The sequence below is a fragment of the Cibotium barometz genome, chromosome 49 (assembly GCF_041138505.1).
Source record: "Cibotium barometz isolate CiBa-2024 chromosome 49, ASM4113850v1, whole genome shotgun sequence".
NCBI lineage: Eukaryota > Viridiplantae > Streptophyta > Polypodiopsida > Cyatheales > Cibotiaceae > Cibotium > Cibotium barometz.
Window position 1 is genome coordinate 1,713,009 of NC_141094.1, and position 131,992 is coordinate 1,845,000.

Sequence of the window (131,992 nt, forward strand, 5' to 3'; positions counted from 1 at the left end):
GGCAAAGGCTTGTTAAACATCTCAGCAATTATGTGAAAGTCATCAACAGCTCTAGCATTACAAACAAAATCAAAAAGTCCCTCATCAATTAAGGCAAGATCATTACTCTCAACAATTTCCTCCTTCTTGTCCTTCATGTCTATGCTAAGAACTTACTGCTTCTTCTTCTTCTTCTTCTTCTACATCTCTGTGTGTCACTAGTTGGCCCGTTCTCCTCCTTAGCCTTCGTTGAGAAATCGAAATCCCTCTTAATAGAGGGCCTCTAGCGAGTAGGTCATTTAGAAGACACCAAACTGAGAACACCGAATTTCTCCTGTTCATCTTCATCTGCCCCCATATCCTAGTCTTCTGAATAGGGTTCCTCATCATTATGCTGCTTAACAAAGTAAAGGGGGGAGCTGGATTCTCTCGGCTCCACAGTTGGAAATCCTTGCTCCTCTGTCTGTCCTCTCACAAGCTGTGGCTCCTCTATCCGTGCCATAACCTCCTCAAAGTCATCTCAGTAGTGAAGCCAATAGACCTTTTCTTTGTGGTCCTCATCAACAGCTTTGGAGCCTTCATCCTCACGTCACTCCTCCCCGCATCACTAAATTCTGCATCCAATTCCATGGCTCCACGATTAAGCTTTCTCTATTCCTGATCAGTAAAACACTAGGAGGAATTAGAACCCGAGCGACCTCTCTATCTAATTTGTGCGATTTGGTGCGATATCGCCAAACTGCACAAACCACTCTCTCTCTCTCTATCTCTCTATCTATCTCTCTATCTCTCTATCTATCTTTGTGGGTGTACTGTATGTGTGTGTATGTGTTGTATATGTTTCTGTGTGTGTGTGTGTGTGTGTGTGTGTGTGTGTGTGAGAGAGAGAGAGAGAGAGAGAGAGAGAGACAGAGAGAGAGCAAGCAAACTTACCTGTTGCCATTGCTACTTGCTTAAGTGTGCTTGCTTATGTGGGAGTGGATTCTCTCTCTCTCTCTCTCTCTCTCTCTCTCTCTCTCTCTCTCTCTCTCTCTCTCTCTCTCTCTCTCTCTCTCTCTCTCTCTCTCTCTCTCTCTCTCTCTCTCTCTCTCTCTCTCAAAAACGAGAACCATTAATAGTAGTGTGAGGTTTAAATAACTCACACGTGTGAGTCCGTGTGATGTTGACCATTTACACGTGTGAGTTATCAAAATTAAAAACAACACATTTTTAAATCTATTTGTAAGGGTCCGGGTGAGAGAGAGAGAGAGAGAGAGAGAGACTAGCATTTTTCCACATGTGATAGTAATAACAAACACGTGTGATGTTGACCGTTCACACGTATGAGTTATGAATATTAAATACGACATATTTTTTATTCTATTTGTAATGATGCACATGAGAGAGAGAGAGATACTGACATTTGTCCAACAACACAAGAAGGCACTGATAGCGGTTTATCAAACATGACAAGGCACCGACAGCTTTGGTATGTCTTTATTTTGACGTACACAAACACACACACATGCATGCACACACACACACACACACACACACACACACACTCAAACACACACACACACACACACACACAGAGACAAACACAATCTCTCTCTCTCTCTCTCTCTCTCTCTCTCTCTCTCTCTCTCTCTCTCTCTCTCTCTCTCTCTCTCTCTCTCTCTCTCTCTCTCTCTCTCTCTCTCTCTCTCTCTTTGTCGATGTCATGTGTGTGTGTGTGTGTGTGTATGTCTAAGACTGCCCTAGCGATGCCTCTATCTCTATGTGTGCACTTTCGTTAGTCTTGCAAGTGCCATATCATGCCAAACCGTAAAAACCACTCTCTCTCTCTCTCTCTCTGTGGATGTACTGTATGTGTGTGTCTGTGTTGTATATGTTTCTCCCTTTGTGCGTGCGTGCGTGTGTGTGTGTGTGTGTGTGTGTGTGTGTGTGTGTGTGTGTGAGAGAGAGAGAGAGAGAGAGAGAGAGAGAGAGAGAGAGAGAGAGAGAGTATGTGTGTGCGGTCTGGTGCAATAATTCAAATGCACGCTAAATGGAATAGCTATTGCATGCCAAGAGGCACACATTGAGGGGGAGAGGGGGAGAGAGAGAGAGTTATGTCTCCTTTTTCCAAGCTTATTCATAGCTCATGGTGGCGAGGACAAAAGCTATTGCAAGGAGACAGGGTAAGGGGCCTAGATTGGCAGCAAAGGTTGCCTCTCAGAAGAAGCCAAGAAAGGGAAAGCCTATCCACATTCTGAAACAAGCCGTAACAAGAAGGTTTTCCAAGAACTTCTACATTCTGAGGGAAATCAGGAAAGCTTAGAAGTGTAGAGTTGTGTGTTCCAAATCTCCCTTTTCAGAGGCTGTGCAGGTCCATTTGTGAGTGGTGGAACCTAACTCTAAGGTGGAAGAGGGTAGCCTTGCTCTGTCTACAGGAGGCTGAAGATTTTCTCCTAGAGTGCTTCAATGACCTATGTGTTGTAAGTGCCCATGCACATAGGATGACAATAATGCCCAAGGACAGTGACACACTGAAGAGGCTTAGATGGAGATATAAAAAGCTTCTACACCCTGTAGATTTTATAGATTCAAAGATGAGAGATATCCTCATGATTCCACTAGCAAGAGCTCCAAGGGATAAAATAAAAATTATAGAGATTACACATGATGTTAACACAAGAGCAAGGGCAGAATAGGAGGCCACACGGGAGGAAGAGAACAAGATCAACAAGTGAATATACCCCCAACAAATCTACAAAAAGAACAGTACATCAACAAGAGCAAGGGCAGAATAGGAGGCCACACGGGAGGAAGAGAACAAGATCAACAAGTGAATATACCCCCAACAAATCTACAAAAAGAACAGTACATCAAAGAAACAGAAGAGTTGAAAGCAACCAACCTAGAGATGCTAAGGTGTGTTTGTCTTTGTGGCAATGGAAGATGGTGAGAGACAACTCTCCCTTGATCCAGTGGATCTCAGGACTCTAATGGATAGGACAACACAGATCTCAAACACTATCCTAAAGTAACTATGCAAATTTCCTTTACTGATGATATGGTCCTTTGCTCTTTAGGTTTTTTCATTTTTCTTCAATGAGTTACCCTTGTTTTTTCAGTTTAATAAAGTGCTAGCCTCCTCGAGAGAGTCATTCTTAGAGGTGTTTATTCTAAAATCACAGATGGCACCATTGATAAGAAAAAGAGCACTTCCCAACAACAAGAGATACAAAAGTGGTTCACGTATTTAACATGTTTGAGATTACAGTAGTAATTCTTCCATATGAATCAGGGTATGTTACTTCTCTATCTTGTTAGTCATATACATCTAATAGATAGGGGATGCCTTAGTTTTAGACATTTCTACTTTTGCAGCATGAACCATTGGAGCTTTATGTGTATAGAATTGGATAAGAGAATTGTGTGGACCCTTAATTCAATACCAAGATCACATCCTGAGTTAGGACTGTAAGTAAACATCCAAAGAACCTTTCTCTAGTATCTTAGAGTGCTTGAAGTTGGTAGTGTATCTTATTGTGAAAGCTTATTTGTTATGCAGGTGTATAAAAAGGCTTCTTGATGTTCTTGGTGCCCAATATGGAGACTATGAATTGTACAAGTTAGAGATCAAGCAGGTTCAAGTGCCCAAGCAAGGAGACTCACACTCCTATGGTTGGAGAGTGATGATCCATGTAGAATATATTCTCCAGAGTCTCTTCTCCATGAATCCCTTCATGTCTAAGGTAAGTGGAAGAATCATTGGGTGGACATAGATTTAGCTAGATTAGTTTAACATTGTGAATTTTGTGTATTCCAAACCGACTTACAGAACTGTCATAGCAACTATGTGGAGCGCTATAGAGTGACCATGGTACGTTTAATACTAAATAATGCCACAGAGATGACTGAGAACAACCAGCCAGACTTCCTCGATGCTACAAATGTTGAGATGCTTCTTCAGGATGAAGAGGGGGAGCCAAAGCCTTCTGAGCACATAGAGGCAAATGCTGAAGGAAAGACAGAGCCAAATCCAAAAGATAAGACAAAGCCAAGGCCCGATGATGAGGTGAACAATGATGAAGAACCCAAGGCGGTTGATGAGGCAAAGCAAGCTGAAGAGGCAGAGCCAAAGCCTGAAGAGAAGACAGAGGCAAAGAAAACTTAAGAGACAGAGCCAAGGCCTGATGAGGAGGTGAACAATGAAGAACCCAAGACTGTTGAGGCAAAGCAAGCTAAAGAGACAGAGCCAAAGCCTGAAGAGAAGACAGAAGCAAAGCAAACTGAAGAGACAGAGCCAAGGCCTGCTGAGGAGGTGAACAATGAAGAACCCAAGGCTGATGATCCCAAGCCTGATGAAGATCTCAAAACTAATGTACCTGATGTAATGTAACCAACCCAATTTTAACAATTATTTTTATTAAGTGCTTCTTGTCCCTTAACAATGATTATAAGTTTTAATCATATTAACACTGATTAGAAGTATGAATCATGTTAATAATGGTTCCAGATGCTGAGGAGGCTTATCATCTTGGATGTGAATGGATTGCTACTCAAAAGACAGACCAAGAGCTTTGGACCAAGAGCTTTGGACCAAGTGTTGCAGAGAATTACAAAGTCAAGGGCATGCATATCATGCTAAGGCCCAAATTGTATCAATTCATCAACTTTGTGACTAAGCGCTTTAGATTGGCCATTTGGTCCTCAATGATGACGCATAATTTGAGGCCTTTTGTCACGCTATTTTTGAGAGAATATAAGATTGAGGAGACATAATTGTGTTTTTTATATGACCAAAGGCACTATTATCTTGACCCAGGTGTTTGTCATCCCGACAAACCTGGGGTACTATTGCATATGAAGCGCTATGAGAATATCCAACATCCCTATGATCCCACAAATACATTATTAATTAATGATACCCCTGAAAAGGCAATGTATAATCCCATTAGAACATGGATATCACCCCTTCCTTTCGAAGGTAACCCAAATGATGTTTATTTGGAAGAACAATTGATTCCATATTTAGATGGATTGTACAAATAATCAAAAGAATCTATACAAGATTATGTAATAAGAAACCTATTTTTGTAATGTAATATCTTCAACTGTCCTATTCTCATTGAAGTAAAGTGTCCTGAAAAATAGTATACATTGTCTTGTTTTTTAAAAATAAAAGTCAGACAAAAGGCTCTTGATTAATTATGTTAAAAGAGTACACTCAAATGGGTAATGTCAAGTAGGAGTGTCATTAACAAGATAGACTTGATTAATCATGTGAAAAGAGTACATTGAAATGGGTAGAGTTGAGTAGGAATGATCTTGACTATGTTACCCAATTCTTTACATTGTATTAGTCGCTCCCTTATAAGGAGGACCTTTCTTCCATTGTTAATGAAAGTAAAGTGTTCTGGCATGTCTTGCAAGGATTCTTCGACAATATCCTTCCTTAGCTGTTGTAGATTGCATTTCTCCCATATAGAAACAATTGTCACTAGTGTTGAAGCTTCATCAATCACTTCAATGTCTATAACTTTGTTGTCCATTGCACTTGCGGCTTCCTAATCCATTGGCACCAACTCTCCATTAATGTAACGGGACCTGCTATACCAAAAGGACAAGATAAAAGTTTGAGTTTCAATCATGTACTTTGCAACTATTGTCTCCAGTGTAATGTTACAATGGATATCGTCAAAAACTTTACTCTGCCATCCCTTATCAAGAAGTCTTGCTAAGAGGAATGTATCCAAATCTTTGTAGACGAGCATGGTTTTTGCTATCTTCACCTAGAATAAGCTAAAAAGTTCCACAAACATAGTAATTGGTAAGTAAACCACAATTTTAACTACACGAGTTGGAATGCTCCCTTGTAGAGAGTGTTGCACACCCTTGCTCCTTTTACTGACTCCATTACTGAGGAGTCTGGGATAGGCCAATCCATGCTCTTGCAAAGGTACCTCTTCCAAACGGCCACAATTGTGTTTCGTGTTTTAGTAGATGGTAGAAATGATCATAGAAAAAGATACCTGCATCTACAAGGCTTTTTTTGCTCCTCCCCTCATACTGTAGCCAACCAATGTGTGCATGAACCACATTCATAATTCCAATGATGCACTCAACTGGCTCTCACTTCTCATAGGATGAGGAATACACATCTGCAAACCATAGAGATGGAGAGTTTACATAGTTCATGAGACCATTATGAGAAAATGGAAAATTGGCAAGCGATAGATTAAATTACAGTTTGGTCTATGCGAGGGCAAAGATATGTCATCTTGACTCTCAAAAGCACAAGCTCATTATGCATATATACATGCTGCACTAGGACCTCCTTGATGGTTGTCCTTCTAGCCTCTATCTTGAAGTCTTTCACTCTTCCTTTCCATGACTCCCTGAAGATATTCTTGTTGCTTGTCTTTCTTCTCTTCCTTGGCTGCATAAGGACCCAGGTGCTTGGTGATTAGCACTTCAGTCCACTGATGCGCATTGAGAGAGTTGGATACAAGTATGGCAAACACTGATGATCTTGGTCTCCTTGCCCTAGGAATTGAATCATCTATGACGGCATTAGTGGGGCAAAATCAGGATGATATAAAACGAGATTTGCTACCCATCGTTTTAAGAGGAAATGGAGTGCAAAAGGTTGAAGCTTGGGAAATGGAGTGCAGAAGGTAGAGGAAATGAAAAGAACACGAGAAATTGTTTAAGACCAAAAGGAAGTTTGAGGAGGAGGGAAATTTCCCTCCTCTTCAAAGATACGTGTATTTAATATATGGATAGGAATAGAAGTTTCCCTCTCTACAAAAGTGTAGGTGTGTTGAATGCATTCGGGTGTGAAAAGTGACTATCCAATGTAAGTAGAATACATTTTGAGGTGGAAAAGAAGAATTTTTTGATTTAGGAAAAAGAAATAACCTATTTTTCAATGTAACGTTGCCTTCTTCTTCCTGATTGGATGCGCTCCTTTTTCTCTCTCTACAAAAAGGCCCTACGAATGACCTCCAAAATGTCCTAAATGACTACTTGTATCATGCTCCTTGAAATTGATCTTCTATGGCCTCCCAACAAAATTGTGATCTCTTACATGTGTGTTGTACTCTGGTCAATGCGTGACCTCATCATCTCAATACCAATGACCACAGCAGATAGTCTCTTGTAACCCCAATGTGCTATGCGCACCTCCCACTAGTTCAACCAAGAGTCCATTTGCTGACAAAATCCTATCCATCAAATGACAATTGTGCCACCATTGACGTATCAATCGAGCCACCACTGATGTAGCTTCATTGGTAGGACCCATGCGCCACTTCTTGCACATTGCTTTGTGCTCTCCTTGAGACATAACACACACATGCTTTGTTGTGTGTGGGAAACCATGCTCTACTCTCCTAATGAAATAGGCAAGACCTCTCCCTATCTGCCATGATGTTATTTTTTCCACCATTGAACACATGCTGAATAGCATTCCAGTTAGCCTGAGCCTCGGTGGTCTGCCATGAAACCAAACAAATCTGCCCTCTCACAACCATGGTTGGCCATCACTTCATTAACACATTCCCAGAATAGACATTGGGCCTTCATATTCTCCTCTTTCATTTCACATGTCATAATCGTGAGAAGATCTTGCATGTTGCGTGAAAACTCTCGTCATTCAAGAGGTTACAGAATTAGCTAGCTCTAACTACCTAAAGACTCTACATTGGTAACATGCTACCTTGGATCATACACATGACAAGCCATGGTCACCCAACTTGATGTTGTGGTCGAACTGTATCCACGCATGTCACCAAAGCCGGTCCGTCTCACATTCGATTCACCAAATCCAACCCTAAAGTGGGTCTAATGGTAAACATCTTGAAAACATAGCACTTCTCACCTGAGGACCCTTGACCCCGGGAACCTACTTCCATGGAAGAAGTAGTAATAAGTGCACTCTCACTTCAGCTTCAGAAGTGCATCCAAGTCAAATCTCTCCTTTGAAGGCCCTTGCCGGGCTGCAGTGAGACTGACCTCCGAAACCTAAAAATCAAATTGTTCAAATATCATAATTTACTTATCTAGATTTTAATAACTCTTTTACACAATTCTAATTGCCCAACCTGATTAGCCTCCCAGCTATCTTCCACTAGTGGTCCCACTCCTCTGAAATGTTGATGAACTCTTGTTTTCCAATGAAATGTGAGGAACCACCTTCTTGCACTAGTGCTACCATTACGATTTCTTTGGCCACACACATTTGTACCTTCCTTGCCCCAGCATTGCGATCTACCCCTAGCACCCTAGACACCATTTTCCTTGTCCTATCACATTTGTAAGATTACTCCCTCCAGATTTTGAGATGTAAAGGTGTAAGAACCTCCCCTTCAGTCTCTCTAATCATCCCCTAATTCTGAATGCAAGAAAATATTGTTTTGCCCTATTTTGGTTTAGAGAGAGATAATATTCTAGAGAGAGATAATATAGTTTTGAAATATTTTTGGATCAAAACTTTTTCCCAGTCAATAGGAAGAGAACCCTTGAAACAGAATCTTAAAAAGAGTTTTCCAATGTGCATTAGAAACTAATTGAATATGTGAATTGGACATCTTGGCCTAGGGGTATAAAATTTCAAAAAAAATCTTATTAAGGTCCAAAGAGTGTCAAGAAGGGCCAATAAGGTTAATCCAAGTGTTGGGATGATAAAAAGGCAAAGAATGTAAGAAAATCTCCCAAAAATGAGTAAATTCTCACATAAGGTGAAGAGTTGACTAGTACAGGGTTTATTAGCATAAAAAAATGGAATTTTTTAGTAAAAAATAGATTTTTTTAGTTAAAAATGGAATTTTTGACACCTCAGAATGGGGAGAAGGGCTCATGAAGGAGGCGCCTAGAAATCACATCAAGAGGGTATTTTTTAATTCAAAAAAGTGAGATATTTCATCTCTCCTCTCTCCTCCTTCAAACCAAAAAAAAAAAGGTGAGCCAAACTAGTCTAAACTTGTCCAAAATGGATCAAACTGGAGCTGGAAGCCTCTAGATTCTAGTTGGACTTGGTTGGTGGCCTCCCTCACCTATAAATAGACCCCCATTCCTTTGTATTTTCATATTGGAGTAACTATATGCTAGTGTAATTTTTAGTTTATTATATTTCTATTATTGTGAAGCTTTGGAGCTTCATTAATCCTCTTCTTCTCTTGGAGATTACCCTCTTTTACTTGGGGGCCAAGTTTTTTCTTTGAGGGCTTCACATTTCCCTAAAGAATCAAGAAAACCAAGGGTAAGCCTAAATCAATGATGTTTTCCTCTCTTTTTCAATAATAATCTTTTCCCAACCTCCCTCATGCTTGGGAAGCATTTTATTTTGTGGATTTTCTCTTAAAACCATGCTTTTCTTGATTATGATGAATTAATGTTTATGTTTAAGCCTTGATTTATGCATAAACTAACTTTTATATTAAAATTAGAATTTTTAGCATTATCATTTCATAGTAAATGCAGGGAAACTATAGCAAAATTTTATCAATAGAAAATGAAGGTTTTTGCATAAATTAACTTTTATGCTAAAAGTGAACTTTTGAGTATATTCTCATTTCATAGTAAATGCGGGGAAACTATAGCAAAATTTTATCATTAGAAAATGAAGGATTTGCATAAACAAATTTTTATATTAAAAGTGAACTTTTGGGCATTTTCATTTCATAGAAAATGCAGGGAAACTATGGCAGAAATTTTATTATTAAAAAAATAAATTTTATGCATAATTAATTTTTATGTTAAAAGTGGAATTTTAAGCATTCTCATTTCATAGAAAATATGGGAAAGTTATGGTAAAATCTTTATCATTGGAAAATGGAATTTAGGCATAGATAATTTTTATATCAAAAGTAGTGTTTTGATTATTATTATCATTTCTTAGAAAATGTGGAAAAGCTATGGAAAATTTTATATCTTTAGAGAATGAATTTATGCATAATAAATTTTACGCTAAAAGTGGAGTTTTGAGCATTATTCATTTGCCTAAAAAATACAGAAGGTTATGCATAAATTTTCTAGATGAATTATGGAAATGATTATAAATATAATTCACTTAGATAAGAATGGATGTGAATGGATGTGAAATGATGTGAATGGATGTGAAATGATGTGAAATGATGTGAATGGATGTGAAATGATGTGATTAGATGTGGATTGATGTGGGAAGATGTGAATAGATGTGGATTGATGTGGGAATGATGTGATTAGATGTGGATTGATGTGGGAAGATGTGGATTGATGTGGGAATGATGTGATTAGATGTGGATTGATGTGGGAAGATGTGGATTGATGTGGGAATGATGTGATTAGATGTGGATTGATGTGGGAAGATGTGAATAGATGTGGATTGATGTGGGAATGATTTGATTAGATGTGGATTGATGTGGGAAGATGTGGATTGATGTGGGAATGATGTGATTAGATGTGGATTGATGTGGGAAGATGTGGATTGATGTGGGAATGATGTGATTAGATGTGGATTGATGTGGGAAGATGTGAATAGATGTGGATTGATGTGGGAATGATTTGATTAGATGTGGATTGATGTGGGAAGATGTGGATTGATGTGGAAATGATGTGATTAGATGTGGATTGACGTGGGTGAACTGCATAGCTTTCACGACGTGAACTATTTTTTACAGTTTCACGGCGTAACCGGATCTAGTTCACGAACCTAGTATTGTTAGATTAAGGTTAGGGAAGTGCCTTAATTGAGCAAGTTTAGACCAATCAACTTAGATAAAGGCAACACGGACCTAAAAATCTAAGGTAACCCTCGACCACGTGAGAGTGTAGAAACTAGTTCACGATGTGAACTACTTACCATTTCACGACGTGAACAATTCCCTAACATCTCATGGCATGAAGAACTACTATCTGTAGTCTCACCGACCAAAAAATTCAAATCAACAGAACCCCACCAAAATTCATTTGGGATAGCAAATTAGCTTATCAAATCATATTCACATATACTTGAGATCTGGCAAACTCATCGGAGACGACCTTACTCCTGATGATAGTGCATCGAACCAACTAGGATCTTCCTATCAAAAGAGTGTTGGTTCAGGCCACTCAGCAAAGCACTCAATTGAGTGTCTTGAGGAATTTGACCACCATTGATACAAGTAGTAAAGAATCCATGGAAGAAGGGCTACGATTCTCTGGGTTTGGAGAAGAGGAAAAACCATCTTCCCCTACAAGATCCAGTGGTATCATTGATATAGCCTAGGGATTTTTTGGTCTCCAAACCAATAACGATGAGGAAGCACAATCTGCAAGTATAGGCCCGTCAACCAGCGCTGGACTAGGTCCAAGGCAAGAATTACCAACCCAACCTTCAAGTTCTAGGCTGTCTAACACATGGGAACTCTCAGGATGAGAAGAGACTTGGAAAGTGTGGCCATGACATGTCAAGTATTCTTCCCAACCTCAGAGGAAGTAGAATTAGATTTGAAAGGGCTGAAGTAGAGCAACACATGGGAACTCTCAGGATGAGAAGAGACTTGGAAAGTGTGGCCATGACATGTCAAGTATTCTTCCCAACCTCAGAGGAAGTAGAATTAGATTTGAAAGGGCTGAAGTAGAGCAACAAATGCAAGAATTGATCTTAAGGAAACAAGAGCTTGATACTCGAAGAGCTAGGGTCAAACAAAAGAAAATGGAAAATGTGAATCCATTTCAATCACATGGCAAGGAACCATAAATGGTCACGTGCAGGAGGAGTGAGGGAGCCATCCCAAATTTAGAGTCCATTAATGAAGAGCCAAGAGAGAAGGAAGGGTTTGATACCCACCAAAACAAAGGGGATAACCTACCTAGGAAACCTATGGAAGTAGAGGATGCCTGTACACCAAGAAAGACATAGAGCAAATGATCAATCCATGACATGGAGCTCTTGATTTTACAAAGGCAGACATAGGCTACTAATAATGAACCAAGGCAAAATGAGGTGGACGAACCTACCCATAGACCCAAAATGCCAAGAAGAGCCAATGTTGGAAGAGGACGAGGTCTAGGTAGGGGGGAGTAGCTCCTCAAAGACCAATGGTGGAACCAAATGTAGATCTTAATGCGGCCACGAGGGGACAGATTTTTTGAATATGGTTGCGAAAATGGGCTAAGGAATGGTTAGGGAACTAGACACTTCTAGAAACCAGACCATCCCAAATGAAGCCACACATCATTTTAAATCGCATACAAAAGTTCTCAAGGAATGGGGACCCGATGCAACATGTTTAGATCTTTGAGTCCACATGTAAAACTTGCGGGCTAGTAAGTGATGTAACCATGATTCATGCCTTCTCACTGACCCTAGAAGGAAAGGCTCATCAATGGTTTCAAACCCTCAAGCCAGAAGATAAGACCAATTTCACTCGGCTCAAGAATGTGTTCATGCCAAGCTTTGCCTGAAGTGGTGATAGATGGAGCCATGTGGCACAACTGCATAATATCAAACAGAAAGAAAATAAGTCTATGCAAGATTGTGTATCTCGGGTAAAGCACTTGAATTCAAGATGCAAACTACAGGAGAGGCTTGGTGGTTGCAAGATCAGGGTGCCCAGTTTTGTCCACTCAAGCACCCTGTAAATAGTAAAAAAACAGGCATTTGTTTACCTTTAGTGGCTAATCTCTCCTAGTAAATGAAGGAATTTCGTTTCAAGTTCTTTTGTTGGAACATCATATTCAAAGTTGGAAATATAGTTGCATAATTTGATTAAGCATTAGATAGTCAAAAGTCCTCATTTTCTTAGGTACAAAGTCAATGTATACACCCTATCCCAAATTTGAGCTAATTCCATAAAATGCTAATATCTTTTACATATAAACTCATATGAGATTCCCACTTTGTACCTTAGATCTTCACATAATATGGAGCTTAACTTGATTTTTTGAGAAAAATTTAAGATATTTGTCTATTTTCTTTAAATATTTCAAGGTCTTTAAAGTGTTATAATATACGCCACTTTTTGTACCCACAATAGCTACCACTTAAAATCCTCAATCTTGTAGATCAAAAGAGTGGGTAGATACTGAGACATTAGTAGAATGTGGTGGTTAGTAAAAATTGCAAATCCAATGGTTGGATTTTTAATGATCTCTTTTTCAAAATTCTTCCAGACAATTAGAAGGCCTGTAAATATTAATAATCTAATTAGTAAAATTACATTTTTGATGTGAATCATCTAAAACCTATAGGGACTAGTGTACTTGTAATGGTGCATCTATGGAAAAATAAATTGGATCACTCTAAGTATGGAAAGATCATTTGTTTATCATTTCATCATATTTTTAATTAATTTTGATTAATTAGACTAATTTATATTAATTTAAGTTATATTGGGTTAATTTAAGGACAAGCATATTTTCTATTATTTGTTTGATCTCATTTTAAGAACCTTGCCCCCCAAAATTTGCTCTCCAAGCATTGTCCCAGTCCCAGCAGAAACTGGATAAAACTGGACACCCTGATCTTGCAACAACCCCTCAGGAGCAACTCATGATTAGTTATTTCCCTGCTTCCAAAGAGGAGTCCGAGATCACAAAATGCACGATTATCTACCGATCGACTACTCTGGATGCTGTAAGTTGGCAATTGAATATGAAGATAATATGCATGAATTGCCATAACCTAAAGATGTCAAGGCACCTTCAGACAGCAGCAAGTTTCGAGTCACCAAGACACAGGAACTCGGAGTAAGCAAGTTGGGAACATGAATGTGGATGCTCAGTAATGCCATACTAGACAAATTGAAGGTGAAGGATGGAAGAGAAGCATCAGTGCATGGGCATGCTCATCTCTATCCTCGTAGAGATCTGGTATGGTGTTCTATGTGCAGAATGAATCAGACCACCACTAAATGCCCTCAATCAAGAGTAATGCCATTATTCTATTGCATTCATTGTGTAAAATCAAGAAACCATGACACTTCCATGTGCAAGTATCTGAAATTCTAAACCGTAACACAACTGTCAACACCCAGAGCACCACTAGCCTTACCAGCACCACTAGTGCAAATCACTATGGCTGTAGGATAGCCAAACCCTTCCTATTTACCTAGGGGGATGTTTCGAATATAGAACACGTCACCTCTACCGCCACCTATTCTATCGCCACAACCACCATAAGCTAAAATCAACCAAGTGCTAATTGAGGAGCCATCAAATGAGGGTGAAATGGTGCGTGTGAAGTAGAAATCAATAGTGAGTACTACGAGGAAGCTACGAAGATTGCACCTGAATTTTATGTCTTACAAAATAACACGCCAGTACCAATGTTCCAAACCATGGTACAGTGGAAAGGTGAGGACATAAACACAAATAGGAGAAGGGGACCACTACAATGTTTTGGTTGTAGTGGACCTCATCAAATAGTAGAATGTCCTAACAAGAATGTGGTTCATGCGCATCAAACTCAGCAAATGGCTGCACCACCTAACGACATACCAGTGCTTAATTGTACTAAATGTGGGGTTGATCATTTGATTAAAGACTTTCCATATCGCGCAAGTGGTTCTGTTTCCACTTCTAACTAGGCCACTATCAGGACCATAAGTGTGTAGCCTGGAAACATCACACCACTGAATGTCCTGACACGAGCCCAAGCCCAACTAGGGGACAAAGGGAAGAACCCAGCGGATGGCACCACTTCTAGAACTAGCAAGAGAAGGAGAGTGAAAAAAGTGGATACCAGGGTCACAATTCAGGATGGATTTGAAGAAGATACTATCAACACCAGATCCACCCATCAAGGGAAGAGAGTGATCAAGTGACAAAATAAGTTGAGCTTGCCCAAGAAGTGTAAAGAGAAAAACCAGCAACCCCTAAGGGGATTGGTGAATACCCAAATGCTGAAGAAGAGATAAGAAAGCTTGAAGAAGCTAAGGCCCTAGTAGAAGAGTGCCGACTTCATGAAGCCAAATTAAGGGTTAACCGGGCCAGGGATACAATGTATCCAAGAAACGAGCCGATAAGGGTTAGAGAATTGGACATACCTACTCCAATTTCAGAAGACTCTGATTCAGGAGGTTGAGTAGGATGTGTACATTCATTCATTCCCTAGGGGTGGATATGAGACGCACACATGGAAGGAACCCTTACTTTGCCAGAGATCTCAGAGACATAGGCAGCCTCGTAGCTGTACTGTCCACTTCCGTACAAATTCCATTAAGACAACTGCTACGTAGTTCACCAATATTGTGGGTAGACATAAAAGAATGGGTAAAGGGAGGACTAAAACCAACGACCACTGCAAAGGAGATCCAGTCACCTCTAGCAGAAGGAAACTTAAAACATGCAAGGGAAAGAACGCCTAGATTCGTCAAGATACCGATCAATCAATTGGGGCGGTATTATGAAAGTAACGACACCAATGCTACAATCCCAATTCATCATAACGGATACCAAGCATTGGCTATCCTGGATGGTGAAGCAGGAGTTAGCATAATCAACAAAACGATGTTGGAAGAATTGGGGAAAACCCAATCTGAAAAGAGCGGATCTTATCATTATTAAAATGGTAGATGGAACATCTTTAATCCCCGTGGGGCTTTTGGAGAATGTGCAACTTAAACTCTTTATGTTCCACTACCATCGTACGTTTGTTTACCTTAGTCTTGCCAAAGCATGCATCGTTGGGTCTTGCCTTAGAGCTGCAAACTACAACTTCCCTATATGGGTTCATGTGTAATGGATGCTAGAAATCATCTTTCATGTGTTTGATTTCATCTTTAACTCTAGATCCATTCTACTTGGTTCCCAAGTGCAAAACTAAAATCAGCTAAATGGCACATCTCTTGGCCACACTAGCCTACCATTGCTTATCATTTGTGGAAAATAGAGTTTCAATTGTTGCTCAACATTGTGGAGGGCTGCAGAACCCCATTTCTAGACATTGAAGAATTCGCATCATGCCAAACACAAGAAGGGATCCACATCCTTGCACACAGTGTGTGACAGTCATGTTGCATTACAGCACGAAAGAATCCTCCCCACTCCAGAATGTGTTGGCCCCTCCTAGCATCGTGTGTGAACATTAATACCCATTCATGTCCAAAATTAATACTAAACGTTGTGCGGGATTTGGACATCTTTTTTTTGCTCATCATTGGGCTTTGGGTGTGCATGAGTATTGGCACCTCATTGGGCACATCATTGGGCTTTGACTGCTCATCGAGCGTTGGTACCTCATTGGGCGCACATCATTGAGCTTTGGCACCTCATTGGGCACATCATTGGGCTTTGACTGCTCATCGAGCGTTGGTACCTCATTGGGTGCACATCATTGAGCTTTGGCACCTAATTGGGCACATCGTTGAGCTTTGAGTGCTTGTCGAGCTTCAACACCTCATTGGGCACATCACTACACCTTTCAAAGCTATGGGAACTCCTCAAGCACATCCTTGGGCTTTGCATTGTAATTGATCATAGACACCTCAATGGGCTTTGCCACATCATTAGGCTTTATCGTATTACAAGAGAAACATACTCTTGAACAACAAATATAATATCATGCATATTAGAATGCACAAGGCATCATGTGACGACTCAACATGAAAGTGAATAATTGAAACTTTGACAAAACTAAGTTTTCATTATAGTGTCAACAACATGTTACACAAGAGTCCTCCATATACAAACAAGTGACATGGCAATATAATACAACAAATACACAAAATTGTAACTTCTTATATGCATGGGGCTTTGCACACACAAAATAATAACTTCTTACATGCATGGGGCTTAGCACATACAAAATTACAGATTTTTACATGCTTGGGGCTTCGGCAGTTGAAGGTGGGGGAAGTGTGGACACATCAGTTTTGGCGTACTTTTGGTTGGGCTTTTCCTTCTCTCTTCAATGCTAGCACTTTGTGTTACTATGATATCCCATCTCCCTTTTGTTTATTATGAACCTACAAAGCAATAAAAATATTACTCCACCTTCCTTTCTTAGGGGGGACAATAATGTGGGCCAACGTTGGCATACTTTTGGCTGGGCTTTTGTGTGTTACTCTAATGTTCCATATCCTTTTCTTTTATTGCAAAGCTACAAAGTAATAGAAATATTAGTTCACCTTCCTTTCTTAAGGGGCAATAATTTGGACCATGGCTCATACCTACCAATATCGAGACTGTTGCTCATGTTTTCACCAACCTTTCTCTTCTTTGACTCCATCTTTGCCAGTTGATCTAGGGTTACATTGTCACCACCTTATGCTTCAAGTCCCGTTGCATCATGCTTCTCAGTGTTCTATAGTGATGTAGGCTATGTTACTATCGCCACACCTATATTTGCAGCCTTGTCTAATGCATCCATGCTGAACTTGTTATCACTATCATTGTCTACCTTCTCCGATACATTCTCTTAAGAATTTTGTTCCTTATCATTCACGTCAATGACATTCACATCGCCCCCCAATAAAAGGCTTCCTCTGCCTGCCTGCCTGCTAGTCTATAGGGGTTTCCCTCATGGAGAGGAATCTACACAAAAACAATTCACATGCTTCAATTATATATGCATAAAATCATCATTTACGCTACATGCTGATTGAATTTAGAAGCCCACGTGTATTGAGGAAGTCATGTCCAAATCCCATCCACCACCACCAGTCAAGTCCCTTTGCAGCTTTACTATCACTATAAGTGGAGCTAAGATACACATGTGGCATATGCTAGAGTCTACTTAGGAGATCTCCCAATTACCTATGCAAAGGAACTTCAAACCCATGAAACATTCTACATGTAATAGCATGAACTTAACATGGGTTTAACAAGCAGACATTACTATGTCTCATCATCGAAATAGTGGGTTCCTTCAAACTCTTGTTGCAACCACACCTCCGAGAGGGAACCACACCTCCGAGAGGGAACTCTACACACATTCACCTATTGGACAAGCAGTAGAACACAACTGTCATGGGGTATTTATACTAATGCTTCAAGCTCGTGTCTCTTGAGGCCTCCAAGCTCACTTGTATGCTCCACCTCCACACTGTCATCGTGGAATCGCTCACACCATCGCATAGGCCAATCCCACTCTCTCTCACTCTCTCATACAAGCATGAAAGAGGCACAATGCTAGAATGCTCTCACTCCTTACTCTCTCACAAGGTACAAGGGAAGAGCTCTCAATAGCACAAAGGGGATTGTGTCCTTTTCATTAAATACCTTATATACAATTGGCCCTTATTCACACCTGGGCGCCCAAAACTTACTAACTAGACCTTGGGTGGCCAATCTCTCATAATGTACAACCTTTATAGTGCCTTTACATGACACTTATAAATGTCCTCAATTGAGGGTCATAGTGTTAATCCAAATGGAATTAACATTCCCCCCCCTTCCCAATGTAGGTTCTGTCCTCAGAACCTGTTACCAAGGTCGGAAGACCTGGTCACACTGAACTCATGTTGGTAGAAATTGCGACGAGACTGGAGTTTTTGGTGTGTGCACGACAGAATGCCGAATGGGACTTCTAGAATCCTATGTCGATCATGTCTTCAAATGTTAGGTGCATATATGCTGGAAGACATCTTAGATGGTGGTAATACAGCATGATACCCCTGTCTGGTGGCCCTTGGTTCATGTTGAACTGTAGGTGCTGAGCCTCAAATCCATCATAAGGTTCTTTAGGTTGGTCTATGAGAACCACCAATAATTTCATGAACCTTACACTGGCTACGATTGCAGGATCTGGGATTTTTCGCCAAGCCTTGATCCAATTTAGCAGTTGCTATCTTTGTGCTTGAATACTAGAAAATGTGGCTGGATTGAATATAGGAAAGTTGTAGCAGATATGAGAATCCCTATCTTTGGCATCTTTAAACTCCAGCGGTGTCCATCTCCTCTTGATAGGCATGTAGAGTGGATCCACTCGTAGTGTTAGCGGTGCACTCATGTAAATGTTACTGTATTCAGGCACGGTTAAGAATTCCTTTCTCCATGCAGGTTGCACTCCAAAATCCGGTAGCTATGGTGCTTCTTCATTTGTGTGGATGGTGTGCACCGGATGTCACCTCCTCCATCTTCTATGCTTCTTCATTTGTGTGGATGGTGGTGTATCCTCCTCTCGGATGTCACCTCCTCCATCTTCTGTAACTATAACTGATCATGAAAGTGACCAAGCGAATTTCCAACAGTCGGAGAGATGGGGGTTCACAAGCCTTGTGTGTTTGGCGACATTTGTCCACAATGTTCCCTCTCCTGCTACTAATGGAAGTAATTCTTCTAATTCTGGATGGGTGGCACAGAGAGGGTACGGTACATAGTGTTGCCGTGTGGGTGTGACTGCAGAATATGCCTCTAGAAGAATCTTTCTAGTAGGATCGAAGAGAGTAATCTGCATTAGCACCTTGAACATAAGCTTTGGCTTTAATAGTGTCAAGGAATCCAAAACATTATTGTCAGTGTAAGGCATAACATTATCAAAACTGGCGGCAGATTACGTACCTCCTGAGGTTGCCGTATTGGAGTTGGAATAGGTGCCAATATCTCCTCGGGGACGAGAGTGTTAGGGGGAAAATCTAATTCTAGCGGAGAGAAGGAAGAGTATAGACATTCAACTTGGGAAGAGGTAGCAGGTGGCACACTAGGATAAGGGTTAAGAAGCCTACTTGCGATATTAGAACTTACAGGGTAAGTGTTTTTGAAAAAGGAAGATGGACCCTCATCTTCACCTTGACCCGAACTAGGGGGTGGGTGGCTAGGTCTATGCGCTTTGAAAAAGTTTTGAATTTCAGGGATTTCTTCGTTATCAATGTATGGGTAATTTATGTGAATGGCATCAAAATTATAGCTGACGTTGGTGAGCATAGCCTCTAAATGCTTGTGTATATTAGTATACAGCTTGAGTATGCACACCGACGGGTGATATAAGGTAGACTCACAAAGATTTAAATATTGGTGAGTATTATATACTTCTAACCACCCGTGTCTAATTACCCATTGATAAGTGTTAGCCCACGACCTCGTAGTTGGTTGGTGTCGCTGGTATGCCATCCGGAACAAACAGATCGAGTTTGTCGACACTATTGTCTAGGATGTCTGAATTTTGTAATACACGACACCAACTACAAAGGTTGAGAACTATAGGATGCAAGGGATAAAAGAAGATATCTTGCATAACTATAGGATGCAAGGGATAAAAGAAGATATCTTGCAGGTTAGTTAATATAAGATCCCTCCCTTAAAACACCCATAATGACTGTTGGGTCAGCATCTCGGTCAGTATTTTGTTTAATAAGGGTCGATTCTCCTAAGCTAATATCTTCAACTAAGTTGATGTCATATTGAAGTAATGAGAGTGTTAGTGTAGATAAAAACAAGGTAAGAGTTTGAGAAGGGGCCCGAGGAGTTACTGGCAACTGTCCCAATTCCGAAGCACACTCAAGGAGGGTATGCAAATCATCTGTGGGCTCCGGCCTTTGACTCCTTTCTTGTGTGGCCAGTTGGCGGGCCAGTTCTTACATGCGGATATCAACGTTGCTCAGTTGGTTGGAAATGGCTGTCTCTCTGATCATCCGCTCAGCATATCCAGTTCTTTGAATCTTCTTGTTGGCACTTCATGTGCTCTTCTGGCAGTAGCTTCTCTTTAATGGGCCTCAGTAATTTGAGTTACTTGTTGTGCTGCCAGTGTTTGTGTATCCTGTAATTGTGTTTGTAGTTGTGATATTGTCTCTTGGCTTCTTTGCGCCTCTGTTTGATTAGTGATGATTATCTCATTAAGAGCCTTGATTTTTTTTACATGCGCTTTGCTAGCCTGCTCTCGTTCCTGTTGCAGTCCTTGTACTCTTTCTTGTTCTTCTTTGAGGTTGGCTGTGAGGCGCTCTATTTGTTGTCGAAGCATATCCTCATTATGCTTTGCGCCCTCCTGGTACTCTTGCATTTCCTTTGGCATGCCCAGTTGTTAGGTTCTGTGTGTGAGTTATCTCCTTTTGTAGTTGCTCCTTTGCTTGCTCCAGCCTTACATTCAAGTCAGCATTCTCATTGATTTTTTGTACAATGGTTTGAATCAAAGCTAAGTTATTGCTCTCTAATGCGCTGTATCTTATTTCTTGAACCTTTAAACTGTTCATGATTACTTCTCTATGTGTTTCTTCTACTGCCGCCAAATTATCTTTTACGCATTAGCTTTTTTTAGCGGCTTCCATAGGGTAGCATTCCGGTCGTGCAGCATGTGTGTTGTCAATAAATGGCAATGCCATACCTTCTGTTCCCTGTTCCCATAGTGGCAGTACCTATTTCTGTGAGGGGATCATGGAGTAGTGTGTCGAGGCCTTCCAATGTATCCTGGAGGAACTGTTGAGAATCCACATCTCTTACAAAGCCAAGTTGCGGCAGTGGCTCATCGTCATCCAACCTGCTTCGTTTGCTTGGAGTGGATGTATGTGGTGAGTGTGGCCTCTTGCTAGATTCTGCTAGCTTCTCCAATTCTAGTGGTGCAACTGGTGCTTCCTCGTGTTTTGGTCCTTCCAAGTTATGGCCCTTTTGTATTTGTTCTTCAGCTCCTTCTGTTGGTATACCCTCGAGTTGTGAATCCTTGAGCAGGGAGAGGTCTTTGAATATTAGTTGTGCAGGGCTCATTGGAGGGGAGAGCTGTTGGTGTTGTTCCTGCACAGTAGGGCTTTGTAGTTTTTCTTAGAGAGCCTCTTGGTATGTCTTGATCTCTGATGCCACAGCTGCTTCCAATTGCTGAGATTTTGTGGTGACATCCACTAGTAGCCCTCTCATCCTTTTGTCAGTCTTGATCTCTGATGCCACAGCTGCTTCCAATTGCTGAGATTTTGTGGTGACATCCACTAGTAGCCCTCTCATCCTTTTGTCAGTCTTCTTTTTTCGATCCTTTTTTATTGACTTTATGAGCTGTTGTGTCTCCATTAACATTGCTTGTCCTTCTTCCACCCTTCCCAGTAGATTCTGTAGGTTGATTGGGAATTAGGGCTAGCGGCAGGCTTTCCTCTGGTTCATCTTTTATTGGCCTTTGTGCCACATGGTTAAGTATTTGTGTTAACAGGTATGGGTTGCTGACCTTGGACTGATGTGCCTTGAGGTAATTTTCCATTTCTTTATGCATGAAAAAGGCCCAATCGTCCTCCTTCTCTTCATGAGATTTTGCTATCCTGTTAAGGCTGACCCTGTTATACATGTTAACAAGTTTGATCTGCATCATTACGACATTGATGTGCAGGCTTTTTCCATGGCTTCATCCTTGATGTTCTCGTACTCCGCCCCATTGGAGTTATAAGAATCTCTCTTTAACATCTCCTTGATGGGCACTGTATCTATTGTGTGTCCGTGGGCCTTCACTGCCGCGCGGGGAGCTATAGAGCTTCTCTGATGAGGTCTTCTATAATTAGCAGTTCTTCCATGGTGCCATCTGCCTTTGTAATTTTGCCTCTTTTTGTTTGCTTGTCATAAGTACGGAGATACTCTGCACAGAGATCGTTGTCGATCACTCTGGGTAGCACTGCAGCCATTCTATTGAGGCCGAGACTTTGTCCAACTTTTCTTTTACTTCCGCATCTTCCAATAGGTGGAGGCACTCCTTACTGTGGCACTCCAGAGTGATTTTCCCATGTGGTGTAGTGACCTCTTTTCTTATGAGAGTACCCTGGAAGGACTGGGCATAAGGGCCCAAGAAGTTGGTCCTTAGCTTACTGGCACTCTGGGACCCTATGGCACTGTTAGCTTATGTTGGAGGTGATTGCTCCCAGGACTCAGATTCTGAAATAAACATCTGTGTAACTAGACATGGTCAGTTGAATGACTGGTGGAAGATACCTTTTTTCTCTTTTCTCTTTTTTTTTTAAAAAAAAATTAGTGGTAGTATGTGAGGAAAAAGTTCGTGAGGGTCTTCCCGTGAAGTAGCAATCGTGAAGTTGAAGGCATGAAAGTCTTTTCGTGAGAATGCAGGTGTGAAAGACATCACGTGAAGTTTAGGGCCATGAAAGTCAAGGCGTGAAAGTGTGGCCGCCGTGAAACAGCAGACGTGAATGTCCCACGTGAAGTTTGGGGACATGAATATCTCACGTGAAGCGTGAAATGTGGGGACGTGAAGATCTTGCGTGAAATAGCAAACGTGAATGTCCCACGTGAAGTTTGGGGACATGAATGTCTCACGTGAAACAACAAACGTGAATGTCCCACGTGAAGTTTGGGGACGTGAATGTCTCACGTGAAGTTTGGGGACATGAATGTCTCACGTGAAATGTGGGGACGTGAAGCGTGAAATGTGGGGACGTAAAGATCTTGCATGAAATAGTAGACGTGAATGTCCCACGTGAAGTTTGGGGACGTGAATGTCTCACGTGAAACAACAGACGTGAATGTCCCACATGAAGTTTGGGGACGTGAATGTCTCACGTAAAGCGTGAAATGTGGGGACGTGAAGATCTTGCATGAAATAGCAGACGTGAATGTCCCACGTGAAGTTTGGGGACTTGAATGTATCACGTGAAACAACAGACGTGAATGTCCAACATGAAGTTTGGGGATGTGAATGTCTCACGTGAACCGTGAAACGTGGGGACATGATAATCTTGCGTGAAGTAGCAGACGTGAATGTCCCACCTGAAGTTTGGGGACGTGAATGTCTCACATGAAGCGTGAAATGTGGGGACGTGAAGATCTTGCATGAAATAGCAGACGTGAATGTCCCACGTGAAAATGCAGGCTTATCTTTTTCATTTTCTACAACTATGTATGGATATAGATTTTACTTAGAAAAGATGATCATTTTACGGTTTTTTTATTTTATTGATAATGCATGTCAATCTTTGATTAATACATGAACATGCATTATACAGCAAAAGATTTATTCTCAACACACGTCCTTTTCGGATCACAAAATATATACATACAAAAGAAGAAAAATGAAAAAAAAAACAAAAGAAAAAGCTCCCACCTTGATAAGTCAGATAGGCAATGTCGGGAGCAAGAAGGCGAATATGGGCAAGCAATTGAAGAAGGAAAACACAAAATCATTGAGTGTAAAGTGACGAAATCAAGGAAGAAAATCGATTTTATAGCGTAGCCATCGGATAGGGCGGCTACGTTAAATGAATAATCAACGTGTCATTTTGTGATTGGTGCTGTAGTTCTCACCGTTTCACGGCGTGAACTTCTTCGCAATCTTTCACGACGTGAAATACTAAAAAATGGTTCACGTCATGAAACAGTTTGGGGTACTTCACGGCGTGAAACATTTATTTGCAGTTTCACGTAAAGTTTATAAAATCAAATTTTTAACTTTTATGCTCAAACACTCCCACATACACATGATGATGCATTGCTTTTTTCTTTTCTTTTTTAATACCATGGAAACCAAAGGTTTTCCTTAGCACTTTTAAGCATTTTTTGATGAAAACTTTTTAATTCTAATTGGAAGGTTTTTAGTGTTCCTTCCACCCAATTAAATATTTTTGTTGCGGTGTCTGGTTGTGTATTGCTTATACTTGGGACACCCTTGCTTTTTCCTTCACATATCTTGTTCAATTCTGTATTCACTGTAGGTATAGTTGTTGCTTGAGTCATTTTCAACTCAGGTTGCTGAATTTTCTTCCTTCTCCACACAAGTGCAGGTGTGGAGTTTGCCCTTTTGGGGAGTTGATGCTGAAAGCACTCACCCTCTTTTGTATATTGATTCAAACCTGTTGTGGCATTTGTCACAAATTTTCTTTTGGGTAGCCATATTGTTGTATTGCCTTGATAGTAGCCTTGTGCTCGCAGTAGGTCCTTTCAGATCCAAAGTGCTTGACCTTTTGCCATTTTATCAGGGGTGGCAATGGTTGACTTTTGAACTGGGTTCTCTCATGAGAACGTTCATTATTCATTGGTTCTTCCCTCGCAGGTTGACCCTTGGGGTGAATCTTGGGTACCCAGTTATATGTGCTCTTGTATGTTGGGTTTTGTGTAGGCAATTTCAACACGGCATGTTTAGATTCTATTTTCTGAGGTACTGCCTCTGCAGCGATTTGTTTGCCTTGATTTGTCGAGGTCCATAATGGTATGGACATGACCCTTTCGCTGATGGTTAGCAATGTCATTCTGTCTTCCCATTGGATATTGCACTTGTTGGCACAGATCCAGGTTCGTCCTAAGATCATCTCCTCTTCCATTGTACCTACACAGCAGGCATTACAAACACCTTTCCAACCAAGGGATTATTACTGATGGAAATGTTAACATTTAAATACCAAATGGCCTTTGTGGTTGTTAAGTGCACACTACAAACTTTTGCATCTGTGTGTTCAATGTTTGGTCTCCCTAAGGCTATCCAAGTATCATATGAGATTAGGTTGTGGCTCGAACCTATATCTATCAATGCAACACTTGTTGCAATGCCCTTGTTTGTTGTGAGTCCCAACTTGAGTCTTGCTCGTTCAATGTTTAGATCCTCTTCATCCCACAAGGATTATGGACGCCATGTTGACATGAATCAGGCTCTTCTTCATTTTAGCTTTTGCTTGCCTAGCTTTAGCCTCGTCTTGCACTTGCTAGATCTTTTCTTCTGCTAATTGTTTCTGTTGTTTTAAGAGGTGTTCTTGGAAGAGCATCTCCTAGGTTAATAGTCCAAAGTATTTTTTTAGTTTACTCCTATTGACATAGCCCTCCATTTGGATGCCATCAATTGTCTCTATTCGGATAGACCCTTGAGGTGTGATTTCTGATATGCGGAATGGTCCCAGACCTTGGTATTTTAGTTTGATTTTCTTGGCCTCACGTTCTGCCTCTGCCAAGGCTTTGTTGCGTTTTTGGCGCCCCGATTTTGTAAGTTTGGGTGTATCGGTTTCCTTAAGGGTAATATTCTCTAGATCCCTCCCTTCCAACGATATTTTACTCAGCTCTTTGCCCCAATCCTTGGAGAATTCATCATGTACCCTTGTAGCCTCAAGGTATCTCAACCATTGGGCATCCGTAGGTCTGCTTCGCAACAATGCGTTTCGTTGGGCTATGTACCATTTTTGTCTCTGCCATCGCCTGATGCGTTGATTACTGGTACGAAATCGCACCACGGTACCTTCTGTACTTGATGTCTCCTCCATTGACTCCCCATCCATGGTTTGCCAATCAACCATGCAGATAGAAGTCATAGGGATGAATCAACTATCTTGATGATTAGATCTGCTCTTTTTTAGATTCGGCTTCCCCCAATTTTCCTAGCAATGTTTGGTAATGATGCTGACACCTGCTCGACCATCCAGGATTGCCAATGGCTTGTATCCATTATGATGAATCGGGATGGGAGCATTCGTGTCGTCACTCTCATAGTAGCATCCGAGTTGGTTAACTGGTATCTTAACTACTTGCGTTTCCTTTGTATGCCGCCTCAAGGGTCTTTCTACAAAGGGTAGCAGAGCATCATCAATATTATTATCTGGCCTTAGACCTCCTTTGATCGATTCTTTTATATCTATCCATAAGGTGGGTGAATTACGTAACAATTGACCCAAGGGCATCTTGATAGGCGTGGATAATACAGCAGCTAGGCTTCCTATATCCGTGGGTTCCTTGGATATAGAGTGTTCTTCCCATCGAGGTGTCTCGTATTCTTCCATGGGGAAGGAGTGAATGGAGCCCCCGAACTCATTTTCCTCAAACATTCTAGTCATTGTGTTTGTTTGGGAGTCTTCTTCAGTTCCCTCTGGAATCAAGGTGGGTAGGTTCAAAGTCCTATTGCGGGGTGGTTGATCTTGTGGATAGATGGTATCCCTTACTCGCTGGCCCTTGGCTTAGTTTCATGAATTTGTTGGTACTTTTCAACTAAAGCTTTGGCATCTTCTAACTTCCTTATTTTTTTGTCGGCATTAGGGTATTCACCAACCCCCTTTGGGGAGTTGCTTTGGTTGTTCTTGTTTCCTCAGGTCTAATCCTTCCAAATTGATCCCTTGAACCCCCTCTTCCTTTGATTGTGTGGATCCAGTGTCAATTGTATTTTCTTCAGATCCGTCTTGGATTGTAACCCGTGTGTCCCCCTTTCCTAATTTCTTCACTCTTCTCCTGCTGATCTGAAAATAGTAGCATCCACCCTGTTCCTTCCTTTGTCACCTAATTGAGCTTGAGCTCGTGTGTTAGGACATTGAGTGGTGTGATCTTCCCAGATTGTACACTAACGGTACGAATGGTGGCCTGATTTGGCAGTTGAAGCAGAACCACTTGCTCGGTAGGGATAATCTTTTATCATATAATCGATTCCACACTTAGTGCAAGTGAGAACTGGCATATCATTGGGCGTGGTCACCACTTGTTGTGGCTGGTGTGTATAAGTCATATTCTTATTTGGGCATTCGGCGACTCGATGTGGCCCACCACAGCCATCGCATTGTAAAGGTTCTCTTCTCAGATTTGAGTTGATTTCCTTGCCCTTCCACTGTACCGTGGTTTGAAACACAGGTACTGGCATGTTATTCTGTAGGACATAATACTCTAGCGTGACCTCACCCATATCCTCATAGTATTCCCCACTAAATTCTAGTTCTCGCACTAGTTCAACATCTTCTGATATGGCTCTTCAATCACTACTTGATTGATCTTGGCCTATGGTGGTTGTGGTGGTAGAACTGGTGGTGGCAAGGGCGAAGCGTCTTGTACTCGGTACACCCCCCTAGGTAAGTAAGAAGAGTTGGGTTGTTGTATAACAGTGGCAGTGGTTTGCACAGGTGGTGTCGGTAAGGCCAATGGGGCTCTATTTGTTTGCAGTTGTGCTATATTTTGAAACCTTGAAAATCTATACGATGATGTGTCATGATTGCCTAATTTTACATAATGCACACAATACAGTAATGGTCTTGCCCTTAACTATGGACATCCAGTGGTGGTATGATTTAGTCTGCACATGGAACACCACACCAGTTCCCTATGGGGGTAAAGGTGACTATGCCCATGGCCCGACATCTCTCTTCATTCCCTTACCTTTAATTTCTCCAATATGGCATTGCTGAGCTCATCCACAGTCATATGTCCAACTTGCTTGCTTCAAGTTCAAATTTATTGATGACTCAAGACATGCAAAGTCATGGTTGATGTCGATGTTCTAACATCCTCAGGTTGTGGCAATTCTAACATGTTATCTTCGTATTCGATTGCCAATTTGCAGCATGCAGGGTAGCTGGCCGGGCTAGTACCAAGTAATCATGCATTTTATGGTCTCTAGCCCCTCTCCTAAAACAAGGTAACAATTGATCATCTGTCAATCTTTCCCGAAGTTTGCATCTTGAATTCAAGTGTTTCAGGCGAGAAACATAGTCTCTCATGGACTCCTTCTGTTTAATGTTATGTAGTTGGGCCACAGGGCTCCATCTGTCACCACTACATGCAAAGCTGGGCACAAAAACATTTTTTAACCTGGTGAAGTTAACCTTGTTCTGAGGCTTAAGGGTTATGAACCACTGAGATGAGCTTTTCCTTCTAAGGTCAGCGAAAAAGCATGTATCATGGTCATATCACTAACGGGTCCGCAGGTTTCACATGTAGATTCAAAAATCTCTATATGCTGGATAGGATCTCCATATCTAGAGAATTTTTGGACAAGTTTTGAGATGATATGGGGTTTCATCTAGGAAGGTCGGGGTTCTAGAGTAGAACCTACTCCCTGACCATCCCCCTACCCATCTCAACTGCAATATATCCATGGCTGGATCACTTCTGTGTCTTTGGGGAATTGCTCCCCCCTTCCTAGACCTCGTCCCCTACCCATATTGGCTCTTCTTGGTATACTTGTCTGGTTGTGGTGCCCTGGTGGGATTCCCCAATAGTAGCCTCTGTGCATCTTTGTGTAATTAAGAGCTCCATATCTTGTAAGAATCTAGGGTGATTGATCATTAGCTCTATGTCCTTCTTGGTATAGAGTCGGTCCTCAACTTCTACATCCAAGTTAGCTATGTTACCCTCTTCTTCTCTGGTTGTAAACCGTTCCTCCGTTTTCGATTCCTCATTGATGGGTTCCAGGTTCAGAATATCCCCATCGCTTCTACCTATAGCGATTTGAGATTCCTTTCCTCGTGATTGGAGATAGTTAACACTATTTGTCTCCTTTCTCTCAGCTCTTGCCCTACGAGTATCAAGCTCTTGTTTCCTTAAGCTCAATTCTCGAAGTTGTCGTTCCACCTCACTTCATTTGGAGGTCCAATTCCACTTCCTCAGTGGTGGGAAAGAATATTTGACCCGTCCTAACTACACTTTCTATATCTCGTCTAGTTCGAGGGGTGCCAGTGTTTGACAGCCTAGAATTCAACGTTTGGAATGGCCATTCTTGTCTTCGATCGAGTCCAATGCAGACCCATGCCCGCAGATTGTGCTTCTTCATCATGATGACTGGTTTGGAGACCCAAAAATCCCCGAGCTATATCAATGATCCCATTGGACTTGGTTGGAGAGTGTGGTTTGTCACCTTCCCCAAACCCACTGTATCTCAGCCCTTTTTCCATGGATTCCTCACTACTACTGCGGTGGTCAGGTTTCTCAAGACACTCAAGTGTGCGTTTTTTGTGGATTGTCCTGATCCTGCACTTCTTTGGTAGGAAGTTCCTACATGATTTGATACACTATTGTCAGGCGTAAGATCGTCTCCAATGAGTTTTTCAGATCTTAAGTGCATGTATGTATGATTTGATAAGCTATTAGCCAACCCAAATTGATTCAATTCCTCGTTTTATCGCTCTATTCAGGAGGCATGAATTAGCATAGAATATTTCACGTCGTGAAATAGCAAGACTCAATTCACGTTGTGAAAAAATGGTTCATATCATGAAACTGCAGAAAAAATGGTTCATATCGTAAAATTATAGAAAAAATGGTTCACGTCATGAAAATCTACTGCACTTTCACGTGCTCAACAATTTCCCTCCTTAAGATTAAATTCCTTCTTTAGCTGACCCTCACAGCCTTAGTTTTGTCAATCTGTTGGTTTTGGTCTTCATGTGAAACTGTAGGATTTAGTTCACGTCGTGAAATAAAAAGTGTTTCACGCCGTGAACTCCTTCGAAAATGGTTCACGTCGTGAAAATCTATTGCACTTTCACGTGATCCAAATCTTGGCGGACTGAATCATGTCAGAGGTGTTAGGATAAGGGTTTTTTATTTTTGGAATGTAATCCCGTGATTTTCGACGAGAATCCTGGCACTGATTTCGTGAGCAACTCATGGCGTGAAATTGCAGGAAAATGGTGCACATCAAACAACTTCCTGCACTTTCACGCGGAGTTTTCCGCATCGGCAATTTGTAGTCTTGGGTGCATAATACTTATCCAAATGATAAAAATTAGATTGTGCCAATGCTAGGGAATGAAATGCAAGTTCCGAGCTCAATCAATGGTCCCTTAGGGAATGAAATGCAAGTTTCGAGCTCAATCAATGTTTTTGATTTTTTGAATTTTTTGAAAAAAGAGGAAAACAACACCCAACCTGCTTCTTCATGTTGGTGTTTTTTGTGGTGCTAACATCAAACTTATCAAGAGTAACCAATGAATCCTTTCCTAAACCACTTTCCACAACATTCACAGCATCAAAACTATAATTTTTTTCTCAACCACACACACCTTATCCTTCCATTTTCCACACAATGCATTACCAAAATGCAAAGACAACAATGAATACTATGAAATGGGCACTGAAACTCAAAGAGTATGGAAGAAACAAAGGTGTTTCCCCGGCAGTGGCGCCAAAAATGTTATGCGCTACCACACCTCCAAGAGAGAACTCTACACACATTCACTTATTGGACAAGCAGTAGAACACAACCGTCGTGGGGTACTTACTAATGCTTTGAGCTCGTGTCTCTTGAGGCCTCCAAGTTCACCTGTATGCTCCAAACTCCAAGCTCCACCTCCACACTGTCACCGTGGAGTCGCTTACACCATCATATAGGCCAATCCCACTCTCTCTCACTCTTTCATACAAGCATAAACACACAAGCATGAAAGAGGCACAATGCTACAATGCTCTCACTCCTCACTCTCTCACAAGGTATAAGGGAAGAGCTCTCAATAGCACAAAGGGGATTGTTTCCTTTTCATTATGAGAAAATACCTTATATACAATTGGCCCTTATTCATACTTGGGCACCCAAAACTTACTAACTAGACCTTGGGTGGCCAATCTCTCATAATGTACAACCTTTATAGTGCCTTTACATGACACTTATTAATGTCCTCAATTGAGGATCATGGTGTTAATCCGAATGGAATTAACATTCACTCCGATATTCCCTTGTAAGTGATTCAAAAAGGCCTTCCTACGTGTAGCACCATGTCCAAACACCATGCTCTTTTTTGCATGACAAATTACCCGAGAGTAATGAAGTTATGCACACAAGGATCTTATGTGGCACATGCTTTCAAAAGCAAAGAGGGTGGTAATTATCTGTACAGGGTAGGATGTATACCCCAAGAACATGTGTTTCATGCAAAGAGAATCTACATGCTGCATAATCTCCTAAAAATATAACTCTGTCCATTTCAATTGGTGGTGCGTCTAAGGAACCAAGTAGTACTTTTGCCCATTCTGAATTTGCGAAAGCAAACCACCAACAAATAAGCATTGAGTTTGCACTTCCTCCAATTCTCTCTCCAATTTGGCATTTTTTTCCTGCACAACATAGGTAGGTAGTACATGAAGACATTAAATCAACCATTAAGTTTTGTACTGCTTTAAAGCAAGTTTTCCCTTTTCTACTGCTTCAAAGTAGTGGGTGGTAAGCTATACTATCCAGTGCTTTAAAGCATCAAAAGGTAGTCACTTACTACTGCTTTGCAAGAAGTGAAAAAGCTATCAAAACCATCCAAACCCAAGCACTTCTCAAGTGCTTTAAGGCAATTTCAACCAATAAAAAGCACCTAAAAGTACCTTATAGCATTTCGAAGCACCTAAAAGTACCCTATAACATTTAGAAGCACTTTCAACCAATCAAAAGCACCTAAAAGTACCCTATAGTATTTAGAAGCACCTAAAAGTACCCTATAGCATTTAGAAGCACCTAAAAGCAGTGACTTGTTCAAGTACCCTGAAGCATTCAGAAGCACCTAAAGGCAATGAGTTGTTCAAGTATCCTAAAGCGTTCAGAAGAACCTAAAAGTAGCCAAAAGCACATAAATGTGGTAACTTGCTCAAGCACTCTAAAGTAATCTAAAGCACACAAAAGCAATGACTTCGTCAAGTACTCTAAAGCAGTCTAAAGCACACAAAAGCAATGACTTCGTCAAGTACTCTAAAGCAGTCAAAAGCACATAAGAGCAATGACTTGGTCAAGTACTCTAAAGTAGTCAAAAGCATATAAGAGCAATGACTTGTGTAAGTACTCTAAAGCAATCAAAAGCACATAAAAGAAGTGACTTGCTCGAGCACTCTAAAGAAGACAAAAGCAGTCAAAATCACATAAAAGGAGTGACTTGCTCAATTACTCTAAAGTAAGCAAAAGCACATAAAAGTAGTGGCTTGTTCAAGTACTCAAAAGCAATAAAAGCATGTAAAAGCAGTGACTTGCTCAAGCACTCTAAAGTAGTCAAAAGGATTTAAAACCAGTGAGTTGTTCAAGTACTCTAAAGTAGTCAAAAGCATGTAAAAGCAGTGACTTGATCAAGCACTCTAAAGCAAACAAAAGCACATAAAAGTAGTTAAAAATACATAAGTCCACACAAGTGCTTTAAAGAACTTCCAACAAGTTAAAGGCACCTTAAAAAACCGTAAAGCATTCAAAATCACCTAAATGCAGTGACTTGCTTACGTAGTGAAAAGCACCTAAGACCACACAATTTTGAGGTACTTTCTACTAGTTGAAAGCACCTAAAACCAATCTCTTATGAAGCAATCAAAGCATTAACAACAAGTACCCAAACACTTTTTTAGCCTAAGCTGTCATTTTGCTGCTACTTAAAAACAATAGAAAGCTCTAACAAGCACTTAAACCATTTAAGTTGTGACAAGCTATAAAAAGCATGGAAACTCAGGAAAAGAAACACCATAAAGCGACCATTGTTGGTAGAAAACATACCTGTAAGGACTCCACAAGTGGATTTACATTCAATGTCTCACCGTCCACTCTATACTTACAAAGCAAATTGGTACATGTAGCGATTTCAACTTCGAGTTTCATTTCTTGCTCTTCACAAGGCACAAGGCTGTTTTTCAAATCTTCTAATTGTTGCCTGGTACTTTCTAAATGGAATGTAACGTTGGAGACGCTTATGGTAAGCAACATTTTCTCTTTCTTTTCATCTAATGTTGCTTTTGTGATCACTAGTGAACCCTTCTTCGCGTCCACTTTTACCTTGGCTCGAGAATCCATGGCTTCTAGCAACCTAACATACTCCGCACAAATGGTGGTTGCACATTCACTTGGCACAATTCATTAAACAGAGAGCACCCACATTCATGAGCCTCTTGTTAAGATGACGAGCACACACCTTCTTCAGTCTTTGTTTCAGCCATCTTCCTAGAGGATGGGGTTGAGTTGGAGGTGTGCAAATTGCATGAGCTATTCTTACTTCTCTAGCAATACTTCTTCCTCTGTAGCTACCCTTTGATTATCTGCATTGATTGTTCAATAAATAGTGCCCATGATACCTTGTGCTTCATCTTCTTCGAGGGACTTTGGGCCTTCTTTCCTATGATAAATCTACTACTTTGTAATTAGTATAAATAGTAAGCCATTCACTACATACAGAGTGCAAGACATGTAACATATAGTGCTACTACTTTTTGAAATGCATTCAAGCAATCGAACTATGAAAAGCAGTCAAAGTAGTAATGCTACTGCTTTCAAACTATGAAAGTAATGCTATTTATTGCTTTCAAATGTCTATCAGTTGTGAAAAGCAATCAAAGCCATTCCATTTCTCTTAAATCCACACAACACATTTTTAATTTGTCGAAAAACAACAAAACAACAAAGGCTCCATACTTGTACTTGTACTTGAACTTGTACTTGAAAACCTGAACAAAGATGAACGCAAATAGGTGGCAACAGTAAAGTAACAAAGGCTCCATACTGTACTTGTACTTGAAAACCTAAACAAAGATGAACACAACACGTGGTAGCACTTAAAGTTCACACAATCTTCCTTCTTCCTCAAAATCAACTAGATATTCCTATCACATGTTGCACGGAAACAATTAGTTAAAAATAAAAATAAAAACATGTTATTTACCTCATCCAAGGTTTCTCCCCTTCCTTTTTGCTTCATGCAACCTTTCTTCCCTTCCTTTCTGCCTCATGCAAAGATTATGCTTGTAATTTATTTCCTATCTACCCACAAATGCTGCATGATGCTACTAGTGTTAAGGTTTATATGGAGCTTGTGGCATGACAAAGGAAATACATGCCTACTCTACTTCCCTCCCTCCCTCCCTCCCTCCCTCCCTCTCTCCCTTCCTCCCTCTCTCTCTCTCTCTCTCTCTCTCTCTCTCTCACACACACACACACACAAAACCTAAGAACTCATAAACAAAATCTAGCATGAAGCTACAGGGAGGCTAGAGCTATAGCGAGAGTGGGAGTGGGAGGAGAGAGAATCAACAATAAGACTTGTAGCCCTCTAGCTTAGCAATCTTAGGTTCCACCATCATAGTTATGTAATACTGGTGGGGTAGATTGTGGAGGTCTCATCAGGAGTGCTAAAGGCATGATCTATACATACCTCTCAATAAAGTATATTCTTGTAAAGGGAAATTTGGGGGTGTTCATAATGCTAACAACTTCCTTGGTGGTGAAAGCATAGGACGTTGTCCATGGTTTTACCATTGAGGGTTTCTCTATTGTCCATAGTTTCACCATTTCACCATTGAGGGTTTCTTTGATTGTAGCCTAGGAATTATCATGGTGGAAGAATGGACAATGGTATTTGTATTTTGTTGCAAATGATCACATTTCACATTCCACTTTGGCTACTTCATTATAACATATTACAATAACTAAAGCAAATTCTACATCCCTACCTATGATATTTGAATTTTCCATTCAAAGACCTATTACCATAAATGAAGTAGATTTGGCATTCCTACCAAACCCTCCCTAATATGATAATTTGCCACTTGACATTGTTATAATGAAATATACACCAAATGGAAATGCTCAAAGTTAGTTTGTTATTAGCAACATGCAAGCAATCTTAGTAAAGGGTTGTTAAGGGGCAATTGGGATAGCTACCTTGGTGGTGCAAGCATAGGAAGTTGTCCATGGTTTCACCATTGAGGATTTCTTTGACTATAGCCTGGGAAGTATCATGGTGGGAGAATGGACCATGGTATTTGTGCTTGGTTGCAAATTCTCACGTTTTGCAAATCAACTTTTGCTACGTGAGGGTGGGATCCATGGCATTTGATTGTTACCTATGAACATGAAATAATCATTCAAAGAACCTATTATAATGAAGGAAGTATATTTTACATCCCTATCTATGATATATGAAACCTCTTACCATAAATGAAGTGGAGTTTACATTCCTACCAAGGGTTGTTGCAAGATCAGGGTCCAATTTATGCTGAACTAGGACAATGTTTAGAGAGCAAATTTGGGGGAGCAAGGTACTTCAAATGAGATCAAGCAACTAATAGAAAATACACAGACACTCAAATTAACCCAATATAACTTAAATTCATATAAATTAGTCTAATTAATCAAAATTAAACAAAAATATGATGAAATGATTAAAAAATGATCTTTTCATACTAAGAGTGATCTAATTTTTTTTCCATAGATGCACCATTACAAGTTTACTAGTCCCTATAGGTTTTAAATGATTTTTGATTTACATCAAAAATATAATTTTACTAATTAGATTATTAATATTTGCAGGCCTTCTAATAGCTTGGAAGAATTTTGAAAAAGAGATAATTAAAAATCCAACCATTGGATTTGCAATTTTGACTAACCACCACATTCTAATAATGTCTCACTATCTACCACTCTTTTGATCTACAAGATTGAGCATTTAAGTGGTAGTTATTGTGGGTACAAAAAGTGGCATATATTATAACACTTAAAAGACCTTGAAATATTTAAAGAAAATAGACAAATAGCTTAAAATTTTCTTTAAAAAACAAGTTAAGTTCTATATTATGTGACGATCTAAGGTCTAAAGTGGGAATCTCATATAAGTTTATATGTAAAAGATATTAGCATTTTATGGAATCAGTCCAAATTTGGGACAGGGTGTACATATTGACTTTGTACCTAAGGAAATGAGGACTTTCGACTATCTAATGCTTAATCAGATTATGCAACTATATTCCCAACTTTGCATGTGATGTTCCAACATAAGACCTTTGCATGTAATGTTCCAACAGAAGAACTTGAAAGGAAATTCCTTCGTTAGCTAGGAGAGATTAGCCACTAGAGGTAAACAAATGCCTATTTTTTAATTGTTTACAGGGTGTCTGAGTGGACAAAATTGGGGACCCTGATCCTACAACCACCCCCAAAACCTTACAAAATGAAATATATACCAAATTTTCCACTTGAGATTGTTATAATGAAACATAAACCAAATGGAAATGGTCGAAGTCAGTTTGTTAGCAACATGTAGGCAATCTCTTGGCCCATGTAAATAGATGGTTATGATGGGGCATGCTAGTTGTTTGGAAGGCTAATCAAAATATGCAGGCTTGTTTGCCAAGACATGGGAGCATGCTTGCTTTTTTAGGGCGTCATGCCCGTTTTTTGAATTTGGCCATAAAATATCTATGAACCCTAAAAAATGTATGGTTTTTACTCCTTCCCATGCCTATAAATGGCAAACTTGCATGGGAGTGGGAGTCAAACCCTACACTACTACAACAACAATCTTACAATGTCTTTCCACAAGTAAATTAACTTGCCCATGGAAGCATTGATTTCTCTCCTTTTGCATTAAAGACACCCATATGTATGTCATTCCCACCATGAGTTGATTAGGGAAGACTGACATGGAGATTAAGTTTTGAGAAGAATGTGTAAATTGGCTCAGTTAGGAAGTTACATTTATTGCTCACGGCCAAGGTTAACTTGCACGTGGGAGAGGGATGTTAGAACTTTTGTTGTTCAAGGGGTTGAGTGCCCTAGCAAAGTTGTATGCTGACATAATGTACAATGCCCATTATCTAATGCTTTGACTTGGGTCCATGGAAGTTCAGATCTCTCTCTCTCTCTCTCTCTCTCTCTCTCTCTCTCTCTCTCTCTTTCTCCTCTTTTTTCAATTTCTCTCACTCCTCCTCCTCGTTTTCTTTCTTCTCCCATTGATTTACTCTATTAAATTGTATCATCTTTGTATAGATTGGCATAACCACCACTGAAGAGTTTTAATTTATGTTTTCAAACATATAAGAAACAAAGATCATTTGCCAACTAATACATGATCACAAATACTTGAAATGATAAACAAACTATAAATCCCTGATTACAAATACTTGAAATAACAAAAAATATCAAATGTGTATGAAACACCATATTGGGGAATATGGAAATTTCCCATAAGTTTGGGGCACATGGTCAAATCTTTGGATTAATCATAACTTGAACACCGTTACTCCAAATTGAGCGCTCTATAGCTCACTAGATTCCATTTTCCAAGCGCTTTCCAACAAACGGTCACATGATATGGTTTTGAAAAACTTATAGGCATGTTATCCAGGTCCCACCTTTTTAGTATTAAAAAAATGGGAGTTGGAAAATTCCCAAACTCACGAATATAGTGTTATGATTACAAATACTGAAGAGTTTTAATTTATGGTTTCAAACATATAAGAAACAAATATCATTTGCCAACTAATACATGATCACAAATACTTGAAATGATAAACAAACTGTATTGCAACAAATCCCTGATTACAAATACTTGAAATAACAAAAAATACTTGAAATAACAAAAAATATCAAATGTGTATGATTACAAATACTGAAGAGTTTTAATTTATGGTTTCAAACATATAAGAAACAAAGATCATTTGCCAACTAATACATGATCACAAATACTTAAAATGATAAACAAACTGTATTGCAACAAATCCTTGATTACAAATACTTGAAATAACAAAAAATATCAAATGTGCATGATTACAAATACTTGATCACTTGAAACCAATTCACGATCACAAATACTTGAAACGACAAACAAACACAAATAAAACTAATAATCCTTGATCACAAATACTGTAAATGGCAAAAAAAGAAGAAATGTGGACGAATACACATTCTCAGAATAATGAACAAAGATAAATTACAACAAGTACATTATAAAAAATACTTGAATCCCTAACATATCTATGAAATAGGTAACTTTGCACAATAATTATCTCCATAAACAATACACTATAACATATCAAGGCAAGTCAAAAAACTATGCATCACAAGGTAAAACACACTACATATAAAGATTTCACAACACACCTAATTGTGCATGTAAAATTTACCATTTGGCAAGGTTAAAGTGGATGAGCACCAAGTGCACAAGGTACACCAGTCCCATGTTTCAATAAGGTGTGGGTGCATGGACAAGGGAGGAGCCAAAGAATTGGACAAGATGCCAAGCATTCTAAGTGTTGACTTAGCATCTTTCTAGCAAACCACAAACTAAAAGCATTCACCCTCAAAGAAACAATGAGAATGTGGTGGAAAAACCATACAAAAATCACAATGGTATCTATAAAACACTACATGATAAATTTTGACATAGAACCTTCTATGTGCACACGTCTTTAAACGTCCTTCAGGGTTTTGCAGTACAGTAATGACATTATAATGCATAAAACCAATGTCCCCAAGAAGGACTCCATGTTTGATGTCAAAACACATACTTTGGGACTTTTCAAATCAATTTTCAATGTTGAGTGCACAACATCACTATTGTTAATTTCAAACTTTTGAAAGGTTAGCACATGAATCAACATTATAAGTGCTCAAGAAGGAGTCCATGTTTCAAAACAAAGAAGTAAGATTTTTGAATGGTGAGTACACAATAAATCATTCATTCAAACTTTTGAAACACATGAATCAATGTTACAAGTGTACACATAAATAGTACCTAATATTACAAAATTTCAATAGATAGTACCCCATATCATAAATTTCAATGCAAAAATATGTATATGTGCAAGTGTGTGTGTGTGCATACATACGCGTGTGTGTACATATAAATAAGAACACAATTGTGGTGAAACTACATTAAAGTAATTATGTGTATAATCATGATGATGTATTCAATGAGGAAGAATGGACAATGGTCCTAGTAAAGGTGTATGAGGACATAGCTTACAATCAAGCTTGATTTTAAATGTGAGAACGTAGTTCTTGATTTTTGAAAATTGACTGGTTTGGTGAAATATTAGTGTAATTTTAAAGGGCAATTTTGAAATTTTGCAAGTGCATTCATCACCAGAAGTGCACTCCCTGAATTAAAAAGGTTACATTTTTGCTTTACCGCCAACATAATCAAATAACGACGCTCCTCGGCCTCGATCAAGGTACGGCAACGCAACCGATCTTGCAGAAGTTCAGCGCGTTGTGTTTGTTTGTTGTTTTTCCTTTTCAGCACAGTTTTACAGGCGCGAATGGATTCCGTAATTTGATTTGTAGCTTTGACAAGTGATGTTTAAACTTTCTTTTTGAGCTTTCACAGAAAACTCGTAGGATTTCAGGTTAAATCCAGTTGGTTGCAAAAAAAATAAAATCGTGTATTGTGATGGCAACTCGTTTTTTGCACCTGTTAATTTGGCCTTCAAGCTTTGGGATGCTTCTTAGAGGTTGCCTCAGTTTTATATCAGATGCTGATGGACTAGATCATATTATGCATACTCTTTCCAACCTCTTTTCTCTATATTTGAACACGAGAAACAGCTTAATGAATCTCTTTTTGCTGGACAACTCCTACATGGAAAGGAGTTTGCTGTACACAAATGGTGTGGTAATTAGCATAGCAGGTTAACAGGGGGATCCCTGTAGGAGAAGGGGTAAATAGAAGGAAAGGTGGTTGGGGGGGGGGTTTGAATTCCTTATGAAAGGTACTTTGTTCCCCCTGTTTTTTTGTTCAGCCGTCATCTGGTGTGCAATCTACAAGGGGGTTGGCAGTTTTATTCAAGTTCTATGATTAAACTGTTAGAACCTTAAACCCTAGCATGCAGCCTTCCTTGCCAAGCTGATGCATGTTTTGGAGAAAAGACTCAAGATAGCCAATGTGCTATTAGAATATTCTAGCATGGCATTTTGGTTGAACGAACCACCCAACCTCAGCACATCAAAGGCCAACTGGTTGTAGATTTCTATTTGGCCATAAGTCTGTGGGTGAAATGCATTGGAAAAATTAAGTTTAGTATCAAAATTATCAAAGAAGGCCCTTCAAAAATGACTGGTAAACTTGGTATCTCGGTCTGACACTATGGTAGGGATTCGCCAATCGGATACGAATGTTGAATGAACAAATGGGCAACATCTTCAGTGGTCACATTGGCCGTGCATGGGATAAGCATAACAAATTTGCTAAATCTATCAACAATAGTCAAGCACTGAGTATTACGCTTACCCGAACTGGGAGGCAGATTCGTGACAAAGTCCACCGATATATCTTGGAAAGGTTTTTCAGGAATTGGTAAAGGTTGTTAACAACCCTACCTTCTTTCCACGAGGAGCTCACTTTCTGACAAACGTCACATTGTTGCACATGGCGAACACACCTCCCCTCATTCTTGGCCAATAATATTACCTTTCTAACCTCTCTAGAGTCGAATTCATGCCTTGGTGACCACTAGTGATGGCATCATGGGCGTCATGGAGAAGAGCTGCCGTGAACAACTTCATGACACACAACCGACCTTTGTAGAAAAGCCAACCATCGCGTATCAAAAAGTGGCATGGTCTTGTGGCATCCAATGCCTACTCCCACTGTGTACCGATTCCTTGGAATCCGCGTATGTGTACTTCATGTCATCTTTGTACTGATGATATATCCAAGGTAGTTAACCTCGAATAAATAAAACTCCGACTTCTTCTCATTGACATAGAGCTCAAAACTCGGACTTCTTCTCATTGACATAGAGCTCATTTCTTTCCAGCAACTTCAGGACTTTCTCCACATCAATGTCATGCTACTCAACCAACAGCAGCTGAAAATACCAGTATGTCATCCAGAAATATGAACGCACACTTAACTATTAAATTCTTGAAAACACACATTATCATGCGGTTAAATGTGGCTGGGGCGTTCGTCAAGCCAAAAGGCATGACCACAAATTCATAGTGAGTCCGTTTTTATGGAAGGTTGTCTAGGGGATGTCCCCCTCAACAATCCTCACGTGGTGGCACCCACTCTTCAAGTCTAGTTTCGAGAACACCTTGGCCCCATTTAGCCTCTCGAGAATATAATCTATTTGAGGCATCAGGAACTTACTCTTGATAGTCAGCTTATTGAGTGCATGATAATCGACATGATTAAGCTAAGCAAAGAAGATTAACACTAATCCTATGTTTAGCAAAGACACAGAAGAGAAGGAGAGACCTAATCTATTGTATATTGCCAAAACATGCTATATATACAATGATCTTGTTGATTCACAAATTTGTGCAAATGATCTTGCTGATTCATAGCTTCATGATGCATACCAAACATAGTTGCCAGGTTCTTCATGAAACGTGTTTTGTAAACGTTTCAGAAACGTTTCATAAATGTTTCATTCATTTTCCAGAAGTTTCAAAAACGTTTCATACAAAAAGGGAGGGTACAGGCCTCAAAATTTATATACAGGTTTATAATATGTTAAAAATATGTTGCCTTCCCTGCAAAACAATATTAAACATGCATCATTTACACATTAAAACATGTTTACAAGCTAAAACTAAAGAATCTGGGTGACCCAGTTACAGTGGGCACCCAACTGAGTCACTGACCAATTGGCATAAATAAATTGGCAACATCAAGAATCAAGATCTGGATTTCATCATCAATAATGGCAACTACTCAATAATGGCACTCAAAGTGATCACAAAAAGTTTGAATCCTGAGCTGATACAAAAAAAGTAAACTGAAGTCTAAAATACACAAAGTAAAGCATGCTAAAGCCTGAAAGATGCAATCATGCATGAATGATGACAAATAGTAAACTAGAGGAGCTTGATAGCCCCAAAGACTACAGTCCTCAATATGGAGTGTGGGCACTGCCAACTGGGCACTCAATCCTCAACATCCTCGATGTCCTCATCAGTACTCTCCTCGGTAGACTCAATGTTACCCTCAGAAGAGGATGATGCTGGCTCAACTGCCGCACTCGTCTTAGTTGCTGCACTAGTACTAGCACCTCCTGATAATGCTACTGTAGATGCTTATGTGCCATGAGCAGGTGCCATCAACTCCTCATACAACATAGCATATATGTCGCGCTCCTCGTGAGGAATCTTTGGGACATCTTTCATCTTCTCAATGTCGATTTTATCGACATTGACCTGACGAGGCTCTATCGGATTGCCCGACTGCCTCAATTAGGCGGAGATTGCAATGGCAATACACCAACCGCTCCAACTGAGCAGTAGACAACCCGTTCCTCTTCTTTGTATGGAAGAGGGCCCATGTGCTCTAGTTCCTCTCAGCAGGACCCGAACTGCAATCCTGTGAGAGGACTCGAATGGTGAGGCGTTTCTGCCATTAAAATACAGAAACTTTGTAAGTACAGGTCCGAGGGTACTAAAGTCTAAGTATAATCATCATTGATCAATGTATTATGTAAATAACAGACTTGTCTTTTAGAGTTGTATTCACCAAGTGAGGGCTACTGATCCCATACTTCTCCCACCATTAGACTGGTCGAAGCTGTGTCTCTCGCATGCATACAGTCTGTCTACCAAATGCATGGCTGGCATTCCGATACACTAGCCGCTCATCCTCCAAGCGTCTCATGAGCTCCACGTCTCCTCCTGTCCATTTCTGAATGTAATCTTGCCATCCATCTTCCAACTCTTCATTAATATACTGGGCCTCACTACGCCAGAGAGGGTGCAATATGTGGGCAACCGCGTGGATTGGTCTATGGAACCAATCCCACTGGTCATTCCAAACCCGTCGAATGTCCTCAACCTTGAAAATTAGCCATGAATGATCAAAGCTATTAGCTCACTCTTACAGGCTACGATAGATGATCCAAAGAACCTTGCAGTCCTCTACTTGCAATCGGACAAGAGAAGCTCCTGTAGAACCACCACTGTGTCCTTGTTGTAACTATATGGCCCTCCCAGTTCTATTTCACATGGTAGAACCCTTGTCCGGACACTAGACAGGCGGAAGAAGGCATGGGGACATGGACTGTAAGGTTTGCTCAAGAAAAAGCACCAGTCTTGGTCAAAAATCAAAAAGTCAAATTGGGTTGACCGCGAGCCAAGGGCACCACTGGCAAGAGGAGACTGAACCAGACCAAAAAGCTAAAAGCCGCTTTTTCAAAAAGCAGCTCCAAGGTTGAAAACCAAGGCCCTGAAGTTAGAAAAGCAAAGTTAAAGAACTTTGACAAAAGTGAGTAATATTAAGTGGAAAGCAAAGGGAAAAAGGCAAAAGCAAAAGCTTGGTTAAGCTTTTGGCAAAAAACAGAGCCCTCTTCAAGTATAAAAAGGCTTGAACCTCTCTTGTAGCATCATGAAGGAGATTGTGGAGTGTGTGAAGACCATCTTCATCGTTATCATCACCATCATCAAGCTTTTGAAAAGTGCGGTCTTTCTGTGGAGCCTGCACCTGTGCGCACTGCCTGCCTCCGCCAGAACCTTCGCCTTTTCCTAGTGGGTTTTCAAGGCTGATCGCTTGCAAGGAAAGCACATATGTGCTGATCGTTGATATCTAAGGCTCCCGGGCAGAAAAGCATCCTTCTTCCATGCTATTTTTGACTGAAGCACTGACCCACAGGGCTGGACAGAGCTGTAAAAAGCTGCCTATGGCAGCGTGCACGACTACATAGGTTGGTCGCATGTTTGTACAAGTTTCTAGACATCATCGTTGATTCTATGGGCTGCCCAGGTGCTGAAAATAGTGAATACAGGGCTGGACAGTCTCCCATGTAGCGTCCTCCTCAACACGATCCTTGCACTTGATCTTGTTTCCGTGATAAGCGTATTACGCAATCTTCTTTCACGAAATCCAAGAATATTTTCAGGTTCGTGTGGAACAATGTCATGTCCTCGACATCGATGATTTCTTGAGGAGTAACTAACTGGTCTATTCCACCCAGTACTTCCTTCAGTCTACTAACATGAAATACAGGATGAACTTTCACATGAGAAGGCAAATCCAATTCATATGCGACTGAACCAATTCGTCGTGTAATACGAAATGGTCCACAATATCTAGGGGATAATTTCGGAGATCGACCTGTCCGTAAAGTCTCGGAATCTTTCGGAACTCGCAAATACACCATTGTTCCTTCAAAGAACTCTCCAGGTGAACGATGTCTATTAGAATAAAATCTGTCTCTGTCTTGAGCACTTCTAATAGATTCTTTCGCAACTTGTAACATTTCTTGCATATCTTGCAAAACATTACGTGCTCCATCATGCTGAAAGGTTGAAAATCCCACTGTAACGGGTGATCGAGGTTGAAAACCATATATAAGCATGAAAGGACTAAAACCTGTACTCGTATGCTTAGTACTATTATATGCAAATTCTAACATAGGAAGATAATCCTCCCATGAACTCTGTCTTTTGGAGACATGCTCGAAGCATGTTCTCCAAATTGTGATTCACTCTTTCAGTCTGGCCATCAGATCGAGGATGATCTGAGGAACTCAAATTCAAAGTTGTTTCCAACTTCTCAAAAACAAGTCTCCAAAAGTCACTTGTAAACTTAGAGTCCTTATCACTGACTATGTCCTGCGGTAACCCGTACAGTCTAAACAATTGCTCGATAAACTGCCTTGCTGATTGCGTAGCTGTAATGGTCTTTCGGGTCGGTAAAAATCTAGCATTTTGTCAAGCGATCTACCACAACCCAAATAGAATCGTGGCCTTGACTTGTTCTTGGCAATCCGGTGATAAAATCCATGGAAATACTTTTCCATTTATTACCTGGAATTTGCAAAGGATGCAACAACCCAGCTTGTCGAAAGCGTTCAGCTTTATTTGCTTGACAAACATGACACTTGAGAACATAATCTTCTACATACCCTTTCATCTTCGGTTAATAAAAAGTGTGTTTCACTAACGATGATGTCTTGTGTACCCTAGGGTGTCAAGCAGAAGGGGTATAGTGACACTCCTTAAGAATCTTGGACCTAATGTACACAAATTTTGTCATTTCGGAATAGTAAACCATTCCGAATCATCCACTGATCTCCTGTAGTCTGAATGGTAGGTTGCTCAGTCATCGAGTCTTGGTCAATCAATGAGCTCCCGTCCTGGATCTTCTGCCATCCTGTAATGTGGAATACAAACAGGGTGAGCAGCAGGGACCAAGTCAATACGATGATCTACTGCCCTTTCAGGTGGTAAGCTCGATGGCAGTTCCTTAGGAAATACATCTTGAAACAAATCAAGTATCTTCTTTAATTCTTTGCTTTCAAACACACTTAAGTCATTGACATCCATAGAAGGTATGAGAAATGACGAAAGTGGAATCAAGACACAATGGAAAGCAGTATACAAGGAAGAATCCATTATATTTCTAAAATCAACTGAATGTACAAGAGGTCCCTGAGAGGGATGTATACAATCACCTAAGATACTATACTAGGTGTTCCTATGTTGAAAAGAAAAAATATGACTAGACTAATCTATCTGGACTTGAAGAGTCTTAAACCACTCGATCCCTATAATAACAAGTCTACATGCTCTAGATGCATAATATAGCATTTCAGAATATCTTCATAGTCCTCAATCCGGATCGGTAGCGTCTCCACCTTTCGATCCCATACTTGCCGACTCGCAAGTAGGCGTACCTCATAGGTATGATCGCTGGGTGTTGTGTTAAGACTCAATTTCTGCACAAGTTTGTAATTAACAAAATTGTGTGAGCTGCCATGGTCTAGAAGAATGTGGATTCTATGGCCATTCACTTCTCCATAAACTCGGAGAAGATCATGCACACCAAAAACTTTAGAGTTGAACAGTCAATCAGAACATGAACTAGGGTGAGAAAGTACAGTAATTGACGTACCTATCAAAGACAACTGGTTAGCTGCCTTTGACTTGGGTCCTGCGTTGGTCTTTGCACCTTTTTTCTTCTTCGGGCACTCGTTACACATATGTCCTTTTTCTTCGCAGATGAAACAACGTCTCTTCTTCTTGAGCTTCAAAGCCTTAAGGAGACGTTTTTTCTTTGCTGGGGTCGAAGTTGAATTCTTCGAAGGTTGGTCCGAAGACTTTCCTTTTGTCGTGCTAGCCATCGGTGCGGAGAACTTCCTTTTTTGCTTGTTCTCCTGCTTGGTCACGGGTTTAGACTTGGAAGAGACCATTGTATTATCATAGATACGAGCGGAATGAATGGCTTCGTCTAAAGTTTTGCATTTGTTGTTTTTAACCTGTAAACGGTATGAGTCGGGTAAACCGGCTACGAAGAAACCCAAAAGAGTTGTAGGATTCATCTTGGTAGCTTTCATCTGCAAGTCTCTAAATTTCTGGAGATAGACCTCACAAGTGATGTTCTGCGATGTCATGGTCAAAGTAGCAAACCGGGCAACTATATCATAGTCATCCTCTTTCTTGGGGAACTCTTTCTTGAAGACTTCTTTGAATTATTCCCAAGTCGTTGGTTTAGGGTTGAGTTCTTTCCACCAAAGCAAAGTTTTGCTTGTCACCATTTGGCCACCCAATTGGTCCACCCGTGCTTTCTTATCATGTATGTACATTGGACGGGTGTCCATGGCAGTTGTTTATGCCGGGGATTGATGCCACTCATGTGATACTATAGACTTGGCTTTCCGTTGGGACTTGTGCCTCCGTGTACATGCCCGGAAATGCTTGCTCCCTTTTCTATTTTGGATGATGATATTTGGGAGTTCTCCAGGGATGGTGACATCATTCTCCCGGGGGACTTCAATGCCAGGACCGCCCATAACCAGACAGTATTTTATGATACCTCAGAGGAGATGTTGAGGGAGCTTGATGTTAGGGATATGGGCCTATCTAGACTATCACAGGATGAGGAACATACAGTGTATGGGCGGTATTTGATAGACATGGGGACTGCACATGGATTGGCCATCCTGAATGGCCTACAGAGATTCCCGACATCGGGCGGTTTCACTTGCTTTCCACATAGGCATGGTGCTAGTACAGTGGACTATGTTATGGCTTAGCCCAGTCTCATTCCCTCTTTTCAGGATTTTATGGTAGGCACTAGGCCGGTTGGAATAGCAGTGGATCATGCTATCTTGTCCTTCACTCTCACATTTCAGTTCAGCACCGCTCCATTGGGACAGGTCTCCACACACTCGTTATACCTTTACGAGGGAGCCTGACACCGTGTACACGGATGAGATATACAGACGCTTATGTGCCGAGGAGCCGGGACGGCCATTAGATGAGCTCACTCAGATATTGATAGATACGCTTCATGCTGCAGCATCAGAGGCATATCCCCATAGTCAGCCTACACGGAGACGATCTGGGAACATGCCCCAGAACAGTTGGTATGATGAGGAGTGCAGAGAGATGAGGATCAGATTACAGAGAGAGGTGCTCATGGGTGTTACCACTCACAGACAGTCACGGATTACCTTCCGGCACCTAGTGCGACGGAAGAAGAGGGTTTATCTTGCTCAGTTAGAGAGGGATTTGTATCAGTTATTTATGAGTCGGGACTCAGGCGAGGCATGGAGACTATTTCATGAGCATTCACCATCACCAGCCATAACCTCCACAGAGATTTGGGGCGAGTATGCAGCATCCCTGTACACAGCACCAGGACAGCCGCCCCTACCAGACCCATCGGAGCCATGCCCAAAGACATGTGCTTTCTTTACTGCTGAGATGGTAAAGAAAGCTATTGACAGGATGAGGACTGGGAGAGCATATGATCATGATGGTTTGGTAGCAGAGCACTTTATTCATGCCAGAGATATGCTTGCAGAGCTTATTGCTATGATGTTTAACCGAGCCATGTGTGAGGGTTTTCCTGAGACTTGGAATATGTCCACGATTGTGCCTATCTTCAAGTCAGGGGATCCCATGCTTCCTGGGAATTATCGTACCATCATGATTGGTCACACATTGGCTAGATTATATGCATCTATTCTTGAGCAGGAGTTGAGTAGATGGGCAGAGAGAGAGGGCATACGTGCATCAGGGCAGGCAGGGTTCAGGAGAGGTTTCTCCACTCTTGACCATATCTTGACACTCACAGCTATTATTGAGGAGAGCAGATTATATGGCAGGAGGATTTATTGTTGCTTTGTGGATTTCCGCAAAGCTTTTGACACAGTACCGAGAGCCAGACTGATGCGCAGACTACAGGAGATGGGAGTGCCCACAGAGCTGATTTGGGGAATCATGGCTTTATACAAGACAGTTGTGGGACAGGTACGTACTACTCAGGGTATATCTGAGATGGTTCACTCCACTATTGGAGTGAAACAGGGCTGCCCCCTTTCTCCCACCTTATTTGGGATGTACGTGGATGAGGTTTCAGACTATGTAGAGCGGGAGGGTGACAGAGGAGCACAGCTAGCAGGGACATGGATTTCGCTGTTATTGTATGCTGATGATATTGTGCTGATCTCAGATTCTCCAGAGGGGATGCAGCGTCATTTGGATGCATTGCACACATTTGCACAGGATAGTGGATTGTCTGTTAACCTTGGTAAAACCAAGGTGATGGTGTTTAACACCACAGCACAGTGGGTTAGGAGGTCAGTACCCACCTTTACATATGGTCAGGAGACAGTGGAGTATACAGATGCATATACTTACCTTGGTGTGGTTTTCAGTGGCCCACTATTTTCCTTGAGGAGAGCAGCGGAGACCAGATTGACCAGAGCTTATGCAGCATTGGGGAGACTAGAGAGGATGTGTTCGCAGGTTCAGTTTCAGGAACCTCGAACAAAGCTCTGGCTCTTTGACACTTTGGTCACTTCAGCCATGCTGTATGGAGTGGAGATATGGGGACCCTCAGTGGATCACCACAGCCGAGCTGGTAGCACTGATGGATGGAGACATATGGAGAGGCCCTTGGTTTCTATGATTTCCCGGATGATTAGGGCCAAGGCCTCCGTACCACATGATATTATCCGTGCAGAGATGGCTGCCCCCCCATTGGTGGTAGAGGCACTCACTCGATTAGTCTCCTTTATACATAGCACTTGGGCTCTCCCTAGAGACAGATATGCTCGCTTAGCCCTGGAGTCTTCACGACAGTTGGCATCACAGGGAGACGGATCATGTTGGTATGCACAGATGACAGCTTGGTTCCAGTTGCATGGCTTTAGTATGGAAAGGCTACCTCCATTTCAGTACTCCCTGGATGCACCCTCCCTCTCTCTCACACGGGCAGAGATTACCAGACTTATCAGGCAGGACTTGATTCAGCTGGACACTAGGAGGACATGGATACAGCCGACACAGGAGCTTGGTACGAAGATGGCTTTCTATAGAGATCATCTTCTCCAGCTCACGCAGGATGGGTTTGTGATTAGACCCAGCTACATGGATACTCATCTTTCTCATGGGGTACGGTGTGTTATTGGTCAGATGCGCACATCCTCACACCAGCTAGAGATTGAGACTGGCAGATTCAGAGGAGTACCAGCTGAGGCCAGGATTTGTCAGCTATGCCAGATGGAGCCAAAGACAGAGTTACATTACATATGTCACTGTCCAGTATATTATGAGATACGAGGCCGTTTTCACTGCCTGTTTAGAGAGGGTTTCGGACCACTTTCTAGAGTCATGAGATACCAGGATCAGAGATGCCTCGGATTATACTTGCTGGAGCTTCGTAGACATAGAGAGGGTCTCTTGAGAGGGACGGGATCAGAGAGGGAGACACACCTACAGAGGCAGATTACAGACTTCTTTCGACCAGAGATTGAGCAGTCAGGCCAGCAGGCATTGCAGCTAGCCCCAGAGTATAGCCGCACTAGAGGTACACTGATTGATCGGGCTATAGAGCTGGGGCGGTCCAGGCGCCCCAAGATGAGAGGCCCATCTCGACACCGGCGGAGACTACAACAGAGGATCAGGACCATACTAGCACGGCATGGGAGACGTCCAGTCAGAGTACTCACCATGGAGGACATTGATGATATCCGCCATCGACCGATGAGAGACATCTTTGGATAGTGATGTGTATGATGCTTACCTTTGTTGCTAGAGTTTTCCTCCCAGATGTTATCCATTAGGAGCTCCTAGTACCGTTATTTCAGTTTCATAGGTCATTTTGGCCTTTTGAAGACGTTAATATATCATATCATTCTCTGTGTGTGTGTGTGTGTGTGTGTGTGTGTGTGTGTGTGTGGGGCAGATCCAGACGCCCAAGGGTTCGCGGATCCTCGCATCGGAGACGGTGCCTACACCGGAGGATTAAGAGCATCATTGCGAGGCACCGAACCCGTTCGACCAGGCATCTCACTATGGTAGATATCCAGGCCATCCGGCAACAGAGACCCATGCTAGAGCTCCTAGGATGATTACGACTCCAGCCATTTACTGTTGTACTCACTGTCACTTTTGTACTCCCCCATATTCATGTATTCATGTATCCATGTACTCATGTACCCCATTTTGACTAGTAGCATTAGCTTCCCACTCTCCCTAGTTGCTGCTTCCGGATGCTCCCTCTACTGATGTATTGTAGGGCTAGATACTTAACTTCAGTTCTTTCTTTTCTTTTCCAGACTGTATCAGATGTCACATGGTTGTAACTTTGGTCTCATAGGTCACTTTGGCCTTTTGAAGCCGTTAATATAACATTTCAGTGCCCACCTGGCGCGCCTTCGTCCCCGTACAGATTGTGACTACTCCCCGTCTAAACCCTTGCCCAAGAAGGGCAGTTCCGCTAGTGCCGCATCACACAAAGATTGATATGCGGATTGTTTCATGGAACATTTAGGGCTTAGGGGGGGCTTAGTGCTTTCAGAGACGAGGCGTCCTCAGAGGTGAGCTTTAAAGAGCCATGGTTGGGAGACCCATATACATTTTATTCCTCCAAGAGCATCACCTGTCAAAGGGGCACACCCGCCAATGCGGGAAGATTCTTCCAGGCAGGAGTCACACTTTCAGGTACCCATCCTTCGGCCCCTCAGAGACACAGGGAGGTGTGTGTTTTTGTCAGTGAGCAGCTTTTGCCGACAGTGACTAGCTCTGGAGTCATAGTCCCGGGGCATGCACAGTGGATTGCCGTTTTGATCGGAGAGGATAGCGTTGGCTTCCTCACTGTTTATGCTCCGAACATTGCTACACAAGTAGAGCCCTCTTTTGGAGCACAATCTGGCAGGCCCTCCCCCAGGTTGACTTTTGCTACTTGGGCGGTGACTTCTACATGATAGAGGCAGCAGAGGACAGACTTGGAGGTGGCACGGCCATAGTCTCGGGAGCAGAGTATTCAGCCTGGGAGGAGATGATTCTCGCACTCAAGGGACAAGACCTTTGGCATCTGCCAAAGTTTGGGCGTAGCCCTAGTAGCCTTAGCTTCTTGAGATCGGATAGGAGGAGCATCGGCCCCAACATCTCTAGACTAGACAGGTTTTCTGTTGATGAGTGGGCTTGCAGCCGAGGGGGCATGATCGGTATCTTGGCACACACTTCCTTTTCTGATCACGCCCCGATTATTCTGTCCTTACAGGATCCCTGGAGGCATGACAGGCATGCAAGCTCTAGAACTCTGGACAGCCTCATTCAGGACCCTGAGATATGCAGTAGGATAGAGCAGATATGGATGGGATTGGACTTTACCTTGTGCACATTGGGTGTGGGCCTAGGGGAGATCAGGAGTTTCTTACAGGAGGCAGCCCAGAGCCGATTGGAGGGCTTCTGGGAGCAGGAGAGGAGTGTGAGGAGGAGTTTAGCCTCTTTACAACGGCTTCAGGAGAGGTCCCCCGATAGCCAGTGGATCGATAGTCAGCTTGCTACCGCCCATACGGAGATTAGATCCATCGAGAAGAGGAGGGTGGAGTACAGGTATCATGCTAGGATCTCATTCTAGACTCATAGAGTCACAGGGGATTTCTTTGATATAGCCGGCCCCCACAAGAGGAGGGAAGGCATTCGCGGGTTGCGTGGCCAAGATGGAGCTATTGTTTCAGATCCCCCCCATGTGCGAGCCATCGCCACAGACTTCTTTCGGTCTCTTCTCACAGGTGCCCCATTATCTCCACAGGCGGTGGATGCACGCAAGAGGGTCTAGTGGCACATGAGGGAGGTGGTTCCCCCTTCTCTCAAGTCCTTATTGACACCATTCACTGCTAAGAAGTTGGTGGAGGCACTGATGGCACTTCCCAGGGGAAAATGCCCGGGGGGGGCGATGGGCTCCCAATCTCGTTCTTTCTTCGTCATTGGGACATCATCGATGGCGGCCTTCGCCTTCAATGAGATTATGGTTAAAGGTACCATGCCAGAGAGGCTCTCAAAGGGCTTGATTCACTTCATTCCCAAGGAGGGCGGTGACAGATTGGAGATCCAGCAGTGGAGACCCATCACTCTTCTAGGGACAGCCTATAAGATCTTGGCCAAGGCCATCAGCAAGAGACTTCAACCTTTCCTCCCAAACTTGATCCACGACACTCAGACAGGCTTTGTTCAGGATCAAAGTATCCTGGACAACATCTTTACCTTCTAGGGGGCAACTGCCTTGGCTAGGATGCGCGGCAGCAGGACCTCATTGTGCTTCTCCTAAACTTTGAGAAAGCTTATGATAGGGTGGATTAGAGCTTTCTCGAGGGCACAATGAGTCGGATGGGATTTCCCATGGAGTGGATTCGTGGAGTCTCAGGACTTTAATCAGCCCCAAAACTGTTGGTATGATGATAAATGTCGAGCCACATGTTCCCATCTTAAGCATGAGGTACGGATTGGGCAAATCACGAAGTGCCAAGCGCAATGGATTTCTCACCAACGCAAGAAATAGGAGTTCTACGCTCGGAAAGAGGATGAGTTATACCAACTTTTCTTATGCAGCTGAACTACAAAGAAGCCTAGAGGAAACTCCGAGAACATCGCCCCCCAACACCTATCACATGGCACTCCTATGCACACTCCCTCTATCATATCCCCCATCAGCCACCCCTACCCCCACCACCAGATCCCCGCCAGGGCATGGTCCTCGAGTTCATTCGTAGACTACATAGTGGGCAAGTCCAGGATCATGAGGGACTCACTGCCGAGTACATCTCGAATGCCGATGATACCTTGGCGCCCCTACTAGCCTACATGTTCAATAGAGTCCTTTGTGAAGGATTTCCACCCTCTTGGTCCACCAACACCATCACCCCCATCCTCAAAGCCGGAGATCCACTTGATCCTAATAATTATAGGATGATCATGATTGCCCACACATTGGCCAAACTCTATGGATCGGTGCTAGAGGCGGAGCTCACTTCATTTGTAGAGAGACAGGGATGCCGAGCCTCAGGACATGCACGCTTTCGGAGGAGCTACTCTACCCTTGACCACATCTTCACCATCTGTGCCATCATTGAGGAGGGTAGAGCACGACATCAGAGGATTTACTGTTGCTTTGTGGATTTCCGCAAAGCTTTTGATATTGTACCCCGATCCCGCCTCTTACACCATCTACAAGAGGTAGGAGTCCCATCTGACATGGGTTTGGAGCATCATCGCCTTCTATGAGTCCATCACCGGACGAGTGAGCCCCAGGAGGTACATCACGAGAGATTTCTAGCACTATTGGGGTGAAATAGGGCTGCCCTCTATCACCCACTCTTTTTGGCCTCTACATTGATGAGATCTTGAGCTTCATTGAAGGATTAGGCGGGGCTGTTCCCACACTGGCAGGCATATTGATCCCCATACTACTTTATGTAGATGACATTGTCCTCCTCTTTGATTCAGCCGAGGGACTTCAGAGACAGTTGGATGCCTTACAGGACTTCTTCACTCAACGGGTCCTCTCTGTTAACTTTAGTAAAACCAAGGTAATGGTCTTCAATACTTTTCGCCCCTTCACATCGAGATTGAGCTTCACATATAGAGGGGATCCTGTGGAGATTGTCTCATCCTATGTCTACTTTGGTGTCACTTTCAGTGGCCCACGCTTCACCATGCTTCCCGCAGCACATGCCAAAGTGACACGCGGATATGAACCCTTGAGCTTAAGTGCTTCTAGGCACATTTCCAAGAGCCCAAGGTGAAGGGTTGGCTTTTTGACACCCTGGTCACACCAACGTTGATGTATGGAGCAACCTTCTGGGGGCCGGATTTATCCGATGACGATTGGCAGCGAATTGAGAGGCCCTAGGTCATGATGTTTTCCCGTATGATCCGCAGCAAACCATCAGTCCCACACCAAATTATCCACGCAGAGTTTGTTGTAGCCCCATGGTACCTCGCTTGAGTCCTGAGTCCTGACTCATAAATAACTGATACAAATCCCTCTCTAACTGAGCAAGATAAGCCCTCTTCTTCCGTCAGTTATTTATGAGTCCTGACTCATAAATAACTGATACAAATCCCTCTCTAACTGAGCAAGATAAGCCCTCTTCTTCCGTCGCACTAGGTGCCGGAAGGTAATCCGTGACTATCTGTGAGTGGTAACACCCATGAGCACCTCTCTCTGTAATCTGATCCTCATCTCTCTGCACTCTTCATCATACCAACTATTCTGGGGCATGTTCCCAGATCGTCTCCGTGTAGGCTGACTATGGGGATATGCCTCTGATGCTGCAGCATGAAGCGTCTCTATCAATATCTGAGTGAGCTCATCTAATGGCCGTCCCGGCTCCTTGGCACAAAAGCGTCTGTATATCTCATCCCATGTACCTCATCTCTGCGGACTATATGTATCAGTGGCTGCAGCTCCTCTCTAAACAATACTGCCACTCCTCCTGAGCCTCGTCCTCTATGCTCTGAACGAGTCTCCTGTCTACAAGCTCTCTCTCATCGGTATCCACTAACATGTGGCATGGACTGTCCAGGAGCCTGATGCGTCTCAGAGTAGAAGATGATGTCCCTCCTAGTGAAACTATCCTCAAAAGCCCCTACATCAAGGCGTAGAGATCCATTACAATTCCAAGTAGCAACTTTGAGTGTAGTCCCATAGGTCGCGCGCCGTCATGAAGAGCGCCTCTCCATAATCACCACTCTACCATCTCTATAGAAGGCCACTTTCCCTTTCTCTCGGGCTGCCCTTATCTCGTCGGGCATAACTTCTTTCATGTGGGCAAGCTGCAAGAGTGTGAGGTCATCTCCAAGAAATATTCCCGTCGTCTTGAGTGTAGTCCTTCTCTTCAAGAAGTCCTTCGCTTCCATGGAGGGAAAACGAATGATAAGTGCTCTCTCCTTAGAAGATTCGCCACTACCTTTTCTCTTCTTTCCCACTCTCCATGCCTTTGTGTGCGTGGCTTCAATGCCCATCATAGAGAAGAGCTCCTTGGTTTCCCCTTCCGCATCATCACGGTCTTTTAGACCGGACACTCGTACATGTAAGGCCCGGGTCTTCCTCCTTTTCTCCTCTTCAAGGGTCATGTTGATGATGGTGGGAGTGGGGATGGGTGGCGATTCTTTACCTTTCCCTTTCTTGGCGACCTCGATCCATTTCTCCTCCTCGTCCATCTTCTTTTGTGTCTCTGTGATCACCTCCACCCATGAAGATGTCTTCTCTTTATGTTGCTCCTCCTCCTCTCAAATGATCCTCATTTGTTCCTTGATGGTATTCAGCTCTTCAATCAAGGAGGGCTGAAATTTTCCATCCTCAAGCTTGCCTTGTGAAGTGGCTTCCAACTCCTTTTTGAGGGCTGAGATTTCAGCCGCTTGACTTTTAGCATGCAATTTGGCCTCCACTAGTTCCTCCTTTAGGGCTGAAATCTCAGCCTCTTGCCTGGATGTTCTCTCTTCGAGCTCTTGGATTTTGTCAAATCCCTTCTCGAGTTTGGAGAGGCGGTTTATGATTGCGGTAACGGAAGAGTCGACCATCTTCTTGTTTTCTTTGATAATTGTGCTGAGCTTGTCCTCCACCTTCACGAGCTCCTCTTTAACTCCGGTCTTGGCCATGACTTTTTGCAGTACTTCCCACAGCCAATGGAGAGAGAGAGAAAGAGATTTTATTAACGTCTTTCAAAAGACCGAACTCGGCCTATGAGACAAATCGGTGTACATGTATGGGGTATCCTCTGTCATCCCAACAAAATGAAAAAGTACTGAACTAAAAAGCTGAATCAGGGTGTGCAATAAGTACAATGAGTGGGGGAGGGGATGGAGCTCTACTACTAGGAGAATGCAAAGCTATATGCATGGAGTATACAGTCATGATATGCACCTAGCTAGCTCCATCCTATACCATACTGGGGGTATAAAATGGTATACATCAATGAAGGGGGTGTCCACAGCTCCTTGAAGAACATGCCTGGGTGTGCTCTGAAGCGAGCCAGTCGCTCCGCACCCTTGGAGGGCTGAGCAAGGGTGGGTAGGGTGGGTGGGGAAAGCAAGACGCTAACAGCGAAGAGGAGAGAGAGAGAGAGAGAGAGAGAGAGAGAGAGAGAGAGAGAGAGAGAGAGAGAGAGAGAGAGAGAGAGAGAGAGAGAGAGTAGGCGGGAGAGGGAGGCGACACAGGTTCGAAGAGAGAGAGAGGCAGGCTACATCATGGGTGCGCACAGAGCCGAGAGGCGTGTAGGTCGAGAGAGAGAGAGAGAGAAATGAAATGAAATGTTATATTAACGTCTTCAAAAGGCCAAAGTGACCTATGAGACCAAAGTTACAACCATATGACATCTGATACACTATCTGGAAAAGAAAAGAAAGGACTGAAGGTAAGTATCTAGCCCTACAATTCATCAGTAGGGAGCATCCGAAAGCAGCAACTTCTGGGAGAGTGGGAAGCTAATGCTACTAGTCAAAATGGGGTACATGAGTACATGGATACATGAATACATGAATATGGGGGAGTACAAAAGTGACAGTGAGTACAACAGTATATGGTTGGAGTGGTAATCATCCTAGGAGCTCTAGCATGGGTCTCTGCGGGATGGCCTGGATATCTGCCATAGTGAGATGCCTGGTCGGACGAGCCCGATGCCTCGCAATGATGCTCTGAATCCTCCGGTGTAGGCACCGTCTCTGATGTAAGGATCCGCGAACCCTCGAGCGTCTGGATCTGCCCAACTGGATAGCTTTCTCAACTAGAGTCCCACGGGGTGCCCACTGTTGGGCTGTCGGCTGTGTGTCCTCCCGGGTAGTCCCTCTAAAGAAGTCAGTAATCTGTCTCTGTGTGGACTCCCTGCCAATCGGGCGTCTGCTCCTCATAATGGACTCTCTGAGCCTGCGGATCTCCAGGAGATAAAAACCCAAGCATCGCTGATCACAATAGTCCACGACTCTAGCCAATGGTCCAAATCCCTCTCTGAAAAGGCAATGGTAGTGCCCTCGAATCTCATAATATGCTGTGCAGCGACAGATGTAGTGCTCCTCCGTCTCTGGCTCTATCCAACAAATCTGACATATCCTTGTCCCCTGGAGGTATGCCTCTAAATCTACCCGTCTCTATCTCTAACTGATGTGAAGAGGTGCGGATCTGCCCAATGGCGCACCTCAATCCATGAGACAAATGGGTATCCATGTAGCTCGGTCTAAGTATAAAGCCATCCTCAGTGGTGTGGAGAAGGATGGTCTCTATAGAAAGCCATCTTCGTCCCTAACTCCTGTGAGGGCTCTAGCCATGTCCTCCTAGTGTCCAATTGAATGAGGTCTTGTCTGATGACTCTACTAATCTCAAAATGTGTCAAGGTGAGAAAGGGTGCCTCTAGAGAGTACTGGAAGGGTGGAAGTCTGTCTAAGCTGAACCCGTGGAGCTCAAACCAAGATGCTATCTGCGCATACCAACATGAAGTGTCTCCCTCCATGGCTAGCTGATGAGAGGACTGTCGTGCATACCGGTGTCGGGGAAGCTCCCAGGTGCTATGAATTAAGTACACTGATCTGGCAAGAGCTCGACTACGATCGGTGGTGCCCCCATCTCGGCTCGGATAATCTCATGGGGTACCGAGGCCTTAGCCCAAATCATCCTGGAGATCATGGACACAAGTGGTCTCTCCATCGATCTCCATCCATCGTATGTGCGTCCTGATCAACTGTGACGATCTAGGCTAGGCCCCCAGATCTGTACTCCATATAGCATAGCCGATGTGACGAGCGCGTCAAAAAGCCACACCTTAGTGCGTGGCTCCTGAAACTGTACCTGTGAGCACATCCTCTCGAGACCTCCTAGTGCTGCATATCCTCTAGTCAATCTGGCTTCTGCTGCCCCCCTCATGGAAAATGTGGGCCCAGTGAACACCACTCCAAGATATGTGTATGAGTCAACATACTCCACTGTCTCCTGCCCATATGTGAAAATAGGCGCTGATCTCCAGACCCACTGAGCTGTAGTGTTAAACACCATAACCTTGGTCTTACCAAGGTTAACTGAGAGCCCACTGTCCTGTGCATAAGCATGTAAAGTATCCAAGTGCCTCTGCATACCCTCTGGTGAGTCTGCTATAAGCACAATATCATCAGCATATAAGAGCAGAGGTATCCAACTGCCAGCCAACTGGGCTCCTCTGTCCCCTCGTGTCCCAATATAATCAGAGATCTCATCAATGTATAGTCCAAATAGAGTCGGAGAGAGCGGGCAGCCCTGTTTCACCCCTATAGTGGAGTGTACTGGCTGGGAGAGACCCTTTGAAGTCCGCACCTGGCCAACTACTGTCTCATTAAGTGCCATAATACCCCAAATGAGCTCACATGGAACCTCCAAGTCTTGCAGCCTCCTGCGCATCAGTCTAGCTCTCGGCACTGTGTCAAAGGCCTTGTGGAAATCCACAAAGCCACAGTAGATCCTCCTCCCATGTGCTCTGCCCTCCTCAATGATAGCCCTGAGGGTAAAGATATGATCCAAAGTAGAGAATCTCCTCCTGAAACCGGCCTGTCCCTGAGCTCGGACCCCTTGTCTCTCTGCCCATCTGCTCAACTCATACTCAAGAGTAGAGGCATATAGCTTGGCCAGCAAGTGACCAATCATAATGGTGCGGTAGTTAGTCGGCAGGCTCGGATCTCCAAACTTGAGTACCGGCACAATCGTGGAAGTACTCCAAGTCCCAGGAAACCCCTCACACATGGCTCTATTAAACATGAGAGCTAGCAAGTCTGCAATCATATCTCTAGCATGTATGAAATGCTCGGCTACAATGCCCTCATGATCCTGTGCCCTCCCTGTATGCAATCTATTGATGGTCCTCCTCACCATCTCTGCTGTGAAGAAGGTAGAAGTGGGTGGACAAGGCTCTGGAGGGTTCGGTAGTGGTGGCTGCTCTGGTACTGTGTAGAGGGAGGCTGCATACTCGCCCCATGTATCTGGAGAGGTAATGGCCGGAGGCGGGGGGTGCACTCTAAGCAATCTCCAAGCCTCCCCAGAATCCTGACTCAAAAACAACTGATAGATGTCTCTCTCCAGCCGATCTAAGAATGCTCTCTTCTTCTGCCGAATGAGGGATCGGAAGATGATGCGTGACTGTCTATATGTAGTAACACCTGTGGCCACCTCTCTCTGTAGCCGGGCTCTGAGCTCCCTACAGTCATCATCATACCAACTATTCTAGGGCATGCTCCCAGACGTGGTCGTACTTTGGGCTGTGTGTGTGGGAAGGCCGTCGCTGCAGCTGTATGTAAAGCCTCTGTCAGGATCTGTGTGAGCTCTGCTAATGGCCTCTGTGGATCCTCTGCACTCAACAAGCTGTAGATCTCTGCGGTGTATACTCCATCAGTCTCTCTACAGAAGGTATATCTCGGGTGATAGGAGGACTGCCCAACCTGGCGGGTACTATAGTGGAAATCCACCGTAAAGGAGAGAAGTGCATGATCCACCCCGTAACTCCGATGGGCCTGGGGCCAATCGCAAAATCCTGGATACTCAGGATGTAAAACATAATCCACTGTGCTGGCCCCATGTCTGTGTGGAAAGCAAGTAAAGCCACTGGCAAGTGGATACCTCTCTGGGCCATTTAAAATGGCCAGCCCATGTGCAGTCCCCATCTCCAAGAGGTATCTCCCATACTCAGTACACTCCACCTCATCCTGTGATCTCCAGGTCAAACACATCTCCTCCACATCTCTCTCTCTCAACATCTCCTCCGAAGTGTCAAAGAAGGAGGTCTGGTACTGAGCCATTCGAGCATTAAAGTCCCCAAGTATGATAACATCTCCCTCCCTGGAGAACTCCCATATGTCCTCATCTAGAATCATATATGGAGATTGCCCCTTGGGCGCTGCATAATGAGACGTGCTGGGTGGAAAGTAACATATAGCAATGTATAGGGGTCTACCCTCATCTGCCACATGTACCTCGCGCTCTCATCACAGCGCATAACATGAATGAGTGGCTGAAGCTCCTCTCTAAAAAGAACTGCAACTCCTCCGGATCCGCGACCACCATGCTTCGAACGGGCCTCCTGTCTACAAGTCGTCTCCCATCTGTATCCCGCGACTCTCGGTAATGTGCTGCCTGGGGCCTGATGTGTCTCCGAGTAGAAGATGATGTCCCTATCTTTGAAGCTGTCCTCAAAGGCCCCCACATCCAGTCTCAATGCTCTGTTGTAGTTCCATACTGCAAGTCTCAAACTGGTCCCATAGGTCTCGCACTGTCAGGTGGTGCGTCTCTCTAGTATCACCACTCTGCCTCCTCTGTAAAATGCTAGCTTCTCTTTTTCTCTGGCTGCCCTAATCTCCGGCATGCACTCCCTCATATGTGCTAGCTGTGCCAAGGTGAGGTCATCTCCTAAAAAGATGCCTGTTTTCTTAAGGGCGGAGCGCTTGGCCAAGAAATCCTTTTTGGCCTCCAAGGTGGGAAAGCGTAAAATGAGAGCTCTCTTCATTCTTGTCTTTCTTGCCCACTCTCCAAGCCCCCGTGTGTGTAGGCCTCGAAATGCCCATGCGTGTGTATAAATCTTTGGCTTCCTCCTCTACATTGTCACCATCCTTAAGCCCCGTGATCCGCACATGAAGTTCCCTTGTCTTTCTTCTTTGTTCCTCCTCAATGGTTAGGTTGATAATCTTCGAGGTAGATGTGCTTTCGGCCTCCTTGTTCTTACCTTTCTTGACCACTTCTATCCATTTCTCCGCTTTATCTACTTGCTTTTGCGTCTTCGTGAGCACCTCCACCCATGAGGAGGTCTCCCGGGCTTTCTTTTCTTCTCCCTCTTGAAGTGTTCTCACTTGGGCCTTGATGGTGTTCTGCTCCTCCATCATGACGGGCTGAATTTCACCTTCCTCGAGCTTATGTTGAGCACGTGCTTCTTCTATCTCTATCTTGAGATTTGCGATCTCTGAATCTTGGGCTGCTATCCGCGCTTCAAGCTTCTTGACTTTGTCAAGAAGGCTCCGGTTGACCATATTAATCGCATTGTCCGTCTCTTTCTTGTGTTGTTGGATGGCTGCCTTGATCAGGTCTTCAATGTCGATCCTCTCCATCTTGTCTTGGGCTGAAAAAGGCTGGTTTCGGGTTAAAAATTAATTAACCCTTGGCCATAGGAAGAGCTCTGTGCGTGTCTGCAGCACTTCCCACAGAGAGAGAGAGAGAGGCCAGAGGGGGCTGTTGCGAAGAGAGAGAAAGACAATAGGCGGGGGGGAGAGAGAGAGAGAGAGAGAGAGAGGGGATGGAGCTCTACTACTAGGAGAATGCAAAGCTATATGCATGGAGTATACAATCATGATATGCAACCTAGCTAGCTCCATCCTGTACCATACTGGGGCTATAAAATGGTATACATCAATGAAGGGGGTGTCCACAGCTCCCTGAAGAACATGCCTGGGTCTGCTCTGAAGCAGACCAGTCGCTCCGCACCCTCTCTATGAAACTGAGCTCTGATCTCTGTCATCTCTCTCTGGTATAGGCGTGGTGTCCGGAAGCCAGGTGTCCTCTGTCTCCTACGGGCTCTGAGTGTCTCTGCTCTCTGGAGAGTAATTCCCTGCCGTGTAGGGGCTGGGAGTGGGATGGATCTCTGAAAAATGTAGTAATCTGTGTCGTCGTCCCCCCTCTGGAGCTGTCTGAGCCTGTAATGATGTCTCTCTGTGGCGTTGTATATCTCCCCAATATGCGCCGGTCTGCTGCCTCCAAGATCTGGCATAGGGAATGTGGCTCTCTGACTAAAATGGGATATCTCTCTCTGATGGTTGTATATGCTCTGCATCTGCATACATAATGCTCCTCACTCTCCACCTCCTCTCTGCACAATCTGCATACCCTCTCCTCTCGGGGGTCCGTGTTGCTCTGCCAGTCTCAATCTCCAATCGGTGTGATGAAACTCTAAGCTGACCAATAGCCACTCGGGAGCCGTGTGGTAAAAAGCCCTCCATGTATCTAGGCCTCTCTATAAATCCATCATCAGTGATACTCATGAAGTGATCTCTGTAGTATGGCATCTTCGGTGGAAGAGGCTGTGTAGGCGATATCCATGTCTCTCGTGTATAGAGCTGCCATAGATCCTGTCTCAATACTCTGTTCCTCTCACTATGAGAGAGACGGATATGTGGTGCATCCCTGTCATACTGGAATGGTGGTAGATGATCCATGTCTAGGCCATGCTGTGAGAACCAATGTGTGACCTGCGCATATCATGATCCTCTGTCTCCTGCCTCAGCCAGCTGTCTAGATGCCTCAAAAGCTCTGTATGACAATCTGTCCTATGGCATCTCTCTGAATCTGTCTAGCAGTCTGGAATATGGCCTCTACCATCATAGGAGGCGCAGCAAACTCTGCTCGGATAATGTCATGAGGTACTGACGGTTTGCTGTGTATCATGCGTGCCATCATGAGGGCTTGTGGTCTCTCTATCTGTGTCCACCAATGGGTAGCAAGGCCCGGCGCCCATACCGCTACTCCATACATCAATGCCGGTGTGACTAATGTGTCAAATAGCCACCCCTTCGTCCGAGGCTCCTGAAAATGCGCCTGGTGGCACTGTCTCTCTAGCATAGCCAATGCTGCATATCCCCGTGTCAATCTAGCTCTGGCTGCTGAACCCATGGTGAAGCGTGTGGCTGCTGCAGAGAAGGTAACCCCTAGGTACACACATGATGTCACCACCTCCACCTGGCGTCCTGCGAGAGTGAATGTCAGCTGACTCCTGCCCTGTGTCGATGTATGAAAGACCATAACCTTGGTTTTCCCAAGGTTCACAGTAAGACCCCTCTGTGTGCGGAAATCATCGAGTGCATGTAGATGCTGCTGTAGACCACCTGGAGACTCAGACACTAATACAATATCATGAGCATAAAGCATAATATGTACTGAGGTACCTGCTAAATCAACTCCATCTCCGCCTCCCCGTGTAATGAAGTCAGCCACCTCATCAATGTATAACCCAAATAGCGTGGGGGAAAGTGGGCATCCTTGCTTCACACCAATGGTGCTAGCAATAGTCTCGGACATACCTCCTAGACATTTGACTCGCCCAAAAACCTGCTCATATAATGCATAGATGCCCCATGTCATATCTGCTGGTATGCCAAGAGACTGCAGGCGCTGAAAGAGCCTCTCTCGTGGTACTGTGTCAAATGCCTTGCGGAAATCCACAAAGCAGTAATAGAGCTTTCTCTTCCTCACTCTGGCCTGATCAATCATACATCTCAAAGTGAATACATGGTCAGTGGTAGAGAAAGCTCTCCTGAAGCCTGCCTGCCCTGATGAGCGTAAACCTGTTCGCTCAACATATAAGCTAAGCTCTTGCTCCAACATTGCACCATAGAGTTTGGCCAGCACGTGGCCAAACCATAACCATCCTGTAGTTGCTCGGATCGAGCATATCCCCTGTTTTGTGAATCGGCACAATGGTGTGCATCGTCCACTCCGCAGGCAAACCCTCTGCTAGTGCCCTGTTAAACAGGTGTGCAAGAAAAGGAGCCAAAGAATCTATTGCATATATGAGATGCTTGTCAAAATATGCAGCGGAAATGATAACCAAACTTGGGTAGACAAGAGCAAGTAGACTGCATAAAATAAACAGCACAAGAAACACAGAGAGATAGGTGTGTAAACTCTTCTCTATACACAAGATCCCGAGAAAACTGAATGAATAAGTGGTGGGGGCAAGGGGCCTATATATATGCCCCTGGGAGAGCAGTTGACCAGCATAAAAGATGCCCACGACTGCATAAATGCAGTCGGCCAGCAAAAGAAGTGTCCACGACTGAGTGAAAGCAGTTGGCCAGCAGTCCAGTAGCCCACGCATCACCTGTGTGCAGTCGGCCAGCCACCATAGGATTGCTGTTGGGACAGTCGGCCAGCCCTGGAGTGCTCCTGCCACCCTCTGGCAACCCTCCCCACCACTAGAAAAAATGGGAAAAAATAGGGAAAAATACGGGGATTGTGGAAAAATGATAAAACACCTTATACAGGGCGGGCACACCCACAACAGAGGCCCTGGTGTATAAATATAGACAAGAGATGACTTCTAACACCCCCTCTCAGCTCTTGGCTGTGAAACCAACCCAAGGGAGCTGGAGTGCCGCCTGAGCGTAGCCTGAGGTAGAGACTTCGTGAAGAGGTCCGCCGCATTGTCCTCCGTCGAACAATAAAGTAGCAAGATGTCACCAGCCAAGATCTTCTCACATACAAAGTGATACTGTATCTCTATATGCTTGGTCCGGGCATGGAAAACCGGGTTCCGAGCAATAGCTATACAACTCTGGTTATCGCACTGGATGACTGTGGGCTCCCTCTGTGGAAACCCAATCTCGCCTAGCAGCCTCCGCAGCCATACAACCTCACAAGTAGCACCACAAGCAGCCCGATACTATGCCTCTGTCGAAGAAAGGGCGATAGTTGGCTGCCTCTTGCTGCTCCAAGAAACTGCTCTTGAGCCGAGGGTAAAACTGTATCCTGAAGTAGATCTCCTCGTGTCTGGATCTCCTCCCCAATCTGAGTCACTCCAACCTTGGAGCTTGACTCCATTCCCTCCTGTGTAAAAGAGTCCCAGATCCTTCGTACTCTGCAGATACCGCAAGATCCGCAATCCTGCGTCCCAATGAGACTTCAATGGCGTCTGCATAAAAGAGCTCAACAGCCCCACGGAGAAGCTCAAGTCCAATTTGGTGTTCAGCAACCAAATCAATGAACCAACCAACTTCCGATACTGCGAGGCATCAACTGGCTCACAAGGATCAGTAACGGTTAACTTTGTGTTCGGGTCCATCGGCGAGGTAATAGGCTTGCAGTTCTCCATCCCAAAGGCCTCAAGCAACTCATGAACATACCGCTGCTGCTGAGAGACGAAAAACCCCCTCTGGGTCTACCAGATCTCCAATCCCAAGAAGAAGTGGAGTAAGCCTAAATCGGTCATCTCAAACTCCTTTGACAAGGCAGCCTTCGTCACTCCAATGTGCTCCACATGACCGCCGGTGAGAATGAGATCATCCACATAAAGGATGATAAGCGTGACCATGCCGCGTTCTCGAAAGAGATACAGGTTCGGATCTGCAACCGATCTCTGAAATCCAGTCCGAATAAAGAAGGAATCAATCTTCTGATTCCAAGCCCTGGGAGCCTGCTTAAGACCATACAAGGCCTTACGTAACCTGTAAACCATCCCTTCAGATCCTAGAACAATAAAGCTTGGAGGCTACTCAACATACACCTCCTCCTGCAGGTCACCATTAAGGAACGCAGATTTTACATCCATTTGATACACGAGCCACCTCTGAGAAGAAGCAAGGGCAAGAACGGTCCGAATCGTGGACATCCGCGTGTCGGTGCAAAGGTATCCTCGTAGTCAATGCCTGGCCGTCGCTGAGCATAACCTTTAGCCACAAGCCTGGCTTTGTGTTTGTCCACCGACCCATCAGACGCATATTTGGTCTTAAAGACCCATTTGACACCAATGACTGACCGCTTCGACGGCCTCTGTACCAACTCCCAAGTGTGGTTCTTCTCGATGGCATCAAGTTCCACCTGCATGGCTTTCCTCCAAGTATCCTAGGAAAGGGCTTCCTTTACGGAAGTGGGCTCTTTATCCCGCATGATACGAGACATCAAAGCATAGTTCACCTAAAGAAGCTCCGCTGTGTTGCTTTTATCTCGGACTCTATGTGATCTTCGAGGGCCGTCCTCTGTGGTCCACTCGAAGGGTAGCTCCGTGACACCTGACTCCCGAAGGGTGTCTAACAACCACCTAGGTACTCGAACAGATCGTGGAGCCTCCTGTGGTCGCGGGGGCTCTACTTCAGCTGCGGGCTCAACCTCCTGTGATGACTGAGGTGGATCAATTGGAATGATAGACTGGGAATCATCATCAAACTCCTCTGGATCTCCAAGAGGTGGCGGCTCCTCGACAGTGGATGCTGGAACATGCTCGTCAAAGACCACATCTCGGCTGACAACAATCTCGTTCCTATCTGGATCATACAACTTGTATCCCTTGGAAAGAGAGTTATACCCCACAAATATCAGCTTGCGGGACTTGGAGTCAAGCTTCCCCCTCTGCTTCTTCGAAATATGTACATACGCATCACTCCCAAAGACACGGAAGTGCGAGACATCGGGTTTCCTGCCAAAGTATGCCTCAAATGGAGTCATATGGGATACTGAAGTCGTCGGAGAGCGGTTGATGGTATGGACAGCCGTTGCCACAGCCTCACCCCAAAGTGGACGAGGAAGATCACGATGCTCCAGCATGGTCCTCGCCATCTCCACCACAGTCCTGTTCTTGCGTTCAACAACTCCATTCTTCGAAGGCGATCCAGTATTGGCCAGTTCCCTTTTGATGCCATGATCTGCACAAAATCTGAAAAATACAGTCGAGGAGAATTCACCTCCTTTATCAGCCCTGAGAGTCTTAACCTGATATCCAGACTCTTTCTCCACCATCATGTGCCAATCCTTGAACCGAGCAAAAGCTTGGTCCTTCTGGGAAAGAAAGTAGACCCACGTGAATCTGGTACAATCATCAACAAGCAGCATAAAATAGAGAGATCCTCCCAAAGATGGTATCTGCTGAGGTCCACACAAGTCAGTGTGAATCAACTCCAATGGTTTCGAAGCCTGCCTGGAAGCCTGCTTCGGAAAGGATTCCCTGTGCTGCTTACCACGTATGCAAGAGTTGCAACGCCCTTGCCTACTACCAACATCTGGCAAGCCAACCACCATCTGGTCCCGGAAAGCTCGCCTCAATGCATCCACATTTAAGTGGCCAAAACGAAAGTGCCACAAATCTCCGACGTGAGAACCTGTCAATGAGGAGAGTGCAGAGAGCTTGTAGATGCCATTCTCCACACCGCCTTCCCAAACAACTTGGCCAGTCTCACGGTCCCTTAGAGCAACTGAATGCTCCTCAAATTCCACCCGAAAGCCAGTCTTGCATACCTCATGCACTGACAAAAGATGAAAACCCAAAGCAGGGACATAAAGAACACGGGAAGCATGCTTGCCCCCCTTGCCGTCGGGGATAATCTCCATCCGGCCCTCACTATGTATCGGAATAGTGGAGTTATCGATAATAAAGATGCGACCTGACTGCCGTTTCAGATCCAGAAAGAAGTCACGGGATGGAGTCATGTGCCTGGAAGCACCACTGTCGAGAATCCATTCCTGGATATCCTTCGCGGCGAAGCCAACTGCCTCCTCGCTCGAAGATGATGAAGCATCGGAGTCCACCATCTCTAAGTGCACAAATGCCAGAGTCTTTGCAGTTGAGGCTGAGGAATCAGCACTCTTCCCTGTCCGCTTAGGGCACTTCCTCCAGTAGTGGCCTTTCTCGCCACAATCATTACAAGATCTTTCGGCCTTCAGCTTCTCTCGTTCTGAATCAGGCTTCTTCTCAGAAGACTTCTCCGGTGAAGCCTTCCCTTTGCCCTTGTTGTTATTCCGGCCTTTCGACCGTTGGCCAATTAAGGCCTCCGAACCTCCGCTGTGAGGAGGGTTCGTGAAACGTTCCTCCTGGTCAAAGACCATTGGCACAAGCTCCTCCCAGGTAATGGTGCTGAGCCTGCCACTCGTAATCAACGAGGAATAGAAAGCAGAATACTGACTAGGCATGTGGGACAGCAAAGTGATGGCCATGTCTTCAGATGATATCTCTTTCCCAGCTTGTAGGACTTCCTGCTGAAGGGCCTGCAGCTTGTTGATGTGTTCCCGCATCGTCGAGGACTTTGCAGGGTTCAAAACCCGCATCTGCACTTCCAAGGAGATCCGTTTCATGGGTGATACCTTGTTATACAAAGAAGCCAAGTGTTCCCATATGCCTCTCGCCAGCGTCATGTGCTTCACATGATTGATCACTTGTGATGTGCAGTTGTTGAGGAAAATAAACGACCGGACCTTGGCGTTGACACGATCCCACATGTGTGCCTGTGCCTCTCGGTCCTTCCTCGTCGACAGTAAACTCCCCTTCCTCAGCTTCCGGCCGTGGAACCTCGATGATGATAAAATCAGCAAGATCATATGACTCCAGCACCACCGACTCCATCATGACCTTCCAGATGCCGTAATTGGACCCGTCCAACTGATGATCCACTGGGAACGTGGGGAGAGTCGGAATCTTCACGTGCTTCTCAGCCATCTCTAGTAAATCTGCCATCGCGGAGAGTAACCTGAAAGGGTGGGTGGGTGGGAAAAAAAAATCTGTAAACCTGCAAGTGGCTGTCCAGCACCTAAGCCCGCCTTCCTCTTGCACCTTCTCTTCCCGTACAGCCCAAATCAGTCCACCAATCAGCAGCCTAACGCTCCACCTCTTGCTCAGAAAAACTCCCAAGATCTATCTAGAGCCTAGGGCTCTGATACCATGTCAGAATATGCAGCGGAAATGATAACCAAACTTGGGTAGACAAGAGCAAGTAGACTTCAGAAAATAAACAGCACAAGAAACACAGAGAGATAGGTGTGTAAACTCTTCTCTATACACAAGATCCCGAGAAAACTGAATGAATAAGTGGTGGGGGCAAGGGGCCTATATATATGCCCCTGGGAGAGCAGTCGGCCAGCATAAAAGATGCCCACAACTGCATAAATGCAGTCGGCCAGCAAAAGAAGTGTCCACGATTAAGTGAAAGCAGTCGGGACTGCTGGCCGACTGCATAAATGCAGTCGGCCAGCAAAAGAAGTGTCCACGACTAAGTGAAAGCAGTTGGCCAGCAGTCCCGTAGCCCACGCATCACCTGTGTGCAATCGGCCAGCCCCACAGGGCTGCTGTTGGGACAGTCGGCCAGCCCTGGAGTGCTCCTGCCACCCTCTGGCAACCCTCCCCACCACTAGAAAAAATGGGAAAAAATAGGGAAAAATACGGGGAGTGTGGAAAAATGATAAAACACCTTATACAGGGCGGGCACACCCACAACAGAGGCCCTCGTGTATAAATATAGACAAGAGATGACTTCTAACAATGCTCACCCTGCAGGCCCATATGGTCGGCGGCCCGTCCATGTTGTAGGCGGCGGATAGCTTCCTGTACCATCGAGTGGGTAAAGAAGCTAGCTGTGGTAGGTCGAGGCTCCTGTGGGCTGAGGTATAGGTAGCTGCTGTGGGGCGTGGTATAGGCCCTCTGCATATGTGCGCCATGTCTGTGGGTCTGCAATAGGTGTCGGTGTCCGGAGCTCTCTGAAGTGCCGCCATGAGACAGGGCTATCTCTACTCATGAAGAAATGAAAGATCTCTAGCTCTTGTATCTCTGCGAAGGCCCGCCTTTTAAGGCGAGTAAGTCTCCTCATCTCTCTCCTCGACTCCTGCTCTGTGATGGCTCCCAAAGCTCTCTGTATGCGGAGCCATGAGTATAGGGCTCTGCACTCGTCATCATACCATCTGTTCTGGGGCATAGTCCCAGATCTCGCAGGCTCTCCTGAGTGTACACGATGTGGGAAGCTCTGTAATGCAGCCGTGTGTAGGAGTGATGCCAGCTGGGCTGTAATGGTATCCATAGGTGCCAGGGGATCCATGAGTAGGAGCCCATCCTCTACTTTGTCAATGTATATGTCTGCCATGTCATGTGTGAAGTAGATGGTAGTGTGTGGCGTCGGTATGTGGGGGGCTGGTGACAATCCCACTTCATTGTTATCTCATTCAATGCATTGGGAGGCAAGAATTGAGCATAGAACCTCTCCTTGAACTCTTCCCATGATCTAACAGGATTCGGTGAGAGCTTCTCCGTGAGCCACCAATGGACAGCAGTGCCTTTCATGAACATGCTTACATGCCGGATCATGGATTTTTGAGTGAAATCCTCATCACTGAAAGCAATATCAAACTTGGCAATAAAAGCAAGTGCCTTTGATGCATCATATTCCCCATGATATGTGTCAAACTTCACAGATTTGTCTCCGGCTTTGAAGTCACGAGACTTTGATGCATGTGTGTGCATCTCAACATGTAACCACGTAACCGTTGCCAAAATCCTTTTTGTGGGCACTTCACCAGCAATATTGCTAAGGGGCATGGCACCTCAGTTGCACCATTTCCCCCATGTTTGTCCATTGGGACAACCCCTGTGACTGGCATCATTTTAGGACCAAAAGGTGATGCATAAGGCATAGATACATGTGCCCTGTAAGCATAAGGCATGGCTGGCCCCTCAACATGCATTGATACATTTTCAGCCATAACTTCTCCTTACCAGCACACTCGAAGGCAGTGGCATGAGAGATACGCGGAATACCTGCACCAACAGAAAATTGCAGCCCATGTTGCATGTGTTGTGCATGCACATTTTCAGCCGGCAATGGCATTCGACATACATTTTGACCACTGCCATAAACATTGTATCCTTCACGGGCTACATAAGGTATTCTTGCATGGCATGAAGTCACTGATTATTCCTCTCCCATAGCATGGAGATTCATCCTCTTAGACATAAGTTCTTGCTCGGGCACTTGTGGGGATTCCAAGACATGTGGGATGGTTGCCTTTTCTGCATAGGCATCCTCGGTACGAGCCAAGTATGCACGTGCTGCATCCCTCGGTTGCATGTGCAACTCTTGAGCAATCATTGCCATTGCATAATCCATATAAGATTCAACTTTCTTGGCCTTCATACGGTCATGTACCAATGGATTCTCGCGGCGGTAGAGATTCAATTCTTCTTGTTGTGCATGGAGAAGAGCCTGCATACGAGTAAGTTCAGCCCTCAAGACTATGGACTCTTCTTCCTGCATCTTCTCTTTGCCACGGGATGGCTGTCCCACATATTCATGTTCCCTATTGTGCACCACATGAGTTTGCTCATCCTCTAAAGCATTGGAGGCATGCATTTCATTGTCCCTGCCTGTTGTATTAGCATCTCCAACATTCATTGTATGGCTGTCCATAATGTTCTAAGTGTAGAGATAGCTAGTGTTCACGGTGATCGTCTCTCACGATAGAAGTGAAAGAGAACCGTATGCTCTGATACCAATGTAACTTGGTTGAACACAATGCTAATCAATACACTTAAATACACTAAGATTTGATGGACACTTGTTCAAATACAAGAAGTAAATTGCTGAATTGACAAGAGACACACAATGAGCCGGAACGGCCGACCCCTCCCTCAAATAAAGTATATTGATCTTGGGAGAATCAAGTACATAGTGTCATGGGCATTTCTGACCAGATTTCCATACCAATGTATATGAATACAGTATTGCAAACAAGTGGTTGTCGATGTAGACTTGCAACCCACACTACCCTCTCAAGTGCCCATGTTCCCTACCATCTGCTCTCTATTGTTCCACCAACACATGGTAGCAACAATCTGCAAGAGAGCACGTAGGACAAGAGAACACTACACAAGGTATGTGATCTTGTAATCCGGTTCCTCCCTCCTGCTACTTGCTCCCATATTTAAGCATAAAAGCTTACCAATAGCAAGTAGAGTCGATGACAGCGGAAGTCTTCGCGATGGAAGTCCTTGGAGTGTTGAGATCTTTGATTTGTCGCCTTTCTTCGAGAGGATGAAGGGAACCTTGGGAAAGCTTCCCCTATGGTTCAACTTGAGAAAGGAGAGCTGAAATTAGGGTTTTCAGCAAAAAGACCAAAAATTACAGCAATAAAGAGAGCTGTTTTGCTGAATTTCAGTCATTGCGAGTGTGTAGGAGAGTGATTAGCATCCGGAAACACTCTAGGAAGCTTGAAAATCACCTTAGCAAGCTTGGAAATGGAGTTGGGAAGGAGAATGTGTAGAAAATGCAGCCCAACAGCCCTCATGAAGGAGGCGCCAAACTCTAGAGAGAGGAAGAGAAGTGAGGTGGTGAGTTGTCCAGTGTAGGTGGCAGGCAGGTGCTTTGTGGAGCAAGCTAGAGTGCACACATGGCTGGTTACTCCCTTGTACAAAGGGGATAAGGTCTGGGCGGTGAACATTGGGTTATGTCCACCTCGGGACATCAGTGTGTGTGAACACCGAACTGGTCATAATTTATAAGTGAGTTTTGGTCGCCAAAAACGTAATGAAGTGTGTACACACTCACTTATAAATTAGTGCTAACTCCTAAGGCCAAGTTTATGACCAATACTTACCACCTGTCACATGCCACATAACCATGTCAGCAGACAATTTCACACGCACGGTTCGCGGGCGGGCGTCCCCTTACCCGGAACTACACATTGGTCAAGCAAGCATGAAAACAGCATGCAATTTCAATTGCAAGCAAGCACATAAAGATGCTATGCAATGCAGCATTGGTATGGACAATCCCCGTTCATGAGACTATACCAAAATAGATGTGCTCCAGGCAAGTACACGAGATACCAGACCCAATGGAGCATACACTGATGTACTAGGAGCAAAATAGCATATAGCAATGTAGAGATATCTGCCCGTCTCTGGCCTCAGTCTAACCCACATGTACCTAGCCTGCTCATCTCTGCGGACTATATGTATCACTGGCTGTAGCTCCTCTCTAAACAATGTTGCCACTCCTCCTGAGCCCCGTCCTCTATGCTCTGAACGAGTCTCCTGTCTACAAGCTGTCTCCCATCGGTATCCACTAACATGTGGCATGGACTGTCCAGGAGCCTGATGCGTCTCACAGTAGAAGATGATGTCCCTCCCAGTGAAACTATCCTCAAAAGCCCCTACATCAAGACGTAGAGATCCATTACATCAAGAGAGAGAGAGAGAGAGAGAGAGAGAGAGAGAGAGAGAGAGAGAGAGAGAGAGAGAGAATTTATTAACGTCTTCCAAAAGACCAAACTCGGCCTATGAGACAAATCGGAGTACCTGTATGGGGTATCCTCTGTCATCCCAACAAAATGAAAAAAGTACTAAACAAAAAAGTTGAATCTGGGTGTGCAGGGGATGGAGCTCTACTACTAGGAGAATGCAAAGCTATATGCATGGAGTATACAATCATGATATGCAACCTAGCTAGCTCCATCCTGTACCATACTGGGGGTATAAAATGGTATACATCAGTGAAGGGGGTGTCCACAGCTCCCTGAAGAACATGCCTGGGTGTGCTCTGAAGCGAGCCAGTCGCTCCACACCCTCTCTGTGAAACTGAGCTTTGATCTCTGTCATCTCTCTCTGGTATAGGCATGGTGTCCGAAAGCCAGGTGTCCGCTGTCTCCTGCGGGCTCTAAGTGTCTCTGCTCTCTGGAGAGTAATTCCCTGCCGTGTAGGGGCTGGGAGGGGGATGAATCTCTGAAAAAATGTAGTAATCTGTGTCTGTTGCCCCCCCACTGGAGCTGTCTGAGCCTGTAATAATGTCTCTCTGTGGCGCTGTATGTCTAGAATGTATCTCCCCAGTATGCGCTGGTCTGCTGCCTCAAAGATCTGGCGTAGGGAATGTGGCTCTCTGAATAAAATAGGATATCTCTCTCTGATGGCTGTATATGCTCTGCATCTGCATACATAATGCTCCTCACTCTCCACCTCCTCTTTGCACAATCTGCATACCCTCTCCTCTCGGGGGATCCGTGCTGCTCTGCCAGTCTCAATCTCCAATCGGTGTGATGAAACTCTGAGCTGACCAATAGCCACTCGGGAGCTGTGTGGTAAAAAGCCCTCCATGTATCTAGGCCTCTCTATAAATCCATCATCAGTGATACTCATGAAGTGATCTCTGTAGTATAGCATCTTCGGTGGAAGAGGCTGTGTAGGCGATATCCACGTCTCTCGTGTATAGAGCTGCCATATATATATATATATATATATATATATATATAGAGAGAGAGAGAGAGAGAGAGAGAGAGAGAGAGAGAGAGAGAGAGAGAGAGAGAGAGAAATGAAATGAAATGAAATGTTATATTAACGTCTTCAAAAGGCCATAATGACCTATGAGACCAAAAAGGTTACAACAATTGGTGGATCTAATACAATGTCTGTGTAAGAAAAGCTAAAAACAACTAAACAACTAACTGACTGAAACTGAAACAACTATGAGGAAAAGTACAGTACTAGGAGCTCCTAATGGATAACATCTGGGAGGAAAACTCCAGCAACAAAGGTAAGCATCATACACATCACTATCCAAAGATGTCTCTGATCGGTCGATGGCGGATATCCTCAATGTCCTCCATGGTGAGTACTCTGACTGGACGTCTCCCATGACGTGCTAGTATGGTCCTGATCCTCTGTTGTAGTCTCCGCCGGTGTCGAGATGGGCCTCTCATCTTGGGGCGCCTGGACCGCCCCAGCTCTATATCCTGATCAATCAGTGTACCTCTGGTGCAGCTATACTCTGGGGCTAGCTACAATGCCTGCTGGCGTGACTGCTCAATCTCTGGTCGAAAGAAGTCTGTAATCTGCCTCTGTAGTAGGTGTCTCTCCCTCTCTGATCCCCTCCCTCTCAAGAGACCCTCTCTATGTCTACGAAGCTCCAGCAAGTATAATCCGAGGCATCTCTGAGCCTGGTATCTCATGACTCTAGAAAGTGGTCCGAAACCCCTCTAAACAGGAGTGAAAACGGCCTCGTATCTCATAATATATTGGACAGTGACATATGTAATGTAACTCTGTCTCTGGCTCCATCTGGCACAACTGACAAATCCTGGCCTCAACTGGTACTCCTCTGAATTTGCCAGTCTCAATCTCTAGCTAGTGTGAGGATGTGCGCATCTAACCAATAGCACACCGTACCCCATGAGAAAGATGAGTATCCATGTAGCTGGGTCTAATCACAAACCCATCCTACGTGAGCTGGAGAAGATGATCTCTATAGAAAGCCATCTTCGTACCAAGCTCGTGTGTTGGCTGTATCCATGTCCTTCTAGTGTCCAGCTGAATCAAGTCCTGCCTGATAAGTCTGGTAATCTCTGCCCGTGTGAGAGAGGGAGGGTGCATCCAGGGAGTACTGAAATGGAGGTAGCCTGTCCATACTAAAGCCATGCAGATGGAACCAAGCTGTCACTGTGCATACCAACATGATCCGTCTCCCTGTGATGTCAAGTGTCGTGAAGACTCCAAGGCTAAGCGGGCATATCTGTCTCTAGGGAGAGCCCAAGTGCTATGTATAAAGGAGATTGATCGAGTGAGTGCCTCTACTACCAATGGGGGGGCAGCCATCTCTGCACGGATAATATCATGTGGTACGGAGGCCTTGGCCCTAATCATCCGGGAAATCATAGAAACCAAGGGCCTCTCCATACGTCTCCATCCATCAGTGCTACCAGCTCGGCTGTGGTGATCCACTGAGGGTCCCCATATCTCCACTCCATACAGCATGGCTAAAGTGACCAAAGTGTCAAAGAGCCAGAGCTTTGTTCGAGGTTCTTGAAACTGAACCTGCGAACACATCCTCTCTAGTCTCCCCAATGCTGCATAAGCTCTGTTCAATCTGGTCTCTGTTGCTCTCCTCAAGGAAAATAGTGGGCCACTAAAAACCACACCAAGGTAAGTATATGCATCTATATACTCCACTGTCTCCTGACCATATGTAAAGGTGGGTATTGACCTCCTAACCCACAGTGCTGTGGTGTTAAACACCATCACCTTGGTTTTACCAAGGTTAACAAACAATCCACTGTCCTGTGCAAACGTGTGCAATGCATCCAAATGACGCTGCATCCCCTTTGGAGAATCTGAGATCAGCACAATATCATCAGCATACAATAACAGCGGAATCCATGTCCCTGCTAGCTGTGCTCCTCTGTCACCCTTCCGTTCTACATTGTCCGAAACCTCATCCACGTACATCCCAAATAAGGTGGGAGAAAGGGGGCAGCCCTGTTTCACCCCAATAGTGGAGTGAACCATCTCAGATATACCCTGAGTAGTACGTACCATGATTCCCCAAATCAGCTCTGTGGGCACTCCCATCTCCTGTAGTCTGCGCATCAGTCTGGCTCTCAGTACTGTGTCAAAAGCTTTGCGGAAATCCACAAAGCAACAATAAATCCTCCTGCCATATAATCTGCCCTCCTCAATAATAGCTCTGAGTGTCAAGATATGGTTAAGAGTGGAGAAACCTCTCCTAAACCCTACCTGCCCTGATGCACGTATGCCCTCTCTCTCTGCCCATCTACTCAACTCCTGCTCAAGAATAGATGCATATAATCTAGCCAATGTGTGACCAATCATGATGGTACGATAATTCCCAGGAAGCATGGGATCCCCTGACTTGAAGATAGGCACAATCGTGGACATATTCCAAGTCTCAGGAAAACCCTCACACATGGCTCGGTTAAACATCATAGCAATAAAAGATAAGCTCTGCAAGCATATCTCTGGCATGAATAAAGTGCTCTGCTACCAAACCATCATGATCATATGCTCTCCCAGTCCTCATCTTGTCAATAGCTTTCCTTACCATCTCAGCAGTAAAGAAAGCACATGTCTCTGGGCATGGCTCCGATGGGTCTGGCAGGGGCGGCTGTCCTGGTGCTGTGTACAGGGATGCTGCATACTCACCCCAAATCTCTGTGGAGGTAATGGCTGGTGATGGTGAATGCTCATGGATAGTCTCCACGCACTCTTCTAGATAGTTACATACCTCATCGCATCAATCACATGGATCCCCACCCAGGGACACTTTCTTGAGAGAGCTTCGGCCCCACTATTGTCATGTGCACAGTGTGTATCTACCGTGTGCTACACGCATACAAGACTAGCTTCGAGGTTTTAGGAGGATTGGAGCTAGGCTGGCTGATTGGCGAGTTGAGTTAGGGATAGACTAATGGGCAAGCACCCTAGTATGGACGCGCGGGCGCCCAAGTGTAGACGCCCGATGACCGGCCAAGAGCCTATAAAAGGGTGGCCAAGGTCACTAGTTCATAGAGTCTCGCGTGTCTTTGTGAGAGCTCTATGGTCAGGACCCTGGATCTAGCGCAGACGTGCACCTGCTTCATGCAGCCGAGCCCGATAGCAGTCTCGAGGCCCGCGAGGGTAGCTTCGTGGCGGTATGGGACGTCATGAGGTAGAGATTGGTCGGTACGTCCATCTAGTTAGCCTAGCTAGTGGCTCGGTGGGGACAGCCAAGACTTGTGGGCTTGTCCACATCTGTCAAGAATGGGAGGTGAGTTAGGCCTGCATCCCCTTCACATTTGTTTGGTTTGTTTCCAGGTTTCGAGTCTTGTACTGTCAAATCCCCATAGGATCTCCTCGTAGAACGCTCCTGGTACAAGACACGAAACCTGCAAACAAACCAAACAAACGTGAAGGGGATGTAGGCCTGACTCACCTCCCAACCTTGACAGCCGTGGGCAAGCCCCCCACAAGTCTTGGTTGTCCCCATCGAGCCACGAGTTGAGCTAAGTAGATGGGCATACCGACCAATCTCCACCTCGTAACGTCCCATACCGCCACGAAGCTACCCTTGCGGGCCTCAAGACTGTTGTCGGCCTCAGCTACATGAAGCAGGTGCACGTCTGCACTAGATCCAGGCTCCTGACCATAGAGCTCACACAAAGACACACGAGACTCTATGAACTAATGACTATCCTTGGCCACGCTTTTATAGGCTCTTGGCCGGTCATCGGGCGTCCACACTTGGGCGGCCGCCCGTCCATACTAGGGTGCCCGCCCATTAGTCTATCCCTAACTCAGCTCGCCAATCAGCGTGCCTAGCTCCAATCTTCCCCAAACCTCGAAGCTAGTCTTGTGCGCGTGTACCACACGGTAGATACACATTGTGCACATGACATACTCCCCTTCCTCTAAGAGCTCACTAAAAAGCCAAGGTAATCTCTCTAAAGAGTAGTGAATGTCTCCCATGTAACGTTCTCCTCAACACGGTAGCGTCCTCCTCAACACGATCCTTCCACTTGATCTTGTTTCCGTGATAAGCGTATTACGCAATCTTCTTTCACGAAATCCAAGAATATTTTCACGTTCGTGTGGAACAAATGTCATGTCCTCGACATCGATGATTTCTTAAGAAGTAACTAACTGGTCTATTCCACCCAGTACTTCCTTCAGTCTACTAACATAAAATACATGATGAACTTTCACATGAGAAGGCAAATCCAATTCATATGCGACTGAACCAATCCGTCGTGTAATACGAAATGGTCCACAATATCTAGGGGATAATTTCGGAGATCGACCTGTCCGTAAAGTCTCGAAATCTTTCAGAACTCGCAAATACACCATTGTTCCTTCAAAGAACTCTCCAGGTGAACGATGTCTATTAGAATAAAATCTGTCTCTGTCTTGAGCACTTCTAATAGATTCTTTCACAACTTGTAACATTTCTTGCATATCTTGTAAAAAATTACGTGTTGCATCATGCTGAAGTCTTGAAAATCCCACTGTAACGGTGATCGAGGTTGAAAACCATACATAAGCATGAAAGGACTAAAACCTGTACTCGTATGCTTAGTACTATTATATGCAAATTCTAACATAGGAAGATAATCCTCCCATGAACTCTGTCTTTTGGAGACATATGCGCGAAGCATGTGCTCCAAAATCTGATTCACTCTTTCAGTCTGGCCATCAGATTGAGGATGATCTGAGGAACTTAAATTCAAAGTTATTTCCAACTTTTCAAAAACAAGTCTCCAAAAGTCACTTGTAAACTTAGAGTCCCTATGACTGACTATGTCCTGCGGTAACCCATACAGTCTAAACAATTGCTCCATAAACTGCCTTGCTAATTGCATAGCTGTAATGGTCTTCCGGGTCGGTAAAAATCTAGCCATTTTTGTCAAGCAATCTACCACAACCCAAATAGAATCATAGCCTTGACTTGTTCTTGGCAATCCGGTAATAAAATCCATGGAAATACTTTCCCATTTATTACCTGGGATTTGCAAAGGATGCAACAACCCAGCTTGTCGAAAGCGTTCAGCTTTATTTGCTTGACAAACTTGACACTTGAGAACATAATCTTCTACATACCCTTTCATCTTCGGCCAATAAAAAGTGTGTTTCACTAACGATGATGTCTTGTGTACCCCAGGGTGTCCAACAGAAGGGGTATAGTGACACTCCTTAAGAATCTTGGACCTAATGTCCGGGATCTGTGGTACACAAATTTTGTCATTTCGGAATAGTAAACCATTCCGAATCATCCGCTGACCTCCTGCAGCCTGAATGGTAGGCTGCTCAGTCATCGAGTCTTGGTCAATCAATGAGCTCCCGTCATGGATCTTCTACCAAAATGGACCAAAATAACTATCAGTCCTGCAAAGCCCTCTCAATGACTGAAATAGGTTAGTAGAAATCTCAGTGAACGACAAAGTATTCACTTCTCTAATCCGACTAAGCGCATCTGCGACACTATTCATGGACCCCTTTCGATAACGAATCTCAAAATCAAAATCTTGCATTAATTCAGCCCATCGAGCTTTCCTTCCTCTCTAGCACTCTTATTTGTGCAAGATCAAACTTTTCTCTCATCTTGCCCTCTTCAAGATGTCCACCCAAGAATCCGAGTTGGAGCCCATTCCCGAACGTGAAGACCTGCCGGTTACGAAAGCCACCGATGGCGATCTTTTCAACGATTTTGTTTCAAAATCAGATTTCCAAGAGTTTAAAGTTGCTCTCAACGCTTCTTCCTCGAAACGTCAAGCACACATCACCGTGCAGATGCAGACTCCATCTCTTTGTTGACCACTACCCTATCTACTCTTTCGGGTATGGATACTTTGGCATCTGCTTTAGGTCCCAATATTACTCCGGAACAGTTTGGGGGCGAGCAAAAGCAACGTACCAAAGAGATAGTGGACACTTGGCTACATAAGTGGCAAGTCCATTTTCAGTTTCATCCATATGACAATGGCAAAAAGATCCAATTAGCAACAGGTTTCCTCTCAGGCAATGTAACTTGGTTGAACACAATGATAATCAATACACTTAAATACACTAAGATTTGATGGACACTTGTTCAAATACAAGAAGTAAATTGCTGAATTGACAAGAGACACACAATGAGCCGGAACGGCCGACCCCTCCCTTAAATAAAGTATATTGATCTTGGGAGAATCAAGTACATAGTGTCATGGGCATTTCTAACCAGATTTCCATACCAATGCATATGAATACAGTATTGCAAACAAGTGGTTGTCGATGTAGACTTGCAACCCACACTACTCTCTCAAGTGCCCATGTTCCCTACCATCTGCTCTCTATTGTTCCACCAACACTTGGTAGCAACAAACTGCAAGAGAGCACGTAGGACAAGAGAACACTACACAGGGTATGTGATCTTGTAATCCGGTTCCTCCCTCCTGCTACTTGCTCTCATATTTAAGCATAAAAGCTTACCAATAGCAAGTAGAGTCGATGACAGCGGAAGTCTTCGCGATGGAAGTCCTTGGAATGTTGAGATCTTTGATTTGTCGCCTTTCTTCGTGACAAAAGTCTTCAAGAGGATGAAGGGAACCTTGGGAAAGCTTCCCCTATGGTTCAACTTGAGAAAAAAGAGCTGAAATTAGGGTTTTCAGCAAAAAGACCAAAAATTACAGCAATAAAGAGAGCTGTTCTGCTGAATTTCAGTCATTGCGAGTGTGTAGGAGAGTGATTAGCATCCGGAAACACTCTAGGAAGCTTGAAAATCACCTTAGCAAGCTTGGAAATGGAGTTGGGAAGGAGAATGTGTAGAAAATGCAGCCCAACAGCCCTCATGAAGGAGGCACCAAACTCTAGAGAGAGGAAGAGGAGTGAGGTGGTGAGTTGTCCAGTGTAGGTGGCAGGCAGGTGCTTTGTGGAGCAAGCTAGAGTGGACACATGGCTGGTTACTCCCTTTGTACAAAGGGGATAAGGTCTGGGCGGTGGACATTGGGTTATGTCCACCTCGGGACATCAGTGTGTGTGAACATCGGGCTGGTCATAATTTATAAGTGAGTTTTGGTCGCCCAAAACTTAATGAAGTGTGTACACACTCACTTATAAATTAGTGCTAACTCTTAAGGCCAAGTTTATGACCAATACTTACCACCTGTCACATGCCACATAACCATGTCAGCAGACAGTTTCACACGCACAGTTCGCGGGCGGGCGTCCCCTTACCCGGAACTACACATTGGTCAAGCAAGCATGAAAACAGCATGCAATTTCAATTGCAAGCAAGCACATAAAGATGCTATGCAATGCAGCATTGGTATGGACAATCCCGGTTCATGAGAATATACCAAAATAGACGTGCTCTAGGCAAGTACACGAGGTACCAAACCCAATGGAACACCAAGCCACCAAGCATTTCCGGGCATGTACACGGAGGCACAAGTCCCAACGGAAAGCCAAGTCTATAGTATCACATGAGTGGCATCAATCCCCGGCATAAACAACTGCCATGGACACCAGTCCAATGTACATACATGATAACGATCACTCGAAAAGGCCCATAGTACCTGGTTGCAAGCTTAGGATATGCACCCTCTTTGCCAGGCCTCTTTGCAAGTCTTGCTTTCTCAAATTTCAACAATACTCAATCATTCTCTTTAACATCCAATTGCCTTCTATGCTTGTCGGCAGTCTTTTTATGCTTGTCTTTTGACCTTGCAATGGCTGTCCGCACCTGAGCAAAAGCAATATCCAAGTCTCTTACATACTCATCAGCTACAAATATCTCATCCTTTGTGCGAAGGATGGGTGGCAAAACCACCTTACCATAAACAATCTCAAACGGGGCCTTTCCCGTAGATACATGCACTGTGTTGTTGTATGCAAATTCTACAAGCGGTAAGTACTTCTCCCAAGAAGATTTCTGATTCGCCACATAACATTTCAAGAGATCCAACACAGCTGAATTTGCAGCCTCACTTTGCCCATCCGTTTGAGGCTGATAAGCTGATGAGAAGTCCAATTTGGTAACCATATTATCAAATAAGGCTTGCCAAAAGAGACTTGTAGTCCTGGGATCTCTATCCCCCACAATGGACTTCAGCATTCCATGATGTTTGAACACTTATGCAAGATATATTTTAACCATATGCTCAGCTTTGATGGTCTTTTTGACCGGCAAGAAATGAGCTTGCTTGCTGAACCTGTCCACAATTGTCCAAATTGCATCATTACCCTGTTGGGTACGTGGCAAGTCCATAATGAAATCCATTGTAATACTTTCCCATGGCTGCGTGGGAATAGGCAATGGCTGAAGCAAACCTGGTGCCTTTTGCCTATCAAATTTGACTTTTTGACAGGTGATACATGCACGTACATGTGTCTCTATGTCCTTCCGCATACCTGGCCAAAAGAAATACCGCTCAATCATGTGCGTAGTAGGCATTATGCCTCTATGACCAGCATATGGAGGAGCATGGCACTCATCCAAAACCTTTTGTCTCATGTCACATCAAATCAGCCCAAATAGTGGCAAAATCAGCATCTGTATGATACAAATCACGCATGGTAGACAAGTCCCCATGAGAGGCAACCGAGATAGCTGCTACATACGGCTTTCGTGACAATGCATCGGCCACTACAGTCTTCTTTCCCGGGGTGTGCAAGATCTGAAAATGAAACATAGAGAGGAAATTGGCCATCCTCATATGCTTCTCTGACAACTTAGTTTGAGTAAGAAAATACCTCAAACTCTGGTGATCTGTCTTCACAGTGAAATCAGTCCCAAGAAGGTTATGTTTCCATATAGTAAGTGCATGAATTACAGCCAAGAGCTCTTTCTCATAAATGCCAAGAGATAGCTATGCATCATGCAATCTACGACTCTCATAAGCCACGACATGTCCCTCTTGATTAAGGACAGCTCCTATGCAATTTCCAGATGCATCACATTCCACACAAAAAGGCTTTTGCAAATCCGGAATGATCAACATTGGACCATGAGTAGTTGCATCTTTTTTCTTCTTTGTCAAATCATGTAAAGGAGAAGCAATCCATGCAAAGTGCCGAATGAACCTGCGGTAGTAAGAGCATAATCCAAGAAAACTACGGATCTCATGCATCGAACTCAATTCGGGCCAATTCCGAATTGCATCAATCTTTGCAGGATCCATCCGCACTCCATCTTTGGACACAATATGCCCAAGATAATGTATCTCTGACAAGAAGAACTCACTCTTCTTTGCATTTATGAAGAGTTTATGCTTATGGAGCTCTTCAAAAACAATAGCCAAATGAGCTTTATGCTCTTCTTCGGTCTTCGGGAAGACTAGGATGTCATCAAAGAAGACACCTGTAAATTTCCTGTACCCACGGAATATGCGATCCATCATTCTATTGAATGTAGCCGGGGCATTTGTTAGACCAAAAGGCATAACAAGATACTCATAAAGCCCAAATGCTGTCCTGAAAGCAGTTTTGTGTACATCTTCAGACACTACACGCACTTGATGATACCCACTCTTGAGATCAATTCGGCTAAAGCATGCCGATCCATCCAACTTGTCAAGGATGTCGTCTATGCGTGGAATCAGAAACCGATTCTTGATGGTAAGCTTATTCAAAGCTCTATAATCCACACACATACGAAAGGATCCATCCTTCTTTTGAACCAAGAGGACGGGTGAACAATATGGGGAAGAGCTTGGCTGAACCAAACCCTTCTCAAGAAGCTCATTCACTTGCTTCATGATCTCCTCTTTTTGGGATGCACTTACACGATAGGCTGGCCTATTAGGTGGTGAGCTACCCGGCACAAGATCAATGCGATGATCTTTCGGTCGTACAGGTGGTAACTCATCAGCAAAACAATCATTGTGCTCTTGTAAAAATTTCAGCCTATCATTACTAAGAATGTTAACATGTACATTATTTTCCTCAACATGATCTCGTACAAAAATCAAGTACGCAAAAACACTCTTTTTCATTACTTTCTTAATTTGTACATGAGATACAAGGGGAATGGTATCACCCTCTTCACCAGCATCAATTACATGTTCTCGGCCTTTATGCATGAAGGTGATCCTGTTGGTCTTGTAAGCCTTGCACGGATCAATACGTGTATGCCAAGGCTTTCCAAGCAATACATCACAACCATTCAAAGGCGCCACAAGAAAATCCTCATGATCCACATAGCCTTGAATGTGTATGCGCAACTTGCCAAAAATAGGCATGACCTGCCCTTCTCTACCAACAAAGGCAGCCCCTGCTTCAGTTTGAGGACCCATGTCCTCCACTTCAATACCCAAAGCAGCTGCCATCCATGTGGATATGAATTTTTAGATGCACAATCATCAAACATGAACAAAGCGGGCTGATCTTTGAGCTGTCCCCAAGCTTTACATACAACCCTATCTTTGCTATCATGTGAAGTGTTGCCCTGCACATCCGGAACCATATGCACATCAGGCTTTGATGCATTTGCATTATCACGCCTCTTCTTGTTTGGGCATGCCTTTGCAATATGCTCGGTGCTACCACAAGTAAAGCATTTTCCCTCACTCATATATTGCTTTTTCTATTCCGGAGTGAGACCATAGTCTCTCAGTTTGAAGGGACGCTTCTTGGTAGTGTTATTTTGAGCCTTTGGACCATTTTTATCTTGGTTTTGGTCCTTTTTAGGTGGTTGTCCATCATTTTGCAGATTTTGGACAGCCCTCTCTTTGCCTTGAAATGAGGGTTTAGCCTTATTGGATCAACTCAATTTGAGTTCCAATTGCTCGGTGGCAGTGGCGGCTGAGATTAATTGGTGTAAGGTATGACGAGGATACATTTGTAGTCCCGCTTTGTACACAGGTTGTAATCCCGATTGTAATCTTCTCTTCCTTTCCCGTTATAAATAACGAGACGATGCCCGGCTCCCAACTCTAGTAAGTGGTCCCCATAATGTCCTCTGTCTGGTCCAGTGTCCTCTGATGCCCGACTAGCCCCTATCTCCTCTGGATCCATAGGATGTGATTTTCAGAGGGGCGTATGAAAACAATTTGTCTTTCCAGTTTAAGTTCCCCCATCTGCCCTTGGCCAATACCATGTCATCATAGTCATACACCTCACATTGTCTGCCCTGTGTGTGGGCATTGAAGTCGCCCATAAGAAATACTTCCCCTAGTGTAGAATAATGCATAATCTCCTCTGACAGACAAGTGTAGCATAAGGTGGAGCGTGACGTTTCTCCATAACCTTTGGACGCATATCCTTCACCACACATAAGCAATTATCCTTCATAAGATAACCCTCTTTGACCACATAAGAGGCATGTGAGTGACCAGCCATCAAATCAGTCCATATATGGCAAAAATCAGCATCCAAATGATACAAATCTCGCATGGCAGATAAATCCCCATGAGAGGCCACTGAAACTGCAGCCACATAAGGCCTCTTGGATAATGCATCTGCCACTACATTTTTCTTTCCCGGAGTATGTACAATCTGAAAATGAAACATGGAAAGAAAGTTTGCCATTCTCATCTGCTTCTCCGAAAGCTTTGTTTGAGATAGAAAATATCTCAAGCTTTGATGATCTGTCTTGACTACAAATTCAATCCCAAGAAGATAATGCTTCCATATCTTTAAGGCATGAATTACAGCCAAAAGCTCTTTCTCATAGATATCCATATGAAGCTCGGCATCATGCAATCGACGGCTCTTATATGCAACTGCATGACGACCTTGATTTAGGATAGCCCCTATACAATTCCCACATGCATCACATTCCACCATGAATGGCTTTTGCGAGTTGGGAACAATCAAGACGGGTCCACATATGATAGCATTCTTGAGTTGCAAAAAGGCATCCTGCTCCTTAGGGGTCCATTTAAAAGTGGCTTTCTTCTTCGTGAGATCATGTAGAGGTGTGGCAATCATAGCAAAATGCTTTATGAAGGGCCTGTAATATGAACATAACCCCAGAAAACTACGTACTTGATGTACATTTTGCAATTCTGACCAATTCCGAATGGTTTCAATCTTGGCAAGATCCATTCTTACACCATCCTTGGAGACAATGTGGCCCAAATAGTGTATCTCTGAAAGAAAGAACTCACTTTTCTTGGCATTAATGAAGAGTTTATGCTTCCGTAACTCTTCAAACACTGTGGCCAAATGAGTCCTATGCTCTTGCTCATTCTTAGAGAAAACCAAGATGTCATCAAAGAATACACCTGTGAATTTTTGATGGGGTCGGAATATCCTATCCATCATACGATTGAATGTGGCTGGGGCATTGGTGAGACCAATAGGCATCACCAAAAACTCATACAATCCAAAAGTTGTCCTGAAAGCAATTTTGTGGATATCCTCTGGCACCACTCGTATCTGGTGATAACCACTCTTCAAATCAATACGGCTGAAACAAGCCGACCATCAAGCTTATCCAAAATGTCATCAATGTGCGAAATTGGAAATCTATTCTTGATGGTGAGCTTATTTAGAGATCTATAATCCATACACATGCGGAATGACCCATCTTTCTTTTGAACAAGAAGCACGGGAGAGAAAAAAGGTGAGGAACATGGCTGAACCAAACCTTTCTCCAAAAGCTCATTAACCTGTTTCATGATCTCTTCTTGTTGTGCGGCACTCACACGATATGTGGGTTTGTTAGGTGGGGAACTACCTGGCACAAGATCTATGCGATGATCCTCGGGCCTTTGAGGAGGTAGTTTACCTGGCAATGCATCAGCTATCCTGAGTCAAAACATCGACATTTTCATGACTCGGTTCAATGTTATCACGAACAAAAACCAAGTATGCAGAAAGACTCTTTTTCATTGCTTTATTAATCTGGATGTGAGATACAATTGGGATAGAATCCCCTTCCTTGCCAGCATCAATAAAATGCATGCGGCCTCTATGCATAAAGGAAATCATGTTTGTCTTGTACTCTTTGCGGGGCTCAAGCCTATGATGCCATGGCTTGCCAAGCAATACATCACATCCATTAAGTGGGGCAACCAAGAAATGCTCATGATCAAGATAATCCTGAATATGTATGCGCAACTTCCCAATAAGTGGGGTAACCTGTACCTCTTTACCAATAAAGGCAGCTTTTGCTTCAATTTGAGGCCCCATGTCCTCAACCTCAATGCCCAAGGCGGCTGCCATTTGGGTAGAGATGAAATTATTTGTTGCACAATCATCAAACATAAATAGAGCGGGTTGATCTTTGATTTGACCCCATGCTTTGCATACCATCCTCTCTTTTCCATCATGTTGTGTGCTTCCCTGCACATCGGGAACTACATGCACATTTGCCTTGGGTTGCTTGTCCTCATGCTTTTGTTTGCGGTTGGGGCATTGTCTAAACATATGCTCTTTACTGCCACAAGAAAAGCATTTTCCTTTCCCCTCCTTTGCATATTGCTCCCTTTTCTTGGGGGTCAAGCCAAATTTGTTCTTCTTTGGCCCATGATCCTTGGATGAGGTATTTTCAGCTTTACCTCCCTTCTGGACATCCCGAAAGCTCTTTTTAGGTGGCTGTCCACCTTTTTGCAGGTTTGGGACAGCCTTCTCTTTGCCTTTAGAACCACCTTGATCTTGCTTGATTTTGAGCACCAATTTCTCCGTAGCAAGAGCACAGGCTACGGGTGCAATTCAATGCCCGAATGATAGGCTGGTTGCAACCCGGAGCAAAACTTCCTCTTTCTTTCATCCTCGGAGAGTTGCATAAAGGGAGTTACCTCAAGCAACACTTTCCAAAACTTATTGACATACTGTTGCACACTTTCATTATCTTTTTGCTCAAGTCTATCCCACTTTTGGGTGAGAGTTTGCTCCGCATTAGGAGACAAGAAGTGGGCATAAAATCTGTCCTTAAACTCTTTCCAAGTGCAAATGGGATCTTTGGCGGTCTTTTCAGTGATCCACCAATGGGTAGCTGTCCCCTTCAAGATCATGCTTGCATGACGAATTTTGGACTTCTCAGTGAAGTCCTCATCACTAAAAGCAATGTCAAACCGTGCCACAAAAGCTAGACCTTAGAGGCATCATACTCTCCATGAAAGGCATCAAATTTCACGGACTTGTTTCCTGTCTTGAACTCCTTGAGCTTCTTGTTCCCTGTCTTGAACTCCTTGAGCTTCTTGGGATGTGGTACATGTTCTTCTCTTTTTCTCTTTCCCTTATCCAACGGGGCAGCCCTCTCTGCATGGGTTTCATGGGCAACCAAAGATGTTTCAAAAGGCACGGTGGCATGTGCATTATGAATCTGTGGCCCTGATGCATGAGACCTCCCCAAATGATGCAATGTCTCACCACGAGACAACTCAATGGTCAAAGTCTTTCGGCTTGCATGCCGACCACTCTCTCCATGCACAAGGCCATCATGTCGCCCACTAGCTCCAACATGCACATACTTGTTGCCTCCTGTCCCATGAGGAGTAGATGCATGGTGAGAAGTGACCGATACCTCTTCCTTGTGTATAAAAGACCTCAACCGTTGAGATGCTGGGTCTCCCTGCTTCAAACGAGGTGGATTCTTGAATACTAGCTCTCCATCCTCTCCTTCCTTGAGATCACCCTTGCGGGTGAGATAGGAGAGTGCCAACTCCCTTGGCTTCTTGCCCACTTAAAGAGCCATGGACTCAAAGGTCATATCCACCATAGCATCAGCTTTCCTTGCTTCAATGACACTTTGGGGTCTTCATGCAGAAATTTCAGCTCTTGCTCCTTTGCCTGCAAAAGCTTCTTCATGTGCTCCAATTCAGCCCTCAATGCATTGGACTCTTCCTCATGCATGGGTTCTTTACCACGTGATGGCTGTCCCATGTATGCAGTGTCATAGACTCTCTCAAGAGGCTTATGCCTTCCATACAATGCATCAAAATCCCGTGAAGCACTTGATTGGCTCCTCGAATTCGGCACTTCCAATGGGTTGCCCTGGCTGTCCATTGAATTGAGTGTTCGTGCTTACTTCCGATCTCCAAAACTCCGTGTCTCCTCTTGAGAAAGAGAGACGGCCGGGCTCTGATACCAATGTGACCGCTCCCTACAGAAGGCCTACAGAGATCTGAAGACAATATGCACATATTTAGAACACTTAATCTAATTATTATTAATCAATGGAAACAACACCAGCAATACAAACACTGGAAATTCTGAAAAATACAAATGACCCCAGCACTAGGGTCGGAAAGGCACCCCCCCTCCCTCAATACTTATTGTATTTCTTGGAGTATTTATATTTGTACAAGTGTCATGGGCTTGAAAAGGCTAGATTCCTCCACTAGGGGAGTGCAAACAACCAAACAGATCTGGTTCAAACCGATGAAGAAAGTGTTGGTCGGAGTAGCCTTATCACAGGCTTGTTTCCACCTTCGCTAGGTGTACACTTGCTTTTCACTGGTCTTCCAGGACCGTGCACAAACGGGCACGAGAGCAGTATGCCATCAACATATAACACGATGACCAATAGAACATCCTTAGTCCTCTTAATATAGAGAGTATTGTCAGTTGGGATGTTGCAAAAACCTTGTGTAACAAAGTATGTATGTATCTTTTTGTACCATGCAATGGGAGCTTGCTTAACACCATATAAAGCTTTCTTTAATCTACATACTTTTGATTCTTGACTTTTATGAACAAAACCACGAGGCTTCGTACATGCCAACCTTTATGTGCTGCTAATGTAATTTCTGGGCGCATGGGTCGAATTCTTGGAGCGAGAGGCTACCGTGCTCTGTCCTGGGGAAGACCCCTTGGGAGTGTGGCCGGTTGGGAAGTCTTGGGCTTTCCGCCATTGTGCTTCATCTCAGCACTCTACGCAAGCGAGAGTGCGTCTTCGAAGGTGGCTGGCCTAAACATGCGCACCTCCCACTGGATTTGCGTGTCAAGGCCATATAGGAATTGCCCTTTCTATTATGTATCAGATAAACCTAACTGCAAACATAAGTTCGAAATTCTATTGGCAAACTGAAGGACTGGTTGCGCGTTCTAACGTGCTCCCCTAAACTCGTCTTCGAGTCGCTCAAGGTAATGGGGCGGTAGAAACCGCTGCTTAAGGTCGTGCACAAACTCGTCCCAAACATAAGCTGCCATACCTAATCTGGTGTGGGCATGAGCCACCAAGGAATGGCCTCACCTTCCAAGTACCAACTAGCTAAGATCACCGTGTCAGTATCATTTTTTCTAACTGCGCAAAGTAAGCTTCAAATTGATGCAACCATGAATAAAGAGTTGTGGGGTTGAGTTTACCATTATACTTAATGAAATTCATTTTCTCGGGAAAATGATTTGAGGAGGCCGTTGGTGTCAGTCTTGCGTCCAAAGCGGTAAGGTATCGCTCATGTTCCATGCGTCGCATGGCGTCGTCTTCACGTTGTCGGATCTCCAATGCACACATCTGCAACTCGAGCATCGAACTCGGCTACGGTCGTGATGCTTCGAGAGGGTCCTTGTGTAGAGGATCTGGAATCTGGGAAACAGAAGGAGAGCGAGGAGGAGACGGAAAACGCGGAGCTCAAGAACGGGTGCGCTCTTCCAGAGCCAGTATTTGCGCCTTGTGCTCTTCCAACTTGGTTCTTTGGTCTACGATTGCTCGCATCATCTGTTGGAGCATCTCTTTTACACTCATGCCTGATGCCCTAGCTGGACCATAGTAACATAAAAACCCGTTTTGCCCTCTCGAAACGGCACGAAACATTTCTAGCACGAAACGTTTCAAAACAAAACGAAACCTACCCATCGAAACGGTGTTTCGCCCAAATGTAAAGTGAGGTCAAAAAAACAGGCGGGAGGTTTTTTTTTGCAAATGCGATTTTTGCCGTCATTTCCGTCCTTGTTTGTTGCCCATTTGCCACTTGACGCATCCAACACTTCTTCTCGGCCGCAACTTGTTGCTCTGCCTCTTCTCCTTGTCCACTCCTCCTTTTCGCTCCTTCACTCCTTCTCCTCCATGCCTCCTCTTCCTCTTCCCTTTTCCACTTTCTCTCTTCTCCTCCACGGTCCACCTCCTCCTCTTCCCTCCTCCTCTTTCCTCCTCTTTCTCTCCTTTTCTTGTCTTCCAACTTTCTCTCCTTTTCTCCTCCTTCCCTTTTCTTCTCACCTCCCTCTTCCCTTCTAACTTGTTTCTTTCCTCCTCTCTTTCTCTCCTTTTCTTGCCCAAATTTTGAAAATACCAAAAAACCTACTCCCAAAATCATGAATTTCATACCCACTAGTTCCAAAACATGCATCTTCATCTTTCTGTTGGCTATGTTATAAATTTGATATGTGTATATAAGAAGTGTCATTTCCAAACCTTTGCGTTTCGTCCAAAACAGACGAAATGAAACGAAACGAAACCTTCGAAACAACGAAACGTGTCATGTTACTATGAGCTGGACTGCCTAGTGCACTTTGGTCCCAAGGTTCCTGGTCTTTCTCGTCGTCGAAGCTCGCCATAGCAGGAAAATGCACCTCCTTTCCGGAGCGCAATCTGACCATCCAATGTGTGTGGGGGAGACTTTCGGAGGCTGAAAACCAACCGTCCTTTGAGGGACAGGAGTCACTCCGAAAGGGGTGGTCCACCGGAGCTTGAAAACCAACCACACGAGTGAGAAATTTTTTTTCTGGTTTCTTGCTAAATCTTTACACTTGAAGTAGGCTCTGATACCACTGTAACATGTGGAAGCTTCGGGGGAGATCAGTAACTTCAATGCTTAGAAATCAGCACACTTTTCACGACAAGAATAATGCACAAAACTGAATATAGATGTGCAGAAAATAGAGAGAGAGAGAGAGAGAGAGAGAGAGAGAGAGAGGGAGAAGAGGACACAGTATTGGGTCCCGAATACCCTCTGTAGGCCCCCACCATGGATGGTGTATTTGCTTTTATTAGAATGATGCAAAACCTGAAATAAAAGACTGAACCTGAACCTTCTTGGTTGAGATAGATCTTTGCCCTTGACCTTCAATCCTTCACCCTTGCGTTAGCTTCTCCCTTGGCTGTCCTGGCCCTTGAGTTAGCTTCAGCACCTTGTGAATTATGAGATGAATAGGACTGATTTATGCCTTGGGTTTATATACCCCTCCTAGATGTTGGTCGGCTGGTTTTATCTAGGTCGGTTTGCTGAAAATAGCCCCACGACCTGCTTGAAGTAGCATTAAATGCTGAAAATACCATGTGTTCACACCTATACTGTTGGATTGGCCTGGCCGCCTCTGTGGGCTGCTGTCCAGGCCAGCGCAGGCTGCTGGGCAGCCCCTGGGCACTGGCCGCCTGCAGTCCTGGCTGCCCTATGGGCTAGCTGACTGGCTGGGCTGGCCCAAAGGCAAGACCCAAAGGCAAGTCGGCTGCCTGCCCAAGCCCGCTTGGGCTGGCCGACAGCCTCTGCCCAGCCGCTCCTTGGGCTGGTACGCAAGTCCCATACCTTATGCATACCTACATCTACACAGTCGTTTGACATCTGGTCATAGACCAAACATACAGAGCAACTGACATCATTCCAGAGGGAGACTCACAGCGCGGACTGACACTATTTCATGTGCAGGACAATGCACACACCTGACCTTGGACGCATGTGCAGGACAAAATGCACACTTGACCTCGGACGAATGGAGAACCCTGGCTGACTCGTCCCGGACTGGGCTCACATGGGACCAGTTTTCCACCCCAGGTCCTGCACCTTCTTGTTCAGATATGTCTACGTGGCATCCAAGTGCGGGATGCACGTAATATCTGGACTCCATCGATCATAGTGGAGGTATGTGTAAGAAGCGGGAAGAGGTACCGCGGCAGATGTATGCATGAATACAAATAGCAACATGTCCAGACTGGAGGCCGCCACCTCCCTGTCCTAGCCTCAATGGGCTGAACCTCCAAGCTCCATCTTGGCCAAAGGCCAAAAATGGGTGAGAATATCGGTGATGCGAAGATCGTGGAGATGGTGGGAGAGCTCAACTCCCTATCCTTGGATGGTGGCGGTTGCCACCAACTCAGGATCCCACTGTCCTTGGGAGCTGCACTGAGGGGGGAAGAGAAGATCATCGCGCTATTATTTGGCATAGAGGGTGTGGAGTGGTGAAAAACCACACATACCTCTCTCCTTGCCCCCTGGTGAGGATCTGAACGAGAAACGGGGGGAGGAACCACCGGAGGTGGTCTCCTGGATTGCTATCGAGGGCAAGCTCTGGCTAAGTGACCCATCTGCCTGCAGATGAAGCATTGACCTAGAAGGCCTGAATACTCCACGCGTTGCTGTATGGGATCGCCCTGGAGGCTAGGAATAGATATACAATGCGGCACACAGAATTCGATGAGGTTACACAGATGCGCTCACGACAGGCCGAAACATTTAAGCCCATAACCTCTAGATTAAACATAGTAATCAAGATTTAATCAAGGTTTTACCAAAGCGTGTTTGTGAAGGCTGCACAGAGCTGAAGCGAGCGATGCAGTCCACCATTCCTCAAACGGACAATGCCAGCAGATTTGCCATGGCCGGATACTTGAGGAATTAGGCCGAAACTCCACAGAGAGTGCGCCATTGCATTTTCCCCAAAAAAACGCAAGTTCTGTTTGCAGCAACAAAATAGGTAGCATGGCGCCTCCATTGATTCAATTGAGGAGCTCCCCCTTTGCGCTTCTGAGCAGCTCCATGTTTTGTTGCTTAGGTTGCATGTACAGACAGGTTGAGAGGCAAATTTCAGAAGGGAGCATATTGAGCTCGAGATATGCATGGTGTGTAGTACAAAGAGGTGGGGATAGAGGAGCATGCTTTGAGATTTGAGGCCACTATTAAGTATGAGGGCCAGAGATGGGTGTCTCTCTATGTGCATGAGGGTTGTAGGCATAGAGAAAAACTTTTGAAGAAGCACATTTGCACATGGGAAGATAGAACCCAAACACGCATAGGAAAAAATACAAATTTGCAGGCATTGGGAAAGACTGTTGAAAATGCACTTTGCACATGGGAAGACAGGAACCAAACACGTGCCTTTTCTTAGCTTTATGTGTGTATATGTGTCTGTGCTCTGCAGCTTCAGGTATGTATGTAGTCTTCTTGTGCATTTTCTTAGCTTTATGTGCATACATATGCATGTGGTCTGCAGCTTTGGATGTGTATGTAGTCTTCTCTCAGCTTCCTGTGTGTATAGATGTTTTAAGTTTGTGCCTTGTAGATGTGCATGCATGTATGCAGGTCTCAGCTTCATGTGTGTATAAATGATGTAAATGCATGTATGCAGGTAGTATCTCAGCTTCATGTGTGTATAAATGTGTTTATGAACTCAATAAATCTTTTAAGTGTATACATGTCTTTTCTCAGCACATATGTGTATGTATGTTCTTTCTCATGTTCATGTGTGTTTTAAGGTTTGTATGCATTTCTTCTCTCAACTTGATGTGCATGTATGGCTTCTCTCAGCCTTCTTATGCATTTAGGTCTTCTCTCCCAATTGTGTGGCATGGTAATTGGCCCTCTTGGGCGATTTACTACAGCACCTCTTGATCGACCGGGGACTGCTGAATTATGTTAGCTCTGCATTTTTGAGACGGTGTTCTTATTCCCAGGTAAAAATCCTAATTTGATGCAATGAATATGTTATTGCACAGGTTATCCTGCCATGAACAAGCCAGCTACAGGGGGGGCTGCCACAGGGGGGGTGGGGGCTTTTGGTGTAGGGCTGGGCAGTGGAGCTGCAGCAGGCCCAACAGTGGCAGCCGTTGCTGCTGCAGCTCAACGGCAGCGCAGTCTGCTGCAACGGGCAGATGCTGACATCACTAGCCTCCTTGACAATTTCTTCCATTTATTGAAGGCTGCAAGGGTAAGGGGCTGCTTCTTTTTTTCTTCCGGAAAAAAGACTTCTATTAAGTATGAAAAAATATACAGAAGGGAGATTTCAAGTGGCTTCTTTTTCTTAATCCCTTGTACTCAAAACAAGCAGCTGCAATCAGTGGGACTGGCCTTGCCTTCTGGGATGATGTTTCAGTGGCCTTTGGCGGTGGCTTTGTATAGCCGTGTTCATACTCAATAAAAGTCTCTTACGGTGCAACAAAAAAAAGAGTAGCAGTGGAATCATGGAATGAGCTAAAGCGCTCAACATGTAGCTCTTCTTTACTAACTTTCATCTTGTGTAAGCCTTACTCAGATACCAATGTCAGGTACTCTTGAGGAAGCGGTTGTTTCAAACAAGTAATTGATGCTCTCAGTCATTTTAGACAACAAATAGATACTTAAACAGTCATGATTAATCCACACAGATTACTGGAACTGGCTCCAAATGGCCTCCCACTCTCTCTCTGCCCTGCGGAGTATTTACTTTACTGAAGAGAACGAAGTACAAAGCAGAAGCTTGACTAAAATCTGAAAAATAATAACCACACTGTGTCTCTGTGCAGACCAGGCTGGAAACAAAGCAGAAAACCCTTTATTCTCTTCTATGTTCCAAAGTTGCAAGTCCATTTGCCTATTTAGAAGTCTTGAAGATCTTCAATGTTTGTTGCACGTTTTAGGGCTGATGCAGGTTGGATTGGCTGCTGATTCTCCTGCTCAAAGGGAATGGATGGAATGTAATAGAGATGAAATGACAATGTAGGAGGGGTAGCTATAGGGATCCCTTCCCAAGAAAGCTAGGGGACCCTAAAATGGAGAAACCTCCTCTTATTTGACCTGTAAAGGTCCTTTTAGATGCCCAGCTCCTCAACAGGCCTTAGGTGCAAGGCCATGGCTTCTTCTGGGTTGTCTAAGCCCTCCAAATCAGACCCAAACCCTGTACATGCCTGCACAATGCTGAAAGCTGGCCCAAAGGTGTCCAGATCTGGGCTGATGGTCCGAGTCTGTCATTCTTATAATTCCACTACGTCAGGGCACTCATTTCTCCCATCACAAGGGTGCACCCTAGTTCCATGTCTAACTGTACACTCATGGGCTTGTCCCCTAAAGCTTTATACACTTAGAGCACAATGGCCTGTCACTCTCCTATTCTACCCAATACAATGTATTGTCTAAAGCAGTATCCACATGCACAATGGCGTATGGTGGCATGTTCTTGGATTCATCTAGGTATATCTTTATGTTGTATTAGCGGACATGCAAATTTCTCATTGTGAAGTTTTTGTCCAAGTTGCAACCAGGTGATATTGTGTCAATTCTTTCTATCTTTAGTGGTGCATATGCCCTATCAACTACCTTTTTGTTGTAATAATTCTATCTATTTGTTATAATCCTTAGTGCTAGGCTTCATTATGGCTGAGTTTTCCTCGTATCTCCGGAGCTTTGACAGAAACTCAGTACACAGACCTTTGTATGAATGTATGCTCTTATGTGTGTGCATGCGTGTGTGGATTCATCTAGGCATATCTTTATGCTGTATTAGCGGACATGCAAATATCACATTGTGAAGTTTTCGTCCAAGTTGCAGCCAGTTGATATTGTGTTAATTCTTTCTATCTTTATTGGTGCATATGCCCTATCAACTACCTTTTTATTGTAATAATTCTTTCTATTTGTAATAATCCTCGGTGCTAGGCTTCATTATGGCTGAGTCTGCCCTATATCTGTGGGGCTCTGACAGACACTTAGTACACATTCCTTTGTATGAATGTATGCTCTTATGTGTATGTGCACGCCCGTGGGGGGTGTTTGTGTGGAAGCATATATTGATACCAAGTTCTACACTCACTATTGGGCACTAATGGCATTAGTGGGGATGCCGTAGTATCTAGTCCATACTATGCATGATGGAGTTGATGGTTTATTGTCTTGTGGATGATTACCATGAGGTTAAAAATTTCACTTTCTTATAAGGTGAATTTGGGCATGTTTGTGGATTCATCTAGGTATATCTTTATGTTGTATTAGCAGACATGCAAATTTCACATTGTGAAGTTTTCGTTCAAGTTGCAGCCAGTTGACATTGTGTTAGTTCTTTCTATCTTTAGTGGTGCATATTCCCTATCAACTACCTTTTTGTTATAATAATTCTTTCTATTTGTTATAATCGTTAGTGCTAGGCTTCATTATGGCTGGGTGTGCCATGTATCTCCGGAGCTCTGACCAGAAACTCAAAACACAAACCTTTGTATGAATGTATGCTCTTATTTGTGTGTGTGCGTTGGGGGGGGGGAGCATATATTGATACCAGGTTCTACACCCACTATTGGGCACTGATGATGTTAATGGGGATGTTGTAGTATCTAGTCCATACTATGCATGATGGAGTTGATGGTTTATTGTCTTGTGGATGACTACCATGAGGTTATAAAATGCACTTTCTTTTAAGGTGAATTGGACATGTTCCTGGACATAGTTGTTACAAGGCGCGCCTCTAACGGTTCGAGGCGATCGAGGCGTATGACTGCCTGATCGAGGGGTCAAAAAAAATAAAAAAAATTATTATAATTATTATTTTTTTGGCTGGTTTGAGTCTTTAGACGGGGGCTTTAAGGGCCCAAGGCAGCCCCTCTTACACACTCTCTCTCTCTCCCTCATTCTCTCCCTCCCTTCCTTAAGCCTTTCTCAAGACCCAAAGTTCAAACTTCAAACTTCAAACACACTAGGATGATGATGTTTTTTATACCCACTTTTGGAGCTCTCTCTATACTACCAGTTCATATCAGTTCATTTCATTTTGCTTTGTACCCTTGAATCTTGATGATGTATCCAGATGATGATGATGGACTATTTTGGTCTCATAGGTCATTTTGGCCTTTTGCAGACGTTTAATACAGCTTTCTTTCTTTCACACACACACACTCTCTCCCTCTCATACACACCCTCTCTCTCCCTCCCTCAAGGCTCATACATACACACTCTAGTCTCTCTCTCTCTCTATCTCTCTCTCAACTTTCACTATATATATTATATCTATCTATCACTATATATATATATATATATATATATATATATGTACATATATATATATATACACATATATATATATATACACATATATATATACATATATACACATATATATATATAAACAGACGCCTCTAACACGCCTCTAACATCTCTAAAAAATACAAGCCTTCTTTCGAGGCGCGTACCATACCCGCCTCGTACCAAACGCCTCTGACACCTCTAACAACCTTGTTCCTGGATTCTTTGTGGTATATAAAACCTAGTTATTAGGGCAATGGTCTCCACTTGTGCAAAGCCTTTGAACAAGTGGGGCCTTGTATTATCTAAAGTGCTTTAGACTTGAACTACCTCTGCGGTGCCAGTGACGTGGAACTTTGTATGCTTCGATGAGACCTTGAGGAGTTCATCATTATGGCTGCCATCTAGTGTAGGTTAGCTTGTGTGTTGAAAAACATTGTTATCTCCTATGTGTGGGGCGAGTCTAATCTCGCTCATATATCCTTGTGAATCTATAAACCTCTTGCCAAAGTGTCATTAATAGACACTTTTGCATTAATAGACACTTTCGCATCTTGTAGTAGCAGGTTCCATTGTTAAACATTAGCACACTTAACCAAGAGCATAACGTGGGGCAAGAGCAAGTTGCACAAAGTAACACAAAGCTATATTAATCACCAAGGGATTACACATGAGCTAAGCTCTCACACACTTACGTGAGTGTGCATAGGCTGTATATGTAGCATAGTAGGAATGGGCATTTTTAGACTCGGGAATGTTGGGGATGGCAGCATCTTCCCGTTCCCATTCCCGTCCCATGTCACTCTATAGTCACAGGGAATGGCCATTCTCAATCTTTTCCGTCCCCATTTTGCGTCCCATATGTGACTATGATATGTAGGTCACAACCCCCTTGAACGCATGTTATACGTAGGATTTCTTAGTAGTACACCCCCGGAGGGAAGGAGTCAACATGTAGAGACCATTTGGAAGTTGCACAAAGAAGAAATGCCCATTGGCTAGAAATGAACGCAAAGTATAAACACTGAGATGATTACAAGGAATCTCGAAAGAGATGATCACAGAAGGTGGCCTCATGCTAGAAAGTAAGACAAACACAGCTTTCTTCTCATCTACGGTAACCCCAACACCACTTAGTTGATCAATGAGACACCTTTTATCATTTACATGAGTTGCAACACTTGTTTTATCACCTTTTTCCACCCTATAAAGTGTCTTTCTTAAGAAGAGTCGTGTAGTAGCATTGGTTTGGCCAAATATGGATTTGAGTCTTTGCCATGGCTTGTGTGAGCTTTCAACAGAGCTCACTTGGTGGATTTGATTATCACCTAGACCACAAATGATAAATGATAGTGCTTTGGTGTCTAGACTAGTCCACTTAGCAATTGCTTCTTGATATCAGGGTTGCGTTTCTTCTCAGTTTCATTAGACATACAGCGTCACAGAGAGACATCATTACAAGCTCAGACAACTCCAGAGGGGGGACGACAGACACAGATTACTACATTTTTTCAGAGATCCATCCCACTCCCAGCCCCTACATGGCAGGGAATTACTCTCCAGAGAGCAGAGACATTCACAGCCCGCAGGAGACAGAGGACACCTGGCTTTCGGACACCACGCCTATACCAGAGAGAGATGACAGAGATCAGAGCTCAGTTTCACAGAGAGGGTGCAGAGCGACTGGCTCGCTTCAGAGCAGACCCAGGCATGTTCTTCAGGGAGCTGTGGACACCCCCTTCATTGATGTATACCATTTTATACCCCCAGTATGGTACATGATGGAGCTAGCTAGGTTGCATATCATGATTGTATACTCCATGCATATAGCTTTGCATTCTCCTAGTAGTAGAGCTCCATCCCCTCCCCCACTCATTGTAGTTAATGCACACCCAAATTCAGCTTTTTAGTTCAGTACTTTTTCATTTTGTTGGGATGACAGAGGATACCCCATACAGGTACACCGATTTGTCTCATAGGCCGAGTTTGGTCTTTTGGAAGACGTTAATAAAATCTTTCTTTCTTTCTCTCTCTCTCTCTATCTCTCTCTCTCTCTCTCTTGCATGATCTGCAATCACCTCTTCTCCTTCTCCTCCTCCTCCTCCTCCTCCTCCTCCTCCTCCTCCCCCTCCCCCTCCTCCTCCTCTTTCTCTCTCCCCCAGTTTCTCACAAATTCTCCAATATTCCCAATTCCCTAAATTCTTAATTGCCCAATTTCTCATAAATCCCCAATTTCTCACGAGTCACAATTCCACAACTCCCAAATTGTCCAATTGTGACCACAATTGCCTAAGCGTTTACCATACTTTAAGTGCCTAGCTAGCACTAGGTAGGCCTACAAATAATTCTACAAACTACAAGTTCTAAACCATTTTATTGTATTTATATAGAAAAATTTATGAAACCTTCGCATTTCTTAGCTGAAAGACGAAACGTTTCGCCCTGAAACCTCAAAAACCCCGAAACATTTCTGGTGAGTATGGAGGGGGTTTGAGCCGCCCACTCTTTGGAACAATTTACTATCTGCTAATGTAGTCCATGAGGAGTGGACATTTTTGGTCACATGCACACAAAGCGCTACAAACAAGATAGTGGTGCTGTGAGCCCTATCACTTCTTGTAAAGATGTATTTCAGCACTTGGTTTATGCTTCTGATGGCCGCACTGTATCATGTGGAGATCATTCTACTTATCCATTGAGAGGGATAGGCAAGGTCATGCTTGTTGCAGCCAATGGTAATTTTGGGGCATTTTCAGCCAAGGACAAAGGGAAAGCAAAGAGCTTTAAGCATGGAGGACACCAAGTCCAATAAGGCTTATGGGGGTGATTCGTTTGAAAAATGGGATTCCAACAAGTCCAACAAGAAGGGCAAATGTCACTATTGTCATAAGCTTGGTCACTACATAAATGAATGTAGAAAGTGGATGGCAAAAGAGAAGGAATATGGAGGTAATGCAATAGCTGACACTTCTTATGACAAAGCAGAGCAATTTGCTATTTGCTAATGTAGTCCATGAGGAGTGGACATTTTTGGTCACATGCACACCAAGTGCTACAAACAAGATATGTCTTTGATTGCATCCCACAGTAAGGATGTAATTTGGTATTTTGATAGTGGTGCTTCGAGCCATATCACTTCTTGTAAAGATGTATTTTAGCACTTGGTTTATGCTTCTAATGGCCGCACTATATCATATGGAGATCATTCTACTGATCGAGTGAGAGGGATAGGCAAGGTCATGCATGTTGCAGCCAACAAATGGTGCAAATGTATGCATGACAAGTGTATTGTGTGTTCTAGGGATAAAGAAAAATCTACTCTTTGTCTCAGCCATAACCAATCAAGATTTGGTGGTTGAATTTGCAAATAAGAAGTGTTTTTAGGCAAGGACCCTTCAAGGGGTTATACTATACTCACTTCTGGAACACGATGCAATGACTTGTATAAGCTAGACAGCTATAACAAGTGTCCATATGATGCACATACAATGGCTACCCACACTCTTGCTATGCATGATGTAGAGCTATGGCATGCTCGTTTTGGGCATGTAAACTTTGGGAGTTTGATGCTTTTTGCAGAAGCATCATATGGACAATATGCTACCTCTTGAGTCTCCAACAAGACATGTATGTGGGGTGTATTTTGGGAAAGATGCATGGCTAACCATTTCCCAAGGATGGCTATGTTAGAGATGAAATAAAGTACATTTCATACATAGTGATGTATGTGGTCCGATGCGGACGCCATCCATGGGGAGGCATCTTTATTTTGTCACATTCATAGATGAGTACTCGAGGTTTTCCTGGGTATGCATTGAAGAATTACTTGCTTGAGAAGGGCATTAAACACCAATGCTCTATGCCTTATACACCACAACAAAATGGTGTAGCTGAGAGAAAGAATAGGTCTCTCATGGAGATGGCTAGATGTATGGTGAAAGCACAGAAGCTGTCTCATACTTTTTTTACGGAAGCCATCTTGTGTGCAACTCGTGTGTTGAACAGGTGCCCAACAAAAGCTTTGAAGACCATAACATCATTTGAGGCTCGGTATAACAGGAAGCCAAAAGTGGATTATATGCATATATTTGGGTGTCTGGCATATGCTCATGTGCCACAACTAAGAACAAAGCTGGATGATAAAGCAATTAAATGCATATTTGTAGGCTACGGTAATGAGAGCAAGGGATTCGTCTCTATAATCTAGTGACACTCCAAATTTTTGTGAGTAGAGATGTGGCACTTGCTGAAAATTCAGTTCAGTCCATGCTCTACTTGCATAAAAGTCATGATGCTTTTACCCATAGCATAGCCATAAGAGGGGATTCAGTTCAGCCACCCTCAAGTTGAACAGGATGTGAAACATTTGGAACAGCCATCAAATCACCGCCCTTCTATGGAAGATGTTGTTAGGGAAGAATGAACAGCCATACATGATGCTAAATTTGTGACTAGATGGTTGCTGAAAACTTTGTAGGCTAGCAAAATTTCAGCTTCATTGACAGGAAGAACAAGGGCTAGTTCCAGCCATGCATTGAATGTGCAGCATGGAGAGTCTGCATTTACCATGGGGGTCTCTATGATTCATAAGAGCCTTCTTATGAAGAAGCACAGCCCAGGGGCGTACCAGGCGACTCCCCATTTTCAGCCCACTCCAGAGTTTTTTTTTCCTGTCAAGCTTTTTTCACGGACTTTTTTTGTGGTGTCCTCTTCGACGATCTTGTCTACCTCTTCTTCGCTTGCTACAGACCTTCTCTGTGAGTATACATTTGGGCTTTTTTAGCTTGCAGGTTTTGTTGTGAAGGACAAGTATTTCGGTAGTCACAAATTTTGGGGCTTTTTTGAAATTCAAAAAGGCCCAAAATATGTATACAATTTTGGCCCCAATTTGTCACAAATTTTGGGGCATTTTCAGCCAAGGACAAAGGGAAAGCAAAGAGCTTTAAGCATGGAGGACTCCAAGTCCAATAAGGCTTCCGGGGGTGATTCGTTTGAAAAAGGGGATTCTAGCAAGTCCAAAAAGAAGGGCAAATTTCACTACTTTCATAAACTTGGCCACTACATAATGAATGTAGAAAGCGGATGGCAGATGGCAAAACAAAAGAAGAAAGATGGAGATAATGCAATAGCTGACACTTCTAATGACAAACCCCACTTTGGCGTGACTCTAGACCGGGCCACGACAGTATAGTGAGCTCGATGCCCCAGACTCCCTGGAGCTCGCCAGCAACACTGACATCAGTCCCAACTTGAGGAGATCTTGGAGAAGCACAGAGCCACCTTCCCACGCCCGGCAGATTTGTAGATCCTTCTACAGGTTAACTCCATGCTCGATATCCTTGACGGCCCCCTCCCTTTACCAAGGGGTTAGCTCCATAGGTTGTACGATGATGATGGTCCCACTTTGTATCATATGGCTCGGATTTTACATTCCACGCTCAGCTCTAGTCTTTGTTTTCTTTTGTACCATGATGAGATTACATGGACACTATTGTATCACTTTTGATCTCATAGACCCACTAGGTCTTTTGAAGACGTTTAATATAACTTTTTCTTTCTCCATGGCGTGACGTTGCGCAAGCCCCCTCCCTGCTTGTGTCGCGCGCTGGTGATCTCTCTCTCTCTCTCTCTCTCTCTCTCTCTCTCTCTCTCTCTCTCTCTCTCACCCGGAGATCATGCTCCGAGGTATTTTTGCCTCGCCATCGCCTATGGATCACATATTACACCCCCATTATGGTACTGGTTGGAGCTAGATAGATCTGCATTGCATTCTTGTATACCCTACGCATATAGGTTGTATACTGAACCTCTAGTAGTAGTGCTCCATCCATCACACCCTCCCACTAGCTCAGTACTTTCATAGTTTATTTCATGTTCATTTTTTCTTTTTTTTTTCTGGACATCCAGAAGACATTGACAGTTGTACATTGATTTGCCTCATAGGTCGAGTTCGGCCTCTAGTAGACGTTAATAAGCTTTCTCTCTCTCTCTCTCTCTCTCTCTCTCTCTCTCTCTCTCTCTCTCTCTCGCTTGCGCGCGCACCCCTGCCTTTACCTAGCCCGCCCCACCATTTCTCTCTCTTTCTCGTGCAACCCTGTCCCATCTCCTTTCTCTGCGCGCCTCCGTCTAGCAACTGCCCCCTGTACTCGCCCACCCTTTGCTCAGGCCCCCAAGGTAGCAAGGCAGCCCACTTGGGCCCTCTCTCTCTCTCTCTCTCTCTCTCTCTCTCTCTCTCTCTCTCTCTCTCTTACCAATGTGAATATTTTTCTCTTACCTGCATATTGCATTTCCACTCCCTTCTCCAACATGGAGTGCTCTGCGGATATAAGAACTAGGGACGAGAAGGAGAGGAAATAGAGCATTGTATGGGTGAATACACAGAAAATCAGCGATCCCCATGCTAAAACATGCGTGACAGCCATGCATAGTTGTTAGGTATGATACCGTATGATTCATATGATATGATACCGTATGAGAAAATATGGTATGATATATATTTTTTTCCTTATCATACGATAAAATATGGTGTTTTAAGAAAATACTTATAAACTTAGGTATTTCCAATTTGAGATATGGAGTATTTTTAAAAGGGAGGAAGCATCATAGTACAGAGGAAGCTCAAACAGCCATAGACAAGCAAAAACAAGATCATTATCCCCCCAAAAAAATATTTTTTTGGGGATTTTTTCTTTGAAAAAAAAAATATTTTTTAGGAAAAATCCGTACGAGTCTGTACGGTATCTTGTACGATATGGTGTCGTACGCCGTACGGAAACAACTATGTAGCCATGAAAGAGATATACAAACTGCAAGATACAGATATAGAAAGCTTGCAAAAGTAGCTTGGAGAAGGTCAAGACAAACTCTTATATACACACCTCTATGCAAGAGGACATGGATAGGTGGAAGGAAGAGATGCAGGCTGTTAAGGAAACCGTACCCTAACCGTGTCGTGGGAAGTTACCTATCCGCCGAGCTCGAGCACGGCTCAAGAGCTCCACCGTAGCCGCTCTTCACCGCCATCCTCCCGCACTCGTTGCCAAACCGAGGTGGTTGCTCTAATCCAACGGGTGATGCAAGCTCTCTCGCGAAGATTGTGTGGGATCTCCGTGGTAGAGGATCGCATTGGTTAGCCTAATTACGAGAGAGAGAGAGAGAGAGAGAGAGAGAGAGAGAGAGAGAGTAAAGAAAGAAAGTTGTATTAACGTCTTTAAAAGGCCAAAATGACCTATGAGACCAAAAGGTTACATCATATCCATGAGGTACATCATCCTAGGTACAAAATGGTAATAAAGAAAGATAACAAAAATCTAGAACTATAAAATCTGATCTAAGTACATGAGCAGAGAGCTCTCATATCACCCTAATACTCCCTCATGGGCCGCTGTGACATGGTGCTCAAGGTGGTAAAACTAAGCTGGCGTGAGAAGGTCCTGCAATGATGGGAGATGATGGCCCAGATCCTCCTGTGGTGGCGTGACCATGAGCGAGGGCCATGGGGTCTGGGGCGTCGAGCTCTGCATAACTCAGTGGCTCTGTCGAGTGTCACACCTCTCGGTTGAGCTCCTGCACTAGCTTGTGGTTTGGGTATGATGGGTGGATCGGCCCTCGGAGTGCTGGTATGGAAGAAGTCCGTGAGAGCTCTCTGTGCTCGTCCTCGAGCAAGTACAACTGATCAGGAGCTTACTAAGGACTCCCTGTGTCTACGGAGCTCTAGAAGAAAAAGTCCCAAGCATCTCTGATCTGGGAAGTCCACGATCCTGGAAAGTGGTCCGAACCCATCTCGGAAGAGAAAATGGAACCTCCCCCGAATCTCATAGTATACAGGGCATCAGCATATGTAATGATCCTCTGTCCCGGGCTCTATGTGACCTCCTGTGGTATAAGCTAGGACCCCAGATGGGAGCACCATACAGTAGTGCAGGTGTAACTAGAGTATCAAATAGCCAAAGCTTCGTCCTCAGCTCCTGAAACTATATCTGTGAACATTGCCTCTCTAGCGAGCCAAGGGCTGCATATCCCCTCATCAATCTAGCTTCGGCCGCCTTCCGCATCAAGAACTGAGGTCCAGCAAAAGTGATCCCAAGGTATACATATGAGGTAACATACTTCATAGGCTCTCCACTGTATGTAAACTGTACTGTAGATCTACTTATCCATTGTGAGGAGGTGTTAAAGATCATGACCTTGGTCTTTCCAAGGTTCACAGTGAGGTCCCGATCCTCGCAAAAAGCCCATAATGCATCCAAATGCCTCTGCAGCCCCTCTGGTGAATCAGAATAAGAACAATATCATCTGCATACAAGAGGATGGGTATCAGGACTCCTGCCAAATGTGCTCTTGGTCCTCCCTGTCTGTCTATGTAATTCGAGATCTCGTCAATGTATAGACCAAATAGACTAGGAGACAAGGGGCAGCCCTGCTTCACCCCGATAGTGCTGTGTATGATCTCTGAGTCACCTCCTGGAGCCCGTACTCTGCCTGTGAGACTGACTCATAGAGTGTAATGATCCCCCAAAGCATCTCTGTTGGCACTCCCATATCTTGCAGTCTCCTTATCAGTCTGGCCCATGGGACGGTATCAAAAGCTTTGCGGAAATCCACAAAGCAACAGTATATCCGATGCACATGAGCTCTCCCCTCCTCAATGATCCCCCGTAGTGTAAAGATATGATCTAGTGTGGAGTGCCCTCTAGGAGGACCTCTCCCTGTCGAGAGATCTCTGGGAGAACTCTGCAATGTCTGCAAATAATGGCGCATAGGGAGTCTCCCCTTTCTCTGTCAACCTGCATGCATATTCTGATTTCTCTGGTGGGAAGTAGCATACTGCAATATGCACTCTCAAGCCAGGCCTGGCTGATCGCATCGACATAAAACGAGCCTCCTCATCGTGTCTAACCATTGTGAGCATGCCTCTCAAATGAGGGCGAAACAAGCATGCCACTCCTCCCGAGCCACGCACCCCCCCCCCTCCCATCCTTAATGCATCTATGGTCTCATAGGCCCCGCACTGTCATGTGGGGCGTTTATTTGTGATGATGACTCGGTCATCACGATAAGCAGCCCATTTTCCTGCCTTGCGGGCTTCCATAACCTGAACCATCCCGGCTTTCCTGTGTTCCACCTGTAGGGGGTGAGGTCATCTCCAAGGTATATTTTGGTGGTGTGGAGGGTGGCCCTCTTCTTCAAGAAAGCCAAACAGGACTCCTTATCTTTGAACTTGAGGAGGAGAGGCCTCTCCCTCGTCAAGTCTTTCCCGGCTCGCCAAGCGTCTACGAAAGGTGTGTTAGTGAGGCCCATCTGTCTACATGAAGTATCACCATCCTCTTTTGGTGAGTTGCCCACTTGCAAGCTTGTTACTCGCACATGCATGCATCCTTTCAAGCTTCCATCTCTTGTTGCATCTCAACTTGCAGCTGTTTGTACATTTCCTCTTTGCCCTGAATCTCAGTCTTAATAGCATGAATCTCCTTTTGATGCTGGTTCAATGTCTTGTCTATCAGTTTCTTTTGGTCTGAAAGGGCCTTTTGAGCCTGTTCTTCAATCTTGTTCACTCTATCTTCAAGAGGGAGCACCATTGTCATAGTCACCCAAACCAAGCTGTGGTCAAGGACATGGGAGAAGACGGGAGCCGGCCCGATGCGTGATGGGTAAGGGCGGGAGTGGCTTTTGGTTGAGGGTTCAACCATTGGTCGGGCGTAGTGACATTCTACGTTACTAGGGCCGGATAGAACAGAGCCAGCCCAAGCGGGAGAGAGGGCAACGAACAAGGGAGAAGGCGGCAGTTGCGCATAGGGGTGGCGCGCGAACAGAAGGCGGTGCAAACAGGGGCACAACAGGGAAGGCGGCGACGAACGAGAGAGAGAAGACGGCTCCATATCAACCGATCTCTATCCTCAGCTGATGTGAAGACGTGCGGATCTGGCCAATAGCACATCTGACTCCATGAGAGAGGTGAATGTCCATGTACCTCGGGCGGACAACAAAACCATCAGGGGATAAGTGGAGAAGATGCTCTCGGTAGAAAGCGATCTTCGTCCCTTGCGGCTCGGCCGGTGTGATCCATGTGCATGCTGTGTGTAGCTGAATGATATCCATCCTGATGATCTTGTTGAGCTCACTTTGGCTCAACAGGGGGGAGTCCAGGCTGTACTGTAAAGGTGGAAGGCGGTCCATATGCATACCATGTAGCTATAACCGTGTGCTAGTCTGAGCATACCAGCACTCTGTGTCGCCCTCTGATGCGAGCTGTCTAGACGACTCTAGCGCGAGTCTAGAGTATCTGTGCCGAGAGAGGCTCCATAGCCTATGTATTAAAGTGACCGTCTGGAAGAGGGCCTTGGCTACGGTCGGTGGGGTTCCCATCCTTGCCTGGACCATCTCATGTGGTACTGATGATTTACTCCTGATCATGCGGGAGATCATCCACTAGTGGTCTCTCCATCTGCTCCCACCCATCATAAAACTCCCCTCCACTCAAGGCTGGCTGCTCTGCTGTAGATCCACTCCTCCGCCTGTGATAAGAGACTCGGCCCCTAGATGGGAGCACCGTATAAAAGCGTTGGTGTAACCAACGTGTCAAATAACCAGAGCTTCATCCGAGGCTCATGAAACTGGATGTGTGCACATTGGCTCTCCAGGGCTCCGAGTGCAGCATATCCTCTAGTCAATCTGTCTGGTCCAGCAAATGTGACCCCCAGGTAGACATATCTCTTGACTCTCTCTACTATCTCCCCACCATAGGTGAACTCAGGCAACCGGTCGGCCCACTGCTTAGAGGTGTTAAACACCATTACCTTGGTCTTCCCAAGGTTCACTGTAAGGTCCCTATCCTGGCAGAAGGTCCGTAATGCATCCAGGTGTCTCTGCAGCCCCTCTGGTGTATCTGAGATAAGTACAATGTCGTCGGCACCATTCTGCAACCTGTCAATGGCGTCGCGGATCATGCCGACAGAGAAGAAGGTGGAGGAGGTGAGTCGGCTCTCTGGTGGTCGGGGGAGAGGTGGCTGTCCAGGGATCTGATAGAGCGAGGTAGCATAAGCATGCCATGTCTCCGGTGATGTAATAGGTGTTTGGGCTCTGGGTGTCTGGAAAACTCACCATGCCTCCTTGCTGTCCTGTCCCAAAAAAAGATGGTACAACTCATGCTCCAACTTCGCCAAGTAGGCTCGCTTCTTCCTCCGCACGAGGCGGTGAAAGATCACGTGCGCCTGGCGATGTGTACAAATCCCTTGTGCTTCCTCTCAGATGAGGCAGGCACGGGTTTCCCGGCATTCATCATCGTACCAGCCTTTCTGTGGGGCATTCTTGCTCGGAGGTGTGACGAATGGCTGAGTGTGAGGGAAATACATGGCATGTGGAGTGTCGAGGCTAACTGTGTCGTGAAGTCCTCCAGCAGTACATGTGAATCCATGTCCTGCAGAGCACTGTACAAGTGGTTGGCGTAGCTGGATGCTGTCTCTCTGGTGAAGTGGTATTGGGGGTGTCTTTGGGGGCCGCTCGGTGGTGGCATCGGATCAAAGCGGCATGCAATGCTGAAGGAACGGTATGCACGATCGGCAGCTACACACCGATGGGGTGAGGTGAGACTGTAAAAGACTGTATGTCCGGTATGAGAGATAATGGTCCCAGCAAGTAGTCCGCTGTACTCGCACCGGGTCTATCTATCATGGAGCGTGCTCTTGGCCGTCCGCTGTGTGCATGCTTATGTGAAAAGCATGTGAAGGCTCTTGAACCTAGCCAGCATTAGGTATATAACAACTGGGGCATTGCATAAGGTGAAAGGCATCACATTATACATGTAGGCTCCCCATTCAGTGATAAACGTGGTTTCTCCCTATCCTTGGGTGCTATAGAAAGCTGGTTTGTATCCACTATATCCATCTATACAACTATACATTCCGTGCCAACTACTTTATCTAGCATGAAGGGTAATGGAAAAAGGTCTTTGATCGTCCAAGGATTGAGCTTCCTTTAGTCTATACACACCCTAAATTTTCAATTCTTCTTTGGTACAACCACTATGGGGGATTTTTGGATACGCCTCTCATTTGTTTTGGGCGTGCTAAATAGCTAGATACGGCCAGGCAATAAATGCTGGTTTGTGAGGTCAGATTTTCCATATGGCAGCCAAATTGAGCATTATTTTCAGGGGCCAAAGATGCCTACAGGCTGCCCAATTTAGTCTACAACCTATTCTTCTCAGTGCTGCCTGGCCAAATGGGCTTTGTCTTGCCTTTTCTGATTCCAGATTCTATTGGCCTGGTCACCCATGTGTTCGTTCTTCTTGCCATCATCTCTTATCTCATCTCTAACTGGTCTAAATCCAGGATCTAGGACATCAGGATGGCTTCTCGTAACAGGGGCCTCTTGTCCAACTTGAGGTCCATAACTATGTATATGGAAGTCCAACAGTTTCTTTTAGAAAATTCTTCAATCCTTTTACCCTAGCATTTCTTCTGCAGATTCTATTGGATTGTTATGTTCTGTAGTCTCCTCTCTTTTTTGTGCCTGGTGCACTCAACCTGCTGACTCTTCTGCATTGTTGTTGTGAACTCCAGATAAATGATCCTGTCAGGAACGCTCAGGAGGAGTTTCAGATGGAAGTTCATGCAGCCAGAGTTGTATGTGTTTTTTTTTCTCCTTGGGAAGGGCTTCTTTGCCTTGATGTGCTCCTTGATTTTGCTCATATGGACTTTGCTAATAGGTGCAAGCAGCAGACTCTCTACTGAAGCTTGTTTCGGAACTCAAGCAAACTGCAGTATTCTCTGACTTCAGCTCTCTGACTGAGCACATTGAGCAGAGAGTTGGGAAGTTTGAAAAGCAATGTGGAGAGACTGAAAGCCTTCTCTGCACAGTTGGGGAGCAAGCTGCGGTTGCTCTTAAGGAGTTGGAGTCCCATTATTACCTTTCTTTGCATAAAAGTTCAGATTTAGATTCTAGTTAAGAACAATGCACTAAAAAGCTTGTAGACTCGCTAAGAGTATCTTTGGAAACAAGCATTCAAATGCTTGTGTTTGTTGCAGTTGACAACTAAAAGAGATCTATAATTTTTTAGTATCATTACACACCATGCTAGGAGCTTTTAGTAGGAAACACACATGGATCAATGCTATCCAATCTTGGGTTCGTGGAAATAAAGAATTGTGCTTTCATGGGCATACAAGGCATAAAATGCAGACATGCCCATGTTCGCATGCTTTGCATATGGACAAAATTCTAAAAATTGTGTTTAGCATCTAACATAAGACTAGATGGCTCTACAAGATAGTGATAGTCCGTCAATGTCTATCATGCAATAGTATGTAACATAAAAAACTAGTTTTGACGGCTACATGCTACTAAGAAAAGAAGCTTTATGAATCAAGGGTTGTTAAAACATTGTTGGAGAAAAGTGCCACTAGAGACCAAGAGTATGTGCTCGAGTACTCCCATGCCAAAATGAAAAGCTTTACTCAAAACAAATATCCCTAGGTATGTGTTGTAAGAAAACACGTGGTAGTGTGCAATTCACCCACAATGAAGATCAAACAAGAACAAAACTTCCTTTGTTGATGAATAGAAGATGGTACATTTCTTCAAGGATGAGTCCTTGAGATGAACTTGAATGAGAGATTCATGAATTTTATATAGAGCCTCATGTGGTCTAGTTGGTATGTTGGCTTTTATATAGATGTTCAAACGTGGATGTTTAGTACATGATTGTTCAAACATGGCTTCTCTTGATAAGGGGGCCTTACAAACTAGAGTGACTTGAGATGGAGTGTGATAAATGGAGCATTGATCTCTACCCAAATGTTTAGTACATGCTTGCTCAAACATGGGTACTCCTGATAAGGGGACATTGCAGACTAGAGTGACTTAAGACCAGAGTACAATAAATGATGTTTGTGGTACATTGATCTCCACCGGTATGTTTAGTACATAATTACTCAAACATGGCTACTCTCTTTATAATTTTCCATTCTTACCAAAATCTCATCCACTCTACCATCCATGTAATGGAGGTCAAATGCAATCTGAGCAAGAGGAAATGTTAGTCATAATCTCTATGGAAACTCCCATTATTTTATTTCAGGATATTTTATTTTGGATGCACCTTTATTTATAATATTTACTAGGATTAATGTGTTTAAGTAACTGTGTGAACATGTATAATATAGTCAGGATTAATGTATTTAATCAGCCGTGTACACTAAATAATATTATTTTAGATGTAGGCGATGATTGAGTATTGGCAAATTATGTATTAATCACGGGTGGAACATGTGTTGGACCCCACTATGAGATATTTTGGAAGACATGTAAATACCTTTTATGATTTTATATTTAGGCATTAATAATTTTGTAAGACTAAGGCCTCAAACCTTTGTACATACCAATTAGTACTTTATACTTTTGGTAGGCCCAAGACTTTATATTTGTAACTTGCTATATTTTTGTAGAGTTGTTTATGCTCAAAAACTCAACAGAACTTGTGCATTGTTTTTGGAGTTATCTTTTTGGAAAGCAAGATTTTTCAAATACATATAAACATGGGTGAGTGACACAAGAGCCACGCTCGTCTAGGGGATATTCAACCCAATCTTGTGTCGACGAACGGTGAGATCTTTTCTCTATTTTTCATCTCTTTTATTTATTTAATTTTGTTTATTAAGGTTTATGCTTTTAATTTATGCAAGTCTTTGAGAATTAGAGTTTCTTCTCTAAGTGTCATAAAGGTCTTGACAAATACTCAATTGCTCGTGTAAGTGGTAGTAAAAATGTGACTACAATAGTTTTAAATAATGCATCAAATTATAAATTAGTAAGACATAATGTAATGACAAAGTATCTAAAGATAACGTGGGTTTTTGTATATAACTCATATACACTTAATTTTCTCCTTAAGGATATTGGGAAGTTCACCTCCATATAATCTACTTTAGTGGATGCAAATTTTATAGTAAAAATTTATCAGAGAGCATTAATTTACACATGCGTGGTGAAGCCATTTGTAATGTGCTTACTCTTAATAAAGAGAATTTTGTTATTAGTAAATTATATAGGATGTTTTTTAATGCTATCCAAAATGTAAAGGATACTCAAGCTTTTTCTCAGAGAGAGAGAGATCAATGATCGTGTGACAAGCAGACTTCAAGTGAAAACAAATGCATATGCTGTTATATGGTGCAGCATTTATTTTGGATCCAAAATATCAGCTTTATGTCAATAAGATAATAATGCATGTCATGAAAGACTTTAAAATGGTTTGCAGTCAGCTATTACCTTGCAACGTGTAAGATATGCAAACAAAGATGGTATGTTTGGAGACTTGAAGTTGCATCTAAAATGTTTGCGTCAATGTGGTGAAAGGAGTTTCGATGTGAGTTAGTTAAACTTCAATTCATTGGCACATGAGTACTGTCTGTTCCAACATCTTCAGCAAGGAAGTTGTGAAAGAAATCGATCTATCTTTGATTTCATTCATTCAAAGAGATGCAATACATTAAAGGCATCTCGAGCTACAGATCTTGTGTATGAATTCTCTAATATACACATCTTAGATAATCCTCAAATAACACCTTTATGTGCATCACAAGGTCACAATATCAAGAAGTTGATGAGGTTAACACATGAAGTAATATTGAAAAATTTATGGAGTGCAGATGATGATGAATTTGAGTGAAGAGTTTAAGTGCAGTGAAATGGAAGAATTTGATGATCTTGTTCCTCGTCCCCGTTGAAGAGGATTGAGTAAAAGATTTTTTGACATAATTCACATAGATTTATAAGATGCTCTTTTACTCAATCTTCATTGAAGAGAATTGAGTAAAATATTTCTTTGACATAGTTCACATAGATTTATATTTTTTAAACCACCAACAAAAATCAAATGTTATACATACAAAGTTACAAAATGATATATCTAAAGGATGAGAATTATCAATCTTGAGTTATCAAATGACATATCTAAAGGATGATAATTATCAATCATGAGTTACATAAAAAAATATGAGATTAACATTAAAATTCTTTTGTAACGTAGTGTTTGTCTCAAAGTAGAATTCTTATTTATCTGCTATGTCTTAAGTTACAACAAGCTCTTTGTTTTGAGTTACATAGATTCTTCTAAATGTCTCGTACTGGATCATATGATGTCTTTAATATTTTCACTCATGAGAAGGTCTTCCAAATTTACAAAATTGAAATCATCATTAAAACGTTGTCTTTTCAATCTCTTATTCTTAGCTTCGAGCTCTGCAACTCTTTCTTGAAGTTGTCGAATTTTTTCTAACAAATCTTTTGCGCTTTTGCTGACTTTGGCGAGTTGCACTCCTTGAGTTGCCATACACAGTGTTGGGTCCAATCTTGCCCCCTCCCCCCCCCCCCCCCCCCAAGAAGTGTTGGCATCCTCCCACTTCTTGGGTATTTATGCTTTATTTATAAAAATAGCCCACATACCAAAAATAGATGCACGCTTATGCATAGGCCCTTTTGCAAAAGTAGGAGTTGCTTTAACTAAAAGCTAAGATGAATTCTTCCTATCTGACCACTAAATGAAAAATACATAAAGAACTCCAAGGGCTAAGTCACATGCAACAAAATCACTAAGTCCACGCCTGAATATAACAAAAGTGGGCAGCCAACTATGATACAAAACCTCGTAGTAAATACTACAGCCAATTACTGAAAATGAGAAAAACCTTCCCGGTGATATGGCGTAATTACTTACGCCATATCACTGCCATCACGTCCCAGCCATTCCGGCTTATGAGCACAAATCTCATCAATCTTACCAATCTACATAGGTTGTCCATTCAAACACATTCACATTAGCAACACATGCTAAAGTTACACGACAACACATAAGCATTAAATCCAACACTTAGTTCTAGCCATCCCTAACTTCATATGTCCTACACATAGAATATTCAGAATTAGCCAAGTGCCATGCTACGAATATAGTGGTAATTAGGCATCCGCAATTGACCACACAGAGGGACAAACGAACAAACCGTGGCATCCCTCTTGCCTGGGATAGCAACTGTCCTCAGTTGCGTCATATCAACTGGTGGCCAGTGATTGAAAGTAAGATTGGATGAGGTCGGGATAGGTGTGGAAAACCGCTAAGGCATTCATTTAAGAATTCACAAATAGAATCAAACTATTCTTGAAGAGAATGCTTATCTTATTTTGTAAAAGTAAAGGGAAATTTAAATGACTGCTGAAAATGTGAATCGTTGGTGAAATGAAGTTAACACATACCTCCATTGTTGTAGTGTGCTTGAAACAATTTTAACACTCCAAAGAGGTAAATTTTTATACTTTCTATGGAGGATAGGCAATATAAATTTTATGAACATAATTCGTGAGAAACTTAACATCATAAGAATAAAATATAACTTGATTATGGATACAAAGATGGTACATACTAACCTTGAGTTGAGAACCTATTTGAGAGGGTGTGAGATTGTAAATAAATAATGTACAGAATTGAGTTTTCAATACATCCAAAATTTAAGCATAAATATAAATATGAATATAATGAAATACTAGTAACAATTTTAACAATCTTGATAAAGAATGAAAACATATCCTAGAGGCTGTAGTTCAAACTAGGTTAAACAAAATAAACTTGTACACATTTTTTGCCTAGGGCCAAGGGTGTCAAGAGCCTTGTTCATACAATATGAAGAGATAACAAGGAAAACTATTCATAAGACGGGTAATGGCTATTATCGAAAATTCTCCTATGAAATTGGGGATTGGATGCGTATTTTAGGTATCATATTAAAGAAGAATAAAATATGTAATTTGGATAAGGCATCTGGATAAAGCGTTATGGTCAAGGCTATGATGTCAAAATCCACCACTTTTGTAGCCGAATCCCGAGTGATTCTACATGCCTATAAAATAAGAGGTCCCCATCCAGCAAGGAAAGTCCGACGAGGAGGTTCATGGTGGATGAGCTTTTTCACCAAGAGATAAATGTGTGATCCTGATGTGTCTCTAACGGCCAAAAGAAGTGGCTGGATCGAAGACCATTATCGATATAAAGTCCAAGCCAAGGTAATAGAATCTTTGTCTCAAAGTCCTAGCAAATTAGCTTGTAAACAAAAGTGTTTTTTGTGGAAAATCGAGGCAATATTCTCAAACCTTTTAAAATATTGCAATGAAACTTTGACTAAATAAGAAACATAAATTTAACTTAAACTCTTTCTTTTGCCACTTAAATTTGAAAATTCTATACATTAATGAGTTGAGGCCATAAGACATTGGTTGGGAAAAGAAATAAGGGAAAATTTCTAGACTAGGTCTTATAGCCAATAAGGATTTCATGTGAATCCACATTTGTATAAGCAAAGAGAATAATCAAGGATCGAATCCTTAATTGCATGAGTTATCCTATGTTTTATTGAGATTGTCTTATGGGGGCCTCTAAGTAAAACCCTCACACCAAACATAAATCAGTGCTCGAGTACTCGAGGAATAAGGTTGCTTGAGTCTAGCGCGCGCGCGCACGCACACACAACCAAGCTTTGAAGTATCTTTGAATGACTCCTCTTTAAATGACTCCAACCTTGCATTTGAAAACTTTAAACTAAGACTATAAATATAATTTCAACTTGTAAACATAACCTGATTAAGGTTATTTATTTATGAATTATTCTAAACCTAAATAAGGCCATATTAAACTATGACCTTAAAAAAATAAAAACCTACACTAATATGATCTAAAATTCTATGCATAAATATTTAAGCATGTGTATGTTTCTATAAGAAACTATGGTCTCTATATAATTTTAATATAAGTGTATGTATACTTCCACTAATTTTGTATAAGGACAAAGTTTCGATTTCCCAATACAAAAGAAATTTGGAAGGGTTCAAAAGGGAAAGTTTGCAAAAGGATTCTGTGAACTTCAATGTTTAAGTCCATGAGCTTGGAAATCTCAAACATTTGTAAATCCTCTTATAAGGTTTATAAAAGCTTCATTTTAAAGCTTTTGTAAGTGCATAAGAACAAGGACTTTAGCTTAAAAACTAAGCTTTTAATCAAAGCTTAGTAAAGCATCTAAAGCTTCACTAAAGCTTATTGAAGCTTTGAAATAGAGTCTGCATAAAGTAGCAAGAGCTTTCTTATTCTTCTTCTCTCTTTTTTTTTCTATTCAACTCTAAAAATTTTAAGGTTTTTTTAAAGCTTTAAGCAAAGCTCTTTTTAAACAAGCCTCTTAGCAGCTGAGTGTGCAACGAATAAGGTGCTCTCTAACTCCCAAAAAAATAAAGGTTTTTAAAGCTTCACAAGAAAGCTTATTAAAAGCTTAAAAGTCAAGCTTTTTCATGCCAAAACAAACATGGCAGTGTGCAACAATGGAGAAAAAAAAGTATCACTACGCTGAAATTCACAATTCGCCGCTTGGTGGAAAAAGCTCATCGAGGTGGAGAGAAAAGAAAAGAAAATCCAATTCTTGATTTTCCCCTTTGATTAAATCTTTTAATCCACTATTTTTTTTCTTGCAATATGCACTTTTCACTCATTTATGGCTAATTTCCCACCATTGTTTATGGGTTTGAATGTACCAAAGGAGCTTAGCAAATCTGAAAATAGGTCTTTGATCTCCTCAACTCCATCAATACTACAGATGGATTAAGGAGAGGATTAAGATTCTTGAAGGTGGTTTTGGGAAGAAGAAGGGTGGTTTTGGTTTCACAAATGTGGTTTTGATTAAAAGTTGACATTTAACCATAGCCCTTGATCTCAATTTCCATCCAAGGGCTCAGAAAATTCTCATGCTTTTGTCCATGGGTTCTTGGGCCTTTCACTACTCTACCCTTTTTATTTTAGTGAGCTTCTCCCTATTCTCCAAATCAAAGTACCCCGAAGCTCTAATACCACTGACACATGATCTTGAAATACTTATTGAAGAATAATACAAAACTCACAAATACACAAAGACTAAACCATAGAGTTGGAATTAAATTGACAAGATGAGCATAAATTGAAACAAAAACAAGAAAATAGATTAGACATCACCTTATACACATTGTTGGGTCTAATCTCCCCCCCAAGAAGTGTGGGCATCCTCCCACTTCTTGGGTATTTATGCTTTATTCATAAAAATAGCCCACATGTCAAAAATAGATGCACGCTTATGCATGGGAACGCGCAAATGTTAAGCTATCGTCTGCGTAAATGTTGGGAGATTGAGCATGAATGAAAGCAGGCTAGTTCCTATGGCTATCCAGATTCCAAACAACCTATCACATCCAGACAGGAATAACTTAACACAAGATTGAATACAACACAGATAGAGATGAGTAGATAGAAAGCAACAATGAGACGATACACAATCCATTTCTGAATATTATGGTACAATGCCTTAGAAGTACTCTGCCCATGGACTACCCTCTTGGCTCTCCTTCGTCCCTATTCAGTACCGTTGCTCTCCTCAGAGCCTGAGTAGACTCAACATGTAGCCTGATGCACACCCTCTAAAGTCTTAGCTAGGTAGACCAGACTCACGCTTACTCCTCTATCCCCTTATCCTACTCATCCCCCTCTTCTTCCCATTACAACCTTTGGTACTACCCGTTCATCAAGAAGCTGTTACAAGTTTGTTACAAAACAAGAAGACCCGGTTGTTGCACAACGGTCAGTCTAGTAACAATTTGGGTGATGCCCAAACGGGTTGGTTGGCCGCCAACACCTGGGGATCACAGTGGGGACACTGTGCGAGCAGTGAAGCCCACAGTTGCAGTTTTGAAAACATTTGTTCCTGAATTGCAATTTGGTCTGGATCCTCCCATCCGGATTCCTTACGGCATATTCCAATCGCCTTCTTCTAGTAACTCCTTCGTGCAATGCCCCTTGAGATGAACTTGATAGGGCGATTGGGGGCATACCACGGCTCGCAGGCTCTCTTCTTAATTCTTACCCAGGTGTGCCCAATGCCAGTCCTTTCATCCACTTTTTGGAACTGCACTTCGATGGGCCTTGTGTCTGGATGCCTCGCCCTTTCCATGTGCATTACTTCTACTGGCATTCCTACCACAACAAAGGCATGAGGCTCCATCTGCCGGGGGTGATGAGGTCCTCTTCCAACACCGCCTGTTCTGGTTCCTTGGGCCTTCTCTTCCCACCTCGATCCCATTTCCACCCATAAGGTGGTGTTCCTGTAGGTTCAGGCCTTGGCGTCTCCCTTTGCATGTCTATTGTGGTTAACTCCATTGGCAAGAGTCTTTAGCAAGGTCGCTCTTTGAATGAGCTATTGCCGCCTCACCCGGATCTGCGAGTCATACGAGACCGCTCTTATTAACCAACTCCGGTTAACATCATTTTTCAAGCATAGTCACGCTTCTTGTAACTTATCCTTTTGTAACCGCACAAAGTGCTTATTGATAAAAGATATATGGGATGATCAAGCTTACAGCTTGTGTAATGCCGGTCATAGGAATGAGGTAGATGTACATAGAGCTATAAAGATATATGGGATGACGGAGCTTACAGCTTGTGTAATGCTAGTCGTTTAAGAATGAGCTAGATGTACATAGATCTAGAAAGCCAATTTTGGGCCCCCAATCGTAGATGGGAGGCTAGCCATTGTAAAAGGTGAGCTCATGTATATAAGTTATTTTATGGAATATGAAAAGGGGACAATCCCATTTGTCTCAATGAGTCTTGCTCTCTCTCTCTCTCTCTCTCTCTCTCTCTCTCTCTCTCTCTCTCTCTCTCTCTCATGGTTGCATGCTTGTGTTGTATATGCTTGCTTGCTTGATTGCTGTGTATGCATGGAAGGGATGGTGTTAATCTAGCTTCTGTTCTCTTATCCCTTCTCTTTTCTTTCTATCAAGATCCCTCTTGCATGCACATTGGCATTGAGTGGAGGTACAGCTTTTCGTAGCTCCCTTCTTCTTTTGCGCTTTACCTAGCTAGTGAATCTCCACTTGGATAACACAAATGGTGGTGGAGTGAGCCCCCAACGGCCTCACATAGGGGAGTTAACCCTCATTAGGGTTGGTTAAATGTTATTCTCTGAATTGACCCTTGCATGGTTCCTTTCGCTTCTTCTCTCCCTCTCTTGTGTAAGTTAGTATGTTTAGGTTAACATCTTTGGCGTCGTTTTGCCGGGGATAAGTATTTAGCTTAGGGTCCTCCATACATTTCATTTTCTAGAGTCTTCACATTGCTTTGGTTGGAGTACAAATCCACCGGTTGTTGCATGTTGTATGAGCTTGTTGCTTGTTTGTTGATTTTGTTTTATGGAGTTATGGAGATCAATGGAGCATTGGAGCGTCGAAGTCTCATCAAATGCGGGAAACACAAGTAGGTTCTTGATTTTTCTCTTGAGATTCATGCAATTTTTTATTTTTGTTCAACATTTGTTAAGTTTGCACAAATAGCTTAATCATCTAATTAATCTTAATTAATTAGGTTTCCTTAGGCATTCTAGGTATAATTAGGTAGCTAGGGACTAGCTTTAGCCCCCCATAAAAACAAAAACTCAAAAAAACATTTGGGAAGCACCTGAATCAATAGAAATCTGAGGAGGAGAGTAGGCAAAATTTTCACTTTGGAAGGGTTTCTCATTGCCACAATTGTGTTGCCATGCATGTTCCCTTATCCAAAGTAATCTTTTGATATCTCTAGCATTCCATTTGTGGCAGAGGGCATTTAAAAGGGTGTAAATTGCATTAATTGAGCATAAAATGCATTAAACAAAGGGCATTTAAAAGGGAGTAAATTGCATTAATTGAGCATAAAATGCATTAAACAAAGGGCATTTAAAAGGGAGTAAATTGCATTAATTGAGCATAAAGTGCATTAAACAAAGGGCACAATTACACTGTCAAGGAATCTTTGTAGGTGGCTATCACCTCTACCATTAAAAATCTCTGCAAACTGGAAGGCCTTACCATTAAATCGTATGCTCGTACCATCTAAAGCCATGCTCGTGGTGGCAACTTTGCAACGCCTGTTTCCTCATCCTTGCCATGCATGTTTCTTCTTTTTTGCCACGGAAAGCGTACGCTCGTACCATTTTCTCAGCCACGCCTCTGTGGTAACTTTGCCACTCCATCTTTCAAAAGCGTACATCCGTTCCTTCTTGTAGCCACGTTCATGTCCGAGAAGTGTACGCCTATGTCATCTCTACCATGCTCGTTTCTTCTGAAGCATAAACTTGTGTCCTCACAACAAAGTATATGCCCGTACCATCTTAAAAGCGTACGGTACCATTCCAAAAAAAACACAAAAAAATAGACTGTTCAAAGGGGGTCTAGCACTGCTATTCCACACATTCATGCTTCTATGCTGGAGAAAATTGGGGTGAGACAACCCTCTAGAGATAAACTCTCTTAACGCTCCCTCGCTCATAAGGTCATACCCATCGGTCAAGACAGCTTGGAGCTAAATGGTGCTAGTCTTTGACAGCACCAATGAGAGTGAAGATCATCCCAGTGAGGTGGACTAGTGGCTCAGTGTATGGAAAGACCACCTATCCTTGGGAGCAAGACCCTACCTCTCCTACTCGTTCACCAAGAAGCCTTGCTTTCGAGGCTCTGGAATTTTATCCTGTAAACGCACAATCAAATGAGCCACATCCCAGAGAGAGAGAGATGGAAAACCAATAGGAAAGAGAACCCACTCCACCTCTAGATCCTAGAGTAGAAATAGGGTAAAGTGAGAGTAATCAAATGCAAACTCCTGCACTAGTCTAAAGGGCCATGCCCACCCCCAGGGGTGATTGATTCATATCGAGCCTAGAGACCAATACTAAACCTAGGGCCAAAACCAACTCTCCAAGGACCTAAGATGTCCTATCAGAGAGAAAGGGCCTACCTGACCTCATCATATCAGCCTAGGGTACCAATATACCAACAATACCCACCTCCTCGGGGAGCATATCCAGGGTAACATATGGGGCCACATGAGGCACAACCCAATCCTCCCATGAGACAAGCACCCCCGATGGTCTACTATCCACCTAGCCCAACTCCTCCACCTATTTCTCCCCAACTAGCACCGCTCCAGCCATGGCAGGGCTAACCCCTGAAATGTTAAGGATAGCCATGGAAATAGGAAGAGGGTAGCTGCCATTGGCATCATGCCCCCCCAACACCAGTAAGTGTCCAATCAAAAAAGGGATGGCAAGTACCTCTGTAGGCACTTCCACATCAACCCCTTTATGCATTGGGTGTGGGATAGACCGGTTTGGCTGTCCAGAGCCTCCTTTCGGATTGTTGTCTTGTGAGTGGTAGGGAATCATCTATCTATAGGACGGTGTTGAGGCTTGCATTGCTGCTAGACAACTTCTTCAAATATTCCCCCCACACCTCCTTTAGATCTTCAATGGCTTGCCCTTCCCACTACTCCATCTTTTCAACTTCCAGCTCATATACTTCTGGAAATTCATCAGCGTCCAAAACAGCCAACCTTGCTTTTGCCTTGACCAAGTCTCTTCTGTCTCTATCAGCCCTGATGACTTTGCACTTGTTTGATGATTTTGATGTGCTCTTCTCTTATTAAGGCAACCTGGCCTTCTATCATGGCCTCTAACTCTCCCTGGCCTTGTCCAGGTCCCCATGCAACTACATAACCTCCAGCTCCCTTCTTACCATGGACCCTTTCATTCTTTCCATTTCCTCTTTGAATTCTTTGTTGGCCTTCTAGAGTTCCATCTCTCCTAGATGGTCCACCTCCATTCTCCTCCTGATGAGTAGCTCTTCTTGCAGGGGTTCTTGTTGACTTTTCACCATCTGGATGATGGTGTCCTTTTCCTTTTACTATAGCCTGTAGTTTTGTCAGCATTGGTAGTAGGGATGTCTGGTTGCACTTGCTCTAGCCGTATTCTTGTGCTTGTTAGTGCCTCCTCCTACTCTTCTGCTCTAGCTGGAGCGCAAAGATGGACTTGCCAATGTTGGCCAAGTCCTCCTTGAGTTGTTTTCTGCTCTTTGTTTCGACTGCCCCACTGCTCCCCTCCTTAGCCCGTCTTTCCCTTCTTGCTGCTGGAATTCCTCTTGCTGCCAAACTCTGAGATTCTCTCTTTTCTTGACACAGCCTACTCCTTTCCCTATCCGGAATCTTGACCCTAGGGCTTCTTAGCTTCTTCCTCTTTGGGCTTTGCCTCTTCTTTTTTCTCTTCCATTTCTTTTTGGCCCTCCTCCTTTTCGGCTCCTGATTGCCCCTTAAACAAAGCTATCAAGTAAGGGCCAGTCTTAGTTCTGGTGTTAGGGTGGTTAATCTTTCCAATCTGATCTTTTAGATTATTGTATAATACTTCAACCCATGCCACCTTGGTTCTTGCTTCTGTTGTTTGCCTTAACCATTCTGTAGGCTTCCTTGACATGCAGTATGGCTTGTGGGTGAGATTTATCATCTCCACCCCACGAAGCATGTCTGCTTATGTCACTCCTCATCTGCAGTGCCTATTATTTTGAATTCCTTGGCCTTCCCCTGCAATGGGCCAAACTCCTTTATCAGATCATCATCCTCAGCTAGCTTGACCTCAGCCTCCCCTTCAGCAAGCAATTTGAACACTTGAGCTACATAAAGGGGGTCGAATTTTCTTTTCTCACCTGATGGGAGCATTATGATGTTGGATTTCTGCAACTACTCCAGCTGCTCGACGGCCTTGAAGTTGTACTGGAGCTTCTCCCAAGGTAGCTCACATTCCAAGTGACTCCTTTTCTGTAGTGGAGTAGTTCTTCCGGTCTGCACAGCCGCGCGTGCTTGCATAGCGTGCTTGCATAGTAAACTGGCTTGTATCAGCCTTCTTGTGCTTCCTACATTAGAGCACTACCAATGGCAACATCAAAAGCATCAACAAACACATGAAATACTAGGTCATAGTTCGGTTTGCTAGAGAATGGGTGCTACCGTCGACAGTATTCTCTTGAGGTTCCGGGATGCCTAGTGAAAGGACTCATTCACACTAGTTTCTCACCATATGCTGCTCATGTTGTCACAATGAATGACAACCTTGCCATCAATAGGCTCACCCAAATCAGCCAAGAGACTTTTTAACCATATTTCTTCACAAGTAGCAATGGATGCACCCCTGTATTCAGCCTCTGTACTAGATAAAGCAACTGTAGGTTGCTTCTAGGTTGCTTCTTGCTACTCCAACTCACCATGGCACTTCCAAGTGTAAAGGCATAACCACTAGTAGACCTCCTGTCATATGAGCTACCTGCCCAATCAGCATCTGTGTAGCCATGTATATCCAAGCCTTTACCATTCTCATAGAGAAGACCATAATGTGCAGTGGTCTTTACATATCGCATAATGCATCTCACTGCATCCAAATGAGGTTTTCTGGGGCTCTGCATAAATTGGCTTACTAGCCCCATAGCATAACTCAAATCCGGGCGTGTGATAGTTAGTCATGTAAATGAGACTACCAACCATCTTTCTGTACATAGACGGATCATCCAACTCTTCACCAAAATCATCCCGCAACTTCACATTTTGCTCCAAAGGTGTACTCATAGGCTTACACCCTGTCATCCCATATTTTGCCAACATATCCCCAATGCATATTGGCGTTGCACTAACCATGTGACCCTTTGGGATCTCCGCAATGCATGCGGATCACTCTGAACACCTGCAAGTTAATTGCCTTCTTATGCCATGCTTTCTCAAGAAATGCTCAAAAGCATGTGAGGTGTATTCACCACCTCCATCTGTCCTCAAACATTTTATCCAAGAACCATATTGCTTCTCTGCAAAAGCTTTGAAATCCATAAACTTTCCCAACACTTCACTTTTCTCTCTGAGAAAGTATATCCAAGCCATTCTACTAAAGTCATCAATGAATGTCACATAATATAAACTGCCTTTAATGCATGGGTTTTGTGCAGTACCCCATACATCGCTATGTACTATCTCAAGTGGCCTGCTACTCATATTGCCTTCTCTAGGAAACCGCAACCTCACCTACTTTCCAAACTGACAGGCCTCACAAACATGCATATTCCCATCATACTTGAATCTAGGCAGTCCACTAACAATGCCTCTTGCTTGCATGTTCTTTATATATTCACATGTTCTTTAATCTTTGTATATTCACATGTCCAATCCTCTGATGCCACATATAAATGTCCTGTACCACCCGAAATACATATAATGCAACACTTTGTATGCTCTCTCTGACCATTGCTTATGAGCTATAACCTACTGCTGTGTAGGTTGTCAGGGTAGTTCCGGCTCTGGCTCCGCACCTGTAATGAGATTCCAAAAACCTTTTCCCTTCAGAAAACTTTTGATCTTGTACTTCCATGCCTAGAAGTTCTTCCTATCCAGCTTTTCACCCATAATTTGTACTGGATTGACATATTTGCTCAATGCAAATACTTCTTCCGCACACGTCCAAATCTGTAAACGAGCCTTCCTCAACTCAACCACACTGTAATGAGTATTCTAGATACTCCAAAGTACTCAACAAACTTCAATTTTGATGTAGAAAATCAAACTGTATGCATCCAAAATGAACTGGTTTACGCAGTCCAAGATACCCTGCTTTGATGCGCTTTCCAAGGCTCCAAATTACAATATAGTGGTTCAATCAAGTGTGAGTAACTTGCATTGACACCTAAACAAGCTCAATGTTGAATATCAACACCATCCGAGGTGTGTACATACCAATTTTGTCAAACCCCCTTCTCTGTTTTGAGAAAAACCAAAAAAACCAGTAGTAAATTTGCTCTAATTTCTTCACAATCCTTGTCCAAATTGAGCAACCAGGCATTTATTAGCTTAGCAATGATGTCCATTAACTCCATGTAAAAGTAATTAGACCAATTGTTTAAGACCAGAGAGTAATTACTCGATTAATCACACTCTGTTTCACTAGACAGACTGTTTAATCAGCTCATTTCTAGCTCCATAGATGATAATTGCTCAATCCAATCATATAGCAACCTCCTCACTAGTTTTAATCACAAGTTTTCTAAGCCAATTTTGGAATTTGTCAGTCACAAGAGTTGATTTTGGTCCTCCACCTATCAAATATGTGTGAGAATGCTCTATTTCTGCATACCAGCGTGCGTCGCCTGCTGCTGTAGGAGGGGAATTGGAGTGATTATGTTGTCAATTGATCACATATATGAGTGCCTAACACACTACTGCAAGTGTACAACCCATCAATGAATTGATTTTTGCCAAAAACTTGCTCCAATTTCATCAAAAATGAACCTCTTTTTCTCTGTTTTGTGAGAGCTCAAAAACCAGTAATTTTCACTCATTCAAATGCATCAATATTGCTCCAAAATCAGTGTAGGGCTTGCACATGAGTTGCCAATACATACATCCTTGTCACATACATGTTTCTTTGCCAGCAGATTTGCATCTATTTTCACCATACATCACCGCTTGAAAAGCTTCCAAAAACCCAAAATTTTTCTTTGCTTTGGGCAACCCTAATTTGCTTTGTTTGTGTCTGAATCACCTGCAATCCGCTCAAGGGTGTTTAGTAGACCTTACCCAGTAGGCCAAGCTCTCAGATCTGATAGAAATCGGTGTGCTCCAAGCTTCACAGCATCAATGGCAAGCTTCACAGCTTTGCTTCACAGCTTCTTCTCCCTCTTCTCTCACTCACTCATAAACCCTAATAGAGAGCACCAGGCTCTGATACCATGTTGAAAAACAGGTAGAGGGAGAGGAGACACACACACAGGAGCAAACCCTAATGTATATTACAAACCCTAACCATAGAGGGAAGCCATCTCCCTTCTCACACAATGCATAAAGCCATAATCCATAATACACAAGACACACTATGAGTTGTGTCCACACACATCTAACCCTAGCTAATGTCCACACACTATGACCAGCTGGACGCGGTCATTTATGTCTCACACATGCTGCTACCTAACATGCCAGCACATAGCACAGTTGGCACACACTAACATCGAGCTTGAATCTCAACAACTATGCCAATAGGTTTTTCAGTTGATCAAAGAAGAAAATTTGCTCTTAAAAGTAGACCTTTTTTGGTGATTACAGGAGCACTATATAAGAAGGGGATTGATCAGGTGATTAAAAGGTGTGTTCCTGATTTTGAACAAAAGGCTGTACTTCAAGAAGCTCATTCAGGTGCAGCAAGAGGACATTTTTCAGGACACATTACAGGTAAGAAGATATTGCAAGCTGGATTATGGTGGCCTACTATGTTGAAGGATGCACATGAGCATGCAAAAAGTTGTGTTATTTGCTAAAAACTTGGACAGCCTGATTCTAGGGATAGAATGTCTGATCATCCTATTCTGCCATTAGAGCCATTTCAGAAGTGGGGATTGGATTTTAAGGCTTTTGCTTCTCTTCCATGGGGTGAGTGCAAATGCAACTATTATGCTAAATCACAGTTAGATATTCTTAGAAAAACCAGAGGCATTATTTCTAGAACTCTCTCTTTAACCCCTGAAGTTGTAGCAGAGGTTTTGAAACTACCTTTGAAAGGTGTCACAATGATCCCTAAGTGCTCTGAATTGCTATTGAAGAAGGAGTTTGGGGCCAAGGAAGGTGGAAGGCAGTATTATATAATGAAGAATGTAGGGTATGCAAGAAGGGAGCAATTAACATGGTATTTGGAGAGGTTGTGTTTTTTGGTGAAATTTGATTATATGTCAAAAGAAAACTATGCTCCTCTATGTTTTGCAGAGCAGGGTGGTACAGTTAATTGGGAAATTTGGCTATATGAGAGGATTTCTGCTGAAGTCTATTTGTCTGATAGGAGGAAGCCTTAGAATAATAGTAGACTTTGTGCTTATTTGGCTGCTTTATTTAATTATGCTCAGAAATTGCCAGCAGAGGAGAGTGATGGGGAAGTGCAAGGGGGGTACCTGGTTCTTCCAGCAGCAAAGCAGCAGTTCTGAAGATCAATTGTCTACTCAGAAATCTGACATACCAGCAGGTTTGAAAAATGATCAGAAGAAGTTGGAATCTTTTAGGTTTTTGGTGCAAGCATGGTATACAAAAGAAGAGGCTCTTAGGTGTGTGCAGACTCCAGTCTTGGAGGAATCTATGAAGGAGTTAGACATTGCAATTTCTAACCCTGAGCAGGAGATCCAAACACCAACCAAGTTGGGTAAAGTATTTACTTTGTCTAAGAAGAGGAAATTGGACACTGGTGTGTTGCATGTGGCAAAGCAGTTGGACTTTGAAGGTAAAATTGCTCAAGGAGTTCAAGAAGGCAGTGTCACTATAGAGGAGTTCAAGAAGGCAGTGTCACTATAGAGGATTCTGGCATGGCTGCTAAGATGTTAGCAGCAGTGCAGGATTTTTTGAGCAAGCAGCAGATTCAATTGAAAAATCAAATGTGCAGAGTGTGGCAGAAACAGGTGTAGCAAAAGTAATGTTGTAGGAACAGACAGATTTGGTGGAGAATCTGAAGGTGGAGATGGAAGCATTGAAGGCAGCATAAGCAAGAAGTGCAGGAAGTATTAATGCAGCATCAGAGTGAGCTGGCCAGAGTGAAGATGTCTTTGGGTATGTTCAAGGAGTGGACTCAGACCTTGGAGGAAAAGGTCAAACATGAGTTGGAGCAGTTGGCTGATAGGAATACAGAGTTACAGAATCAAATGCTTGATCAGAGGTTGAAGCCTTCGTTGGATTTGAAGAAGCAAGTGTTGGGACAGGAGGAAGTTGATGTCAATGGAGTATTAATGTCTGAGGGAGATGTTCAAGTGATTAGGCAACAAATGGTGGACAGTATGGAAGGCCATTAGAGAAAGGTTGTCCTCTGGGAGTTTTGGATGAAGCAGGTTCAAGAGTATATAGCAAAGGAAATGGGAAAGCAAGTGTCAAAGCAGGAGAAGCAAAATCCAGATCAGGTGAAGCAGGTTCCAGAGCATGGAGCATCTTTAGAGAGACCAGTGGTGGAAGAAGGAAAGCAAGAGGCTGCAAAAGAACAGAGTGTAGGTGTAGCTGTGGAGGTACCTGCTGAGGCTGCTCTACTGCCTGACTCTGAAGTGCCTGTTGTGCTGAGCCAGAGACTGTTGCAGGGATGCAGACAGTCCATACCTACTCAAGCAAGTGTGGAATGATCAACAGGATTGCATCTTAGTTAGTAGGGAATTTTTTATGGGTCTTAGTTCAATATGTTTTGTGATCAAGAGATATGTGAATTCGAGTTGGATTTCTTTGAAATCCACCACCGGGACGTGCCATTTGTTGAACTGGATATTGTAATGCTTAGTTGGATTATGCTAAGTCGGGTTTTGCTAGGTTTGATGTGGCTAAGTTGGATGTTTTATGCCAAGAACATTGTTTTGGGCAGTTACAACTACTTTTGTCTTGTTACTTCAAGAGGTTAGAATGCGCCTTGTGGGGCAGTTAGGGTGATGTAGTCGTGTTCTGATGCTGATGTATTTACTCCATGAAGCAAGTTCAGTCATGTTTTTTGCTCTGCCAGATCTACCTCTCTGCATTATTCTGTTCAATTTGAAGTTGTCTTTGTGCAAGTGTTGCTATGTCTGAAGTGCTTTCTATGTTGATTCATTGTGAGTAATGGTGTTTCAGAGTGAGTCTATCATGTGTTGATGAACCCCAACAGTCGCCATGGATGAAGAGATGGTTGCATTGGATGCAAATGAGATATGTGAGTTAGTATCTCTGCCTACGGAGAAGAAGGCAATTGGATGCAAGTGGTGGATGCAAGTGGTGGATGCAAGTGGTGGATGCAAGTGGTGTCTCAGAGTGAGTCTATCATGTGTTGATGAAGTGTCTCTACCTACCGAGAAGGCAATTGGATGCAAGTGGTGGATGCAAGTACGTCTACAAAGCAAAGAAGAATTATATGGGTCTATGAGTAGGTATAAGGAAATATTGGTAGCTAAAGAATATGCATAGACCTCTAACACATTAACTAAAGGAGACTTTTAGCTTGGTTCCTAAGATAGTACCTATGAGATACATCATTGCTATGGCTACACTACAGGATGGTCTTTACATCAAATGGATGTAACGAATACTTTTTTACATGGTGATTTATAGGAGGAGGTCTACATGGTGATTTATAGGAGGAGGTCTACATGGTGCAGCCACCAAGATATGAGGACCATGCACACCCATATTTTGATTACAGGTTGCATAAAGGCTTGTATGGCTTGAATCAAGCACTTAGAGTATGGTCAGACAAGATAGGAGAGCATCTTATTGGATTTCATATATCTACACCAATAGATTTTTCACTTCATGTGAAAAAGATTGACAAGGACTTTGTTCTAGTAATCATATATGTTAATGACCTGATTGTCATAGTAGAGAGTCAAGTTGACATTCATGAGGTGAAGATGTTCCTTAAGAGGAAGTTTAAAATAAAAGAGATTTGTTGAGCTACGTTGAGTAGAATTGAGTTTTAGGTAGGTTTAAATGCTTGAATGAGTTTTAAACTACCAAATAATGAGATATTTTTATCTCTCCTCTCTCCTGTTTCAACTAGATCCAAAAAGTGAGCAAAACTGACCCAAAAATTAGTCAAAAATTAACCAAATTGATCTAGAAAATTCTAGAATCAGTTGGCTTGGTTAGAAGCTCAATTTTTCCTATAAATAGAAGCCCTCCCCTTTGTTGAAACTCAATAGTGTTTTGCACTTGTGATAGAGTCTACATCTCTCAAAGACTAGCCTAAGATGAGTAAGAAAATTCTCCTTCCACCTTGAGTGCACGCATAGGCCATCAATGAATTTCTCAAGGAGCGTGCTCAATTTCATACATAAATCCCACATCCATAAGCTTGTCTAGCTCTTCTTTGACCATTTGTCCATACTTGGGATTTGTGGATGACTCCGCCGGTCCTTGCTAGGGAACTCGCAAATTGGGTTGGGGGAAAGGGAGCGTGGATCCTCTCAGGGAAGTATACCCACCAAGGATGAGTCGACATGCAAGACATATGCTCTACACTATCTACCGTGCTCTCCGACCACCAACTAGCACCGCAATATCCCTACAAGCCTCTCACTCACACCACACCCACCACACCCACCACCCACCACTCAGGGAAGTATACCCACCAAGGATGAGTCGACATGCAAGACATATGCTCTACACTATCTACCGTGCTCTCCGACCACCAACTAGCACCGCAATATCCCTACAAGCCTCTCACTCACACCACACCCACCCACTCACCACTCACTCACCACACACGTAGAGAGAGATAGACAAAACACCACACGAGCGTAACATTGTATATCAAAATGCCAAAAAGAATGATACAAGAGAGACTATGTTCCTAGAGAGAATGTGATACATGAGAGAGTGTGCTACACCAGCGAATGTGCTACAAGAGAATGTGCTACAAGAGAATGTCCTCTGGAGAGAATGTGGGACGTAGAGCAGAGAGCCAGAATGTCATACACGAGAGAGAATGTGCTACAAGAGAATGTCCTCTGGAGAGAATGTGGGACGTAGCAGAGAGAGTGCTCCCCTTATCTCCTCATTGGGTGTCCTCCTCCTCAAAGTCCCAACCCTCATCACATTGTGTAGCAGAGAGAATGTGGGACGTAGCAGAGAGAGTGCTCCCCTTATCTCCTCATTGGGTGTCCTCCTCCTCAAAGTCCCAACCCTCATCACATTGTGTAGAGGGAAGATCTTCTGTCAGGGAAAAGGGAGATGGTGCGCAACAGGATCTCGCCCTTGGGAAAGGGAGAGGGGTGTTGCCTCCATGAGTACCCTCAGAGTTGGCCATGCACATCGAAGGACCCGATGGATCGGATATGTCAGAGGGCACCAACGGTGACGGCATGAAGTTCGTGTAGGCAAAGATGGATCATATTCTCAATGTGTTCATGAAGCCTGACATGATGACGATGCATATCCCTTTCAAATGATAATACGTTGAATCTACTTAAGGGGGTCTTAGCCTTATCAATGGCCAGTGTCTTTCTCTTGTACAATTGATTTATGAGCATTGATAAATGCGGTACATGAAGCATATAAGCTCAGAAATCCCATTATCCCAAACAATGCTGATACAAATTTATACCCGATTTTGGATTAACAAATTGAC

General features: G+C 43.5%; 1 protein-coding gene and 1 pseudogene across 1 annotated transcript; one reads left to right on the top strand and one right to left on the bottom strand.

Moving 5' to 3' along the window:
• The first annotated feature begins 39,247 nt into the window (after nt 1-39,247).
• Nucleotides 39,248-111,391, top strand: LOC147610191 (mediator of RNA polymerase II transcription subunit 22a-like). The gene is made up of 4 exons (XM_086786163.1): nt 39,248-39,393; nt 94,736-94,947; nt 110,564-110,626; nt 110,710-111,391. The coding sequence occupies exons 2-4, from the start codon at nt 94,747-94,749 to the stop codon at nt 110,947-110,949; spliced, it is 504 nt and encodes a 167-aa protein (XP_086642289.1). The 5' UTR covers nt 39,248-39,393; nt 94,736-94,746; the 3' UTR covers nt 110,950-111,391.
• LOC147610192 (uncharacterized) lies at nt 55,288-56,053 on the bottom strand (annotated as a pseudogene).
• Nucleotides 111,392-131,992: the final 20,601 nt, after the last annotated feature.

Coding starts and splice junctions, on each gene's coding strand:
- LOC147610191 (XM_086786163.1), top strand. CDS start 94,747: ATGAACAAGCCAGCTACAGGGGGGGCTGCCACAGGGGGGGTGGGGGCT. Junction 94,948..110,563: donor ATTTATTGAAGGCTGCAAGG/GTAAGGGGCTGC, acceptor TGTGAACTCCAG/ATAAATGATCCTGTCAGGAA. Junction 110,627..110,709: donor AAGTTCATGCAGCCAGAGTT/GTATGTGTTTTT, acceptor CTTTGCTAATAG/GTGCAAGCAGCAGACTCTCT.